A 141,975-nucleotide genomic window follows, 5' to 3' on the forward strand; every position below is an offset into this window, starting at 1 on the left:
TTTATCAAACTCAAGCAGTTCTTGTCGTTCTGGATTTGTTCCGTCATGTACGCTTCTTGGTTCACGCTAATGACGTTTCAGCAAAGCAAATTAAATTTTAAAGCTGAGAGAAATTGTTCAAAATACATGGTTGTCATTAAGTTTATTGTCCGGTTTTCCAATCTGCCCTAAACACGTAGTGGGTTTATCATAATCTCTTCACTAAACTCCTGTCTAGTGAGGGTTGCCATGTCTTTATAAAATATATTAGAGCTGGGTTCATTAGGCCACAGTCGTCTGGACAATATAAACCTAATATTAAACAAAGCTTATGTTATTGTACCTTTTGTTCATTGGACTGAGTACGTGGCTGGTGACATTTGGTAGAGCCGATATTCTTTATTGAATTTCTAGAACGTCACTCACTTGAAAGGACTTGTGGTGCACAAGGACAGAACTTAAAAGTCAGAGGACATTAAGGTTAGGAAGACATACCCTGAAGGTTTCTATTTATACCTTACAATCTAAATTAATATTTAAAAAATCTGATGCAACAAACCTTTTAAAAATGTGTCAGCTGTAGTCTTGTGTAATGTTTTATGTCCAATTTCAACAAATGCTCCGTCTCTGTTGCCACGACTTTGTATCAAAGAACAACACCCGCATAACAACAGTATTGAAGATGCAAAGCACATCACTTTTTCCACACTTGTCAAAACAAGAAACACTGTTCCTGAGAATTCTTCATGGCATAGTGACAGAGATGTGTCAGCATGCTGCGCTGATGAACCAGCATTTGCAGCAGTAGAGCCCTGAAACTGGCACAGCTTGGTGGAATGCAGCCAGTTATTAATATTATGATAGACACCCGTTTGTCTGCTGTGAAAAAGGTCTATTTTCTCATCCTGCTAGTTTATTCATGTCATCTAGTCAGACCTCCCCTCCAGAGCTTCAGTTTGAGCCATGACAAGTTCAGCAGGGTACCGTGGGGGGGATCACTGACAGGAAAAACAAATTCAGATTTTGGTTGAAAACTTCACAACTTTTTGTTATAAAAGGATGAAAGTAAATGTTTTATTTCATGCCCCGTGAAATAAAACAAGCCCAAAAAGGAGCTGCATGTTCTCCCTGTTATTGCATGCACCTCCGGGTCCTCCAGCTTCCTCCCACAATCCAAAGACCTGCTCATTTGGTTAATTAGGGACTCCAAATTGCCCGTAGGTGTGAAGGGTTGTTTGTCTCCATATGTAGGCTCTGCCATGGATGGTCATAACCAGAATAGGATAGGCTGCCCATGTTTTTGTAAGTTTAATGTTGCCATTTAGTTTACTAGATTTATTTATTTAATTAATTATGAAGAAGAAATGTCAGAGTATCACCAAAGTTCTTAAGCTTTGGAAGGACATGGCTGTGTTTTGTCAATTTCATGGAAATGTTTCCAGAGAAACTGCTCAGGACAATACAGATAATACAGATTTTATTTTAACAGTAAATCATAAGGCTGTAAGATCAAAAATGTTCAACGGCTGAAGATAAAAATGTTGCTTCCATCAGACAATTTTAAGAAAAGCATCCTTTTCCAACAGCAATTCGGCCTCTTTAGTGTCACAGCAGTATCTAAAAGGCAGAAGCACATGATTGTCAGTCATCTCAGCTGCACCATAATCGTAAAAGTAACATCAGTCATTATGAGGTGGTTTAAAAGAGATGTGTGTGTTTCCTGGAGCTGTAATGGGATGCTTACTCACTCAGAAAATGCCCTGCTCCTTCCGGCGGTCAATATCTCTCTTCAGTTGGCAGGTTGCACACACGGGACAACACATGACTGCCATAAAGTCACTGCACAGTGAGCCCTAGACAAACAAGCAGTTAGTCTCAGAGGGTGCAACCTTGCTGGGATTTGTTGGCTTCCTTAATCAGTCAGTAAAATTACCCAATCGTGCTGGAACTGCGAGACAATGATAGGATAACGTTTCATGGCGGGAAGCAAATGAGCTGAAATACTGTTAGTTGTGCAGGGGATAAAGACTAGTGATGAGCAAGCACACCACTATCTGTGTAGCAAGTTAGCAGGGGAAAAAAAACCTGACCTGGCGAAGAAAGAGTGAGAATGAGGAACGTGACACGAGCTGCATGCTTCCGTTATAAATCAAGTTTTTAACCTCATAAAGTGGGGCAGATTTGACACGTTTGGGTTATAAAAAGCTGTCTGATTTACGGCTAAATACTGCAAATCATACCAAAATATTAAACAAATGAAACATTTGACCTGATGATTGGAAGTGAAGCTAATTGGATCCGCAGCCTAAATTTTTTCAAATTTTCATACCAATCTAACTAACAGTTGATCACCTAGCCTTTTTCTTTCACATCTTCAAATAGCAAGTATCAAAAGGACCTTAAACTGAAAAACCTCATCTGACTGCATATGACATATTTAAAACACGGTCAAACTCCAGCAGCCACAACAGTTAACACAGTCTATCAATCCAAGCAGATGTGAGCACAGGTGTGATGTTCACATAACTAACAATACTGTCACTCCTGTTTTTCCTATGCTGTCAACAGGGAGCCCAGCACTGAAAACTTACTTGGATGTTGTATTTGGTCCTGTAGACGCTGCGGATGGGCATCCCCAGTCCACACAGGCAGCACTCGTTCATGTCGCTGGCAATGGAGCAGCCCAGACAGGGGTAGCAAAAGCAACCAAAGCAGCCTGAGGCGGAGGAGGGAAGAAGTGAGGCAAAGTTGACATCTTGCAAACGTAAATGTAGCTCTGATTTAGTTTTGTTCCTTAACGTTTTGAAGAGAGAGCTTACAGGTTCCACAGTCGTCGCAGAAATCACACAGGCCGGTCTGGAAGTCGGAGGGTGCGTATCTGCCCGGTTGGGTTGTCACAGCCATGGTCAGAATGAAAGCAACTTTTACCTGTGGGATGAAAAAGCGTTTAATGTTTGTTCTAATCTCTGCTCCTGAACCCCCAACGCTGAGGAGCTGTATCTTCCCTCAGCAGGCAAAACTGTAAATTACAGCCCTTTGAAGCATCAAACAATATGGAGGCAGACACGTACAGAAAAGCTTTCTGTTTGAGATTCCCAGATCGAGTTGTTACGGGGGTAAAACTTACCAGATGGCTGCAGAGTTGATGGACAGTGACGCTGAACAGTGCGGGCTCCTGAACACGTCTGTTCCCAGGAAGGAGGGTGAGTGACTAACCAGTCAAAGGAAGTAGCAGTCTACTTCTAATCATTGTTTTATTTGGATAGTCCTTAAAAAAAAAAAAAAAAAAAAAAAGGGTAGTTAAAATGACCTTCCTCCAGCCAACACAATGCAATAAACCTCCACCTGCAATATTACCTGTTAATGCCTGTTATCATTTTAGGGAACATACACACTTTGTTTCATTTTGTATGTGTCCTTGACACACCAAAGGTCTGAAACAATGATTAAACATTTATATAATCTATTCTGCAATGAGTCCTTCCAGGAAATCATGCTAAGCTGTTTGTCATGAAATATTTTTTAAATGTTTGATTCTAAATAAAGATATTATTTTTATTTCATTATGTTTAAGTCAATCCATCTTAATCACATCAACTAATGCCACAGGAAGGTGCACAGAGATATTCAGTGGTAACCTAAATATTAAGCTTTTAAAGAAATCTTATGAGGTCTTTTCATGCAGTAAATGGAACCAGGCAGTCATACATAAAACAGCTTGATTTGACTGCCAACTACAGTATTAAAATGTTATTTACCAGTTTATGCATCCGTAATGCTAACTCGCTGGCATAATAAATAGCAAAAATAAAACCAATGGTACGTTTATATTTTTGTTAAAGCTTTTTTTCCCTAATCTTCCAATGAGCTCTGGACACTCAGAATGTACACATTTATTGTACTTGGCTCAAGGTTCAAAGTGTTTATTGTCAGGTGCAGTAAAGAAACACGTGTCTCTGTACAATGAAATTCTTTTTTTTTTTTTTTTTGCTGTTCACAATGAATGGGGACAATCTCAAAAACAGCAATAGAAATATAAAACCATAGAAATGGATAAACTAGAACAAGCTCATCTATAAGCTATCAAAGATTATGGTATGTGCAAATGAATTGTATGAAATGTAGTTTAAACAGTTGCTTGGCTGTTACGTGAGGTGATCGATGCTAATTAAGTCCTGTGACGTTTATCTGCCCTATAAACCAGAAGGTTATTTATGGCTCGCATCCCTTGTTCTGATTTACAGGAGCAAATCATCAGAAACGAAACTCTGAAACATTAACTTTTGGGGTTAAGCGTCAGGTGTGGAAGTGTGTTTGTCTTTCAGGTAGATAGAGGGAACAGATAGGGGAACTTTGGGTGTCCAGCAGCAGCACACAGGAAGTAAATATGTATAAAAAGGGAGAACATTCAGATCAGCATTGCATTGCAGTGCTCCTCTCAGACACACGGTGACACTCCATCCCACCATCTGGCTGCCTCCTTCTCAGGCTGTGCAGGAGGGCACTGTAATGACGACCTGACTGTAATGACATGGGCTCCTACATAATGAGCAGCTGTAAATTCAGCTCACAAGTAGGCATGATTTTCAATTTCCGACAGACTAAAGATAGACCTGGGCTAAATTACACCAAAATACGCGGGGCTGCCATTAGTGTATGCTGCAGCAGGCTCTTAAAAATACTTCAACCTTTCCCCAGAGTGAATATATCCTCCGATTTAAACATCAAACGCTCAGGCCAGACTCCTTAATGCCAGTAAATGTGAGTTAACCCAGGTGATGTCAGCCAGTCCTGTGTATATTGTTTTAGCATGACATCAGTTTTCATTCACTAGATTCAAAGTTAGTGCCAAACAAGTGTCAGAATGTGTTCTTTTCCTTTTTATATTTGTTGATAGTGGTGGTTGCTGGGTGATCATCTGCTGTCGCTCACATCACTATCCATCACACTCTCATTGCATAACTAAACAACTTAAAGGAACTCTGAGTTATCAGCTACTTCAGACCAGATTAATCTGAAATGACAAAGCGAAGGGAGGGGCATTTTGATTTCAAATTTCCTTCTTGTGTTTCATGATTTATTAGTTCAGTCTCAGATTTTCTTCTTAGATATTGCAGAGTTTTATCTTTTTATGGCCTGAAATGGGCATATAGGTGAAACCGCACCAATATTTTACTGAAACTGTCACAATAAAGCAGAAATGAAGGATCTGAGTTATTTTTTTTACTTTACTTTATGTTACATTTCTACACTGCTACAGTTCTCACTTCCGTATTGCATCAAATGTTAAAGTAACTACTTAATTACACAGGTTAGATATTATTTTGTATATATAAAACAAAATCAGTTTATAAAACATAATTACAGATTAAATTATAGATACCTTTGTAAACTCAACTTTGACTAACTGAAACATTAAAAGGTGCCATACACATTAATTAAGCAATAATTAACCTATTTTCTATTCTGAGTGATGTTTCCTTTGATGATTTAATTATATTTTAATAATTTTGTGACATTTTCAACGCAGGACTTGGAGGTATTTTTATTTTGGCTACTGTGACTGAAGAGAAGGATCAGCGTTCCTGTTCCACCACTGCTGGTCAAAAAGGTTTGTCCTCACTTGCCTCATTTCTAACAGTGTTTCTTATTTGACATGATTGTTGTGTGTTTTTCGTGTGAAATCTCACCTCATAAGTGCCTGACTCATAAAGTAGTTCCCTCTAAAATTAACTGGAGTCCACGCAGAGGAAATACTCAAGTACGAGTAAGTTACTTGACCAAATCCAGCTGACTATTCCACAAGTATGCAGGTGTAATAAACAATAATATAAATATATATAAATATAATGTATATGAAACAACTGCAGCCGGATCATGTTGTATTTCTTTATTTTCTGCTTTCGGTCATTTGAGTTATTGCTGCAGCTCTTTCCTGTTGTAGCTGCTGAAAGTGGACTTTTAAATCTTTTACTGCCACTAAAATTTATTTCATGATTTGCTGGTGAGTCCTTAACAATGTTCTTCATTAAAGCTGATGGAAAAACTCCCAAAATTCTAAAATGGATCAAAATGAAGTCCAACTCAGTTGACTTATTGATGAATCTAAATACAAGTTTCATCAGCTCGTATGTAACTTCCCACCAAACATTTATTAACTTAAATGTAAAGAAGGGCTCCTAATTATAACAGATTTTTCTTTTTTAAATGAGGTTTTAAATAAAGTAAAGCTTCTTTTACCCAAATCACTGATGTTGGCGTTAACCCCCCCACCCCCAACCCTCACTTGGGGCATTTTCCTAAAGGGCTGAAGTTGAAGTGTTATTTCAGGGCAGCACTGATAGACATGCGCACAGCTGATGAGAGAGAGAGAGAGAGAGAGAGAGAGAGAGAGAGAGAGAGAGAGAGAGAGAGGCACATCTGCACTGACGTCAACCCCCCCTCACCTCCCTCTCTAACCTCCCCCTCCCTCCCTCCCTTCCTCCCCCCAACAAACCCCGAAAAGGCTGCCAATCTGAAGCTCTCCCGGTCTGGGACATACCGGGTTTCTGCAATGTAGTGAGGAGGAGCAGCAGCTTCCAGGCTCCAACTTGTGCTGGTGTCCTCTGAGTCTGAGGCAGGTCCTGCTGCGGAGTGTGGCGGAGTGTGAGGTGGCAGATCTCCCCTCAACTTTTTCAGCTTCTCTGAGCCACCAACACCTCCAACAGCAGCACCAGCAGCACCAGCAGCAGCAACAGAGTCCAGATTATAAAGCTGCTGCTGCATCTGTATTTATTTTATTGTATTTTTATTGATTGTATGTGTGACAGTGTCTGCTGCTGCTGCCCTGAGAGGTGGAGGGGGGAGAATCTCAAACTGCAGTTTCAGAGGATGGCAGAGCCCTGAAGGAGATGATCGGAGGGGAGCTGAGGAGGTCTGCGTGCGGAACTTCACAGCCTTTTGTCCGGAGCCGGACCGGAGCTGACAATGAAGATGAGCCTGGTAAATATCCGCTAAGACGGTGTCTTCCTGTCCGCTTTCGTCGGGAGCAGATTCGTGTGAGGGTTTAAATCCTCTTAGAGTTGGGGGGGAGTCGGGAGGAGGTGGAAAGGCGGACGCTGTTTACAGACCAGCATTTAGCCAGTCCGGCTCTTGTGGCACCGAGACCTCAGGCTGAGTTTACTGTAAAAATAAAACGGGCTGTTTTTACGCACGTTTTTACGCACCGTGTCTGCAGTTTGCAGGGTGTCCCGTTCTGCACGGTCCGGGTCCTCAAACTAAACCAAACTAAACTAAAACTAAACTTCTTGGCACATTTTTCTTTTTTCTTTCTTTCTTCCTTTTTTTTTGCAACAAACACGGGCTTTGTTGTGTTCTGACTTTGCAGACGGATCCGTGAAGGTTGTGTTTGAGGTACCGGTGTAATGCACATGGGCCGGCTGCCAACTGTCTGGGTCAGAGTGGCCAAGTGGGTAGCGCTGTATGTCTGTCTGTCTCTCTGTCTGTCTCTCTGCATGCAGCTCTGCAGCTCCATTCACTGTCTTTCACCTTTTCATCGTGCATCACCCTTCTGATCTCCTGACCGGTTTGTTTATAGTGGTCCGAGTTTTGCGCACGAAAGAAGCGAGTCAAAAAGCTGCAGGAATTATATCACGTCGACCAGTCAGCTCTGGTTTTCTCTACTCAGCCAGATTTGTGCATTTGTCTCAATGTGGCTGTTTCGCTTCGGTTGCACCGCAAAGCCTCCTCCATCCCTTTATCACTTTGCACTGTAAGGCAATTAGTCATTAAACTGTCATCTCCTGCAGATTTAATTAATAAGGAAGTGGCACTTGGCAGAAGCGCAACTGAAGTCACTGCTGCTGCTGGCTGTTTGTTCTACAAGTGTCAAATAACATGTTCCATTAAATGATGTGCTGAGTGAGGAAGTCCCTCTCAAAGACAAAGAGGTCTTGGAGAGTTTTTCATTCATTGATTACAGAGCAGAGCTGTAGCTCATGATTGTTTTTCTATTGAAGCTGCAGTGACTCTTGTCAATCCATTGATTGTTTTCCAGAGTAAAACTTCCAAAAGGATTTTCTGGTTCCAGCTTCATAAATCAGAAGATTTGCGGCTTGTTGTTGTTGTTTCATATTATTGTATATTGAACATCTTCGGGGGGGGTTTTGGGGTTTGGTTGTTTTTTTTTTTTTTTTGTTTTTTGTTTTTTTTGAGTTGTGATCCAAAAGAAAAGTATTGTCAACATGTTTTGTTTGGTTTATTTGTGACTTGACACACAACTTTATTTTTATCCACAAATTTGTGGCATTTTGTTGGCAAAACATTTCATCAGCATAATGTAGAAAATCACTGTCAGATTAATCAACAATGAAAACATAATTCAGTCATAATATTACATTTTCAAATAGCTTGTTTTGGACCAACAGCACAAAAGGCAAAGATATAAAATTTGCACTAATGTAAAACAGAAAAAAGCAGCAGGACAAAGCGAAACTGGAAACAGTGTTGTTTTTGGCAATTTGCAAAAAACAAAACAAAACAACAAAATATATATAAAAAATGAAACAAATATGATATTGGAATAGTTGCCAGTTGATTTCATGTCCATTGACGAATCGACTGATTGTTCTGAGCTCTACAACAGACAACAAACTGAGTCAGTGACTATTCCTGGAGATGAAAGGTCATCTAACCTCTTGATTGATTTTCTCCGCAGGAATGCAGATGGATCGGTCAAGGCAAGTTTCCAATATAGAGCTTCCTGTTTGGAGTTACACCTGAGAGTCACTGCGTCTGATGGATTACGGTGTTTTCTACGAGCTGCTGACATGACTTCAGAGGCCAGCGGGATGTGGAAGTTCTCGCCTTCAGGAGAAATCTGAGACCCGGATGAGCCTTCGAGCACGACGAGAACATTTCAGCGAAGGAGACAAACCATGGACTTGTTATGGTGTGGCATCGGACCGACCGTGTGCTTTTAACCTGCTTGTAGCACCCTCTGCCCCCACCCCATGTCACATCTTTCCCTGAATTATGGAAATTTTGTGGAAGACGCTGACTTGGACACTGAGCCTGGTGGTGATGGCTGCTTCTGAATTTCAAAGCGTCAACAGACCTTCGCACAACTCTCAAGGTATGATGTAGACGAGGTGGACGAGAGGATTATTGTAACGGTATGTTCATTGTCACATCATCTTGTCTTCTCCACTCTCTCCCTTTCTCCCCCCCCTCCCACCCCCCTGTAAAAGAGGAGTTCCTGTCCTACCTGCAGCACTACCAGTTGACTGTCCCGGTGCGGGTGGACGAGAACGGAGAGTTCCTGAGCTACACTGTGAAGCACCACCGGCCGGGCCGCCGGAGACGGGGGGCGTCGGACCCCGTAATGGGGCCGGTGCCCGCGTTGGACCCCGACCCTCCGGAGTCCCGGCTGTTCTACAAACTGTCAGCCTACGGAAAGCACTTTCACTTAAACCTGACGCTCAACCCCCACCTGGTGTCAAAACATTTTACAGTGGAGTACTGGGGCAAAGGAGGGCTGGAGTGGCGTCACAACATGGTGGATAACTGTCACTACGTCGGATTCTTGCGAAATCAGCGCAGCACGACCCGAGTAGCACTCAGCAACTGCAAGGGCCTGGTGAGTACGAGGTGACCTTTTAAATTATGTTCTAAAAGTGCCAGAGAGTTCACACTTCTCGTGTCAAACGAGCTCCAACACTGACGTCAGAATATACCCCCAACTGGTGCTGCTGTCATGTCGGCCAATCCTCCAGGATTAGACCAGTTGTATTTTGCTTAACACAAACTTTGGCCTATTTCCACTCGGCACACTGAGTCTGCAGGCAGCTTCTGGTGAGGTGATGCTCATGTATCACAACATCACAGCGATACGTCAGTGCCGTGCATCATTTTTTATTATTTCTGTGTTGAATATCACAATTTATCCAACAGATTTTTGACGAGCCTCACTCATTCAGGTCACGTTTCTCAAGCTGATTTTTTTTTTTTTTTTTGTGATCTGTAAAATAACATGTCTAGCTTGTAGATATTACCCCATTTTGAATTGGTCTGTTCAAAAACAAGACTGAACAGCACTAACAAGGCATCTAATTATCCTGTCTAAGCTCTTAGTCCTCGGGCTTTTATCCACAGACTGTGCAACTGTCCAGCTTCTCTATGCTAATCAAGGAATTGGAAGAAATTTTAATAGCTGTTATCCCTTCATGCTTCATACTAGCTCTAAAGAAGGGAAAAAAGGGCCCTGCTTCTTATTGGCAAATGTAGTCATGAGGAGAAAACATGTAGCCAAATGTGTTGGCAAGACCTGCACCGAGTATCATAAATTGAATTAGTGTTTGCCCTTTTTTCTAGCAGCACCAAAAATGGACAAAAATGTGTCTGTACTTTAATGTAATCAGCTGTCGGTGCAGTTTGAGCTCTTGACATCACACATTATTAAAACCATAAATCAAGATGTTTCTGTTTGCTATTGTGATGTGTGGTAAACTGCTGTCATTGGGGGTTTTGCAGAGTCAGACCAGTGTTTTCCACAAACAAATTTTAGAGTCCTCTGTATTAGTGTTGGAGGGCAGAGAATGATGCCTTGGTGTTAATGTAATATTTTTTATTTAGTTAGATTCAGCTGCAGAAATGGGACATAATGAACCCATCAGGAGCAGGAGACGAGACAAAATCAATAACAAATGGCGATATCGTGACTTTTAGTCCAAAGATAAACTCTAAAAGAACCCACGTTTCCCATAATGCAACTCTTTTCATCAGACTTTCTTTGTTAAACACCACAGTTTTAACTTTTCTGACTTTAAAAGGACACTTTATAGCAGTTGACGTATTCGGACTGAAAGAAAAAGCCAAGTCTTGAATCATTTGCAAAAATTTTAATGTTTATCCTCATTCCCCCCAAAACCGTGGAGATGGTTTAATTCAGCATTGCTCATTAAAACACTCACCAGAGATCCTGATTCTTTCTATCCTCTCTACCCTTTTTACACTCTGATTATGACAGAGATTCATTAAAGGGAGATTTGTGTTCAATTTTGGGCCAAATCCGAACATTCAGGTCGACTTAGTGTCCAACGACTGAAGTCTTGGTGTAGTTTCTTCACGATGAAAACAGCTCCACCACATCGGTTTCTATTATGAATTTCAAACCTATATGAAACTAATCACAATCTCAAAGAATAAAAAAACAAAAACTACAGCTTTCATGAGAGAACTACAACATGCGTGTAACATCATTTCTACCATTTCATGTATTGCTCATCGCTCTGCAGCATTTGGTCATTGAAAAAAATGTTTTTATGTATTTATATTTGATGATTGCTTGTTTCTAACATGTTTCTTTCATTGATTTTTTTTTTCTCAATAAGCACGGTGTTATAACAACAGAGGAAGAACAGTATTTAATAGAGCCATTAAAGAACATATCCTCCACCACCTCCAGTGAATGGAACCTGGAAGAAGCACAGCAACATGTTATTTATAAAATGTCTGCCATTCCCTCACCGCAAGAGCATAGCCAGGAGTTCAGCTGTGGCATTTCAGGTTGGTGAACCTCCATCTGGGTTGGACTCTGTGTGGCTGGAACTGACGTAAAGGAATAACTATACATAGCAGGTTAGAGGAAGTGCTGGTTTGGTTCTAGGCCCAGGTTCTGGTAGACATGACCAGGCCTCTTGTGTGCTATAGTTGCTCCTGGCCTGGACACCTTTCACCCTGCTGGAGAAAGTCTTGCTCCAGCTTTTTATAAAAAGGCCTTTCTGTGTATAAAGAGTACTTGGCTCTGACTTTTTATTGAGGCACAAGTCCTATTTATAGAACCGGCAATCATGTTCAGATTTTAAAATTTAGGCAACTCAGTGGCCCCAAACACTCTGGCTGCTGAGATATGACGAATTGGAAAAAGAACCAGGTGGATATTTAGGTATTTGGGCCAACGTCTTATAAGAAACAGCAAAGGCTGTCATCTCCAGGAAGCCAGCATGCCCTAACATGTATCATCTTATAGCTTTTTCCCAGAGCATCTGGGTCATAAAGCAAAGTCTTTAGCCGCAAGGTTCAAAGGGCCAGATTCCCTGTGTGCATCTACCATTCCCAAACCAGCTCCCCTGCACGGATGACGCAGCACAATTCTTAGTTTTACGTAGCTTGCTGTTTCATTTTCGTTGTCTCCCCGTCACCCGCAGACCTCATTAAAAGCAGCGCACCTTGCCAGTTCAGCACGGCTTCCCCGGTGCACTCATCCCCTCCAACGCAGAGCGACGGCGAGCGGTCCAACGGCACCCACAGGCTGAGGCGCTCCATCAGCACCGAGCGTTTTGTGGAGACGCTTGTTGTCGCTGATAAAATGATGGTCGGTTACCATGGACGCAAAGACATTGAGCACTACATCTTGTCTGTAATGAATATTGTAAGTTTGATCCTAATTTTTGGTCATTTAATGTTTCAGATTTGCCTAGAGCTGCATTTAACCACCTGCTGATTATGTTCTTGATTTATTGCTTATTTAGATGTCAGAAAACAGGAATGCCAATTTCATTATCCTAATAATCAGAAACCCAAACATATTCGGTGTTATGTCATACAACAACAAAGGAACACACCAAATCCTTTGGTATTTGGTAAACTATGCTGATGAACCTGTTAGTTCCACATTATGAATGAGATGTTTTGACACGTGGACACAATTTGTCTGACTTTGTGTCTTTTCTTCTTTTCTGGAGGTCAGGTTGCCAAACTTTACCGTGATGCCAGTCTAGGAAATGTTGTGAACATTATTGTGACCCGGCTGATAGTTCTGACTGAAGATCAGGTAAAAAAAACAAAAACAACGAGCTCTGTTTTATTTTTTTTCACTCATATCACCAACTTCAACCCTTAAATCTATTCAATATTACCACAAGCCATTTTTTTATGGTGTCTGTACACTCACCTGTAGCGAGTGTATAACTGATACGCTTGGCGTGAGTGAGCAGCAGTATTTTATTTGATTGCCGTGGCTGACGGAGGGAGAGAAACGAGACTATTCACCATATGGCCACCACTTCAGATGAAAGATGTGCTCAGGCATCTTCCCTCAGGGAGCCACGATTGAGCATTTTTACATGCACTGTACATGTGTACGTATGTGTGATGGGAGAAACAGAGTGTCTTTCCAGCATCTGCTTTTTCTAAAGGGGGCCATAGCTGCTCCTGATGTAGCACCAGCTCCAAAAAACAAGTTTTCATGTTAAGTGGGGCCACACTTTGTTCCATAAAGGAAGGAAAGGAAGCGCTCGTGGATCTGCTGCTCCAGTTTTGGATTAAGCGAGTAGAAAACATTCTGTGATGGAAGTGACTCGCTGTCGGACTGTTGAGCTGCTCAGTACTGTGCTGTAATCAATCAGCGGGTAAGCCGAGTTCAGCACTGCATCATCAGCTGGAACCGTAATGGTTTGCTATAATTGAACCTATTACATTCATAGTAGATGCGTTTTGCAGACTCCACTACAACTTCCCCAACTGTCCTTTATTTTATTTTTCCTGCTGCTCCTCTTTCCCCTTCTGCTTTTTGTAAAACTTCTGCTACTCTCAAAATCCAGTTTCTCCTCTCCTCCTGCTGCTCCTGCTTTAAATGGCTTTACCTTTTTACTAGAAGGGCATCTAACCTTAAATCAAACACAAAAACAATCTCCAAACTCCCAGTGATCCCAGTGCAATCCCCCTCCATATAATTCATCCAGATAATTGTTTTGCTCTGGCGGCTGGAGTGGCTCAGTGGTTAGCAGTTTCATGACAGTGCCACTTCTTTTTCTTTTTTTTTTTTTTTAAGGCATTATTGCCTTTATTGGACAGTAGAGAGTCGAGACGGCTTGGCTTGTGTTACATGTCCACACCACAACAGCATGTACCACTGATGGATAGTTAGGTTCACCCCCCCCCCAACGGGAAATTCAGATTATTATCGCACCTGTTTTCAATTACTCCTCATGGATTTGCCATGAAAATGTTGTTTTCCGGTGGTTTGATAAGATGCGTTATGTCACAGCACAACAAGACATGATACAACACTGCACAACATGACAAGTTACATTACATTGCAGCACAATACAATATGGTATGACAGAATATGGCGTGATATGACAAAATACGACACACCAGACACAACATCACGCAATATGATTTGCTATGTTTCAGAACGACGTGTGTTGCGTTGTGTTTTGCAGCCTAACCTGGAGATAAACCATCATGCTGACAAATCTCTGGACAGTTTCTGTAAGTGGCAGAAGTCCATCTTGTCTCACCACGGCGATGGCAACAGTATTCCTGAAAACGGAATGGCTCACCACGACAACGCCGTCCTGATTACCCGGTGAGTGCGCTGGGAACGGCCTGTGTTTTCATATTGTGGTACACAATTTCGCACACTTCAAAGGCCAAAAGCAATTTCTTTGTGGCTGCTACTTTCGCTATAAATGGTGCTAATTTCCCCATTTTGAGAAAATAGGCTGCAGGTTATTTTTCTGTGCTGTTGGTCTGTAAAAACTGCAGTCACAGTTCAGTTTCTGTGTGTGTGTGTGTGTGTGTGTGTGTGTCAGGAACCTAAAGGACAGAAACTTCCAAATGTCCACCTCTTGGCTGCACATTAAACCTGTAACTGTTAAAGCTCATGGGAACAAAGCTCAGGTCTGAAAATAAAATGTGTCACGCTGCAATTTATGTCGAGGGTGTTACCATAAAATAGCAAACATCTGTCATTACCTGGAATAGACTGTTTCGGCCACATAACTGAGCACCTGAGGAGCGAACCCCCCCCCCCCCCCCCCCCCCCCCTCAATTGGTTTTGTCCAGAGAGGATGGCGTTCTGTACAAAACTGGCTTTCCATCTGTCCAGGTCCTTCAGGTCCCGTTTTCATGCGACGTCTTTGAATTTTTATCTCTGGGGCTGTTAAGTTTTTGGTTTCCCTTTAGAATATAATACGTCTGCGCCCGTTCTCATTGTTTTTAGATGCCAAACCTGTCTTTCCTTTGCCTTGTGACTCTCAAACGTATCTATATTAAGCAGCCTATTGATCTACATGTGCCTCAGTAAAGTTCCCAAAGTGCCCTTTTGCGTCTACCAAAGACAAAGCAGGAATATATCGTCCCACTTTTTTGTCCAGTTTTGTGTAATTGTAACCGTCACATTTTACCGCTGGATTAGTCACAGCCTCACTCTTCATCCGTCGCTTCATCATCAAGTCAAAATGTTCTTTAGTTTTCCTCGTTGCCTGCAGGTGGCGCCGGCATGAATTTTGCCGGCGCTTTATTCACCCGTAGATGTCGCACGTCCACGCTCGCTGTTGCTTTCTCTGCTGATCGGCAGCCAAGCCCGTAATTAAACTCAGTTCTTCTGGTCGTTTCCATTTGGTTTGAATAAATATAGTATTGGTGAATAGTTCAAACCGAGTCGAAGCGTGGGCGAGAGATAATGAGATAATAAGCTGTGGGGAGGACACAGCAGTTGAGCTCAGAGAAGCTAACATTGGAGATGGTATAAATAGCTGATGGGTGACACCAGGAAGCTTTTATTAACCACCATGTCTGGAGGAACAGTCAGACGTTCCCTGTGCCTGAAAAGGTTCAGTCTGAATTCAAGATGGCTGATGATAACACACGTTTCACTTATTCTCTTTGGAGAGTCGGGACTTTGGGTTAATTATCAAAGAAATCCTGAAGCAAACGAGTCCGTTCATTCATTCGTCAGCAGATGAAATATTTATCAGCACCTGTTTTAATCATTCATAATAGTCGCTGCTGTCACATTTAGGCCTCAAGTAAGTTGTGATGTGCAAATCTTCTGCATCTTTTTCCATCATACAAACCAGATAATAGTCAATAAATTGAGGAAATATTCTCATAATTTATTCATTTATATATAAATATAAATTTACTCTGTTTATTTTTTGTAATTCACTCTAGATTAAATTGAATTGATAAAAGAAATGCCATTCATTTCACTCATGTCCCAAATTCCTGTACGTCTACCAGACTAGATATTTTCTTGATAGTCCATTAAGTACTCCTCATGTCCACTTAGCTTAGATTTGTGAAGAATAATGCCAGTCACAAATGTCTTTGCCGTTGGGCCAACACTAAAGGAACATAATTATTGTTGGAGAAATATAAGGACAGAGACCAGTGTGTCTCCATCAACAATGACTGTACTGGTGAGCAGCAGGACACACAACCTTTTCATTCAGATGATTCACCTTCCTCATCTGTTTGCTCGTCATCATCGCAGTGACCTCTGCGGTTCGGGAAGCATTTTGCTCTGTTTGTAAAGCGGACCGCCCCGTTTCTAAAAAAAAAAAAAAAAAACAGATGGAAAAACATCAAAACAAATAGACGAGGTCACGGTTGCACCTCGCTGGTTTGGAGCTGCTCCAGTCAGGGGAAGGAGAGAGAGAGTGATGGAGGAAGGATGGAAGGGATAGGAGTTTATGGGGAGAGAAGGGAGAGGGAGGGGAGGGAGGAGGAAATTAAATTTGCTGTTGCCCTTGGTTTTAATAGATTAAAAGCTTTAGGAATGATTGGATCATTTATTTGAAATGTATGAGCTGTTCTTTAAACGTTGGGGCTCAAGACTGTTCAGCACCTTTTTCTTTTTTGTCTCTCTCTATTGGATTACCTGTTTGTGAATTACAGGCTTCTTTTTTAATTCCTCATGTTAGCTGGATGACATAAAGGCTCATGCTACAGGTGGAGCGGTCAACCATGTCTTCTCACAACTTTATCATGGAGAGTTATAATGCTAAAGGCTGAAAGTATTACTGCTGAACGGAGCGGCTAAGAGTCATTGGAGGAAAATGCTGCATGTATAAGACGGACAAGTGATTTGTTTGTGCTTTTCGTCCTCAGGTATGACATCTGCACGTACAAGAACAAACCCTGTGGTACCTTAGGTGAGTGGACTCGTCCACATACGTGTGCTTTCTTGCCAAAGAGGTAACCTTAGCCGGCTGCTGACTCTGATTCTTTGCTCTTCTCTTTTCTTTCCTCTGGAGAGGTTTTCGTTTTCACCTTCAGTGTGTCCTCAGACAAACCTTATTTAGCAACATTTTCAGTCTGCCCCCCCCCCCCCCCCCCCCCCAGGAGAACACCAGACGGCTCCTGAGAGACATAATGAGAAGGATGTTTTCACTTGTGTTATTACAGCTCCTCTTGTTGGTTGAGGCGAGGGGGGGGCCTGAACCCGGACAGCCTGTGGTCAACTCCTCCTTTGGCCTCGCATTTATAAAACTCCTCTTGTCTCACTCCTCCGCCTCTAACCTCAGTTTGTCTAAGGTGTTTACTCTTCCACCGGGGCCGAGCAAAAAGGTATGTGTTGGAAAGTCAAGGCAGGGGGGCGCGAAGGATAAAGAGGAGAGTAGTGACAGAAGGTGGGGATGGAAAAGAAGAAGAGGAGGAGTTGAAAGGAAAATGGAAGGTTTAAAGGACAATTACAGGGAGTGTTAAGAGCATGCAGGAGGGAGATAGAGTGGATGACATGCCGGCTGTGGAGGAGTTGGGGGGTGGAAAAGAGGACAGCAAGCAGCGGCAGAGACCCTCCCCACCCCTCGCCCCACCCCAATCCTCCAACCCGCTCAGGCCTTCCCTTCTCCTCATCTTATCTCCGTGAAGGCCCTGCAGGCACCACAGTATATCTTGGAGGTAATATTGTGACTTCAGGGGTGGTTTGACAGATTGACCGCATTCGTCACATTCCCCCGGTCGCTTTAATTGCCCTGGCATCTGCTTGGCTTCCTAGTTGTCTCACTCCATGACCCCCCGCCTCCCTCCCTCACCCCTCCCTCGCTTCCTCACTTCTCTCTATCTCTCCTCCCCTCCCCTCTCAGAGGGGATCATGCTCCCGGGTCAGATCACTGGCCTTTAGGGTCGCTGAGTAATCACGGGGCTGGAGATAATGCACAGTCCACCGGGGTGTTAAGAGAAAACACTCGCAACGCTGTGTGTGTGTGTGTTGTGCGACTCACTTTACTCTCTCCAACACACACATTCTTAAACTAATCGTAGAGTAGCCACCCTCCCTCTCCTCCTCCTTTCTTCACCTTCAGGCTCCCTCTTTCCCCTGTAATGTCACGGTTTCAGTGGCCTCCTGATTTGCGAGTCTATTCTTGTTTAGCCTCTTAGTTAAGGAGGATACAAAAGCCATGCCACTTTTAGCGGGGAGGGACAGAGTTCATGCAAAACCATACAGGAGAAGTCCGCCGGCAGCTTCAGTGGCTGTATCACACTTTGCAGAAATCTCGGAGTGGGTGTGGCCCTCGACTGCGGAGTGCAAAACAAACGGAAGAGTTTGACTTTCTCAGCATCAATTTAACGGACCGGTCCACCCACCCGATTTCCATTTATGAAGTACGACTGTCTAAAACTAAACCGGTGTCATAATAAGTCCTTCCATCATGATTCCTATTAATATCAATCAGGTTAGAGTAAATAATAGAACCACCAAACAGCTGATTCTATTTTCTCACTTATGGTTGTTACATTAGAACCTGAGTGACATGAAATTTGGGAGATAGTGAAGGGGAGGAAAAAGCTTTTTAGGGTCCAGCTGGCTGGGAGTCAAACCGGAGACCTCCTGCTGGATCAGTGTACCCAAATGGTTTCCACTCAGCGATCAGAGGGTCGCTGGTGTCTTCTTCTTCTTTTACAGTAACATGTAGTCAGTGACCTTAAAGTGATGTCACCAATTGGTCTGCGAACTGTTGTTTTTGTTTTTCTGTCCATCTGTTGTTGTTTTTTTAAAACCATACTTAGAGGAGAAGGTAGATCTGACCTGCTCTGTACTCTGTAATCCTCATTGTGTCACTCACTTGGCCACGCCCCCTAATCTATCCCCCAATTTATTGTCTGTTTCCCACTAAATGGGACCATCATTCAAAAAATTCACATCACGTTGTATTGAAGACTTGAAACTAGAGACTGAGACTCGTTAGGACAACGTTTACTGAGCTGAAAACTCAATACATACCTCAATAAATAATTCTTAAGAGAGAAATAAAAAATTTAATGATGTGAGCAACACAAATGTATTGTAGACTTCCACAAGTGTTGGAATATCTCATAATCTGGGCAAATAAACCCCAAAATGATCCGTCTGACTCAGAGACAACAAGAGTTAGGTGAGAAAATGAGTTTTTGGAAACGGCTGATCTGATCCTTTAAGTCATGTAAATAATTTAGAGATGTTATGTTGTGAAGAACAATTAAATTTTTCTTTTCTCTCAAGACTTATACACATCCCCCAACACACACACACACACACACACGCGAACAGACGCACACACACCTGCTTTGTGCTGTCATACGATCCGCTCTGCAGTCACCTGTAGATGTAATCTGTGAAGAATTGCCTCCTGTCTCCCGAGCTGACCTGTAGGGAAAAAGGCCATGTGACACCTGGATTGTGGAGAAGTTTTAACGTTAAACACCCCCCCTCACACTCTCTCTCTCTACCCGCCCCCCCTCCCTCTTTCTCGCCTCTCTCGTTCTCTGACTCCAGTTTTGAAAATGAGGAAAACATCTATATTCTCTGACAGGTTTCTGGTGGGGCACAGCGTTGGGTTCTTATATTCCCCTTCCTTGGCTCATGGTTTTTAGGAGATCCCTTGTTACATGAATTGAAGTGAATAAATCTCACCCTGGTCTAGACATTTTCCAGAAGTCATTGTAGTTTGCAAGGAATAAAAAAAAAAAAAAAAATCTGTCTAGACAGTGATGCTGATGTCAACTCCCCAACACCCAAAAGCAAATCTACGACTTCAAGAGCCCATCATACGTGTGGAGTCCCGATTTTATGGCCACAAGTCCTCAGACTGCTACGTCTTGACCCTGTGTTTGTATGCTGTGTGTGTCTGTGTGTGTGTTTTTGTCCCTAGGCTTGGCCTCAGTGGCTGGAATGTGTGAGCCCGAGAGGAGCTGCAGCATCAATGAAGACATCGGCCTCAGTTCTGCTTTCACCATTGCTCACGAGATCGGCCACAAGTGAGTTTTAAGACTTTTAAGATCCTAATATAAAAATATAAATTTTGACTTTAGTGTCTGATGCAAATAGCAGAGGTGGGGCCGAGCCAACGGACTCCATGCAAGAGCCGCTCATATGAACAGATCGGATTTAAGATATTTAAGAGAGCACATCTCTTTTGCTAAATTTCAAGTGTTGAACATTCTCTCGAGATTTTTGATCTTTCATATGAGCCACGCTCAGATAGTTTGACTCTCTGAACAGACAAAAACGCTGTGTGGCATCATTAATTCATTTAGATTTCAACCTTCACAGTGACAGACAGTTAATTTGGGCTTCAGACGGCAATGCATACGTACAATTATACCTAAGTGTACATCTGTGCACATCCAAAGAGAGTTTAACTGATTAGATCCACATCAATTAGTCAAATAATCTATTCATGGATCTAAAGCAAATTGATTGGAAACTTTTTCTTGAAACTCACAAATTTTTAGAATGTGAATCATTTTTAAAGTAATGAAAGAACATGGCCGGTCTGTTAGTCAAACAGTGAGTAACTGTGTAATATCTTCTGATTGTCTCTGATCCCCTCGTATGAGTATTTGATATATGAGGCCTCTTGTGGCTTCTTCATGAACAAGAGGCTGAAACATTTCCAATTTAAAACAACTTTGTAAAGTTACGAGAGGACGATAGAGCTCGGGGTCGGCCTAATATCTGAATGGTTAGCACACAAACTGAGCAGCGACACAAACACTCTCTGCCACCATGCTCGTCACTAAAGATGTAAAATACTCCCACAAAATAACAGAGAGCCAAACAGAATTAAAAACAAAAGAAATCAAGACAAGAATAAAAAGCTTTCTTATATTGTCTTGAAACGTTTGAATCCAAACTCATAACTTTTCATTTGTGGTTTTCTTGTGCTGAAATTCTTGACATTTACGGGATCGATTGTCATAAAATCTGGTCTGCACTTTCATAACTTATATCACTGACTGGTCAAAGTTTCAAATTGTCCAGCATTTTTTTTTTCCTTCTTCTTTAGCTTCGTGCAAAACTAGTAACATTCCCCACATTCTGTGTTTGGTAAAGCAATAATTAGTAAATATTAGCACAAGGCCCCGCTTTGACTCGGCCTCATAGAGCGGTTAGTCTGGCTGAAGATTCAAAGCCTCTCTTAAACACATGTTTTAATCTTTGTCTTGGATGGGACGTCAACTTGTGAGGTGTCAGCAGATGAAATTCCTCTTTTTGCTTTGGATGGTTGTAAAACCTTTTATCACTTTTCACGACTGTGCCCTCTAATAATTGCTCTTAAACAAACATAACTTGCTCCTTGGGGTTTGCCAGACCTGCGTGGAGCCTCCCCCTGCAGACGTCTTGAACTGTATCTCCGCACATTTCCTCATGCTAATGTCAGTGTCCACATACCTCTGGCTCTTTCTTCCTGAATATAAAGCAAAATAATGATGATGTATTAGTCTACGTATTCCTCTCGAGAGAGTTCAGCAAGATGGCGATTTCCTTTATTATGTCTCGTGTCTGCTTCTGTTGTGGCGCAGTTGTAAAAATAGTCTCTGCTTCTAGAGGATGTTTGAAAAAACACACTGCAGCGGGGTTTCAAGCGGGCTGATTTATTTCCAAAGTAGGGTAAAATGTCATAAACGCCAGCCTTAGAAAAACAGGTTCAGGCTGTGCGTTGTGGTTTGGTTTGTTATATACATTAGACCTGATTTGTGCTTCTGGTCTGGAAGGAAAAGTAACGTGAGATTCTCTCTCAAATGATATCCAGACAGATAAGGTTGTTTTTTTTTTTTTCTATGAATTGTTAAAATGATTTATTTTCTGCTCTCTGTGTGAAATAAATTCTTGAGCAGCCTTCATATCAGACCACAAGGTTGGGAGTTGTTTGGGTTTTAGGTCTCTCTGGTGTCTGGTGCAGCGATTGATCTGAAGGGTCCAGGACCAGGACCAGGTCTCCCCCCTCCCACTGCCCCCCCCCGCCCCCCTCGTGGTGACTCCACCCCGTGACCTGCTCAGACCTGCAGGCGGTGATTGACAGGCAGGCATCAGAGTGGTGATTAGAACTTTTTTTTCGTTCCCGCTGAACTCCAGACAGGGTTTGACCCTTGACCCCTCAGGTCTCCACCACACAGCTGTTTTCAGAGCCACGGAGCGTCAACATTTTACAGCCGCGGCCGCTGAGGGGGAACCAGTTCGGCAGCCCGAACCAACTCCCTCCGTCCCGTCCTGAACAGAGCAGTTAAGCGCCACAGAAAGAGAGCGTCATCCGCCCAGGCTGCATTAACTCCAGCTTCTGTATTTTGTGTGTTCCAGTTTTGGGATGAACCATGATGGGATCGGGAATTCCTGCGGTACCAAAGGCCACGAGACAGCCAAGCTGATGGCCGCTCACATAACAGCCAACACCAACCCTTTCTCCTGGTCCGCCTGCAGCAAAGACTACATCACCAGCTTTCTCGAGTAAGTGGATGATTGTTGTTCCCTGTGGGACTGTCTGAGTGCGTTTGGATTTGCCTGCATGTGTGTGTGTGTGTGTGTGTGTGTCTGTCTCAGTCTGTGTGCACAGTGCAGAAAAAGGTGCATGCCTGTTTTCCTGCTCACTTTCAGCCGTCTCGCTTTACAACCCGCTGCCACTGCCTGGCCCTTGTGGTGACCCGCTAGGCTGCCTTGTATGCAAGTCCTTCCCCACTTATTCACATCCATTTCATCACTACGGCTCCTGCCAGACCTCCTTGTGGCTGCGTATGATAACTGGGTGCCTTTCACCCTTGCATCCCTGCACCACAAGGCGGGTGATGTTAGAGCTCCTGTGGTCCGTCGGCGGTGATGTGTAGGCCAGCTGCTTTTGACCGCTGCGCCTCTGTTTTGTGGGACAGGTCAAAGGAGACGAAAACGTTGAGCATGCGGATAAACAAAAGAGCAACAGGGTGATATTTTGGCGAAACATAAAAATAAACTTGAGTTAGGGGGCAAAGACAAAGCTTTTGGAGTTCATTTAGGATACTTACGATGATTTCCACCTGCACATTGAGCTGTTCATGCAGAGATCGTCCCTCAGATGAGAAACATTTTATTCTTCTTTAGCTACCAGAAAATGAGGGCAAGGATTCCTCACCAACTGTGTGAAACTGCTTGCTTGCAGCAATGTGAGGATAAATTACATGGTCAAATCAATATTTGTATGTGAACAATGGATGGATTTATTTATTTGAAAGGAGTAGTTTGTAGTTACAAACTCTGCTTCAGTCTTCTAGCCAACTGATTTGGTTTGGTCTCGCTTCTCTCACCCGTGTTGCTTCTAAGTGCAGCAGACTGCAGCCATTTTTTGTGAAAAGCACTGATAAACACTTATTGGTCAACATATTTGAGGATTTAACAGTGAAATAGCCAAACATATTCTCCGGGAAATGGTGGGGAACAAAGCAGAGTGAAAACTGGACAAGGTTGCCAGATTGAAACACACGATTATTCCAAAACTCACTCCTTCATGGATGAGAATCCCTGATTGCACCGTGCTGCCTTTATAATTATAATCCTTAAGTTTTCAGCCCTGGCTGATTTAGAGAAACCCGAGCTAATGCTACGGCAAACACTCCTTCATTGACATCTTGGTCAGAAAGCAGACGAGCAGCTGGCCTTTCTGTTTACAGAGCAGCCAAACAAAATCACATTGTTTTAATAAAGATGTCAGTCAAAAGTAATTGCAACCACAATCTGACTCCCTGCTGTATTTTAACTCATCCACTCAAAATAAAAATAAACAAGACACTAACTCAGAAATCTGATGGCAGACAGATTTTAATTCCTGCAAGGCTTCACAATAAAAGCCTCACTGGTTTATTGTCGGTGCAATACTTTTAATATGAAGCACCACCAGCAGGATGTTACGTTATGTTATAGGTAACATGGTTAGATGCTTGCATTTTAACATGAATCCCTTGAGTTTAAGTTGGCGCATGCTTCCCCTAGAACAATGAGAGGTGAAGTCTGAACGTACACACCATGAATAAATGGCTGAATAATTTTTTAGTAAATGAAATTTTTCCTGAACTCTTCTGTTACTGTGTAAAAGTCTTGAATCACCGTGCTGTAAACTTCTGCTTCATAACCTGCACGTATCTGGCTTTGAATAATTTGAATAAGTTGGAAAAGCAAAGTTTTATGCAAAAAGAAAGATTGGTTTTATTTATTACTGCACTCTGGATAATAGAATCTCTGTATTTAACCTTCTCCCCGAGGGGATGAGAAATAATCTTAGCTTGCTGTCATGAACTCAAAATTACTGCACGCACAAAACTAAGTGCTGCCTGCAAATGCTAATAAATAACCTTAAAAGCAAAATATTGGTCAGATGCATTGGAAGGCTGCAGTGTGTGTGCTTAGTTAGCAAGGCGCTCCAAGAAAGTGGATAATCACGGCTGTGGTTGTCAGAAGATGTTTCCGGCTGAAAGCTGTTGGAGGAGGGTGAGTGAACGAAAGAGATGACAGTATTATATGCCAACTTCCAACAAAGAGCCGCTTCTCTGCTGCCTCCGTCGGGTTCCTGTCCTGTTTTTGGCTCCAGTATCTGAGGATGACCGCGGCTGCGCTCGGACAAAAAGGTTGTTTTACTGAAGCACCTCTTGCTTAGCTTATTATACCTCCATCTGTGTCCGTCTGGTTGCAGGAGTTTTGTCTTTTTCATTCTGGTTTTATTGCATTTAGCTTTTATGTTTCTTACAAAAGGGTTCTTTCTGTAAACTCCAATTATCCTCCCCTTCTCTGCCTCAATCAGAGTTTTGGATATCGCGCATGCTTCTCCCTGCCAAGTAAACAACTTTGGCTGCGGCGTTGGCCTAGATTCACTGTCTTGCTCGAGCAATATGTGGCGCTTTGTTTGGGTTTTTTAGGAATGGTTTATGAATGCACTCACAGTTCAGTCATAGTTTATTCTCCCAAGTCTGCATGCCAGTTTGCTATAAATGTTAAAAAGCAGGCAGCTTGGGTCCATTAAACTCTCAGACCACATGCTCTTGACTTTGATATTAGACCAGTGTGACTTTGTGCCTTATGATAATTGTTGGGTTTGTCTGATTTAATCCTGCTGCTGTTTCACTGCTGGGTGGATCCGACCAGGATGGTTAATATCTACATGAATGACCGGGGTCAGAGGTCAGGGGTTGCCGATGTTCTATTTCCGCTCTGCATAATGAATTTGGCCGGATCCGCCGGACAGGAAGCCATTGCGACAATTTCAAATAATAGCCTCTATGTTTAAACTTTGACTATTTTGTCTCTCTCCAAACCAATAAATAGTGAGGCTTGCCCTTAGTGCTCAGGGAGTCTGACGGCCTCTGAGGCGCTCTCTATGACGGAGGGTCGTCCATTCAGTCAGTGAGAATGGAGAGAGGAAGAAAGACGACTGGGAAAAGGAAGAGAGTGGAAAACTGACTGCCCCTCTAAGGCTAGAGATTCTTCCTAAAATTCATTTTTTATTTGCTACCCTGGAATAAAAACTAAACAAACGTCAAACTTAGATGTCCCACTTTGTTCTAAATGGACTGAAAAGTATGAACAGCAGAACAACATTAAGTTTAAAATGATGTTAAAATCCAGAGGACTGTTCAAACGTCTATTATAACGCAGGTGCTGAAGAAGAAATTAATAAGATATTACAAAAACAAGACAGTTATTGCCGTTCACCTCTGTTGTCGCAGAGACAGAGAAGTCAGAACTATCATGTATTTTTTTTACTCCAATTTTCTCTCTTATATTCTTGGCACAAGTTTAAATCTGTTCAATCAAAGGCCTCACTCTGCGTTATTGTTGTCACCCAGCCGACTTTTCCTTTCGAGGGATGAGAAGCATTCCACTGCATGTTGCAGCTGCCACAGCTGGAAAAGAGGGCAGCGTTATAGTAAATATTCGTGGTAATATTTTTGCCTTGACTGGATCCCCTGACTCAGGCAGTAAGCAGAGGGGGTAGAGATCAAAATGAAACACATCTGTGTTTGTTTATTGGCACTTGTCTTTAGTGTGATTTTCGTCTCTTAACATGAAAAAAGGTCAAAAGGTTAAAAGAATAACACAAAAAATTTCTCAGTGTGAGCCAAGTGTTGGTCCTCTGAGACGCAGATAGATAGTTAAACAAGCTCAGCATCTTAACTCAGAATAAACACACACCCCAACAAAAGACGCAAGAGTGTGTTTTTATGGCTTCGCTACTAGAAAACTAGTGTGTGTGTGTGTGTGTGTGTGTGTGTGTGTGTGTCTGTGTGTTTTTCCCTTTTGTGAGTTCTTTGCAAGCGCACATATTTCTATCTGACAAAACAGACTAAACATAATCGTAGGCCTGGACATGTGACCCATAGCTCACTCCAGATTTTTCTCTTCCTTTCCCTACTCTGTCATTTTATTGGCTCCTCTGTGGATTCAGTATAAGCAGTGACATACAGCGCAGAGCCACATAATCAGAGAGGATTTGTGTTTTAAGACAGGCAGGTCGGCCGACAGCCTGCCCCCTTCCCCTCTGGTAAAAGTCTCTGCTTGTGCCTCAACGCTGCCCCTTTGATGAGGAGGTGTTGATGTGTAATATCAACATTAATTACATGTCATTTTGGATCGTTGACAAGCTTCCTGCAGTGGTAGTTTGGTGGTAAAATTAAACGAGTCACACAACACCGGCCAGCGTCTGAAAGAAAAGAGGAGGCGGGTGGAGAAGGGGGGAGGCTGTGATCGTGTAGAAAGGTTCCTTTGTGTAAGAAACAATCCTATTGTAGGTTTGTTTTTTTGACAGCTCAGGTCGGGGGACGTGTCTGGACAATGAACCTCTGAAACGAGACTTCCTGTACCCAACAGTGGCCCCGGGGCAGGTGTACGATGCAGACGAGCAGTGCCGCTTCCAGTACGGAGCCACCTCGCGCCAGTGCAAGTATGGGGTAAGAAACCAGCATCTTTCACGCTGCTCACTGACCCAAAGCCGCCTCCTCTCACGTTGCTTCACTGAAGGTTCTGCAGCTCGCAATCTCATATTTTCAAACCGGAACAAGAGATTGGATTGGTGAATCGCAGAAACACCCACACTGGGCTGGACTTTACTCTGAAAGGAGTGCAGGGTGGCGCAGCGTCTTCTCCAACATCCATCCAAATCAGACATCCAGTGAGAAAAGATCCACTGATTAATGTGAAAGTAAACCAAAGATTTCCTCTGAACTCTTGCAAAATGTTATCAATGATATTTTTCAACAGTTCATACATTTTTCAGGCTTAAGTCACTTATTCTGAAGGTGAAGTTTGGATTAAATTAAAGCCACGATGATTAAGATTTGATTATATCAGGCAAATCATTAAAGCTTAAATTTAAACATTAAACATTGAAGTCGGAAGAGAAAACAACATAACAGAAAATAACGCAGCCAACTGGCAGCATCAGCTTCCCGTATAAATCTGACGAGCAGTTTCAGTAGATACTAAACAATGTAGAGGCACTTAAGATAAAGATTATAAATGCAGTGAGATGCAGAGCGAACGGGGAGAAAGATAAAGCAGCAGATTTTCACATTGAAACAGCTGCGAAAAAATAATGAAATAATCAATTAACTGATTGGTGTCTTGCTTATTTTTGATAGTATGTGCGTGAGGAAACCTGTTGAAGTCCCCTGTGGGGAATAACAGTTTTCATCAAGTTCATATTTCCTCCTTGACATAAAAGGGAGGTAGAATATGTGAGGAAGGTAATTGTTTGACTATTGCCTGATAATTAGAGTCGGTCTGGAGGTGTCTTTCCACACATTGCCTTATTCATCTTTTTAATCTATAAACTTCTCAGACAAAGAGATGAAGGATTGAAGTCAACACCGCCCTCATCTGTTTTACTTTTTCCCTTTTTTTTTTTTTTTTTTTTTTCTAGCTGGTAATGATAATGATTCACCCTGCTGCTCCGAGTAATGAGAAAACCTTAATGCAGTGAAAGATGGGCCGCGACCGCACGCTAAAACGAGCGGTCAAGAGGATCCGCAAAGATTTAATGAACAATAATGTGATATTGTTTTGCGTCGCATAAATATTTGGGCGCATGATGGGAAAAAAGGGAGACAGAGATTAGCTGAGATCATATAGTTATTTCATTTCATTGAAAGAAATATCTGACAGCAGATTATGACAGGCCCCGAATCAAACCCTGTTATTTTGGCCCCTAAGCTCATAATTGTGGTTTTAGATCAGCATGAAAGACACATTTATGAGATTTATGAGCGGATTGGATTCCAGCGGTGATTCAACAGAGCTAGATTGGAGTTTTTTCATCTGACAATCAGATCTATTTCATGCAGCCATCTGTGAAAGAGATGCCCTCTGCGACGGCTCACAGGACAGACGCGACCGCAGAAATGGATAAAAATCTAATGAACGGAAGAGTCTGGTTTCTGAAGCCAGCGCTCCGCCGTTAACCAGCTGAACTTTTCCACATTTGGACGTTTGGCATTTTGTGTATGTTACTAATTGTTGTGTGCTGCAGAAGAACACAGATGAGCAGTGACGGGAAAGAGAGAGGTTTAGCCTGAAGGAATCCCGTTTTAGCTTTAATATATCTAGTGTTGATAAAACGACACCATTCTTTTGGCTTAGACTGCGAGACAACAAAACCCTTTGTGCGTGTTTTTTTCAAGCACAACAAACTGAATTTATAGTCACAAACTTGGACTGTGCTGTTCTCAGCAGGTTCCATCTGGTGGTTAAATATTTCTGTAATAATTGTTTCGTTCCTATAAAATATCAGAAAAATTTTAATTGATTGATTTGAAATCTGGTTTTGGGGAAATTTTTTACAAATGTTTGGTTTCTCCGAAAAGATCCACGAGAACATTCTTGCGAATTTGGCGCCAAAGAGCGCGACAAACAAAAGCTAAATAATGTTTCAAATAATTGCATCTCGAGCAGCATTTCTCAAATGCCTGGACCGGCTCACTCCCAAACATCCCCAGGACGGCGCTGAGCATATGAGGTTCCAGTTGATCTGGTGTTGTCAGCGTTTGATAGCTAACAGGCCGCTGATAGCTCAGGAGCAGGCTAACTTTTATCTGATCCTTCCTGTCGTATATCAAAAGACGCAAACTGCAGACTGATGAAGCTACGTGAGCAAAACGGTCCGTCCAACAATTCAAATCATAATGAGTTCATTTAATATTCCCGACTCTGCCTTTTAGTCAGCTCTGTGGTAACAATGTCATGCAGCTTTAGCCCCGCTGCATGCTACCATGACATATATATATATATTGTTTGAATATACCCAAAAATCCTCTCAATTAAAATGATTAATGATGAGGGCTCCGATTTGGCTACTTGGATCAAATGAAAGTGAAACCTATGTTGTTTTCTCTGTCAGGATCATGACCACTTGTGTTACCGCAGAGCAATATAACAGCAACATTGCACTGAAAAGGCCCATGGTGCCTTCAGGGAGAAGAGTTTTTAAGATTCTCGAACTGCAGGGGTTTCACAGACTGTGATGGGAAAAGTAACATGGCCATGAAGGGAGTAAAATGAGTCAAATTTATCGAAATGATTTCAGTGACGACGTTCTCAGGCACTTGGAAGCTGAAGGTATGAAAAATAAAGCATCCTATGATGACGATATCATTTTTTCTTTTTCATTTAAATTATTATTATTTTTTACTGCCGGCTCGCTCTCTGTTAGCGTAAATCCATCAGGTCCACATCCAGGTTCGTCAGGGTCCGGGCCGCTGACCTTTCAGCAGGGCCGACATAGTGAAAGGAGCGCTTGGGGAGGTTTATTGAAACCAGCTGGCAGAGCTGCAACCAGAGAGTGGCAGTTTGCCGCTTTATTTAAACTGGATATGCTCAGGGAGCTGCGGGGCCGTGGCGTATTTACTGACCCTGGGGGTCAGAATCTATGCGTGGGATCATAACTCTTTTTCATGGGCTTGCTCTTCTGCCGTACACAATTGTCCTGTAAAAGCCTTTGAAGTCGAAACGTGAGGCGACCCAGTCGGGTTTAATGGGAAATCTAATGCGAGGTTGTGCAGAGCTGTCTTTGTAACATGTGTTCACTTTATGGTTTTATTTATTTGAGGGGTAACTTAGTGCTGTCTTCCCACTACCGCTCCTTTAGTAATCTAAATGGATTCTCCTTATGTGGCAGACTGAAGAGTGAGGAGGAGAGGACAGGGATATGTTTATTCAGTCCGCTCAGTAATACTAAAGATATTTGTTGGTCTTCTTTATCTCGGACTTGGGAGGCCTGTTGCGCATTCTTGAATTCCCCCAAGAAGTTGAAACGGGATTTCTTGAACTGATGTCACGGTCCCGTGCGGTCTCAAGGTGAATGTGAGCAAACGTTAGTCATGGTGTTGATCCAGCCGTCTCTTAGTTTCTCATAAAAGAACGCTAAGAGCGCCCGGAGACCCTTTGGCATTTTGTTCAGCATGCACGATGATCCAAAGCACACAGACTTTGGAAGACAGATGTCCGTCTTCATTGACTCCTCTCATTCTCTGATTTATCGATTAACTTTGTCTGCTGTTTTTTTTTTTTTTTCTTCTTCTGTCAAAGTAGAAAAGGAAAGGAAAAAAAAACAACAACAAAAAAACACCACACACCAAAAACTACTGATAAATCACCCTCAGCCTTATCAGCACCCCTCCCCACCCCCACCCGCAGTCTGCTGAATTGATTTATTCTGACCAACTCGCTTTTGCCTTCTTTCCTAGGAAGTGTGTAGAGAGCTCTGGTGCCTTAGCAAAAGCAACCGCTGTGTAACAAACAGTATCCCGGCTGCAGAGGGGACTCTGTGCCAGACCGGCAGCATTGAGAAAGGGGTAAGTCACTGAATGGACATTTAAAGCCTCCACCTCGGTACAATGGAGGCTCAGAGACTTATCTATTTATTTCTTTATTTTTTGGGGGTGTTCACTGAATTAAATTGTTCGAAACTTGCTCTGTTTAGCAAAGAGGCCAAAGACTAATCAACTTAAACTAAATCCTCAACTGTTTCGATAATTGATTACTTCTTTTGTTGCCTCATCAGGCAAAATCCTGGAGTTTCTTAGTCTTCTGTCAAATATTAAGTGGATATTTTAAGGTTTAAGGGTTTTGATTGGATATTGGATGTTTAATGCTTTAAACTGGCAAACCACATCGAAACTTGTGTGAATGTGAGCGCCCAAAATGGGTTTTTAATTAAAGTGGTTGGAGGACCACATCAGGAAAGACTCCAGGATGACGATCACTCCTTTGGATAATCCACAGACCTCCGTTGGAATTAAAATTAAACTAGACAGACATTTTCTAATTAAATAAGATGAATTACAGCAATCACAGCTAGATACTTCTTACATTTATTATCTGATAATTAGATGGAACAGCCCTTTAAGTATCAGTCAGGCAGTTCAATAACTGTTAAAACTGATATTTCACCGCCTCAACTTGGATTTCTTCCCCTCTGGGAAGAGGCTGTGTTTCCACACACATGCAGGCAGGCAGGCAGGCTTTAGGTCATCGGCCCACTGTTGATGCCAGCCAGGTTAGGAGAGACAGTTTTAACACGGATTACGGCAGCCATTGTCACTGGATGGTCCGAGGTCTAAAAGGGAAGAATGGGAGGGTGTCACGAGCTGTCACCCGTGATTACCATTAGCTGAGTGGAGCCTTTGAGGGCCGGGGCCCACGGACAGGGTCCTGGACAACACAGGGGGCCCCAGGTTGAGCCTGGGGGGCTTTGGAACAGCTTTAGGAGAGCCAGTGGCATACCCTGTCTGCCCCTGCCCGGGGCAGCTTCAAAGGAATATGAATGTCAGCCATTTCTCACCCAGCGTGTTATGGAGAGAGGCCCTTCCACCAGGAACGGGGGGAGGAGCAAAAACCGACCTCCATACAGTTTTTTCTGTTTTGTTTGGTTTTGACTGTATTCAAATGGACACAGCTATAAGATATATATTATCCAAGCTTGTTGGAAGAGTTTACCCCCCACCCTTGTGTCCTGATCCCTCAGTCCCCCCCGCCTCACCCCGTCTCTCCTCTCTCCCACGGCTAATCTTGTTTGGACAGCGTCTCGGGACGTGAATGATTATTCAGAGAAAGAGGACAGTGGCCCAACGTAGCCCTCACCTTGACTGTCCCAGGCTCTCTGGGTTCTTAACCTACTGACACAGTTGGAGAGACAAAGGGCTGTCCCTGATTCCACCCCCACCCGTCGTCCCTCTGGGTCTCTGGACGGCTTAACATGAGGCTTAAAACACTCCCGACACATTTCACAGAACACTGAAAACTGTAAACCAAAGAACAAAATCACTATGAAAAGTTCTTGAATCAGATCTTCAGACAAAGGAATGTTCTCCTTTGTTTGCTTTCTACAGCCCAGTTATCACTCCGTTTTGATATATCCGAATAAAAGTAGCAATAAGACCGAATATATCAGATAATAGTTTCAAATGTCCAAAATCCCGTCTTTAGGTTTCTCCTTTTGTTCGCCAACAGGGCGAAACTCAACCCGAGGAAAAAAGTCTTCACAAAGAAACACATTAAACACTGAAAGTCTTATTTTCATATTTAAACCAGTAAGATTCTAAATTAAATTAAGGAAAGAGGGACAGCAATGGCACACTGACAGGTGAGAGGGAAGAAATAACAGGACTAATGTGGAGAGAGACGAACAGCTAACCATCAGCATGTTATCGTCTAAGTGGTGTTGTTGTTTTCAGAGAAATGATTCAAACCGTCTATGCATGTTAACCAACGCTGTCTGTGTGTGCTTCTCCTTCTCCTCTCCGGTCAGTGGTGCTACCAGGGGGAGTGTGTTGCCTTTGGTACTTGGCCTCAGAGTGTGGATGGAGGCTGGGGGCCCTGGTCGCTGTGGGGGGAGTGCAGCAGGACCTGTGGGGGCGGTGTATCCTCCTCCATGAGGCAGTGTGACAGCCCAGCGTAAGTAGGCAAAGTAAGCCACAGCAAGCTGAACACACACATCCAGGTCCTGCCTACAGGTGTGTGTGTGTGTGTGTGTGTGTGTGTGTGTGTGTGTGTGTGCGTGCGCGGATGTGTGTTAATTGAATAATTAGATTTTCTTGTGTAGTGAAATGTTTCCAGAGTTAATGTTTTGTCCTTTTTTTCTGGGATATTTTCCCAAAATGTCTCTCAAACCTTTTTATTTTTAACGTTGGCACGTGTCTCCGTCCATTTTGATCAGGCGTTATGATGCATTAACACAAGCTCAAAGAGCTGACCACATTTTGGTTGTCAAAAGTAACATAGAAAGTCTTTCTTGGTCTGATGTGATCAACACTAAACACCAAGCCAAGCAAAATTTATGAGGTAGATAATCTTGCTTTAACAACAACCATCCAAGAACAGGTTTTGAAATGGATGATTTGGGGACTGGATTTGCTGCTTAACTCAACCTGGATCCATTTCCACAGCTGGAAAATCTAAATTTGGGCAAAGTTTTGCAGTTACACAGAATATTACAATCATTTCTCATGTTTTCTTCCCTGAGCGATGCCGCTTGGTCAGTGTTTGTCCTCAGATGGATTTGTGTTGAAAAGATGCAGCTCACTCTCTGCCGTAGATTAGATACAGCGCTGCACAGTTTTATTTTAAGGCCACTCTTTATCCAACTTTGTGCTCCTTCGCTCTGGACGTTAGATGTTATGTGAAACATGTCATGGGAAGACACGAGAAAGAGCAGCATGTTTATCGCAGAGCCTGAATGTTTTCAGTAAAGTGGAAATGCCGATGGAGGGGAAGGTTGAGAGGAAGGCAGGCGATGTAGTAGACTCGAGTTAATATTCAAATTTACACAAGCTCAGATTATACGATACTTAAATAAACTGAAGAGTCATTTTATAAATTCGTAATTTTGTGATACGTGAGTCCCAACCAGTTTGTTTAAGCCACGTTTGAGGTGTTGATGCTGTAAAATATGTGACATTTGAGGTTGTTTAGGGGAACTGGGAGGAAGGGATTGATAAAGGGAACAAAACACTGCACTGCTTTTTCTTCAGAATAAACATAATAAGCCCCCAAAAGAAACAAAGATTGCTTCGGTACATGTGACCAGTGGACGAGTAAAAGGAATGAGTAGAGAATTGTTCTGAGGTTACACATTTTACTCTCTCTTCCCAAATCTAAATGTCATGTCACACTCCAGGGCTTTCAGAGCGGCTTGGATTTCATGAATGAATCACTGGCCCACAAACTCAGCAAAGCAGCAAACGCAGACAGACTTCTGGCAGAGAATTTTTTTTTTTTTTGAGGCCTGTTTCATGAGCTAATATCAGCAGACCTTTCTTCATGTACTCACAACATCCCAAACATTATTACTTTTGAAGAACATTTATGACGTGTTGATCGATTTTTATTTTTGGGGGTGGGTGTCACGTCCTTTCACCGTTCAGTTCCCTGCTCATTCACCTCTCCTGTGTCTCTCAGTCCATCCGGAGGAGGCAAGTACTGTCTTGGAGAGAGGAAACGCTACAGATCCTGTAACACCGACGTGAGTTTCTTTCATTTCTTTGTTTTACTCTGCTACTTTTAGGACAAACTACATCTGCAATGACTTAATATCCACTTTAGATTCATAGTTTTCTTGCTAAGGCCTCTCTGAACATTGTTCTCGCTGTGCAGCCAACATCTTTCAAAAGAGAGAAGATCTGAGTCACTCATTTGACTCAGCCTCGATTGTTATTGTGCACTCACAGCAATGAGGTCAATGAGCACTGGTCTTTTTTTTTCTTTGCCCTGGGTTTTGCCCCTCAGGCACCAGAGAGGCTTCTCTGCCCTCAACAACAAAGACGGGCCCTGACTCGGTTATTTTATCTTTTAACTTCCTGTCTCCTTTGGAAGTGAGGCTGACATTGAGTCCATTCTCGTCTGACGGTTTCTATATTGGCTGTTTTGGCGGCTGACGATGACGCACAGTTCACGTCGTTTGTAAAGAGGACGTGTTCTACTTCCTGTTCATATAACTGAACAAATTATATAATGATCCTATTCAGTGTTCGTCAAGAAACCTGCAACACAATGCTAATAAGTTAGCATCGGACTAGCGTTTTTGAGAAATGTATATCGGGCTGTGACCTTTGACCTGTATTTGGTATATCATTGATAGCAGACAGAAGTAAAGGATTTGGATTTGTTGGGGCATTTTTTTGGCTGAAGATGCATTTAATATATATTTATATTGAAATGTAATTTTTGTGGCGGGGGATAAATATCCACACACAGGTTTGGGGGGGGGGGGGGGGGGGGGGTTGGTCTGCCCTGGACAGCATGAACTCCTGCCAAACAGGTTACGATAGGAGAAGCTTCACAGGCGACGCAGAATCACCTTAGAGACGGACCGTGGGATGGATATTGATTTAAAAAAAACGCCCCCCTCTGTAACTTTGGCTTCACTCTGGCATTTTATAGTTCATATATTGTTTGTGAGATTTCACTCGTGTCGACAATGATGGTCGTTTTAGAGTCTGTTTCATGAAAAGCAATTCACAATCCTTTTTTTTTATTATTATTGAGGTCTGGAGCAATGCTTTAAACAAATATTTAGCATGGCTGCATGCTGAGGTCTCTGTTCAACTATTTCTAGGTGGCCGTTTTTTCACAAGGTGAAAATTGAAATCGGGCCCTGGTGGACATTTAACCGCAAGTCTTAAAAATAACAGCTGAAAGCAAGCACTGAGTGTTTTCTTTGGAAAACAAACAACACCCCTAACCGCTATTTCATCACACTGACCACACCTTGTCCAGGGAAATGTGTGTGTGCGTGTGTGTGAGAGAGAGATCCAGATGTAGATACGAGACATACTCTCTCACACACACACTCACATAGATTGATGACATCCAGCTATTTTTCCTCTAATCACTGGTCAGGTATTTGTTAATGGTGCCCCCCTCCCACTCCTCCTCTCTTTTTACTACTGTGTTTTCCCTGGGGAGAGTTGCTTTATATGAAAATTCTGCTCCCGTTAGCACAAAGCTTCATGTCAGATAAACTGAGGAAGGTTTGTCTGTGAATGGGTGAGACCCTCCGACAGTTTGAGTGACGTGTTTCCATAAAGCTATGGGACGGTTTTGTGGTGTGCTCTATCTATATCTATCTACATAAAGTCTGCAGGATGCCTGAGTGTTCAATTAGCTGAACTCTTTCTACAAGCAGCAGCAAGAATAGTTTAAATCACGAACATGTCCACCAAATTCAATTCAATCAAGACATTTAGTAGTTGTTAGTAGTAGATATTTTCCCCTCGAGCCTCAGAGGTGTGTGAAGATGCACCAATCTAATGATTGGTCATCTCTGCAGAGGAAAAGCGCAACGTGCTCTAACTCCAGTTGTTTAAATGACTTCCTGCGTTACTCTCCGGCTTTTGGACTCATGCCGTAGGACATTTTTGCGTTTTAACAGATCATGAATCAAAAGATTATCAACGCCTTAATTGAAAATGAAAATAACTCTCATGTGCTTGTTCGTGATCTATTCCCGCCATTAAACACGTGTTGGAATGTGTAAATCTCATCTGGGCCTGTGTTGTAATTTCAACACACACTTGTAATCATATCATATATTTTGTCTCCTCTGACTTGATCTACATGTTTGATGTGCAAGTTTAAAGCTGCCATATTGGCAAAACACCGGTAATGAAAGTGGCTGAGTCTCCCTGCGGCCCGCTCCACTGTGGAACGCTTTCAGCGTGTGAAATACAGCTTTGACCTAAGAGCTTTTATTTGTCCTGGGGGAGAGTGTTTTGAGGTTTCTAAGGACCTTTTCACACCAATAAAGTGTTCCTTTCCACTTTTTACCTCCTCTTACTGGCCGTAATCCACACTGTGGAGTCCCATCCCTGATAGGTTAGTCTGGAACCAGAACCAGAACCAGGTCTGCACCAGCCTGTGCTGTGCCGGGCTTCTGCCTGCTTTGGCTCGGTTTATGTTTCTAATTACCCGGCCAAAGAAGTGCTTCATTATCCATCATAAATCCACACATGAAAACAAAGCAATCTCTCCAAATGCAAAACACACTGTTCTCAATTAGGAATTCCAAGAAACAAGTCTGTTTTAGTGTCTGAAAATAAAATGTGACATTTTAGACAGACTTTGTCCAGTTGTTAATAATGATGTTGTCTGTGCGAATAAAAACTTCCCAGAATAAAGAAAAAGTCTCCGCAGATAATTCACTTACTCAAATGGTAACAGCATGGTTGTCTGCATCTCTAGGCCGTCCCAAAGTGCTCACAAGGTTTAGCTGCTTTAACAAAAATCACATTTTCCTATTGTTTCAGGCATTCATTGTCCCCTCCTAATTTCTGTATGATAATAAAATCAATTGGCGGCCCCTTTAAACCTGTTTGAGCTCTGTAATCCATCACAGCGAACATCCAGTCAGTAAAACCTTCTGCACCGCTTTACTCTGCGACACTGAGGCAAGCTTGGCAAAGAATAAAGCAAGATTTATTGTTCATAGTCAAAGATTAAATAACTCAAGTTTCTTTTCTTTTTGTTTCTTCAATTTTTATTAGGAATTTTTTTTTTTTTTTTTTTTATGGCACTAACAGCAAAAGAAAACAGCGACACTGTTTTAACCACTGTGGCATTTATTTCATAAAATGATGATTATTGCAAAAACCAAACACATCAGTGAAATATAAGGAGGGAAACCAAGAACAGTCTAAATAAAAGTTGTCGAATTTAACCATGCTGGGTTGTATAGAAAGCCTGATCCTTCTTATTATGATGTGCGATTTGAAGGTAATTGCTGACTGAAGGTGGCTAATTCACAAAAGTCTGGTGGTAGAGTTTCATAATTTACAACATAAAAGCCAAAGTTTGTCTCCTTTTTAAAGTGTACAGATTTGTTAGAATCATTGTTTACTCCTCTTTTTTGTTGTCGTTTTGTTTTTCCCAGGCCTGCCCTGTAGGATCTCGCGACTTTCGAGAGAAGCAGTGTGCAGATTTCGACAACATGCCTTTCCGTGGGAAATACTACAACTGGAAGCCTTACACCGGAGGTGAGTTCATGACGGCATTCTGCAAAAGTTTCTGTGTAAAGTTCAGCTTGGAAAAACTAAACTGAATCAGGCTGTTCAGGCAAAGATGATCGGTAGCACAATCCGCCAAAGTGAAGTGATTTGCTCCGCCTGGTGACTCACCTGGTGGAGCAAATACCACAAAGGCTGTCTCCTAACCGCAACAGCTGGGGTTCAGATCATCAGCAGCCCCCCCTCCACCCCACACACACACACACACACACACAACCTCCCTTTCTTACTCTCAATGCGACTATCAGAAAATCTGAATAAAAGTGAAGAAATACCCCCAAAAATAACTATAGAACTTTTAAAACCCAAAGTGCATTGTTTCACCCTTAGGACAGAAACTGAAGCTATTTAATGATAAAAGTTGATAGATTTATTTATCCTTTATCGTGGAGAGTCCTCGGTCATTGCACAAAGTCAGCAGTTGTATTAACACACTCAAACAGGAAACAGGAGGAGACTGTGACTATTCTGGAGATGAATCTTTATGCTAAACTTTGCTAACTGAGCTGCAGTCACTACGTTTTTTAAAACATTTAAATCTCCATTTTCATCTATTACTCTGCCGTCTACTCTACATGTTGAGTGCCAGAAAGCTAAAGTCAGCTTTTTTTTTCAACCTGCAAGTAAAAAGGTGTGAATATTAAGTAACAACTAATCTGCACACATGGATAGCTTTAATTTAAAGGTGTGTAATTCTCCACTTATGTTACAAGTTTGAAGCGCTTGCTCTGGAATATTTTACCCATTCAGTCTCTGACGAGTTTCCTTCCTTTATTTTTGCATCACCAGTAATGACAGAGCGCGCTGCTTGTGTGCACATTTAACACCGAGTAAAGAATTCCTCAGATTCCTGTACGCTGTGCTCTGTGCTCCGTGCTCCCTGCTCGACCCGCCGCTGCTGCTGCTGCTGGAAGATTTTTTGCAGATATTTTACGTTTTGGACAGATGTCCTGACACAGACCATGTCAAGAATCTCCCAGGAGGAGGAGGAGGAGGACCAGAGCTCAGGTCTTTGGTCTTATTCTGGATCAGCACTTATTGAATCCAGCCAGGAGGGTTGGAAATGCTATTGTACTATCACAGTTATTGGCAGGAGTGCGGACCTTGTACCCCCCCGCACTCAACCCCCCACATGCCCCCCATCCCTCCAAGTTCTGCCCTTGATGTGTGCAGATCATGGAAAATATCCACTTAACTAAAAACACAAATGGCTCAAAGAGTTTGAAGCATATAAACATGGACACGGACAAAACAAGGAAACGGGAGAGTTGTCTCTGATGGTGTCAGCGGTGACGGCGATGTCACGCTGCGGAATTCAGATCTGAGTGCCGCTGACTTTCCCACCACGTGATTATTATTGTCAGCAGGTTCGAAGGCAGATGTCAGAGCTGGCTGTGAGTCCTGGAACGGCTCCAGCAACTCATTCGCCGGCCTCCGTGTCGTCGGGGCGCACAAGGTCACATTGTGTGTTTGGCGTGTGTGTGTGTGTGTGTGTGTGCAGGCTGAACTGTAGATAACTGTGTGTACTTTGTGTAAATCCAGGTGGTGTGAAGCCCTGTGCGCTGAACTGCTTGGCAGAAGGCTACAACTTCTACACAGAGCGCTCTCCTGCAGTGATCGATGGCACCCGGTGTCAGGCCGACTCTCTGGACATCTGCATCAATGGAGAGTGTAAGGTGAGGCAGCAGGGCAGAGATGTGTGAGGGTGTGCACACCTCTGACATATTAGGCTCTAAAAACTACAACTACCTTATTTTCACCCTTTGCATAAATTCTACTTCAAGTAAATTTGACCCATTTTGATGATGCATGAATTATTTTGGTCATCATTTCATCAAAAAAAGGTTCTGCGTTCTGCTTTTCTTCGTCCTTCGTGGTCATAAACTGAACAAAACCGCATATTTGAATATTTTAGCTGTTTTTCTTATAATAATAATAAAAAAAGCTCCATTATACTAACTCGGAGTACTTGCTGAGATATCAGAACACAGGAACATTGTTAAAATCCCATCTAAGCAGCAGTTTATTGTGCTCACTTGGTTTTTAACAGTTGGCTTGTTTACAACAAATCTGAAAGCTTGTGTTTCTTGCTGCCTTGGACCGGTTCTGGTGTGATGGAGCCACTTCCCTAAATCTGAGGATTTACTTTGATGAGCACAGTGTTCTCATATCTGATCCAACTATTGCCTGGAGCTGAGAAAATAAAGCCCAAATTGTACAGAAATAAACCATTTCCTCATATAACCAGCAGCCTGCCAACACCAGTAGTCGTGAAAATGCTGGAAATTCAGAGGTTTATAAGGATCAACTTGGAAATCTGGTTAAAAATCAGAGGTGCATTGGCGAGCTGATACTTGACGGGTCATGGTTCGATTCCCAGCCGGCTTTCCTTCATGTTATTCCCCTTTCGCTCCCTGTCTCACTACACTGATATGTCCAATGATAATAGGTATAAACTTATCAAAAAATGAGATAAGGTCGACTTACTGGCTGTTGATGAGGCTTTCTTCTTCAGTGGATGCAGTTATTAGAAAGGTATCACATGACTCAGCCACTATTTATTTTTATTTTATTACTTTCTTCCTCAGTGATTAAATCCCAACTTCACTCAGAATGAAGAAACAGAATGAAGCTAAACCTTCGGAAAGTCAGATACTCCACGTAATAAACCGAATTATTTCCAGACTGTGTCTTCTGTTATGGAGGCGTATCAGACAGATTTGCAGAATATGAGATGATGCTGATGCAGTCGGTGGCCTGGAGCCAAAGTGGATATTAGGTATTAGGACAAATTTGCATGTCAGATGCAATAAAAAAGAAAGCAGGAATAAAAACGTGAATCTCCTGCCCTGAAATTATAAGATGACACAGTCTGATGTTTTAGCTCCACGCTCGCCTCGTAAACAGGAGAACAAGCCGGCCTTTCAGTTGATGACTGCGGCTGATTGTGAGGCCTGTGTCGGACTCTGCAGCCTCGACTGGGATTGTTTTCTGATAAATAAAACACAAAAATCATTGTTTTCATGATTTATATAGATTTGAAAAAGCTGATTTAATAACAAGGCAAAATAACATTTTATTGAAAGGAGCTGGCAGTTGATGCCGTCTCTGTTTTCATGAGCATAAATCACTTCACAGTTTGTGTGTGTGTGTGCGTGTAGATGAGGCTTTTTTCTGTGTGTATTTTCTGAGATGCAGCTGAAATAACTTTTTGGTTCCTCGCTTTAAGTATTTGCTTTGACTTCCACCTGACCGTACAATTTGATTCCTGTTTGGCATGAAAGTGTTGTGTCTGTGCCCATGACATTACTCCGATTCTAATATAAAAACACAACATGGTGTGTGTTTTAATGGGCAGAGAGGTGGAATATTCCCTACCAAAGGAGCGGTACAGGTTTTATTTCCAGTCTGACTCCAGCGTGGACTTTTATTTCTGAGCCCGGCTTTTCTGGGTTCGCCGCCACGCTGTGATAAATCTCTGGAACAGTGTCTGCTTGGAGAGCTGTCAGAAACACTCAAAACTGCTATGTTGTGCACATGTGCTGGAGAGAGCGAGAGAGAGAGAGAGAGAGAGAGATAAAGATAGAAGCTGGGATTTCCAAAGGAGGAGTGCAAGTGTCAGCAACAATCTCTTCTCTATTTGCTGCACACTGCGTGTATTCACTCACGTTTATGCACTCATTTTCGATTTTTCTATCAGTTAATTCTTTTGTCCATAAAAAGTCAGATAATTGTGAAAAATGTTCTTGTTGAGATTGATGTTTGTCTCATTTGTGCAACCAACCATCTAAAACTTTTTTTTCCATATTGAAACAAGCAAATCTGCAGCCAGAGACAACTTTTTTTTTTGTGTGTGTTCAGAAAATGACTATCAGTTTAATCAGTTTTGTTGTGATTGTTCTTTCTGCTAACATTCCCACAATGCATTCAATTTAGAATGTATTGCAGTAAATAAATAAATAACCAGATCATTCATACAGACAGAAACCATGCAAAATAACAGAATGACAGCACAATGTGAAGACACTGTAGACGAAGCAGGTAACGCAGAGAGTACATCGGAATAAAGATCCTTCATTAGACTGAAATAACACGTTTCGTAAAATTTAATTATACTTATATGAAAAATGCTCCAGTTAGGTTGTGTGCTGCTGGTGTTGCAGCATTTAAAAGAAGAAATAACTCAAACTTCTCTCCCTGAGTCAGAATCTGATGTGTGCCGCCATGAAGACGTCACTGAGCTGACATCAATGACGCAAGCGGTCTAAATTGAGTTCAGATAAAGATTTAATGGACTCCGCTCGGCCTCCATGTTGAAATTAATTTTTACATCTGCTACATGGTCCAGTTTAAACATTTGGAGTCCATCATTTTTTATGGGCTCTCCTGTTAAATTACTTGCAAGAACCTGCCGGTTAACCGGCAATTAGAGCGGGAAGAAGTTAGTATCAGCGTAGATGTGTTCAGGATGAGGCCAACGTTGTTCCATATTTTTCTTTTTCATGGGATTTTTTTAGCAGCACGATATATATATCCTTTAAAAAGTACAACTTTTCTCTCATGAAACTTTGGTCTGGAAGTGTAAAGGCTCTCATAAAAGGGAAATCATCAGGCGGTATTCTGGTATATGTTTCTTGGGTGCCATTGAGGGTTGCTGTTTATGATGCGATGAACGGAATTATACGTTAAATTAATTACATGTATGTTAAAACTGGTTTGGATCAGTCCGGCTGATCTGGCTCTCTCCAAACAGCAGGTGACTGTTAGATGTTGTATAGATTTAAAAAAAAAAGAAAAGAAAAAAAAAAGTCATATTCTAGGAATTTTTCTTCTACTAATAACAAGCAAGAGAAATTACTGCCAAATAATTTGATCCCGGTTCGTCTTATTCCAGCTTTTCTTTTTTTAAGGAAAAGGTTTCGTGGTATTTTGGGAAACAGACTTTGTTTAGCATAGCTTAGCCTGGCTTTGTCTGGAGGAAACTAAATCCTCCAAGCAGCACCTTTAAGGCTCATTACACACATTACATATAATCTGTTGTTTATTTTGTATACTTGGACTTGATTTGTAATATAAACTTGTGTATTTGCAGTGAAATTGTCTTAAATGGCCCAAATCCTGAATCCATTTCCCAGCCTTCAATTAAAAATGTGCGCTCTCTCTCTCTCTTTGTGAAGCACGTGGGCTGCGATAACATCCTGGGCTCTGATGCCAAAGAAGATCGATGCCGCGTGTGCGGAGGAGACGGCAGCACCTGCGAGGCCACCGAGGGGCTTTTCAACGAGTCTCTACCCCGAGGAGGTAAAACAACGGGCTCGGTGTCCGTCCGATGTTTTTGGCCCGATGGCCGCGTGCGACCAAGGTGAAGTCAGAAGATGGAGCAAAATAACTTGCTGTCCTTTTTTGCTAAAGCAGAGTCCAACACATCCCCGAAGCCAGCAAGATCATCTTTCAGGGAAATTTGCCTCTTTCACCTTAGTCAGTCAGAGACACAGCGTATGTGTTCGGCTGTTTCCAGTTATGTTGTCAGAATATGGATCAGAGTATTTTTCCCATTAATTACATCATGGAGTGAGCAGAGATAGAGGCTGAGGTCGTCTATAGAGACCGGCAGGGAGAGAAAACATATTTCTCCTTCTATGGTATGGCGAGTAAACCATCTAAAAATACTGTGTGCATGTGAGTCTGGAGGGAAAAAAAAAGGAGGGGATTGTTTTGTCCTCCTGCTTTGTCCTTTTTCGGTGATTTGGAATTTATTCTATATGTTCTCCTGTCGAGTGTGACGTGTGACTTTGGTTTATACGTTTAAAATGAGAAGTGATAAGAGTCTTTGTCTTCCAGGCTACATGGAGGTGGTTCATATCCCAAAAGGATCAGTTCACATCGAGATTAAAGAAGTCGCCATGTCCAAGAATTATATCGGTGAGTGACGGCCCAAAGAGATAAAAGACGAAAATCCACCTAGAGGTCTTTATTTTTACTGGCCACGTGGAAGGCTGAACTCGGCCTCGTATGTGGACCGTTCTGGTCCAGACTGACTTTTGATCAGTCCCCTGACTTCGCCAACAAGAAGTGTGTGAGTTTTTGAAATTTGGTGACAATATTCAGAAGATGAAATATAAAATCCCCATAACTATTGAGATTGAGATTGAGTTTGGGGTTTTTAGCTCACAGCCATTGGCACGGATGTTCTGACCTTTCTTTTACGGCCACCACAGGTTCGACACTCGTGACTTTAAATATTTCCCTGACTTTTCCTGCAGCAGCACAAACACGTCGGATAATTAATGTCATTTCTCAAAAACTACAATCATCTACAGATATTTATGGTTCCCAGAGGGTGAATCCTGATCACATCAGTCATGGCTTTGACTTTGGCGTTCACATTTACAGCTTTAAGTGAGTCTAAGACCAAATTCTGTAAAGACAGCTGCACCTTGACTTGTTCGTTGGAAACCAAGTGGGCGAACATGCTTGTTGGTTTTGCGTGATAAAGAGTTAGTTTCAGAACACTCTGCACTGAGCATGGCTGCAGACTCTCAGTCTAGTTTTATTATATATCCATTAGTCTCAGCAGACCCTTTGATTCACCACGCTGTTATGAATTAGCAATCTGCGACATCAAGCTGTCTCGTATTAAATGTTCTGTCCTGTCAACCACACATCCAAGGATTTCCTCGTGTGTTCGCCAAAAGGTGCCATCGTTTCATCTCTAATAAAAAGCGGAGTCTGTTTAAAATGATAATAATACAGAAAAAAAAAATCTTACTGGCTCTTTGTGCGATAGTCGTCTTGGCACCAAACTCATCCGCTCCGTTTCAGACTAAACAAAAACTGTTTGCACCGCTGGCAGCATCGGAACCAAAACAATCAAACAACCGGATTCAATTAAGGCGGCGCTGCGTCTTTTCATTAGCTAGAGAGAGACACGTGACAGCGTGTTGAATTTATAGCGGATGGTGTTGATGCAGGGTTTAAGTTACACTTTGAACCGGAGAGCTGCGTCAGATTTACAGGGCTTATGGAGGATATGATGTCTGTGTATCAACGTTTAAAGAGCGCAATTTGTACCTTTTTGTTATGAATTTCATCGTGACCTCACTGATAAAGATAATATTTTACCTTTTGTGGCATCGCCTGCTGTTTGGGTCAGCAAAATCCAAATCTTTTCAAATTAAATGGAAAAAATAAGCAAGACAATTTGTGAAGATTTTCCAAAATATCTGCGCAGAAAAGGGGATTTTATTGGAGAAGTGGACTGCGCTGCTGCAAACTGTTGTTCATCCCGCTCCGGTGTAAATACAGCAGAGAGGAATCTGGGAGGCGACGAGCCAGAGGGAGACAGAATAGCAAGCGGTCAGATCGTTTCTCCTCAATTTGGCCCCATTTCAATGCAGAGAAAGTGGATATTTTCAGATCTGTTGTGCTTGGAGACCGAGTTTGTTTTGACAGTCAGACAGAGTGGTATTCGTGCAGTCCGTCCAGACTTTCACCTGAAGTGTGTGTTGTTTTTTTTTTTTTTTTCCTTTCCTCCTCCTCCTAAATTAGCTGTGCGTACGTGCTGCTGCACGTGACTGCTCAGACTGGTGCGTGACGTCAGGGAGGATGAAAATGATCACCATGACGACGACAGTGATGATATCGATGACGGTCTCCACCTGTCGTCTCGGCGACCGTTTCTGCGATCTAACAGCCTTTCTCGCTCTCTGTGATTACGCAGCTCTGAAGTCTGAAGAGGATGATTATTACATCAACGGAGCGTGGACCATCGACTGGCCCAGGAAGTTTGACATTGCGGGGACGGCCTTCCACTACAAGAGACCGTCTGATGAGCCTGAGTCTTTAGAGGCTCTGGGAGCTACCACTGAAAACCTGATTGTTATGGTAACACATTTCATTTGTTTATTTCCTGTTTTTCCACCAATCATGTTCGTTATTTCAACAAATTGTGATCACATTTTTTTAACCAGCTCATCCACCGGAACTGGATGTATGTTTACACGTGGCCTATTTGAACAAGTTAGACTCAAACCTGTGCTGCTGTGTTTGGTTTCGTTCTGTCTTTCTTTTTTTTCTAAATATATATTTTAAAACCTCTTCACATGAAACCAGACAAAATCTAAACCAGGTACCTTTATTTTTTGTTTTTTTCACCCAGCACTCATCTTTCTTTCTGTGCTCCAAACGGGGATTGAACCTCCTGTTGTCACTTTACCGCTCTGTATTGATGACTTCCTTGTAGTTCTGTCGGCCTATCGGTCCGCCTAAACTCTCAACATCTGGGCAATAACCTCATGTGACCCTCAGCCAGGGGTTTGGGGTTGAAAGCTATTTATGTGTGTTTTATGTTTTGGCTGAGTGCAAACATAATGTCACTTGATTTACTGAGTATCTGTGTTGTAGTACGAGAGCGCGCACGTGTGTTTGCATTTTTTTTTTTTTATGGGCTTCAGCATGTGATTGTGTGTTATGCGAGGCCACTGAACAATTTCTTGCCATAAAATTCAGTGGTTTCTGCCTCGACATGAATGTTGAACATACCAGACCACACAGCAATATTGGAATAGACAAGCAACTGGCCACTCGACCACTAGCCATTTCTTTGCGGCTTGCAAAGCTTTGCTTAACTTTCCCAGATTCAGCATCCAGTGGACTAATATCAACCCGGCAGGGCCGCACTGATCTGGACTCTTAAAGGTGCTATGATCAGTGCTTTGTGACTGTTTCTTAAAGGGAGTCCTGGATCTGCATCCTTAAGTGCGTTATTTTGCTTTTATGACACACAACTCTGGGGACAAAAAAGCTGTAAAGAAGAGTCTGAGACCAGAACGGAGCTAAAGGAGGGGACTGAAAATGGGACTCACATGTCAGATGGACTCAAACCGTACACTTAAGAATGTGTTCCGTATGACCTATCGTTCCCTGCTCAGCCACGCTCTTCACCTTTCTTCATTTCAGGTCCTGCTCCAGGAGCAGAACATGGGAATACGCTACAAGTTCAACGTGCCCATCCAGCGCACAGGAAGTGGCGACAACGAGGTGGGCTTCTCCTGGAACCACCTGTCCTGGTCCGAGTGCTCGGCTACCTGCGCCGGAGGTGAGGGTTGTTTCTGCACAATGAAACTGCTCAAGCAGCAGTTTTTCATTCATTCTTCAGGTTTCCATCAATTCTTACATTGTACAGATTTTATTTTACCGCCCATTATATGTTCTTCTCTCTTTTTTTAATCACAAACACCGATTTTTCCTAAGTTTTCATTACCAGAGTTTATTTTTCTATGAAAGACAAATACTGTCTTCTCAGTGTCGACCTTCCACTGAGAAAAAGAACTCTCCAAGTATTTTGGTGTTGAATACCAAAACACGCTGTGGGTGTTTAAATTCTTTTTTTTTTTTTTTTCAATATTTCTTCCCTTCTCAAATATTTAATACTTCATATCTTGTGTGTTTCATTCTGTAAATCTTCCCCCAACCAGTAACTCCACAAACGCTGAAGAGCAGTGTGTGGAAACCCAGTAAAATAATTTGTGATGGGTTTCCAAAATCATTACTTTATAGCCAGGAGATTCAGCCCCTCTAATAAATTTAATATGTATATTTTCTATATTTTAGCCAGAGTAATGAATATGGTGTAATTTCTGTGAATGAGCTGCTCTGCATAGCTTCTGGTTTACCAGCGCTGCACACAGATACGGCTGCTCTTCCAGAGCGCTTGTCCTACAAAGTCAAACATTCAAAATCTGAAACCGCAGCGAAATGTTGACCATGGCCTCAAGAATGACTAAACCAAACCTTTTAGCCCAAAAGCAATGGGTTTCATGTAACAATAAATAGTGTTTCTTCCCAGTTGTCAAGCGTGGCCTGGACGGGTTTGTAATATTTTGTAAAAGCATGACTGAATAAGCATGTGGGTTTTTCTGAGGAAGGATTTCCAAGTCCAGAGGAGAAGTCTGAAGCTGTTCCTTAGATTGGGGGGGAGTGAGCACACACACGAGCCTTCCAGCATCATAAACATGCCTTTGCATTGTTGATCCAAATGATCTAATTTGTGTCTACGGTTTGTCTCCGAGTGGCACGAAGCTCTAAATCAGAAAAATGTTATTTAATCATTCGCGCGTTCGATACAGCCAGCTCAGCTAATCATGAAGTGTTGTTTAATATATCACCACGCTAATAAAACCCACGAAAAACACCTTCTGACAGCCTTACAACTGAAACTCTTCTACGCCTGTATTTCACTTTGAGCACAGATGGGTAGATTTTCTATATTTCACACACTCGCATACACACACACATCCATATCTCATTACAGCTGCCAGACAAGTCTGCTGCAGGATATCTCCCACGGGGATCCAAACAGACCCTTTCTGAGTTGGTATGGCATACACACATTCACACACACACGCGGTGGGAGGTGTGTCACCGATACGGTAGCCCTCGCTCTCTGCATTAGAAGCCAAAGTAAAGAACTCTCCGCTCTGTAAAAGTGATTTGCCAAGATATCCTGCAAGGAATCAGGCATTTACATGTGTGGATTTACTACAGCCTGAAAGCGATACCATCTCCGCTTAAACACGCCGTCCGGCCTGCAGCTTCCATGTTCCTGTGAAAGGCTTAATGTGTGAGCTCAGCTGAGCTCTGTCTGCGTGGCCTTATTGATTATTGACCCCCCTTCCTCCATCCTCATCTCCCTCTGCAGGTTCACAGAAACAGGAGGTGGTGTGTAAGCGGCTGGACGACAACTCTGTGGTGCAGAACAGCTACTGTGACCCGGACAGCAAACCTCCAGAGAACCAGAGGGACTGCAACACCGAGCCGTGCCCGCCGGAGTACGTATCAGAGCCCAGCTGCAATTCACTCAAACGACAGCAAACACAGAAAGGCAGCAACTCTTCAACTTTAAGCTGGCAGAAGACTTTTTAGATGATGAATTACACAATTAATTAGAATAATTATTCACTGCCATCAGCTCTTTTTTTTTATTTACGCTTTAGCTCTAGCCTGCTTCTTTCATCGTTATTATAAATCAGAAAAATCACTGAAACTGCCTCTGATGGTTATTCAGTGGAATTCGTGAATGCAGCTTTCAAGTGTTGGTCAGTAAAACTAGAAAATGGTCTAAATTAGTGCAGGCGGCTCTTCAAAGGGTAAAAACTGACGGCCAAAACAATGAGCTAGAGCTCGAGGCGCTAAAATGTTACGTAGATCTGAGAAATATCACGTCAGGTGATAAATTTCTGCGGCCACTCAGATATTTGATCCGTTGTTGGGATGAAAATATGGAGCGTGGCAGCTTTAGGTTAACGCCTTCAAAAAGAAAGAGCCGCCATGAAAACGAGGCTGACTCGCGATATTAATTTCCCTCCAATGAGCCCTGGTTGTAAAATGTGTTTGGTGGGGAAAATAATAAAATAAAGCGGCAGTGATTTATAATGGCATGTGTTAACTATTTTCAATCTTCGCCTCGTGCCAAAAATAAGAGCCCTGAAAATAACCACCTGTGTTGGATTGCTTTGGCTTCTTTGTTCGATCCACCAGGGATAATATACACGTACACAGGTGGAATATGAACTTCACTTTAGTGGCCAAATGTCCGCAAAGCCCCGCAAAGCTGTAGCTGGATGCTCGGCCAAGCAAGCTCGCTTCGATTATGTCTATAAAAAAAAAAAAAGAAGAAGAAGAAGGGGGGATTAAATGCATCAGATTAATTAGTCTCAGACTGTGATAATTAAAAAGTGTTTGTGTGTTTCAGCTGCGCTCTCAGCCAGAAGAACTGATCGTGTCGTAAATCTACTGTAAAAGTGGTAATTTGTTTTCATACGTTCAGTCTTGGGTTATTTATTTTCACATCTGTATTCGGTGGACGCAGACTTGTGGTATCTCATTTGTTTTGATTAATACTTGAAGGCCGTGGCGGCGCGCGTGTGTGCGTGTATTGAGTTACAGCGCACACATGGCATCTGTGTCTGCTCCGGGGGGGGGCTGAACGCCCCCTCCGCAGCCTCGGGAAAGGCCGACTAAAGGACTCCGTGTAAACAGGATTGTTTTAGAATAGCCAGAGTTTTATGGGCTGGAATAATGAAAGCTAACACAGATGTTTGAACACGTTGTTAATTCTGTATACATTCTTCCAGATGATGTAATATCTCACAGGCTGGATGTGTTTGGAGGGCTGTTGTCTGGGCAGGTTTATCATATTAATTCTGAAGTGTGTAGACAGAAGGGCTGAACAGCGCCGGGTCCAGTTTCTTTAAGGGGGGGGGGGGGGGGGGGGGGGGGTTCAAAAGCTCCAGGGCCTGGCCTGACGTGGTTCATGTGATAATTAAACTGTTTAAGCCGTTAAGCAAAAAGTTGATTAATTCTTCAGCTGAAGGTTAAAAAGTCATTTTTTTAAGCCAAACAGTGAAAGAATGTTAAATATTCTCTCTTTCTCTCTCTCTCAAAAAAAAGAGGCCTTCAAAGACGTCACAGATGCTTCTTTACTACGGTTTGTCATTTCATAGACTAAACAATTAAGCCCGAGCTGTTTTCAGAATACTGGATTGAGAAACAGTAAGTTGGTCTCCTCTTCTGTTGCTCGTAGTTTCACTGCTAATAAAAATCATTGTTTGACAGTTTGTGGAGGCCGATCTGGACTCCAGCTTCCTGCTGAGCCCACAAAAACACAGACACGGATGAAGAAGGGCAGTTTTGAATGTTGCTATAGCAGCATCTTTAGGAAACTTTAACTTTACAGCTTTCATTTAAAAGACGAAACCAAACTTTATAAAAATGAGAAAAAGCTGACCCGAATACAAAGTATAGATTATGATGGTGATTTATATTTGATAAAATCACTTGAACCCAAAGCCCCTCGTGTGATTTCTGCTCTGACTGGCCTCTCTCTCCTCCAGGTGGTTTATCGGCGACTGGTCGGAGTGTGGGAAGACGTGTGACGGCGGGATAAGGACGAGGACCGTCCTGTGCATCAGGAAGATCGGCCCCGCTGAGGAAGAGACGCTGGAGGACACTCACTGTCTGACTCACCGACCTATCGAGCGCGAGTCCTGCAACAACCAGTCCTGCCCGCCGAAGTGGGTCACCCTGGACTGGTCCGAGGTACGACGGCGTTCAGCTTGTTGTGCTGTGGCGATCCTCTCCTTCGTCGTCTTACCCCCCCCCTCCTCCTCCTTCCTCCCTCTTTAGTGCACGCCCAAATGCGGCCCCGGCTACAAGCACCGCATCGCCTTGTGTAAGAGCAGCGACCTGACGAAGACGTTCCCCCCCGCTCAGTGCCCGAGCCACAACAAGCCTCCGGTCCGAATCCGCTGCAGTTTGGGCCGCTGTCCTCCTCCACGCTGGATCCCCGGCGAATGGGGTCAGGTAGGACGGCACCACCGGCGGCGAATCCTTTAAAAGGACAGCTCGGCCGTTCAAAAAGACAAAAAGATGCACAGATAAATCCCAAGTGTTGGTGAATGGTTAATGTAATTTACACCTAGATGGCATGCGGAGAGAGGAGGGGAGGTGATGGGTGGCAGTAATATCCTCCTGGCTGTTTGAAGTTTATCTCTGCCTCAGCGCAGGCCTCTCTATCACTTCCAGGAACACAGTTTAGAGGAAGGCCGGGTTCACCCTGACGTGACTTAGTGTGCTCAGCAACACAGCTGACTCATGTTCGTGGGCCGACGCCAGAGAAACGTGCGTCAGAGGGAACGAGAGAGAGCTGGAGAGTCGATTCTGAAAGAGCAGCTCGCTATGTTGTCGGATTTTGTTGATAATTTGGTGTAAAAGTGGAATTTTTTTAAACAGCGGAGCTCTGATGTTTGGAAGGACAGGACGTGAGTTCAGAGGATCAAAGGTCAAGAGTCAGGCAGTCTAGATGGCAGCACCCCCCCCCCCCACCCCCCCCTCGGCTTCCTCTTCTTACGACGGCCACATGTGCATCAGCAAACATCAGTAACACACTTTTACAGTTCACCCAGCGTCGTAAACAAAGCGGAGCTGAGCGATAACCTCGGCGCTCTCCATCAAAGAGCAGGCTCCTCGCCACGCTGAGCGGAGGTTCGAGCAACAGCTGCAGCAGCTCTGACGCAGCATATGCACTGCAGATGTGTGTGTGTGTGTGTGTGTGCTGGGAGCTGTGAGCTCCGGTCGCTCCGGTCCGAAGAGCAGATTTCAGCCAGCTACAGAACGCTCTGCCGCTCTCTCGCAGGGCCAAAAGGTCACCGGTTCAAATCCCACTTAAGTCACTCCACTGACGTACGCCATCTGTCATGGCTGCCAGCAGCTCCTAATAAAGACGCTCTAATTGGGAAGGGATGACATGCAGACTCGGTGATCTGAAGCAGCCCGGGAGGATCAGTGAAGGTGACAGAAAGCCTGGTAGTTCTGTTGTCAGCGGGAGGCGGCCGCAGACACACACACACACACACACAGTGATGGCTGACAGGTGTGTTGTTTCTCATTTTCTCCAGAGTAGATTCATTTTGTAGGTTTATTTGAGGTTTGTGTTTTGCCGAAGGTGTGTTGGCACTTTCTGCAGTCATGTTTGTGGTCTCTGTTTGTTTGTTTTGCTTTTTCTTGTTCTTATCTTTTTTTTTATTCTTCTGCAAAACAATTTAATGACCATCCAAAGACCCAACCTAAGTTTTTATTTCAACTGGCACGTCGATAGAAAGTCAAGTGGAGGAATGCAGGTGCACATTTTGGCCTCAGCGCAACAACTTCTTCTGCAGTCAAGATGAGTCCATCAAATCGAGCCTTCGCTTCTTCTCTGAGAAAATCAGACGAAGCAAAGACATCAGCAGACATTTACTGCTCTCAAGATTTTTCCGACTAAGATGCCGATAAGTGCGTCACAAAAAGAAAAGTTTTAAAATAAAACAAACCATATCAGATCATCACATATCACAAAACCTTGGAAGGTCATGATGATGATGATGATGGTCAAGATATATGTAAAAAAAACTGATTTACAGTTTACATCATTCCCTTTTATTAGATTTCACAAATGATGAGTAGAAACACACTAACAAGCAATCGTGCTGTCCAGAGCGTGCTCATTTACTGCTTCTTTTTGTGGTGTTTCTTTACACCTTCTGTAGTTCTAGTGTTTGTTTATTGTTGTGTTGATTTGGCCTGAACACCTTCACGTCCTCATGGAGGCAATTAAGGTGCTTTAAAATCCCGCAGCGCCTGATTGCTGCAACATTACCTCAGAGCCATAACTCAGTCAAATCTCAACACTCACACATTTCTAAATTTAATGTGACTTACACTTCCAAGTGATATCATCTTCTCTAATGTCCGTTTCGAAAAAACATCCATAAATCTGCTTTGATGTCATCGAAAAAGATGATCGCAATAACTCCACAACTCGCCTGAAGTTGAAGTTGCCTCCTTCTTCTTCTTCTTCTGTAGTGGATTGCAAACAGGATAATAACTGATGCGGCTGCCTCTTGATGGTGGCGCTTTGCCAAATATAGGCTTGGAAGGAAAAAAAAAAAAAAAAAAAAAGGTGGGCTCAAGTTGTAACCCGCAGCATAACTCACTGATTCCACTGCAACATTATACTTCCTGTTTACATTCCCAAAGCCTCAAAATTATGGGAAATGTGGTTCCAAAAAATTAGAGCATTATTACCCCTGAATGCAGCAGATTTCTCAGACTGTGGAGGGACCAACATGTAGTCTCATGACTCTTCCAGCAGCAATGAAGGATTTTAAAAAGAATAAAGCTGAACTACATAATTGAAAATCAACAGATGAGAAGTCTGAATTTAACAGATGATGCACTGGCAGGTGTGATTTCCGTAACTTCACAAACTAATTGCTCCTCTCCTGTTTAATAGTCTGAGATGATTTCTGAGGTTCGTTTTCCTTTTTCGTGCAGGAAAAACAAAAGCCATGTGAGCAACAGTGGCCTGGGCTGCTGCTGCGTCCCGGCGGTCGCTGGATGGGATCAGGTTGTGCGGTGATTCTTAACTCTGGTGTTTCCTCTGGCAGTGTTCGGCGCAGTGCGGCCTGGGCCAGCAGATGAGGACGGTCCAGTGCCTGTCGTACACCGGGCAGCCGTCGAGCGAGTGCGCCGAGTCCCTCCGACCCACCAACATGCAGCAGTGCGAGAGCAAGTGCGACGCCACCCCCATCTCCAACGGCGACGGTAAGACTTCAGGGTTTGTGCATCGACTGGAGCTGCCACAAACTGTCTCTGTCTTCATCTTTACTGTTCTACGATGACCTAAACGCCTGGATGAAACACTCCTCTACACTCTGCCAGCTACATTAATCTTTCCACTGAGGCTGGCTCCTGGTCAAAGCGAAACAGCTCAACCCTCCATATACACTTACACATGATGGATGGCTATTCAGATGCATCGAGAAGGGCCTTTCGATTAGGCTGAATGGAAAACGTGAGCAGCGTTTACAGGCTGGCTAATGGGATTAGCTGTAGGCTAATTGTTCCTTTACGGATAGCAGTGAGGCAACGTCTCATTTCATTTGGCTCTGTGCAGGCAGGAGCCAAGGCCTAATAAGGGAAGACACTCTGATCGTGATAAGGCATTTAGAGCACTGGCTGTCCGGCATCCAGCAGTTTGTGTGTGTGTCGTAGGGATGGCAGACGGCCCAGTTAGTGAACCAGGCCAGGATCCGTCTCAGTCCCGGTCTCTGCGTCCAAGTATAGTTGCAGAGTTTTACTCCGTCAGGACCTGAGAGAGCTGCACCAGTTTGCGCCGCTCCTCTATCGTCACAGAGGATCGTTCTACAACGAATACACGCCTGACGTTCGTTCCAGCTGTCTCCCAATCAAAGATGAAAATACAAGACAAATATTCATTATATTACTTTGTGTATAAAAAAAGGCAGCATCAGTATTTACTGCAGAGCATCTGTCAACTTTACAAATGCTTAAAAACATAAAATGTAGTTTCCTAAAAGAGAAAACGGGGACTGTTGGCAGTAATGTGAGTTATAAAATGTTTTCGTATCAGATTGCGGGCTGTCGTGAATCATCCCAAACCTACAAACTGAACGTGCTGTTTTGACGTGAGTTCTGCTGCAGCAGGATGTTCAGTCCTCTGTTGTGGAGGAAACGCAAAGTCTCATCTTTGGAAACTTAAATTTTTCATCCAGATGTTCAGAAGAGTCTTTTAAGGGCTGTAGGAAAAAAAAAAAACCACTCCAGGACAAGAAGTGATGTTAAAGGATCTTCTGCAGCGCGGCGTCATGAGATGGTGTCACATAGTTAACTGTGTGTATCATTCATTTGTAATACGACAAAACAGCAGCGAACTGCACTCTGTCAGATTCAGGCTGCAGAAACATGAGTTCACCTCGCGCTCATGACAAAACACGCAAACATTTAAAAAATAAAATAAAATAAATGTTGATGTAAAGCATGTCAAACTGAACGCAGCTCCCGTTTCTTCGTGTCTCTCTCCAGAATGCAAAGATGTAAACAAAGTGGCCTACTGCCCGCTGGTGCTGAAGTTCAAGTTCTGCAGCCGGGCCTACTTCAGACAGATGTGCTGCAAGACCTGCCAGGGCCACTGACCGCTGGAGCACAGGAGCACGATGGAAGGGGGGGCCGACGCAGCAGCACTGAAAAGCAGAGAGGAAGAAAACGTTGGCGGACTGGAAAACAAAACTCTGGAGCAGCAGAAGAAGGAGTTTGCTGGAGAAAGCGATACGAGAGAGACGTAAGGATTTCCCTGTTTGATCCTCCTGCCCTCCATTATGGTGGAATCCAAACCACTGCTCAGCTCATAACGCTGACACAAACTATTATTATTATTATTTTTTTTTTTTTTTAAATTTCACTTCTGTGAAGTGGAACTTGGAAGATTATTTGTTGGTGATGTTATTTTTATTATAATAATAATTATTGATATCATTGTTAGTCTTCCTCCGTTGTTTGTTGTTTTTATGAATCCAAAGTGCTGGACACATCGCTCGCAGAGGATGTACCCCGGAGATGGACAGACGGGAGGGGAGGACTCCTCACCCGGAGAGGGGGACGGGAGTGTCGGACTCCTGACTGTGATGGTGCTATTGGCAGGCAGACTCTTGGCTTCGGTGCACTTTTTCCCTGTAAATACGATTATTTTACAATTTACCGCTCAAATATGACAAAGAATCCCCGTCAGTGTACTGTATATTTATTGTACAATTCCAAACAGAGCTGAGATTTTGTCCTCTCATCATGTTTTTTTTTTTTTAATTTGTCAGATAGTAGCCTACTGTCACGGAAGGGAATGTAATGTGATTGACTTTTCAATGTCTCTGTGCTGGAATGAAAATATTACATACTGTAACATACGTTAAACCCTTATATACTGTAAGGATTTGTATATTATATATAACGTTAATCCCAGAGCAGAAAATATCACGTGGTTGTAGGTTTGTTTGTGCCTTAGTTCCAGATAGTCCAATGAAAGTCCACCTAGTATCAGTCCAGAGTAGTATCAGGATATTTTCAGACGGCGCCTGGGCCTCATCAAACACTGATACCAAACTGGCCTATTTGTTCCAAACGTCATCCCCGGAGCGCTCAGTTCACTGTTGAAGGATTCATTTTGAAGGAGCATTTATTCTGGAGAGTTTCTCGATCTCTTCCCAGCAAGACGTTTTCGTGTTTCAGCAGCGAGCGATAAGGGTGAGATGAGGGAACAGTTTGGAAAACGACGAGAAGTTCGACACCTCTCTCATTATTCAGCATTAAATAATACAGAGAGGGGGCAGTTAGGATAAAGACTGGAAACAGAGGGCAAAAAAGTATTTAAAAAAATCCTTCATGTGATGTTGAGAGGAGAAGAAGAAGAAGAAGAAGAAGCTGACCTGGAAGTGTTCATGCAGCATCACATGCTGGTTAGCTGCGGCGCTAACAGCCAATCTGCCCACAATTAGCTTCTTTTATTTTATTAGCAGCAGACTTTCACGACGTCTGTTCTCCTCTCCGCACCAGAGAAGACCGACGTTCGTGGGGGTTGTTTTTTTTTTTTTCCTGCCCACTCAGCCTGCTGGTAGTTACGGTTCAAACGGAGTGACATGAATGTGCCAAACGTCTTATATTCAACATGTTGAGTTGAGCCGCTTCCTTCCCTGAACAGGAAATAACATCACCTTTAAACTGCGGTCATGGCGTCATCAGTCAGCGGCGGTGTAACGTGTGAAGACGAGTTTAGACCAGCCGGAGTATCTCTGATCACGTTCTGGTCTCTCAGGATAAAACTATTCAATCTTCCGTTTCATCTCGACTTTTTCAAGTGCAGTTGGCCCAAACAGATCAGATAAATAGCCAAATTTCGTCGCTCATCGTGTGAGACACTCGGAGTGTTGTGTGGCCGTTCAGGAGCTGAAGTCTTCACTCATCAGATGTTTAATAAATGAGTTGTTCACAGCAGGAAACAGCAGGTACTTAAAAAAAAAAAGAAACAAGGTCTGCGTAACGTCAGGTCCAGGTTCAGGCGAGCTTCACCAACTGCATACTGCTTTTGTGCGTTTCACACACACACACACACAGACACACAGTGGTATCCATCTTCCCATTTGAGTCTCTACAACAGAACGACTCAGCTTTTTCCCAAAATGTCTGACTATTCCTTTAAATAAGGAGCCAGAGTCAAATATTGTGGATTTGTGGCCAGACCGCGTTCCCTCGTACTTCAGATAAATCCCCCCATCCTTCTTTTGTTCTCATCATCATCGGTGCTCTCCTTTTTGTTTGTATGTTTTATTTCCATGGAGTACTGTTTACCTCTTCTCTTCCTCCTGCTCCGGTCTGAAGGTTTCTGGTGCTACTCAGTGGGTGCTTCCATCCAACCCCCCCCCCCCCCCCAAATGTCCAGAGAGGCTGGATCCAAACAATATGAAATGATATCCTGTCAATATCTCTGTTGGTAAAATGCTGGTCATGACATTGTTTTGTTTGTATCTGTTTATACCTCACACTGGGAATTTTTTTCAATGTTAACCGTGTTTTGTTTTGTTTGTTTTTTTGTTGTTTTTTTTTTTTTATTCTACCAACAAAATGGACACTCGCCCAGTTGTAACTGATCCCTTTCACCCAGGTGACATTTCTGCTGGCGTCGAGGTGGCGACAAAGGAACATCGAGGATCTCATCGAAAGCTGTTAACAACTAATTTCTAATTTTGCTGCTGCTACTTTATTCGTAGCCACCTTCAGTATGACGATGGCGAGCAGACTTTAGTGATCACCAAACCGTTCAGCGAGGCAGTCAGGGGGGAACAAGGACGGTGGGGTTTGAAATCCCTTTGGACTTACTCATCTACTAGCTGCAGGACACGTGGAGCCTCCAGAAAAAGAAGTGAAATCAATCAAACTGGTACTCATTGCTGTGAACTTGGATGTTTGAATGTCACATTGCTATTACCTGTACCTAAAGTGCAAGAGAAATGAAAAGCATCATGTGATCAGTTGCATATATTTTATATTCGGTATTAATGTTGGTACACTGTTACTAATTTTTTTTTCAAATGTAATTATATGCTAATTTATTGCGTTGTCTCACTTGTACATTTATTTCACTGCATGCAAACTGAATTTTAGCATAGTGAAAAAAATGCAGTGATACAGCCCTTCACCAACATTTTATTTTTAAAGTAGATACAATAAAAAGAACGGCTTTTAAAGAGAGACTGTGTTCATGGATTCGGATCGAAATGCTCCTCCAGTCATTTACAGGCCGATTACAGTGAGAGGAAAAGAGCTCAACACACACTTGAGTGATGAAACGTGAAGTTCGATGCTCTGTTCTCACAGACTTTAGGAGATAGATGCCCTTTAACCCGCCCCTCGGATAATGGCGTCCCACCAGGATACCCGTTACCTCCGCTGAAGACATCTATTCATCTGGGTGACTGAATCTGAGAAGCCTGTGGAAGCTTTTGTTCCACATCCACCCCCCCGTCCGCCCTCTGGCATCATCTGGCATTCAAACACAATAATTGTCAGCTGCTCTGACTCGATCGCCGTCAAACATCTTTGTTTTCTTCCCCCAACAACTGTCCCGGCTTTGTTGCCATAGAGTCGGTGTACGGCCGCGCTCCTTCGTCTCATCCAGGCCTCAAGTGTCTGGATTCACTCCTGGGGCGCTGCGAGGTTTCCACTCTCCTTGGTAATTAATTCCAAATAAACAGTAACTAGCCCACTTGGCTGGGAAAAGCCGCCGTCTCCTTCTAATCCACAGTGTCCAATTACAGAGGGAGACAGATGGGCTGTTTGGTCTAATGTAACCAGTTTAGAATACCTGTACGTCTGGCCGGGCTTCTGTCTGCCGTGCTGGCCCGACTGCACAGCTCTGTGATTACATTAGTCCGAACCTGCAGAGCTGAAGGCGACAAGGAGACAGGAGGGGGGTGATGGAGTTCAGGCTCGACAGCTCTGAGTGAGCAACAGATCTGCAGGCCTTGATGTGCACATATACGCCGATGATACCTCATTAAACAAACAAACAAAGGGGGGGGGTCTTAAAGATGTCATGGCTTGATTAGTCTTTATCTTTGAGTCATGTTATTTTCTCAGCCATCTTAATGACGAATTCAGAAAGTTGCAGCTTGGCAACGTAGTGGCTATTCTTGCAGTTGTCTTTTGCTAAAAGCTAAATTTGAGTTAGCTGCAGCTAGCCAGTCGCAACATTCCACGATTCTCTCTCAGAAGACCATTTTGATGAGAGAACCGCCACGGATGGAAAATTGGAAGTTTAATCTTACAGCCAACAGGCTTCCTTCTCTTCCTGCAAAGGATGTGATGGAGCTCAGGCTGACGGAGCGACCTGACGAGCCCGTGGTGGCTGCTCTGCACAAATGGCGCTACAGTCAGCTTGTTATAGTGTTTGTACTGAGGAGGCCTTAGTTATGAGTCAACAGTGTAAATTTGGAAGGTCAAAGTTGAGCTTGATTTGGAGAACTTGCTCCGTTTGCTTTTGCTCCTCGAGGGAATCCACTAACGAAGATGAGTCCATTGGAATAAATGTAGAGTGAGCAGGTGAGACCAGGTCTTCAGTCATGTCAGTCAGACTGTTTACAGGAAAACGAACACGGCGGAAAAGTACTGTTCAACTCTCTTATTCCCCGATGTTGACTTTATTAGCTGAGTGGATAATATTAGTCTTCCTGACGTGTGCCATGTGCATTTGAGCGAATATGTGACACGGCCATTACTCAGTCCGTCGGCCTGCCGAGACGGGGAGCTGCTTATGATAAGAGGTGTGGAGAGGATGGGGAACAGATTTCTCCACTTCTCCGGGATTCTGCACTTCCAAAATGGAAGCTACAGACGGTGAGAGAAGCCGCTGGTGTTTCTTCTCAGCAAGTAGATGATTGCATAACAAAACAGCTGAGTGAGATGAGGTGCTCGCAACCTTAAGCGTGCATCGTCAAAAAGACGGGAAAACTTTAAAAAGGCATCAACGTGTCGAAGTTGGCAGTGTTGGAGTTTGAACCCGCAGACACCTGTGGCTTCGCTCCTGGCCTCGATCCCGGCGTTGTTCAGCAGCTCTGAACTTAAAGCCGCTTGATGTTGGTGTATTTACTTTGCAGCTGGGAGGTGTGAGGATTAGCGTAGCAGCTCTCCGAGGGTTTATCGCCCTTAATCAAAGCTGCTGTGGTACCGTGGTGTCGTCGACGAGTGCTTGAAGTGTTTCGGACGCTCTTCGGTTTGAACGCTGCGCAGCAGGACAAACAGCTCCAGATGGTGTGGCTGGAGACGGTGCATGCACAGAGCCGCTGGCTCTGACAGGCAGGAATGCTGGCCTGGGATGGGAAGGTCACGGCTTCGGCACCTGCTATCTCCCAGGCTCCGTCCTGTTAAGTCCCGCTGTTCTTTCCCACAGCTGAGTCCCAGATCGAAGCGCCGAGGACTAGATCAAAGCCTCAGAGGGCGCTGGCAGGCAGAGGAGAGGCCAAAAGCCACCCAATCACACACACCGTGAAGATGTTTCCCTTCATGCCGCCAAAGACGTGACGAGGAAGGGTCAAACCGTGCTCTGCGACCTCTTTCAAACATGTTTTCATTCAGGACCTGGAGGTCTGCACCTTTTATCAGCTGCGGTATCTACATATGTTATCTCGTTTGTTTGAACAGGGCCGTATTCCTCTAAATATTTCCTAAACAGGTGCTTCTGCGTCTTATCTGCCAGAGCAGGATTTATAAAACTGGACGGTGCAACATTAACTGTGATAACGTCCGTTTTCACTGCTTCCCTTCATGATCAGACAAACTCCCGACGTCACGGCTGAGCTGGGCGCTACTGGATTCTTTCTGTCAATCCAGCCAGCATCTTCAGATTCACTTCAGGAATTTAGAAACTTGAATATTTCTCCCATTAATCTGCCCGATCAGTTTTGCGTGTGACGGATCAGGATGTCTGAGGTTAACATCTGTCGTCGTTCCCAAAGGCCTCATTTGGGATCTGTGATCACTGCTTTGTCTCGGACGGGAGACTTTTAGAAAGCGCCCGTGTCGCCCTCAGGAAACGGAGTGTTGCTCGCGGCGGTGTATGTGTTGTGGCTGAGCAGGTAGCCGGGTCACCTTTCCACGACGCTCCTTCTTCCTGTTTCCTCCTGCTGTCCTCTGTCAGCAGCAAAGACGGCAGGTAAGTGGATTAAGTGTAGGAAGAATCAATAGCCAATCACTTAGGCTGGTGGAGTAAAGCCAAGAGCTTTTCTCGCTTTGTAGATGAGGCTCGATAATATTGTGCTCGATGTGTGTCGTCATTTGGCTGGACGGCGGCCGGCGTGTTCCGCGTACGGCGTACTTAAAGGGCCGGAGGACATTATGAAATCCATCACCGATGAATTACGCTGCGATTTAGCCTCTTCTGCTCCATCTGTCCACAACTAATAAATGACAGCAAGCTAATGAGGACAAATGATGATGGGGCTGCGGTCGCAGTCCAGAGAAGCTCGGGGCTTCGCCACGGAGCCGAGTCCGTCACCGTTTCATGGCCCCCACGTCCTTCAGTGTGGGCGAGGAAAAGGTGAATCTGTGTGTAATAGACGGACACTTTGACGGCAACGTGAACCCTCTTTAAGATCTATTCTGCTATTATGTTCCAAGGTAACAAAATGTTTTATGGAGGAATAAGTCATCCTGCTTTATGGTGCAATATCTCCGCTCCGTCGTTACAATGAAAAAGAGTCTGCAGAGACAAAACGATCTGCCTGCAAGCAATTTTATTAATTGAGCAGACATCCATCAGTCAGTTTGTGGGGACAACAAGTGTGAGCGTCAGAATAATAATGAAGCCTGAATAAATGAAAGTGTGACTTATAACTCCTCTTTTTAATATATGTGTAAAGTAAATGGAATTCAATTTTATGAGCTTAAGTGGCTTTTCTTCATTTTCGTATTTTGGTGCTTTAATCGCTTTCTAAGTCTGCAGTGTTAAACAGGACGACCAGAACTTTTCTTTTCCACGAACCGGTTTAAGGTCAGTCCAGTTCTTTTTTTTTTTTTGTGACCTGATAACCTTTTTTTTTTTTTTTTTCTCTGTTTCTTTAAGGACAAAACCAGCAACACGCAATATGACCACACATCATCATCATCATCAGCAGCAGCAGGAAGGATTCTCTGAAGGCCTTCATCCTGAGCAGGTTCCTGTCTGAACCGGTTCAAATTGCTCTGCCGTCGCCTGAGGACCGAGCTCTGACCTACAAAGGTGAGCATTTCTAGAAAGCAGCCGCTGCAGGCGCTTGTTGAGAAACAGGACAAAACTGCTGAACTGAAATTGAACTGAGCTTCTTTGATTTATCTTTAGTTTGTTGAGCTCGCAAACAATATTTCATCCGTTTCATGCTGAAAAACAGCTCAGTGGAAACGAACATAACGGCCAATCAGAGCTGGAATCGTGGTAAATAAAGTTTACGTTAAATTCATCAGATCTCCACCAATGCTAGCCTCTGTCATGCTAACCAGCTCGGTTCTTTGATATTATTTATCCGCAGTGAGTCTCAGCTGACCGTATTCTGAATCCTTGTTGGGTTTTTTTATTCACTAATGGCTGAAGCTCTTGATGAGCTCAGATATTAGCTCCTCCATTCAAAGAGAGAGGAAACTGAAATAAAGCACATTTAAAAGATGTTAGATCCAATGATCCACCATTTCAGATTAAAGGAATTACCGAGGTAAATTAGGGTTCAAATCTTAACAAAATTTCAAGATGATCCAGCCAATAATGAAAAAAACAAAACAAAATTAAAACTAAACTGGGAAATAATATTTTAATTTCACCAAACGGACTGCTTGGCATCAGCTTTCAAATCAAAGCCAAACCACATTATGGTCCATAATAGCCATACAACCCAATCCTGTATTTACCTCTGTCTAATAATCTCTCACAACGTGGAGTAAACTCACCGAAACCTTAAATGGAAACATTTTATAAAGTCCAGCGTGGGGGCTCGATAACAACTGCCTTCCATGTAACTCAATGCTAAATATTCTTCAGTTTGAGGCAAAACATTTCTGAGGTTTGTTTTGTTTGAGTTTAACCTTGGTCTTAGTTGTAGTCCTGGGCTTAATTTGCTGTTTACACTAGTTTCCTTCTGTGTGCTCAGTTTCTGAGAAATAACACTCATTCCCCGTCGGTCCCGTTCCAGTTGTTGTGGTATTGGAAATTTTCATGTGCAGGCTTCGCTTGGACCTCATGTTTGGCACGTTGTGGAGGAATGAATGTGTTATTTCTAGTGATCCAACATGCGGGCAGTTTTCATGCATCACGCAGCATCTCTCTGACTCATGACATGCACCTCTGTGCTGACTTGTCAATTTTAAGGCGTGTCCGCAAACACAAGAGCAACACATGAACAAAGACGGCTTTGTGTTGTTGTGTTGTCGAATCATCTCGGCCTGCTCAAACAGCGGCGCGTGCTAATTTCAAGTTCTGGTGTAACACAAGAAGCACGTTTGGAGAATATTGACGAAGAGGAGGAAAGGAGGAGGAGGAGTGAACACGAGAAGAGAAACTTGGCCCGAATGAAAAATAAATCTAATAAAGTAGCTGTGAAATACGATCAGTGTAGCAGTTAGAGAAGCGGGACCTGATTCAGTCCGCCTTAAAACGTTTCCACAGGTAGATCGGAAGACTTATTGTCCCGTCCTCACACGATTCCATAAATTCTCACTTTTTAGATCATCATTTGCGTCGAAGGTCGACAATATCGTTCGAAAAATAAGAAAACTGATCATCTTTCCTCTTCCGTTAATCGTCTGAGGAGGGTCAGTATTCGTATCCCGCCTCTGAAGGAATTTACGCTGAGCATCACCTCCAAAAGGGAAAAGCTGCACAGACGGTGTGAATCATTGAAATTTATTGTATCACCAACACTTTTACTTTGATTCTTTAAGTACATCTGGCTGATAAAAGTTCTGTACTCTTACTGAGGCAGTACGTTAACTCTTAAAAAGTGACTTATGAGTAAAGACCTGAGCTCTTACGCCAATGTTTCATTTTTAAGGTGTTCAGAGGACCTTTGGATTTGCATGGAACGTCTTCTCAGGCGTGCTGATGCAAAGAGCTTTGATGAGACGACCTCGGGGCGTCCGGCAGAAAAAGTTCAACTTTTACCCACTTTTCCTTCAAAGCTCTTAGAAAGGTGGTTAAAAATATACACCTAATTGCACTTTTGCTGCTATTTTGTTACCCCCGTGATCTGACAGCAGGTAAAACAAGTTGCCCCGGTGTGTGAACTCACTCCGTCGTACATCACGTCTCACCTGTACCTGAAACAACACGGCCCCTTTCCCCTGATCTGGCACAGCTGAATAAAGAGCTATCATATAAAGATCCTGATCCTTTTTAAGATTTACTGTTGGCATCAGCTGCGTCAGGATTTCAACCAAATCTCCGGGCTTCTTTTTTTAGCTCCAAAGTGGCTGCACAGCCGAGCTCCTGTTTTCGGTCTATATTTGTTTTGGTACAAACAACATTTGGTTGTTCTTGTGGGACTCCTCCTGCCAGATGTTTCGGCTGAAGGTTTCTGCTCCTTCCTAAATTAAGAAGTCTGTTGTAATGTGGTGGTGTGTCCGGTTTGGGTTGGGCTGGCTGGCCGGCCTTCTGGTTCCTTCTAAGCTGAAGTGACGGAGGACAAAACGCTTAAATGGCTTTATGAGGGATCTTTTCATGGCTGTTGTTGACAGGAGGAGCCGTCGGCGTCCATCTGTGCACGTGAGAGACCCGGACCTTCAAAGCCAAAGGCGTCAAGAACTCCTGCGGCAGAGACAAATGAACTCTCTGCTCCGTCCTTGGGCGTCTGTGAACGGCCGACCATCAACCATGAAAACCTGCCGCGCCTGTCCAAACCATCTCCTCTTTGATCTCACCAGCTCATCAATATCTTTCCTCCGAGAGCGCTCGCCGGGTTCTCCTCCTCAGCACGCCCTGTCCATCAAACCCGAGGGAATGAGCTGATGGAGGGAGGACTCATGTCCACAGGTCAGAGGTCAGGCATGTGCTCTCTCTCTCACACACACACACACACACACCTTGCCAACATATGAGCTGCAGTGTAAAAAGGAAGAAGGTAAAGGTTGTGTTTTTGTGTAAACTGAACTCTGACAAAAGGAAAATAGGATGGAAACCAACCAACGTCACAAACGTTGTGTTTGTTTGTTTACTGTGAGACGGGAAGGGATCACTCATCTATATTTATGCCTTTGCCCTAAAGGACCGAAGGAGGCAGGAGGAGGTAGAATAGCGGGATAATGCCATTACCATCCCATCTCATCCCCGACGGTCACGTGACCAGCAGCAGAGAGCGGCGGGGAACCTTCAGGAGAGGAATTTCCCCCTGATCAAAGCAGACTGAACACATTTCTGACACCGTACCGTTTAACGTACAATCGAAAATTTGGCCAAGTCCAAATCGCAGGAGCTGGAACTCTTTTTGATTAAAGTTAAATGATATTTCCGTCACCTCCATTCTCGTCAGGTGTTTTTGTTCCAGGCCTGAAATGATAAACGTCAGTCAGAGAAACCGATCAGCTGTCATTACAAGGTTGAGATGTTGAGGTTGTGTTTCCTTTTTGCTTCTATTTGTGCGTTCATTATGGATCCATATGGAGAATATTTACTGAACTTTTCTTGGGTTTTATTCGCTCACTTTTATTATTTTCTGTCTTCTGATCGGCTCAAACTGTCTAACTGCTTAGTTCAGTCAAAGATCCTCAGCGCTGTGTGAGAGATGGAGGATGCAGTCCGCCGTCCTCGCTCTGTGCTGAAAATGCATTCTGCAGGTCGACTGCAGCCAAAATTAAGTTCCAGCCCTTTGAGTCAGACAGATCAGGACGGTATTTTTGAGACTGCTGAGCTTCATATTAGCCTCAGCTGAATCCGAATGAAAACAAGCGGTGTAAATATCGTCTCCCACAGCGACTTTAAAAGAAAATGAGCACTTCAGGGCCGGCGTGGAGAAGACGTTAGAGTGCACACACACACACACACACAGTGGACATGTGAGGTCTAAATGGGAACCTTTAATTTCAGACTCTTTCCCAGTTATGCACCAGTGGCACATTTGAACCTGACCTGGACTCAGGGAGCACACGCAGACTCCGAGTTAGATCACCTGTTTTAGATTTGCAGCAGCTCGGGCCGAGCCGGGCTCATAATGTAACATTAACTCTCCTTCCTGTTCCATATGAAAATTTAAGCATAATCCCAGAAGTGCAGTAAAAAATAGTGCGCTGGCCAAAACGCGGCTCCTGGTCACACACATGGCAGCAGCAGATCATTTACCCCCAAAACCACCACGCTGAGGTAAAGTCTTTGGTTTGAACAGTTCCTTTTTACAAGCTCTGCCTGCTCCAGCAGTGACCTGAGGAGGACAGTCAGCCGGATACTGTCGAGAAAAAAACAAGAAGAAGAAGAAGAAGAAAAAGTGGTTTGGCCATCTCTGGTTTTCATCTTAGCATTAAATACTTTTTTGGGGGGAAAAACACTTATTTGCTTTCTTAGTCCGAAGAGAAATCCAAAACAGTTTGAAGATATTGTGAAACGCTCGTTCATTCGAATCAGAGTTCACCCACTTTCCTTTTCTTTTCAAGCTGGTTGATTATTAAATCAGATGTTGGTTAGAATGTTGTGGGCTCCTTCACCCACATTATCAGCGTCACATAAAATAAGTAAATAAAAAGAAATGCTATTGATCCTGAGGGAAATTTAGGAAAATGCTACCAGTGCGACCGGCATCAATCTCATGACTTTCAGTTTGTACAGTTCTGACAGCATCACCAAACGCCCTGTGAATATGTAACCTGCATTGCATTAGATTGTACAGGTGTGCCTCATAATGTGGTCACTCTGTTATTTAAAATAAAAATAAGAGTCAAATCATTTCATCTCGTTAACAAATGTAATTTATTCTCTTGCAAAATCTAACGTTGACATTTAAGCTTCAGACAACAAAAAGGGAGGAAATAACAGCAATAAAAAAAAAAAAAAAGAAGGAATAACATGACGCAGAATAAAAATCACAACGTTAACCGCTTACTGCGAGCGCTGTCTTCATCCCGATGGGGAACTGAGCGGCGTCTGGGTGCAGCTGTTCCAGGAGAAGAAGCCTTTCCATCACAGATTACAGGGATGGTATGTGCTCAGGTCAGTTTCCTCAATCCAGATGTTCGAGGCAGGAGACCGCTCAAGAAAAACGGCGTTTTGAAGTGGTGGAAAAGCGGACAGGCAGGATGCTGAATAACCGGTTCCTCAATCACGTGGCTCAGGCAGGAGCTGACCTCCGACCCCGTGACCTCACCTCTTGGCCTTCTTCTCCTTCATGATCTTTTTGCTCTCCTCTCGCCTCCGTTTATTGACGGGGTTGCGCGGGTCGTAGATCTCGAACGTGTCCTCGTCCTGCATGTTGGCATCCTTGACTTTTCTGGTTTGCTCATCAAACTGCAGAACATGGCCCATCCTAAATCAGATGGAGAGAGGGGTGGAGAGAGTTCATAGAGTCGCAGCAGTGCTTCCACTAAATCACCGCTCTGAAGAACTTTTATCTGGACTGCCTGGTCTCTGTTTACGTCCAATCAGATCACGGTAATATCACCATTTAAAAAAGTTACACCGGAGGAGCCATTTTCCTTAATTGCTGGCTGTGTAATACATTCATGTGTCTGCATCCTGTGAATGGAATAAGGCTGTAATGTTGGTTGGACATCAGTCCAAGCGGTGACCTCTGCAGGCACCTGGACGTTAGAAACAAAAGCTGATGTCAAAGGGACTTGTACTGTCTGTAAAATATTCATAATGCTAATGGAAAGAAATGGTCGAAAACTGCTGAAAGCATTCATGTTGTTTCCCCTTTTAGATCAGAGGAACAACATGTAGACTGAATATCTGACGTCATCTAGTGAAGTTGTTATGGCTTATATAGCAAATAGCTGCTAGTTTAGCCTTGGAGAAGCATTAGCATTCAGTCATATCATTACTGTGTCCTTTGGAGGCTGCATGTGAAGACAGATGGTGCCAAAGTTGGCTGGATTTAACTGGATCCAAGATAAATTGTGCGCTGGTAATGAAAACAATATTGCAGCAATAAAGGCCAACACTTTTAAGTTGTACTTAGACTCGTACATGATGCGTTTGAACTAACAGTATGAAGCAAAGGCCTTAAATCTTTTGTTGAAAAGGGCTATGTGTTGTCAAGGTTGCTGGGAAACAGGAGCCACACTCCTTTTATCTCTGTTTTTGGTCTCCACCAGCATGACCATTTGTAATATTACCTTAAAAAGGCACTTTTGGCTCTCAGGTTGTCCCCAGATGTAAAGTTTTATTAGGTAGCAATGAGCAGCTAACGTGGCTAAAACAGAGCGGCTAATTTCAGTGAGATTAAACCAAAACAAAAAAACTTGCAGGTCCCAAAAAGGCAAAAAAAACCCAAGAAACTAGACACAGCTGTGTCTAGGTGAACTCTGACCTCTGGACTAAGACCCAAATATTTCCAAAAATATTCTGTATTGCTGTCAGCGGGAAGCCAATATACAGCCATGTTAATCCTAGGCCACACAAAGTGTTTGGAACTCCGTTTTTAAGCCCTGTTGGAATTTAAAGACGCAGAGCAAGCCAGATGAAATGTTGAAGACCCGACTGTGAGTCTGGTTGGGGGGGTATACCTTATTAAAAACTGTGGCGTACAGCGTATGAACGATTTCTCTCGCTGAAAATGAAAACTGGAGTATTAGACTCATATTTTTGAGCCGTCTTAGCAGTTTAAAAAAAAAAAAAAAAGCAGACGGTCATGTGTCTTTCATTTCCCCAGTCACTTGCTGTTCCCCCAAAGAGAGATTAAAGAATCATGACATTCCTCACAGGAGATATCAGTGTCAGCCGCTTCACAGATAAAACACAGGATTTGCTCTCTGCAAATCTAAACAACAATCAATTGCAATGATCTTTTTTTTTTTTTTTTTTTTAAAGCCACACTACAGGCTACGTCTCCTATGTCCAAGGCTGAGTGAAAAAAACCAAGAGTCAGAATAAACAGAAAGATGTTGGATTGTGTTGTGGACAGGAAAACATTTGGCCCCGATGGCAGCGTAGTTAGTTAGTTAGGTAGTTAGTGAGTGAGTTAGTGAGTTAGTGAGTCAGTCAGTCAGTAAGTAAGTAAGTTAGTAAGTCAGTAAGTCAGTAAGTCAGTAAGTAAGTCTGTAAGTCTGTCTGTCTGTCCGTCCGTCCGTCCGTCCGTCCGTCCGTCCGTCCGTCCGTCCACCGCTGTGCTCCAGACTCAAATACTTTAACAAGCATGTGATGGAATACCATGGAAATTTGTACCGGCGGTCACGTTCCCGGATGATTAAAGACTAATGTCTTTGTTGATTGGATGAATTTCCTTCCAGTGCCACCTTAAGATTGTGGTTTATAGTTCTGAGACCTGCTGGACGGATGTTCACAGACCGACAGGAGGAGCTGGAGCTGGTTTTTTGGATTTAGCGCCATCATCACGTGAAAAATGTCAGTTTGTCTACTCCTTCAGTTCCTGTCCACCTCTGTGACTTTCCGAAACCAACAATCCAACAATCCAGCCCACGTCAGACAGCTGCGTGGAGCCGAGAGAGGATGAGCTTCTCCCTCAAGCTCCCTCTTTTTCCTTCACTGCCGAACAACCACTGTCCCTTTTCAGCGTCATTCACTGTTATTCTATAAAACGTAATCTGCTGGCATCTTCGAGCTTTCGGCCACCAGGATGATTATCGATTTAGACTGACTGATAAATAAAGATGATTATTGGGATTATGAGGATTCATTTATAGTCTTACTGCATTTAGGTGAGCGGAGCATGCATGTTGGAAACTGCATGTACTGAATGAAGAAATATGTGTTTGACGCCTTGTCTGCTGTGTATAATATGTGTTATATATCTGTGTGTGTGTGTGTGTGTGTGTGAGCTCTGTGTTCATTTGAAATCGGCAGGAGTTGTGACAGCTCATCTAGAATGTCACGGCTAGACTCTGGCAGACCCTGAGGAGTCCCGCTGAGCGAGCGGGCCGCCTCTGATAATTTGTCTAGCAGTCTCAGTGATGACAGTTGGCCGGCCGCGCAGTCGCGGAGTCACACGGCTCCGAGACGTGATGTGGAAACTCGGCGATTGGGCCTGGCCTTATCAAAACTATGAGCTGCGGAAGCCGCTCTTTATTCATTTAAAAGAAAAGAGAGAAAAAAAAAGTTTCTACTGAAGCAGCGGGTGGAGATTACAGTGCTTACAGGACGCATGGCGAGCGCGACGGCGAGCTCTTTGCGTTCAGAGTGTGTTAGCAGAGGCCAGGAGGAGGAGGAGGAGGAGGAGGGAGACACAGACACAGATGGAATAGTTTACCTCCTCTGGCCCAGACTTGACTTCTAATGTCTGACCTGTTGTAACCCACATTCTGTTCGCAGCGCTCCTCGAGTGGCACAGACTTCCCACTGGTGTTTTTCTAGGACTGCTATGCTACTGCCCCGTTCCCTCCCTCCTCACCATACCTGGCGGGGGAGGGAACGGTGAGGTGTCTACGGCCGGGGGAGGCTCCAAACACAAGCCAAGGCTTCTCTCAAATTCATTAGGGCCCCCACACACACACACACACACAGACTTACACTTCAAGGGGGCTTCTGCAGACTAATAGCAACTACAGATTTTGTTATTCTAAAATCTCTCACACACACAGACAGTTTGCTCAAATTCAAACACATGGTATTCATTTCAAACCCTCGCTCCGTGCAGTTAGACGTTGAGATCTTTGGTGAAAAACAGAATATGAGAGGAAAACACAGCGTCAGGGCTGATTTCCTGATGGCCAATCTGGTGGCTGCGGGTCGAAATCCCAACTTGACACACACACACACACAGCACATGCGCACAACTTGAACTTTCACACACATTTATCAGAACCCGGGACGAGATCTGGAGCTCACAGAGGTCGGCTCCGACCAGTTCGCGGTCTCATCTGCGCTGCTCATAACCAGGAAAAAAAAAAAAAGGTTTCTCTCACAATCTCTCACAGACCTGTGTGTCAATATAATAACACAACGTAAACCAGCACAGGCCGCTGAAAAAGGGCTTTTCGTGCCAACTTGTCATGCTTGCAGTTCTCCGTCCATAAAACAATGTGATTGCCAAAGTGCTTCTTGAACTCTCCGGGAGCAGCCGGGACTCTGGTGAGCTCACAGGCTGCTGCTAATGTATGAATTATTTTATTAGCTGCTCACTTCGTCCTTCGGGAGCGGATGAAAAATGTGGTGGCAATTTAGGTCGTATGAAATTCCAATAATTTCAGAGAAAGTAGGAAATGCTAAACTTCTACAATAGTTGAGAGCGGATCCTAAACTTCCCATAATTCAGCTCTTTGTAACATGCTCTCTGTTGTCACTTTATTAGGAACACCAAGCTAAGTGTAGTGTGGCCTCAGACGAGGATAAACGGAAAAAGACATTTTTGTTCACTGACCATCCGCTGTCGTCGTCCTCTGCCAGCTCCTCCACGTCGTCCTCTGGAACCTCGGCAGTGATGGCCGTCGACAGCTTAGACTTGAAGCGATTGAGGAGGGCCAGTGTCTGCAGTGGACACACAGTGAATGAGTAACTACGACCAAGTCCTCGACGAGAAGATTTCTATCTGAGCTCTTTTACCTGTTCTTCTCTGGTCGAGCCTTTCTTCACTTTTTGCTTCCTGAGCTCTTCGTACTTCTTCCTTCCCTCCAGGTACTCGGCCACCGCCTCACTGGTTGGCTTCTTATCTGCGGCAGAGACCAAAGACACATCTTTATTTACTTCTTCTAAATCCTGGCTCATCGACTGATGCCAGGCCACGCTTTAGAATCAGAATCAATACTTCAATGCTCCCAAATGGGAGATTAGATTAGCTGCTCCCTCAAGAGAGGAAATGTAACAGCAAAGAATAGATATCAGAATAAGAAGAATACGATTATGTACAACTTCCACTTGCATAAAACAACAGTATGTTTCATTTTATACTCAGTTTTTGTTACCTATCAAATGAAAGCTTTTCACAGGAAACTAAAATATCAGCATGGATGAAATCTTTCTGCTCCCCCAAAAATGCCACAGCTTCACGTGTTCTTTGGTTTCTTCGGCAAAACATGATCAGAGAGAAAAGATAAAAGGAAGTGAAGCTTGTCAAGCTGTGACAGTCGCTGCCATACATGATCTGAGAACATGATAATCGAGACGAGGCGGCACAAGGGCAGCCTTCTCATCTCGGATCGGCAGGCTCTGCGTGAATCCATACTGCTGCCAACCTCCACGAAGATGAAGTGGCCTAAAGCCCCAACCTACTAACCTATCACTTTATCTTACTCAGAGATGACCTACATTACAGCCGCTACCTTTTACCCAAACCTTATGTAACCCATCGCTCCCGGGGAAGGAAAGACCGCTCTAATCGTCAGCAGACACACCAGCATATGTGCACTTTATTCAGCAGCACTGAGCGTTACTAAACTTTATGCTGTTAACGAAATATTAGCCGTAAACCGGGATATTGCTTGAGACTGACAGACTTGTGGATTGTGTCTGATATGAAAAGTGGAGCTGCAACAACACTTTGATTAATAGGTCGGCTGATCTGAGCAGACTTCATCTACAACCTTTCGCTGAGTCCAGCTTTTCCTGCTTTTCTCTGTTTCGTGTCATTTTTCTCTGAAGAAAAAGCTTTCTGTCTCTTCAAAGGAAGTTTTTACTTCCCACCGCCGCCAAGTTCAGCTCACGGGGGGAAATGTCTACTTAAATAATACGATAACTTAAAAATAGAAAGACTTTGCTTGATATTTAAACTATTGGTCTGACCAGATGTCACCTGAAACACAAAAGCACACTTCCAGAGTCTCAAATCGTTTGTTTTCTCAGTCCATCTTTAAATTAATTGAGAAAGTAATCAGCAGAATTAATTGCTAATGACGTTTTTTACGGGCCAAAAGCTGGTGGTATAAATACAGAGGCATGAGCTGAGAGAGAGTGAAGTCACAGTCACGCTGAAGGTTGTGTCGGGAGTTATTTTCCACCGAACCGTCCTGAAACAGTCTCTCATCATGGCTGAACACAGAGTCAATCAGCGTCCTGACATCGGTGTCTCATGCAGTTAATGTGCTTCTGTAAATCTGTCCTCGCTTTAGACGCTCGGCGGGTGAAGTCACAGAGCGGCGCAGACGGTGAGCACAGTCTGCTGGCTGCCGGAGCGCCATTTTTCCACAACAGAACGTGATGTCACACGCGCCGCCGGCCTCCTGAGACAGCGTCACCGACACTTGACTGGATGCTCTGACGCACTCAGCCACGCAAAATAAATGATGTAACAGAGAAAACACCGAAGCAGGAGCTCATAACAGGAGGGTTCAGTCTGCAGCAACGACGACTCTACAACTATAAAACATTCTCATTAACATAATTTTAAAAGGAAGAAAATCTGCTAGAAAAACCAGCCAAATTACAAACAATACAGAATTTATTCTAAATATACAAAGTAAATTTGCAGATCCTATTTAGTTTTTTTGCTTTTGACTAAGTCATCCTTATGTTGCTCTCAGTCAAACAGAACAGTTAAATATTTAAGGATGACTTTGACACTTTCGGAAATATATCTATTTGCTTCTTGTTGAGTGTTAGATTATGAGAAAGAAACCACTTGTATATTTGCCTGAGAGGCAGGAAAAATTAGCCTGACTCTGTCTTCAAGTAAATAACATAGTAAGGTGACCGGGTAACATCTTTTTCACTGTTAGAGAAGCTAAATGTTCTTCAGTGGAGATAAATTCAATAATATCCAAATTACACTCCCATGTTGAGGAGAAAAAGTTCTTTCTTGGGGAAAAATAACTGAACAACGCGGAGCTCGAGCTCCACGAAACGTTCGGGCCGCCTGTCATTTCAGAAAAATATGCAATTATTCTTGTTTCTCTGAGCTTCTTGGGCTGCGAATAGAAATACTGAAAAAACACAGTCCTGGAAATCTAAGCGCCTCATTTTCCCCACTCGGTGTCATCGCGGAAGTCTGCTCTGCTGCTCGTGGGGCAAACCTTTATTTTTCTTCCTTTCTTGATTTATGAGCCCAACAAGTGATCCCCCCCCCCCCCGCTGCAGCCTGTGACATGCTGGATACTGACTGATGACGCCCTGAGGTCCTACACGAGGATCACACATCAGCTTCTCCAGCTGTTGTCACTAACCACTATCTTTGGGTCTGATGGCCTTTCTAACTATGTTCCTGCCCTCTCCAGTCACCTGGGCTCAGCAGGGCTACAAATCAAGCGGCTGATGTTGTTGCAGTAACGGACGACGGACGCCTCCTCCGCGGGACAAAAGGTTCCTTGTACAATCAGCAGCCTCTACGCAAAAGTCAAAGGAGCAGTGCGGCCTGATCATCAATCAAAAACGCATCTAAAAATGCCGTCAGTTGGTTCTTCGCGGTCAACAGCGACTATCCATCTTCAGTTATGAAGCAGAGGAGACTGTTTACGTAAGAAAATATTTCATAAGTGTCCAGTGAAAATAACTAACCCGGTCAAAAGCTGTCAAATGGTACATTGACTAGACAAAATAACATGCTGAACTTAATCACAGGTAATTGGCGTTTCAAATAGCACCATGCTGCAACATTTCTTCTAAACCAACATGACTGACACCACTGTAATAAAACATCCAGAGCACACAGGCATAACCTGTATAATACCTAAATGGGTTAAAGACTGTTGCCCCATAATTTAGGGTGGGTATTGAATGGACAGTGGTTTCAGAATGGCCCTCTTATTTTTGGCTCTGGTAGCCAGCGGTCATGCCAAGAAAGAGAAAACCAGACTGCAGGAACATGCTGCAATTTATGTGATGAAAAGTGAAGTGATGAAAAAAAAAAAAAAAAAAAGAATTAATAAAAAATAAACTGTGCGCTTGAGCTGATGGTCAGTTCAGAAAAGAAAAATTCAGGTCCCACTCCCAAATTGAGTACAGCGTCATGTGCATACCAGCCACACGGAGACCGAGAAGGACTAAACATATAATTTATATTATAACACTAGAAAAAATATAATAAATCAGACCACAGCAGAAAAAATCCCAATTGTTTGCTTTGTCTTCTACGTTCATTTTACCTATTGCCTGAAAAGTTACAACTCCTTTCAATTTTGATCAATGCTGTATTATTTTCGAGAATAACTGATCCATAAAAAGTTAGAAAACAGCTAAAAAGGTATTTTCTAGAGCTTGAGGTGACATTTTCAAGTGTTTTATTGCCTCTCGGTAAAAAATATTTAACTTTCAATTGCATAAAAACATCACACAAGCTAAATGTTTGCTTTAAAATTGCCCCCATAATGAACTGGTAATCTATTATTAATTGTTTAAAAACAGGTAAACTCCCTGATTAAGTAGTAATCCGATGCTAATCCAGCAGTTTCATTTGTGGACTGGTGGTCTTGTGCTGCCACATCACTGCTTTCATAGAAAGGTCAGACATTAGCATCAGTAGCTGCAGTCTTAACCATTTAACTGTAAATCTAATGGATTAGAGATACTTATGTGAAATGAGTGCCACACATTAATGCTTCGACTATATGCATACGTTTTATATTGGGGGAAGTTAATTTAGCTTTTTGAGGTACACCATCTGAGCTGTGGGAGCCTTCGGCCTTGGTAGAGCCACATTAGCTGTGTTTTGGTCGGTAGCGGACTCGGCGGTTACACAGCCTTGACAAATTATCCATTGGTTAAAAGCTCAAAGTCTTCTTGTGCAAAGCCTTTTAGGATTCACATGTAACTGCAACGTCAGAGTTGGTTCAGACTTGTGGCTGCAGCTTCAAAGAGTTTTCCTCACAAAATGGATTATTATTACTATTAGAGGACTTACATTCCTTTTTTTTTTTTTTGTATTTAAATTGTCAATTTCTACCGTGTTAGCGCCTCTGTGCCTTTGGTCCAGCATCTCTTTTAGTCCATCTGACTTTTTGCTTGTAAAATTTAAAGACTAGAGATTATGACTGTAATCAAAAAGGTCGAAGTTGAAAAAGAACTATAATCTTTTTATTTGGGGTACGAATACGGCCGACGGTTTTGAAAACATGATGTGCTTCTAAACTGGTGTTGTTCAGTACAGCAATGCACTTTTTATTTATGTCCTTTTAGATAAATATTATCTGACGCTTTAGGGCTCTTGTATTGAATCTCTAAAGCCATTATTTGGTAGGATGAATTGATAAAGTGCTGAATGGAATTGATGTTTGATGAACTGACCTACCTTTGACAGTCGCAGAACTCTACAGGGTCTCAAAATTAATATTTTTCTGACATTTTAGAGATAAACACTTGCTGAATTCTTAAACTTCAAACCTCTCTGCTGCAAACCAACCACTTCTGAACCTCCACTGATCAATTAAAGAGGCATGTGAGGAAAACGAGACCTGAGGTTGACCTTCACAGAGAGGTCACAGCCAAACCAGGAGGATGATATAAGCGCCGAATGACGACGGTGTCAATGTGATCCTTAATGTGTCTGTGCACCTTCTACAGCGGGACGAGATAAAACGAGCTGTCGCTACTGTGTTTCTTCTGTTGGCCGAGCTGAGCCTCGAGATTTATAGTGACTGAGAAGACATCCGTCTCCCCTGCCGCGGCCATTGGCCCATGACATCTAAGAATTACATCTAATGGAATTAACGTTTGCTTCCAACACAGAAATGTAATGAGGAACTGTTTAAAGGGACTGTTGCCTCTGGCTGGGCTGCAGCAGAAGCACAAAACAAAGGCTCTCTGGCAGAGTCTAAATACCTTGGAAGATAATGGAGCAGCTTAGGCTAGCTGCCACTCAGTGCAACAATGTGGGGCTGTTGCTACCTCAACACTGGAGTTTATAACTGGATCTCTTTAGAGAAGGCTGAGGATGTTTGTAGAAACAGATTAACGTTATGCAGATATCACTAAAGGCAACACAATGAGTCAGACGCAGCAACAGAATCTTGGTTAATCTTAGTATTAAATCACAATGTCATGATTGTGTTTAGTGCTTTCACCTCAAATCGCCACTAAAATCTTGAACCAATCAGCAGCAAGTCCTGAGTGGGATCAGCGTCTGTGCTCAAAACATAAAACCATCAGTGTTTGTGGAGACAAAAACCATGTTTGAGCAACAAAATCCCATCATGGTCTCCAGTACATTTTGGCTGGTGGTAATCCCACAGTTAGGTCAGTCCCTGCAGACCCCCCACGCCTTCCTGCCTGCACACTATTGTGTTTTGTTGCACAACACTACATACACAACCTCAAGCTAACTTCTGCGCCTAAGCGGTTTTGTGTAATTTTCAAAAATGTGTTTCAGCATCAGGAAAAAAACCCAGAGATTGACGGCATCATGACAGAGTGCAGTGCGGTGAGATGTGGGCGCAGATTTTTACAGAATCACACCGGCCAAGGCTGAGAACTAACAAACACACAAAGGGTTTGATGTGCAACTATGGCGGCCAGTCAACAATTTCTACCCATGCAATTTTCCCCAAGCTGTAACACAAAAATGCAGACCCTTGGAGGGGTGTGTGGGGGGGGGGGATAGACGTCTGCAACTAATTGACAAAATCAGAGGGTTGTCTGTCTTAAGTGTCCATTAGCAGGGAATGTAGCACAGACCACCTTCTTAGAGACTTTGTTCACACTTAAAGCTGCGCAGAGAAAAAAAAATCCTTTCCAAACATCACTATGAAGAATCTATCTGTGGTAAGAGACTTATAAAGTATGTTATCAAAACAGCAGTAAATTCACTGTGTAATTGGTGACAGCAATACGCATGAATCAGTGAATGCAGGGGAATAAAGGCCGATCACATACCCTCCTTCACGTCGTCTACTGCAGGTTTTGCACTCTCTTCTTTCCTTTGCTTTATGGCCTGCAGTTCCTTCTTCAGCTGCCGTGCCTCTTTCCGCAATTCATCACTGCGTGTGGAGAAATAAGGTTTAAGCGCTTAAACGCAACATATATAAAGAATTACACCTGTAACGAGACAAGCGCGATGACAGAAAACAGGTTCGCAGACAAAAAGTCAGACGTGACGAATGCACAGTGAATATTTAAAGCTGACTTTTGGCTCCTCTGGCTCCTGCTGTAAGGGGGAAAAAAAAAAAGCACATACATCATTTAAAAACATAAAACACCAATTCCCCGAATGCTGCTGGTTTTAACAAACAACCATTAATTGATCTAAAATGTTATTCTTCTCAAAATTTAATGTTCACAGTCAATTACGTGGCCATATAAAACACATGTAAAATACTCTGCATGTGTCAGAACGAAGAATGTGCATTAAAATTTTGTTAGTCCAGTAAATCTGATCGAGCCTTTATAAAATAATAAGACTCTTGGAAAGCCCTAGAAGAAATGTTTGAGACCGAACAGACGTCAATGTGTTTCTAGTTTGGAGATGAGTAATTGTCAATCCAGTGTTAGAAAAAGGGAAATGACTCAGTAATTTCTAACCTATTAAAATGCTTTCACTCAGTATTGGTAATTCATATAATTATTTCGGTGCACCTCTTTCACACTTGACGCTGCTGCAAATAACTTTTAAATACGTATTTGTGGGAAAATGCAAATAAAACACAATTTGCACAATTACATAATTACAGAGTTTAAATCATATGAACTCTTGTGTGAACCATTTAAGTGTGACATAATTAAGTTCAGTTTCTTGGAAACAAAGCATTTTAAATTCTTTGTAAATTAGCACAGAGGTGAGCCAAAGATACAGTTTTAGAAAATGTATAAATTCTTAGATCAAAGACCAGTAAGCCCCAAATTAAGTACATTAAATCCACAATCAGGGCCCGAATCAAACAAGGCTCAAATCAAGTGAAAGTCAAGACCACCATGTCTCAAATTCAGACCACAAAGCCCATGATCAAGGCTGAACCAGGACCATTTAGCCCCAAATCCAGGTTAAAGTCAAGGCATAGTCAACACATTCATATATCAAGGCCAAGAGTTGCACACCTGTGTTCCAGGTCAGCATAGACAACGCTAATGCAAAGTTTCAAGTCCAAAGTCAAGTCCCAGAACAATAAAAAGACAAGACAGACCTGGTCAGGAGTCAAGACCAACACATCCGGGCCTCCAGGTCAGCACCAAGTCCCAAGTCAACTCCAATACGTCGTGTTTTAAGTGCTAGTCCTTACACAGCCTACAAAAATGTACTGCCTGTACATTTTTTCTTGATTGTCTTGATTTATTTGTATTGAGGTCAGAACAGTCTCAACTGGTCACATCAGATCATCAGACTCAACACTTGAGTCCCAGTCATGAGACTCGTGTCCGCGCCTCTGCGAGAGCAGAGTACGGCTCTTTGGATGGAAGCCACTGGATATTATTGCAGGTAATTGTGTGCAGTTAACTATATAAATGTCGTATGATACAAGAAATATACAACTGACAACTGCTATTAGTGGCAGAAGTAATGAAAAACTTTATGCTTCCTCCCACCAAGTGGCACTACATTAAATACTACAGGCACTTCTTCTATCCAGAAACCCTTATAAAACCTTTAACTGGATGACAGGGGCAGGCTAGGGCACATCTTTGCTTCCTTCAAGGTAGTATCCCTTTTGGCAGGTGGCCCGCAGCGCAGCTCCTGCGAGGCTAAATGCTGGACATCTGAAACGGGGCCAGCCGTGCTGATTATTGTTCCCTTTCACATGATTGAGACTACAGCCATTTGCGGAGCAGATACTGTATGTTATGTTAGGAAATGATAATATTTTTGTACTGCCTGACAGCTCTGTTTTTGTCCCATTCTCTTACGAAAGCCACAAAGCACAGGTAAGCTGCACAGTCTGGGCCCCTGGCCTAGAAACATGTGAGGCATCTCCAGACCAAACAATGGCTGCCTTTGTTTCTTACATCTGCTGCTCTGGACTGACATTCATTTATATCCATTTCTTTCCTCTTATCTGGAACTTTCACTCTTGTGTTTGCAGCTCTCCAACAGTCACGTTATCTTTGTTTAACTCTCCGACAACGTCTACAGCGAAGCATGGAGGCATCAAACTGAGTGATATTTTAACTGTAAGTGCCTTTACAAATATTAACAGCTGTGGCTGACTTGATGTCATGTCTCTTCCTCGTTAGTTTCCCCGCTGCTCCCGAGGATACACATGAGGAATCAGTCAGACATGCAGTTGTTAGTCCTCTGCTTTCCTGAAGAAAAAATGTTGCAGCTGAATCCAGACTGAGTTGCCAAGAGCAAAACTGGTTGGCAAGGTCAGACTTGGCCCGCGTGAGGAAGTCTCCTGCTCGGCTCTGTCTAGAAGCAATGACAACAAACCTCTTTTCTGAGACACATTTTACATACAGTATGTTAATGTGAGTCAGATGTGACAAACCAGAGGTGGGCAAAAGAATGTATGGATTCAAAGACCACAAACTGGCACTCAGTATCACACGAAGGAGGTGAAAACTGGTAAACTCGAATGTATGAATGAGTTAATCAGCTGAAAAAAAAAAGAAAAAAGGCAAAAGACAGTTTCCCTTGAAAGATTAAAACAGACAGCTGCAACTTAAAAGGATATGGTATGAGTTGTTGTTTAAAACTGTCCACTGAGTCAGTGAGTCTAATATTTAAAGGCCAAGTTTTCCATATTTTGGGGGCGTAGTGGCTAAAAGCAGCATCCCTGAAGGTTTTTGTGGCAACCTTGAGAACAGTTAAAAGAGCAGCTGTAGAGGATCTTAGTGTTTGTGGAGGATCACAAAGCGATAGGAAGTCCGTGATATAAGAGGAGACAAGGACATTTAGCTCTTTAAAAAATAAGAGAGGAACTTTGAACTTTGGTTTAAAATATACAGGGAGCCAGTGGAGGTTGCATTAACAGGAGTTATATGATCTCTTATTTAAAAAACCCTGGCAGCAGTGTTATGGACAGCCTGTAGTTTTGCAATGGTGAGTGTTAACAGTGGTCAAAGATGACAAGCAAACAAAAGCAGGAACATGTGTTTCACCATCTTGCGCTGTGGAAGAGTTACCTTTTTCTATATCGTGCAAATGATGAAAGGCAGTTTTCCTCAAAGGGGAGCTGCACAATTGAGATCAGAATCTAAAATGATACTGACTTGCCTTACTTGTGGTTGCATCTGTGAGGCCAGATGTCCCAGTTTAGCCAGAACAGGTTCCTTCTGTTTTTTTGAGGCCAACAAGGGGAATCTCATGACCCATTTAGAACGAGTGTTAAAATTTGTTTTGAGTGATCGGATTGCACTCGGATGGTGCATGACCACAAGAAAGTGGAGGTATAAATGCAACCGGGACGAACTGAGAGATTGTGATTCAATCTATCCAAATCATCTCCAGGGGTGGTCAGGGACACAGTCTATCAATCAGATCTCAACGTGGACATGGGCAGCTACATATTAATACCAGCTGTAAATGTAATCAGGTTAAAATCCTTTCGAGATACAATCTGGACAGCCTAGAAGTTAGTCGCAGTCTTGTCTTCATTTAGCTTTCGGAAGTTCTCGCTCCTAAAAGGCTGACGGACAGAGAGTTTGATTGGACGGAGTATTTGGGTTATTTGTCTTCACAGACACAAACACCTGTGTGTCATCCACATGGATGGGAACATTCGCACCATAGAGATGGATTATGGAACCAACGGCAGAATGTAGACTTAGACCAGAGAAGATCGCAGGGCACCGGCGAGGGCCTCGATACCTCCCTGATTCTCCTTCTAGTAATTTATCATCTAAAACAGTTTAGAAACGTCCAAAAGAGCCCAGACAGGTAAATGAAAGGGCGTAGTTAGCAGCGTTGAACATGGCGCTTAGGATGTTATTTCATCCTAATCCGATCCCATGTTTTTTAATTATTATTTTTAACACCTGCATCTGTAAATCCTTATTCAGCAAAGGAAGATTTGAGTTTGGGTGATAACTAGAAAGTCCAAGTTAGTTATTTTGAGTTGTGGTCTGAAAGAGGTTCTGGGAAAATGCCAGATCCTAGGGAGGAATTTATAATGTGGAGTATATTTAAAGACAGTATATCTAAGTGCTCTTGAAAGGGTCAGCTGGAATCGGGTCAAGGCAGCAGGTAAAGGGTTTCCTACGGTTTGCTATTGTTCATTCTCAGTGATTATGTTGCGTTTAGTGGAGAGGGCCTGCGGTGTGTTTTAAAATTAGCAATGACTCAAATATGGCTCGGGGCTCTTATTTGAACACAGTCCAGCCTCTTCTCCAGGAGGTGAGGTTATATATACATATATTCTGCAGCGAGGAACACTTTGGACTGAGTGATTATTTTCTGCCTGCCTTGACACGCTGCCATTCAGAAAACAAGATATGTATCCAAGGCAACAGCCAAACAATCGGCTCCACAACGCTACTGCCAACGAAGGGAAAGAGGCCAGAAAGGGCAGGAAAAGCCCTAACAACACCTGTTAAGACACACCTTGGGGCTCAGCAAATTCCTCTCAAGACCCTCAGATCACAACACTACAAATTATTATCTGACTAGAGTGGAGGATTCACATTTTTCTGGCGTTTTTCAAGAGTCTGGATATTGGATTTTTAATATTAATATTGGCCAACATATCAGCCACATATCTCTGATAGTCACTCAGGAAAAGAATCATATGGAAAATCTCAACAAACTCTAACAGGGGATGAGTTTTATTTTAACATAGCACCAAGCTGTTCCAACGTTTTTGACCAGAAGCTCTTGGAAAGTTCAGACTTTGTCTCGTTATAACTTGGATGTTTACTTAGTGAAGACATCACTAATTCAAAACAGGCTGCAGTAATTCTTGTGTAGAAATTTGTTGTTGATAAATATTTACACATGACTGCCTGGAGTAACTTGTGTAGCGACTGAACTCAACCAACTGGATATTTCCATTATTTGTCACACTATTAAGCACTGCTGAACTCTGTTTCTTCAGTATTGCACATGTATAAAAATAAAAACAGTTTGAAGAAAACCTAAATTAATGTGTGGTGTGGTCACTAATTCCGCTTTAATTCTGCATTATTTCAAGTTTTTACTAGCCTGAAATGTTTTAGTTCTGATTCAACCACGTTAATCTTTTTCTAACTTTGCTTTAAAAAGTTCAAGATAATAAAAGTTTAATACCATTGTTAATTATCATATTTACAGTGGAGGGGCATTTCTGTTTAAAATAGAGACTGCTATCTTCGGCAGTATGTTCCTATTTAAATAAATAATTGGCGTGACCTTCTCTTCCTTAATCACTGCTATTCAGCTAATAGTTACTAAAGAAGGAATGAATTAAAGAATAGCTGCAGTAAACATTCAAAATTCAGGTTCATTGATGAAAATAGTATTCAGTACAGGTAAAACATGACAGGAAGAATGGAAGAAGTTCAGGTTCATGGAGTACACCCTGTGTCTGTTACTCACTATCTGCCCCTTTTCCCTCTAAAAGCCAAAGAGAAGACACATCCACCCATCTACGCATCCATCCATGGACTCTCCATCTGCCAGAAAGACGGGAGACTCTGCTGGTCATTTAAACAAACATGAAGCCACTCAGCTGTTATCATCAGTTGCCAGATAAACAGAGTGAAGTGAATCCTTTTTGTGATCCCTACCAGTCCCTGTGGTCCAGGTCTACCTGGGGTCTGCCAGCTACTGTCACTCTTTCAGTAAGTTAAAAAAAAAAAAAAAAGGGGGGGGGGGGGGGTGAAAGCCGGAGAGCTGTGGATGATTAACTTTTCATAAAGAAAGCATATGAAGTGATTGGCAGAGGACCAAGAAGTCTTTCATGATTCAGAACCTTGCATTTAATACTCTAGTGTCTGGCAGGAGTCTGAGGCTGACGCAGGAATTCAACATCCTTAAAAATAGTACAGTGATGACTGTATGGTTCATCAGAAATTCAGCCTTTCTCCAAAATGCACATGCAGGCAGGAGTGCTTGCCTTTTTTGGATTTCTCTCCATTCTCATTTTCCAGACTTTAAGAAATGCCACTACAGATGAAATCTGACCGTTGTCTGTTTAAGTATAAGTGCATATCAGATGGTGAGGTGTAAAACGTACATTTAACAGTAAACCTAACACATCCTGCCTAGAGTAAGGACACTTCAAGGATGGCAGCAGCAGCCTGCCCCTGCTACACTGGACTCAAACCCGTCTAACGGCTGAGCAAGTGATGTGGATGAATGTGCTAGAATAACAAGATGGCTGTGTGAGCTCCCCTCAGGGGGCACTCCATGGCTTGGTCAGAAGCCAAGGAGAACTGTGAGCTGGAGTGGAGGAATCCAACCTCAACACAGGAATTTGCATGACTTTGCAGAGCGATCTAGACCAACACATTACCCACGCAGCAGACCAAGGTTCCTCTTTCAGACTGGTCCATCTGCCTCGCAATTAACAGCTACCTCCTTTGTCCTTTCTGTCTAATTAGTGGAGGTGTAAAACTAATGAATCGTGGAAAGTGTATCTGTGCTGTATAGCTGTTAAATCCAATTTTAGATTTTCAATCCCTTGTAAATAGTTTTGCGTGTTTGAGAGCAAACATGCAGATTGTCCACAGTTGACTTTGATCGTCGTCCAAGTGTTCTGCTGCTTTTTTTATTCACTTTCAACCCTCACATCCTAGACATGCATTGCAGTCTGGAAGTCTTTCCAGCAAGCGAATACCCCATATGGGGTAGACATGCTACAGTGGGCTAAAGATGTGTAAACCTGAAGGTTCCAAAACATACACAATCCCACTGCCAAGAACTGGATTATCTCAAGTAGTTTTCTACACAAAGACGGCTCTGAATGTTTTCTTGATCTTTGCAACCTTTGCCTGAGAACGCATTGGGTTGTGACCGATGATAAGAGACAGGTGCAGCCAATTAATACACGGTGAGACAGCATCAGGGAAGCGGCCACTTGGTCAGGATAATTAGTGTCTGATGTCCCACATTTAGTAACTCTTGTCCACGAGGCTGAGAGAAAGCTTTCCATTAAGGGACTACAACTGCAATGTGTAATTTGACGGATTGGCCGATTTATATGAGTTAGGTAGAAACTAGTTCAATCATCAATAAATTTGCAAGCCTTATCTGCTCACAGCTTCTCTGGTGTGAAGATTTGCTGCTTTTCTCTGCGTTGTCTAACTGTAAACTGACCATTCAATCAACATAACACATCTGGAGACATCTTCTGAGGCCTTTTATCAGCTTAACTGTTCTTTCAGAAACCAGCTATCCCTTTAACAGGTAAGTAAAGAATTGTTGGTTGCAGCTCTACTGAAGACATACTCTTGTTTGACCGCAACAAAATATCTTATGTGATCACAGTAACGACGCAGCTTATCAAACTCCATGCTATTGCTATTATATATTTAATATAGTGACCATATGATTCTAATTATATGATGTCAAATTATTAACGTGTATTTGAATTATCACATCTTCCTGTTTAAGTATTTGTGGCAGATCTGCCGTACTGGTCTGTTTAAGTGAACCTAATAAACACAAACATTTATTTTCTTATTTAATCAGGGGATGACGTGATAATCGTGGCAGAAACTTGGTTTTTAACAACTCTTTTAAAATCGTTCCACCTGAGATGTTAAAGTCGGCTGCCATAGACTGTATACACCGTTTATAGGTATGTGATAACAGGAGGAGCAGTTCTGCCATTGTCTTCAGCCTGCAGGAACGATTACCAGAGACAGCAGAGGGAGCCAGGCCGTGCTGGCAGAAGCAGCTCTCTCTGTGTCCCACGGCCATATGGAAGCGTTTTGCATCCCGAGTCATTCCCCGTCGGGTTTAACAAAAGTGGCGACTACCACATACACTGCTTTTGGGACTTCATTCAGTGCTGTCTCTTATAAAGCAAGCCCCCCTAAAGGGGCCTACTTCAAACATAGCAAAACCAGATTTGATCAATAGCAACATAAAAGAAGTGTCAAACTGTGAGCGTAAAAGCTTAACCAGAATTACCAACAACATCAAACATCACGGTAGGCCGAGACAAACTCAGCGTTAAGACGATCTGTTCCGATCGACTTGTGACTGATCTCTAAAGTCTTCAAATTTTCTCAGTTCCACTGTTTGGCAACTTGCTCGTGAATGTGAACAAGTCCAAACATTTTGCAATCATGGAATATTGCAGTGGAATATCATCTGGCTGCTGGATAGCAACATAAGATAGTTTTGACCTGATGTAAAAACTATTTTGGTTTCAAGGAGACTCCTAATTTCAAGGTTGTCTCAGCAGCCTTGACTTTGAGAAGAAGGATACAGTCAGCACTGTAGCTTTTCCCCCTGACTGAGGCCTGAGTACACTGCAGACACTAAAGCACTGTCCTTCACACACATTACACACTGTACGTCTGAGTGGGGGAGGAATCGCACAACAAAAGCCCTGCATTAGTAAAGTTAATCAGACTTAGCTGAGAAAAGTGGCTGCTTTTAACAGTCCCTCTCTCTGTCTTTTTTTTTTTCCCAGGTGACTAGATACCAGTCGGTGTTCCTGCTTGTGCACAGAGCGCTGAGAGCCTAAAGCAAAGCAACGGTGGGAGAGCAGAGCTCACCCTGCAACAATGCCCCCTTTGTCCCCCCGGACTAACACTGTACCTACCAGCCTGCTCTTTGATTCCCTGCCAAGACAAACCACTGTGTTGGGTTACCGTTCTTGTAGCAAAACAATCTGCGCTTCAGTTTAATATACTACAGTCTGCCTGCATTGAGCTGGCTGTCAGTCAGGACACACACACACACACACACAGTTGAGCTCTGCTCTTTATCCCATTAGCACTAATGAGAGAAGGGTATGTTGATTATGTGTGCAAAGGGCTACCTGTTAAGAGGATATGGAGGAGAGATAACTGGCCAACACGCAGCATCAAAGGGAGATGAAAGATAAATCACTCGCTCCGTTCTCCTCGGGTCATTTTCATACGAGTGTTGTATCACACACACCATCGCCTTCCACTCTCACCTTCATTTCACTCACACTGCCGCCTCAGACAGAGGCACTGTTTGCTTCTACTTCAGCACAGTAAGTAATTTACCTCGAGTGCCAACATTCCTTTTTCAAATAGCAGATCCACTGATGTTGGTCCAGTCAGCTACGAGTGAGATGTGTGTGTGTGTGTGTGTGTGTGTAGGAGCAGAGCTGGAGGTATTAGGTGAGTTTACATACACCTGTTTTCAGCAACATTTCAAATGGACATAAAAATAATTTGGGTCTTAAGGTGTCACAGTTAAAGTTTGAAGACGGAAAAATGGCTGAATCGTGATGTAAATAAAGTCCCCTGCTCCATCATTTGACGCTCTTTTAGCTGCGTCGTCTTCTGCAAAGAAGCAAATTTATGGTGTCATATTGGAAAATTAGCGCCACCTGCTGTTCACCAATATCCTCCATACAACAGTGCATGTAAAGACATTAATTAGCATATAAAATTACCAGCTTTCTTGAAATTCTTTATGTAAACAGGAACTAGACGCAGAGACGCCAACAGCGTCAAACACATGAAATCACACTCTCATAATTCAAATATCTTTAGTCATTAAAACTCTTGTCAGAGTGAAAGTGCTGTTGATCATTTGTTTCAGATATTTTAAAAAGTAAAGTAATTGATTGAGCCTAAAAATAATCAGTTTATTTACCAACAATTTAGATGATTGTTATTGTCCTAGTTTTAAGGACTTATCTTTAACTTGAAGGTTAAAATGTCAGTGACAGTAATTAAAAAGCATTTTAATTACTGTCATGCAAACAGAGGCTGGAAAAATACATATTTCTTCTCTAAATGTTCATTCACCAACTTATCTAAACTAATTTCTTTGAAGGCTTTAAGGAATTTGGCTGAATCTCACAATTTTACAGTTTGAATCTTTGTAAAAGGCAATTTAGATTTCAAAGAGTAACATTCAAATCAATTTGTATGTCAGACTGCGGCGACATGTCCAACCGCGACCTCATCAAAGAAACCAACAGACACAATATGGCTGTTGTGGGAGGATTTACTGCTGCAGAGAGGCCGTAATTAATACATGTTAATGATTGTTTATACTGAGTCTAGACCTTCTGTGGCGTCTGATCATTGTGTGAATCATTTTCATCTCTGAAGCTGCTCTAGTTGCTCTGAAACTTCAACATTAAATCAATCAAGAGCGAAATTATTGGTTCAGAAAAGTACCCATTTAGAGAAAACCAACTGTTTATCATTAACTTTTTTTCCCCCCATTTTCAAACAAAAAACACCAAATATTGTCTGGTTCCAGATGCTCTAATGTGAGGATTTGTGTTTTTCCTTCTCGGATGTGATGTTAAAATTGATCGTTTTGGAGGTTGTGGACTGTTGGTCAATTACAAAATACTCTGCTGGTCATAAAAATAAAGTCTGGATGGTCTCTTCTCATCTTGTTTTTGTAATTCAACATAAGAATTCTTCTTTACATCTTATCTGTGTCACACAGAGTAACATCTCCCCCACCAGGTTGTTGGGCTGCATTACAAGTACAACAAAAAGCTGAAAATTCTAGATGCAGAATAAATTATTATATTATATAAATTTCTATGTGCAGCCACGGAGAGACAGAGAAACAAACCTGCGACTGGTCTTCTTCCCTCGCTCGTCCTCGCTGGGCTCTGTGTCCTTGTCTTTCTTCAGCTTTTTACTGATGAGCTCTCTCATCTTCTCGTTTTTATCCGAGTCATACTCTTCATCTGCATCTGTATTGTCTTCAGCATCACCATCGACCTTGTCGTCATCTGTCTGGAAGAACAAAGTGAAACTCGCGCTCAGACGAAACTGACTCTGGAAGTGAAGGAGATTCTTCATTGTTGATGTCCAACTTACCTCAGCTGTAGCTCCAGATGTGCCTTTCTTTTTCTTCCTTTTGAAGTACAAGGAAACTGTGTTAATGTTTAAAATGGACAAATCAGGGTTGGTATTATCATTCATTCATATATCATTGTTCATACTTATCAACTGCTGGAACAGAGCTCAGTCTTGGATCATCTTTCAGAAGGTCATGGCTGCTTTTGCTTTTTCCTTTAAATGTCTGAGCAGACACAAACAATTGTGAGCAAGTAATTTTCTTTTTCTTTTTTTTATTTTACACGGATGGCACGGAGATAAACTGCCTGTTTGTTATAGCAGAGCCTTCTCTTCTCGAAAGTTCAATAAAGTTGTTCATACAAAAAAAGTGACACAAACAGTTTAACGTTAAATAAGTATAAATACACTATAGAATGCCAAGTCTTTATAGGGTTTGGCCAGGAAATACTGCATTTTCCAAACCAATCACTTTCTTTGGACCTACTGAGCAATGATGTTACTCCGATAATGTCTGACTGTATCATGTGTTTTAACTGTAGAGGTTTGTAACCAAGTACCTGACTGACTTGATTCACCATCTCCTCTTCCTCCTCAGCTTCCTCTCCAAATGACAACAGACTAAAATTCCTACAAAAAAATTAAAACAGTTTTCAGGCACTGAGGAAACAACAGAGAAAGTTACACAAAAACTGCACATTATAAAGATTTAGTTATAGTTTATTACAGAGGTGTAAGGGCTCACTTTGTGGCTTTTGATTGTGATTTCTTTGCCTCCTCTTTGTCTTTTTCCTTTTTGGATTTCCTTGTTTCTCGAGGTATAATGTCATCAAAAGGATTATGAAGCACCTGGATGGTACCAAAGTAGTTTTTTTTTTTTTTTTTTTTTACATCAGTGTTTTAAACGCAAACAGTAGAAAGGAAAAATTTGTCAAGAAGAAAAATAGGAGGAGGAACAAGAAAATACCTCAGCGATTCTGATTTTGTGGGGATTAAGAGGTCTTTCGTTGCTGTCACATGCGACTTCTGCTAATCTGAGCATGTTGTAAACAGTGTCTCCTGTGACCTGCAATGGATTGTTACAAAAAAAAAAAAGGCAACTGATGGTCAGCTTTCAACAACAACCTTCCAAAATTGTTCAAAGATGCAATAGATACATGTTTCACACACAGTAATCATGTATTTAAATCAACACTGTTCTTTAGATTGACCTTGCCGAAGATAGTGTGTTTATTGTTGAGCTCATCTGCACGTCCCAGGGTGAAGAAAAACTGACTGCCGTTGTCATGTGGCCCAGCATTTGCCATGGCAACCAAGCCTCTTCGAATGAAGCGCAATCTCGAGTGAAATTCATCCTGAAAGTAAAAAAAAAAAAAAAAGGTAAAGGGTGTTTTTTTCAGTGTAAAAGAGCTGATTAATCAACACTCTCAATCAATCACAAGAGCGAATCAAAGTTACGACTCTGAGTGAAGAAATAATCTGACCTTGAATGGCCGTCCATAGATGGACTCTCCGCCTTCGCCTGTTCCAGTGGGATCTCCACCTTGAATAATAAAATCATGCACCACTCTGTGGAATATTGTGCCATCATAGTAACCTGGAGGACAGAGGAGCAGAATAGAAAATCTTTTCAGACTGCTCATTTTATAAAAAGTGTCCTTTTACTAAGAAGCACGTTAGAAGAAATTTCTCTGCACATTTTTTGGAATCTATCTGTAGAAGTGTAAAAAGATGACCTCTGGTTGAGGTGACTGATTTCGGTGTAGGAAAACAAATTGAGTTATTTGAGCGGCAGTGAAATTTTTACCTTCCATGCACAGCTGAACAAAGTTCCTGGATGCTTTAGGAGCCTCTTTGGACCACAACTCAATGTCAATTTCACCTGCTGAAGTCTTCAGCAGGACCTGAGAGGAGCAGATCATACAATGGGACTTTTAGATAGACAATAATAAGCACATTTTCCCATTACCTCCGACCTACAAGGCAATTATCACTGAATCTGACCCATCTGACACGTTAGCTGCCACACACATAATTACGTTTAGGTAGTTGACGTGCAAGCCAAACGTAGTAAATGTTATAAATTTCATTTTTAACACAGATATCGAGGACGTTTGCTTAAAAAGAAATGTGTAAAAGAATAATTTGCGCTCACCTTTCCGTTTGTTGGAGGCTCTTGAATGTAAATGTTGCTCATTTTGGCACAATTGTGTTTATCGTTAAAACAAGATAATCACCCCCGTTTTGTTGTTTTTACAAAGGCATGTGAATACCATATGAACATAAAACAGTAAATAATGTTTAGTTTATTAGCTTGGTTTACAAATGATAAATTTCATACGTTCCCAGCTGCAGCCATGTTTGCCAGCCATGTGAGATTATTGTTTATTTCCGAGGAAGTGGGTGAGCCACCAATAAAGAAATATGATTTATTTTTCTATTCTTCGCATAAAAACACATTTCAATGGGTTAACATATAATTTTATTATTCAAATAATTTGTAAAACAGGAATATCAATTTATAAATGAGCTACTTGCTGAAAAAAAAAACAAGGAAAATTGCAAACTCCCCTAAAATCGACTTTTGGTTCGACCCAAATGTTCCGTGGTAACCAACCGTCAGAAACAGTTAAGCTAATTATTTTGGTTCCAACACAGCTAAATAAAATCAGATTTAAAAAAACAGGAGGGATAGAAAGAACTAAGTTATTTCAAAAACATTTTTTTCTTTTTTAAAAAATTACAAACGCACATTGCAGAGGAAATGTAATTTTGATAAAGAATTGAAGAGTCCACATTGAGGGCGGAAGTACGGGAACCGGGAAGGGACAGCGCTTAAGAGTCGGCAGCGATGGCGGAGCGAGAAAACGATGTGGAGTTAAAACGAAAAGCAGATGAAAATCAGGATGGAGGTGGAAACGAAGAGGATGATGAATGGGTCGGGCCGATGCCCAACGAAGCCACGAAGGCCAAGAAAAGGAAAGGTCTGTTTCTGGCGTTGAATTACGTCGCTAATATTTAGTGAATGCGCGCCTCCAGCTAAACGGAGCTAATTAATGCTAACCAGACTCCCGCTAACTTTTGGGCTGTTTTTGTTTTTGTTTTGTTTGTCTCAGTTTTGGAATATGAGCGTGTTTACCTGGACAACCTGCCTTCAGCTGCGATGTACGAACGGAGCTACATGCACAGAGACGTTTTAACACATTTAGTCACTACCAAGTAAGTGAAGTCCAGCATTAGCTTGGTGGTGGAAGACTTACAGAGAGTCCCGTGTTAAAAATGCACACAGAGGTCTCATGAGAATGCTGCAGCCGATCGTTTTGTATTACTGCTTAGTTTAAACACAAAGCCTTACATCATGCCTCATAGTTTCCTGGTGTCTCTAAATGATAATGACTTCTGACCAGCTTCTCAATGTACACAGTAAGTGTGTGTAAGATACAAATCTCATTTATTAGTGTTATTGGGTTGATGTTCTGTGTGGTAGGAACTGGAGAAACGTTGGATCAATGATCGGTTGTAACTGGTGTAATTTTCACATTATTATAAATTGTTTATATTGTAGACATTTTATGTCAAGGCCCTGTCCACCTTAAACTCATGCACATCCTTCTTTGTAAGTCATCAAGTTAAATTTTCCTGCTGCTCAGGACTGACTTCGTCCTCACAGCCAGTCAGGATGGCCATGTCAAGTTCTGGAAGAAGAAAGAGGATGAAGGGATAGAGTTTGTTAAACACTTTCGAAGTCATCTTGGTATGAAATCACTGATCAGTCTCTTTTCAACCATCTACTTGATTGCAGGTTACACTGTGTAACCTGCAGTTTGGAAGGTGTAACATGTATGCTTTGGTAATTACTTGCATTTTCTGCAGGTGTGATTGAAAGCATTGCAGTCAGTGCTGAAGGAGCCCTTTTCTGTTCAGTTGGTGACGATCAGGCCATGAAAGTATTTGATGTCGTCAACTTTGACATGATCAATATGCTGAAGTTGGGGTGAGTCTCCATTACAGTTACAGTCTACAGTTACATTGGGTGTAATATGTGAACATGAACATTTTTAATTTTCTCTCTGTAGCTATCTACCAGGCCAGTGTGAGTGGATCTACAATCCCGGAGATGCAATTTCCACAGTGGCCTGCTCGGAAAAATCCACAGGGAAGATCTTCGTCTATGATGGACGGGGAGACAACAAGCCCCTTCATGTCTTTGACAAAATGCACTCCTCACCACTGTCCCAAATCCGCCTGAATCCCAAATACAGAGTCATTGTTTCTGCTGACAAAGTGGGAATGCTGGAATACTGGACTGGCCTCCCAAGTGAATTCAAATTCCCCAAACACATGGATTGGGAATACAAAACAGACACAGACCTGTATGAATTTGCAAAACACAAAACTTATCCCACAAGCCTTGCATTTTCTCCCGATGGGAAAAAAATGGCCACCATTGCCTCTGACAGGAAAGTCAGGATCTTTCGATTCCTAACTGGGAAACTGATGAGAGTGTTCGATGAGTCGTTAACGGTAAGTTCTTGCATCTTTTGGCCTGAATATATAATGGTGTGGTGAATTCATGCAGTTACTTTATCTGCCTTGTGTGTTAGATGTTCACAGAGTTGCAGCAGATGAGGCAGCAGCTGCCTGACATGGAGTTTGGAAGGAGAATGGCTGTGGAGAGAGAGCTGGAGAAGGTGGATGGCATCAGACTGACAAACATCATCTTTGACGAGACTGGCCACTTTGTGCTCTATGGAACTATGCTGGGTATCAAGGTCATCAATGTGGAAACCAACAGGTACGTTTATGTGAAGATGAGGAAATGATTTTCTACAGGGTTTGCTGACACATCGTGGTCTGATTAGTAGATGATGGCTTTATGTTTTTGTTTTTTGTTTTTCATATAAGTGGTAGAAGCTTCTGAGCTGGTGACTTTCCTCACTCACACACTTTTTGTCCAGATGTGTGCGCATCCTTGGGAAGCTGGAGAACATCCGTGTGATCCAGCTGAGTTTGTTCCAGGGAATAGCAAAGACCATGCAAGTGGCTCCCACTGTGGAGATGAAGGCATCTGATAATCCTGCCTTAGGAAACGTGGAGCCCGACCCCACCATATTCTGCACGGCATTTAAGAAGAACCGCTTCTACATGGTGAGATCTCACAACGTTCAGCTCAAGATGATAAAGCTTCAGCTTTCCTTGTTAGTTCTTTTGTTGATGCATCTGATTTCGCTTCCCGAAGTTCACAAAAAGAGAACCAGAGGACACGAAGAGCGCAGACTCAGACAGAGACATCTTTAATGAGAAACCTTCCAAGGAAGAAGTGATGGCTGCGACACAGGCTGAGGGCCCTAAGAGGGTGTCTGACAGCGCCATCATCCACACCACCATGGGAGACATTCACATCAAGCTCTTCCCTGTAGAGTAGGTTTTCCAGCGTGGACCTTTTGGCTTTGTTCAGACGTCCTGTTTTCTCTAGATATGAACAGGTATTTGCTTTTTTGTGTTTAGATGCCCAAAAACTGTGGAGAATTTCTGCGTCCACAGTAGGAATGGCTATTACAACGGGCACTTGTTCCACAGAGTGATCAAGGTGAGTTTCCTTAACCGCCCATCTGACATCTGATCCCGTCTGCTGTGTCTAAATCTTTGTGTCTCTCGGTCACAGGGCTTCATGATTCAGACAGGAGACCCCACAGGCACGGGTATGGGTGGAGAGAGCATCTGGGGTGGAGAGTTTGAGGACGAGTTCCATGCCACACTGAGGCACGACCGCCCGTACACACTCAGTATGGCGAACGCAGGCGCCGGCACCAACGGCTCACAGTTTTTTGTCACTGTTGTACCGACTGTAAGTTTTACAACAAATGCTTCCTGTCAAACATGCACTCTGTTAATCTGCTGCAGGTTTGAATAGATCCTTGAAATGGTGTTTGGTAAATCTGCTCAGACAGCTTCCTTTTGAAGACTCAAAGGAAGTGTAGAAACAGGAAAACAGTTGGCTTGTTTCAAAAAACACCATGTGCAGTTGAAGGAATTATTAGTTGCACCCTTTTTATTTCGTCAGAAATTTGACAAGATAGGAGCCTCATTCTCAAAATGTAAAACTACACCTGTCATGATTCCCTAGTTTTACCCCCAAAAGGGACGAAAATCAGCTTAATAAGCTGTAGCTGTGCCCCCACCGCTGCCTCCCTCTTTGTACGAACACAGCTGTAGCTGACACCTACAGTGAGATTGAATGTCAGAAGACATTCTGACAAAGGTAACGATGTTACCGCTCCCCTCTCACTGCATGCGCTGCTGTTCTCTCCTCCGCAGCCTTGGCTTGACAACAAGCACACGGTGTTTGGAAGGTGTACGAAGGGCATGGAGGTGGTCCAGAGGATCTCCAACATCAAAGTGAACCCCAAGACCGACAAGCCGTACGAAGACATCAACATTATCAACATCACCATAAAATGATCGTACATCTTTCTCTTTTTTTTTTTTTTTTTTTTACCGCATCAAGTAATTAAAAGCCCCGTAATGTACATGAGTGCAGCTCAATGTCTTTTTTGATTATAAATCGGGTTTTGTTCTGTTTACTTGGGCCAATCCGAAGAGGAACTCAGATACTGTCTTCTGATTGGTCAACTGATCTGATAGGAGCTTTGGAGAGAAGCCTGAAAGGTTTAACTTCAGAAATATCTTATCAATTTAAAAAAAAAAAAAAAAAAACAGGAAAAATGTGAGATGGACCTTTTTAAAGGAGTGTGGCTGTAGTAGGAATTTAGTTCTATTTGTTTATCCTCCAAAGCAACAGAAATCAGTGTCCAAGACAAAACTGCCAGCCAGACAAATCGGGTCAAATTCATCATTTTATTTTACAGCATCACATTATGAATAACTTACAAAAGCCATTATCAAGTCCACCGATAACAAAGGTTTCGATGCGCATTGTGCTTCTATGTTTCAAAAACAAACGGAAATGTTTTCACAAACCAAGTGGAAAAGCTTTTCACACGTGCATTTTTTTATTTGTATTTTTATACATAGGTACAAGTAGTAAACATTACATAGCAATGAATAAAGATTAAATGAAACTCAAAATGATGGTTCCTCAAGAGTAAGAGTGTCAGTGTTGGGTTTAATATTTCACATTGCATGACTAAAGGCTGTAGATTAAAGGTGTACCACCTTATATGGATTCCAGACAGATAAACAGGTGTAGTGTGAGATGTTCAAATAGGAATAGTTACTTTTTTTGTTTTTTTTTTACTTAGTCTCTATTAAGAAACAGCAGATTAGTTCATTTACTTCCAAACGAAGCCTGGCAATGAGGCAGCAAACGAGTGCTTTTGTCACGTGAGGCTCCACAAACAGAGGCAGAATCGGTGCATAAAAACTGATTCCCCCTCACACACCCTCGTTCCCCGCTCATAAATAAATTCAGTAAACACTTTATCCTGTAACAGTAAACACAACATTCAAACCAAAACTCTACTGGTGCGCCATTTCAAGACCAGCTGTGGCATTAAATAGGTTCATACACTTAAAAAAAAAAACAAAAAAACAAAACCTTAAACTTGCACACATAATTTAAAAGACCCCACAAAACATCAGCCTGTATTGCTTTATGTCAGCCCGAGTGAGAGCTCAGCCTCAATCTGAACAGTTCACCACTGGACATCCTCTGGGTTTATTACAACTGTAGTGAACGTCCCGCATCACCCACCAGCAGATGTATGGAACTGAACTAAAGAGGGACGCTGTGGTTAATTCAGGATTATCTGAAATCCACTGACTCAAAAAAACACTGATGATGCGGACGACTCCACATTCAGTCCTAATTACGGTCACGTGAGCTAGAAAATACAGAAACAGTTCACTCTGCCAGGGTACAAGGAGCATTTCCAACATTTAAGTTGGGTAGTTATAGATACCAGATCAACAACGGGGTTGCTTGAAAGGGTTAAAATGAAGAAAAACTGAAGTGATAGACTGTGGAAGCTGCCGGGGGAGTGAAGCGGGGTGGGAATTCGTTGTCTTAAAGCAGTAGGACAGACTTCAAGATGCTTATTATTTACTGTGTTCCCATTAAATGAGCCTTGAGAGAGTATTTACATTTGTGGTTTGTCTGCCCACAGCTGTGCACAAACAGGGAAAGATGAGAGAAGGCTTGAAGCCGCGGTATTGTCTCAGATTTTAATGCTTGGAAGTCATAAGAGAACCGGTGAGGAGAGCTCAGAGGCTGGGGGTTTTGTTTTTTCTGTTTTTGTTCTGTTTTTAAAGCCGACAGTCAGACAGTCATTTAGGCCACGTCCAGGACACCAGCAGCCACCAGCTGTCTGGAGAGCCAATCCAAGCCTTCGTGGAGGCCCATCCCGCTGCGGGCGTCGCAGCCCTGGATGTGCCAGCTCCGCCCACAGCACAGCTTGTGGAGGCTTAGCAGCTCCGTCATCTCCTCCACAGAGACGGCGCCGGGAACATCCTGCAAAGCAGACATTAGAGCTCGGGGAAAAAAGGACATGGTGTACAGGAATTCACTACAAGACTGCCTGTGTGTGTCCCCACTGCGTCAGCACAGTACCTGCTTGTTTGCAAAGATGAGCAGTAAAGCGTCCCTCAGCTCCTTCTCCGTCAGGAGTTTGGCCAGTTCACTGTGAGCCTCCATCAGCCTGTCTCTGTGGCAGCTATCAATCACAAACACCACGGCTGCACACACACAAACAACCCATTTTACCCTTTAGACGCTGCAGTCATATTCAGACAGTATAAAGCAGTATCAGCTTTGGCGGAGTTGGTACCTTGTGTGTTCAGATAGTAGTGCTTCCAGAGCGGTCTGAGCTTATGTTTTCCACCCACATCCCAAATGGTGAATTTCAAGTTCTTATATTCAACTGTCTCCACATTGAAACCTTAGAGAAAGGTAAAAAAACAAAAAAAAACATTTTCTATATTTCCTGGGTAGAATATTTTTCACATTTACTGATAAATGACCTGGTACTCCTGATGAATGTAAATGTGCTGACCAATAGTTGGGATGGGTTGCATGAACTCGTCTTGTTTCAACTTGAAGAGGATGGTCGTCTTTCCAGCTCCATCAAGCCCCAAGGTCACGACGCGGATCTCCATCTTTGGACCGATGTGGACCCGGTTGTCCTGAAAACAGCACACGTTGAGGGGGTTGTTTGACGGTAATGGGTTCGAACTCTAGCCCAGATCGATGCAGCTGGGGCAGCACTTACCTTGGTGAAGGTGACGGGGATGCCAGCGTCGAGTTGAATGTGATCAGCCAGCTCGGTGAACTGATGCTGCTGCTTCTGAAGGGTCTCCAGCAAACAGCTGATCTCCTGCTTTGCCAGCACAACTCTGCAGTCATCCTACACCAGAGACAAAGCACTTTCTTAAAATCAAAACTGTTGCACAAAACACAAAAGTGCATCATTATTTTCATTATTCATTCCAAATGCAATCATATCACATATTGAAATCATAATAACTGAGTATCTCACACCTTTAAACGTACGCAATGGCACGCAACAGCACACAGCAAAAGATAAAATGAAAGAACAAGGGATGAAATAAATATATTAGATTGTTTCAGGATCATTAGAGTCTGCAGAACACAACAAAGCTGACATTAAATCTTACTTTAATATTAAGGTATTCATTAATGGAAGTATTCCAGTAGTTTTACAAAAGAACAAAATTTGATGAGACAATATTTTGTTTTATTTTGGAGCTATAATGGACCAGGAGATTCGATACTTGGATAAAAACGCAGATCATTCTCTGTGTGTGTATTTCTTATTGACGCTTCCTACCTGCTGAAGTGTCTTCTCACAGTGCAGGCAGGCTGTGGACACCTGAGAAAGCAGGATGGTCATGTCCTCCTGCTGCTGCCTCAGCCAGATCAGCCTCTCCCTGACGTGAGCATCCACCACACTCAGCGCCATCTCCTCCTGCCGGCACAGGGTCTCGTGGAGGTCGGCGAAGTAGGCCCGGACACAGGAGCGCGCGCTCTCTGCTGTGCCGGGAACCTGACGGACGCACGGAGGACAAGTTAACGCTTGGAAGGAAAACATGATCATCTGTGCGTTAGAAAGAGGCCCTTCATCAGATCTTACATGTTCGGTGTGCGCCATGCCGACTCCATCCTCCACTATCTGCTCTCCACCTTCTATTTGCTGCACGATGCCGACCAGCTTCCGGGAATACTCGGACACCTCGTCTGTGAAGGTACGGATACAGTGGGCCATGTCCAAAATGGAGGCACGGATCTGATTTGCTTCAGTCTCGAGAACAGCGTGCTGAAAAGAAAGGCGAGGAATATGTTAGGCTGTCTCTTTGGATATCTAATGTTAGATTGGTTACCACAGCATGTTTTTAACTACCTTATGTCCCTGGTGTTTGCCGTACTCCTTACACACACAGCACATGAGAGGCCCAGACTGACAGGCCTCCTCCAGGCAGACGAACTCGATGGCGTGGACCTGATGCTGCGGGCACAGGGTCTTCTCATGTGGCTTATCTGCTAGCGGCACCCGGCGGTGTTTTGCCAGAGTGCGGGTGGAGTGGGTGAGCTGGGAGCAGTCAGCACACAGGTGGGTGGCACACACGGTGCAGTACATGGACGCCGTGTGGCTCTCGTCCTCATCACATCGTATTATGCACTGAAAAGCAGAGTTGAGAGATGAAACATTTGTGAGGGTCACTTTTTAGAGCCTGAAGCAAAACAAGAAGTGGAATGGCAGCTTCCTTACTTCTCCCATGCCTTTCAGAGCGTCCTCCGCCATTCCCGACTGGTTGGTGGCTCCATTCTGGAGTCGCTCCAAGAGTTCAAGCAGAGCAAAATTCTTCTTCAGACCCCAAACTCCAGAGTCCCCTTAACAGATGTGAAATCAATGTAAACAAACACTTTGTTTTTTAAATAAAAATGAACAATGGTGAGAAGAGGAAGATGCAGATTCCTTAATGTTGTTCTAAGGTTCTCTCTCAGTTCTCAGATTGTTTTTGTGCCTTGCTGCTTTAATCCCACACAGATTCTGTAGGAGGAAGAGTCATAGAAAGACACACTAAAAAAACCTTCCAAACTCTCCAACTGGGAGACATGTCAGACCTAAGCTCTGTGCTGTCCATTCTGAACCCACTGCACCACAAATGCTAATTTACCGTGTGATTTATACAGAGAAACCTTTGACTTTTCACCACGACATTGCAACAACCTTTGCAATGTTGTGGGTTTATTGGGCTGCTATAGTGTGAGAAATAGTGCGTCCTCCTCACCAAGCTCAGTGACCTGTCTGTCAAAGGGGCAGCGGACCGCTCTGCCATGCAGGGGCAACCGGGTGAGACAGTCGTGGCACACTGTGTGACCACAGAGCAAAAGACGGGGCACCTTGTCCCCTTGGAGAGAGAAGACGTCCTCACACACACCGCACTCCAGGACCTGGAAATGAATACACAGATAGGTCAATCTCCAGAAACCCCTGCATATGCATATATATCTGTGTGTGTTTGTGTTGTGTGTCTTCCACTGCTGCAAGGACAACTCTACAATAAGAGGAAAGAGACATTTAATAGCTGCTATTGATTTCAAAACTGATGAGTGAGGCTGGTTTTCTGTTGTTGAAAACAGATCTAATACTCCTGAAGTCACCTTGACTCATCTTTGCCTCAGATGGCCGCATCAGTCTTTGACTTTTTATTTTTTCACAAACAGCACGTATCTGTTTCCAGAGAAGAGGACTCGAACTTGCAGCCACACCGAGCAGGGACTTTTAAAACCGATCAGGTTGCTCAAGAGGAGCTGCAGTGAAGCTAGCTGTGCAGACGCTAGCTAACGATGGAGATCCACCGGCACTTTCTGCAGGTTCAAATCCTGAGCAGCAGGCTAATATTCTTACGATGCATTAAAGTAATGATAACAATAAATAAAAATCAAGGCTCAGGTCGGAAGTGTTTGGCATCAACAACCATCAACGCCAACGCAGCAGCATTTGCCAAAAAAAAAAATCAGAAGCCACGAAGGCAGCCTGCAGTCGACCCCATAAAGGAAAACAACAACAACAGCGTTCACAAAAACAAGCGAACATCCTGTAGCCTTCCCACCTTCACCGTGCTCCCACTCGCTCCCCTGCCGTGTCGGATGCAGGGCTCCATCGTAGCTCCGGCCCCCTGCTTGTTTATTCCTGCAGCGGCCGCCATTACTCTTCCCCGGCACGGACGAGCAGCTGCGAGAGGACAATCCCCCGACGACTTCCGGGTTTCGCTTATCACGCAAATTCAGCAAACGTTGACGGGTTTATTTTTGTTTTTACTTTTATTTTTTTGCCAGCCCGCCGTCATCGGAATAAATAAAACTTACTTTTATTAATCAGTGTCGTCTGCTTTAGAAAGTTGCACTGACACGGATAGTTCGACGGGAGTTTAGTGAAAAACGATGGTGTTTCGGAAGCGTACTTTTTAACACGCAAGCGCAGACAAGTCGCGTCCAGCTTTCTATCCCAGGAAAGATCAGGGGATTGTTATGGCAACGGCTAATTAAAACAATTCAATAAACACACAAATTAACAACAAAATAAAAACCCCAGAGAAATTAGAGTAGATAATTTAGTTCTACTTTATTTTACAACTAGCGGAGAACAACACCAAATAAAGTGCATTAAATTATATAGCCAATCAATATCAATCTATAAGAAAAAAAAATACTTAATATATGTAATAGTAAAATGAAAAAAATAATATTTTGTTGTCTTCATCGCTGTGTCTTCTTATCTAAGAAAAAAAAAAAAGAAATTTTGAACTGTCCGATCACCATTGACTACAAATCCCATAATAATGTCTCACATTGATGACGTATCCTTGGCGCGTCTCCCTTGGCTCGGGCAGGAGTTGATACTCGTCGCTGCAGGTTGAACTGGAGGTATTTTACGGCTTGTTATCGTGTTTTATCTAAGTTAAACAATAGTTTGTTTGCTTTAATAGTTCAGGGTCTGTTTAGTAACATCTACAGAGCAGGTGGAGATAACTTCCTCGCGTTCTTTCACCCCTGGTTAGCATTACAGCTTCGTTTGTGCAGGTTCGTGTTACTGCTATGAGGATGATTTAGCCCTTATTGATTCCAAACGTGTACCTGCTCTCAGGTGTTCGTCACTCATGGCTCAGCAACCACAACAAACGTTGCCCTCCGCCCCAGACTCCCCAGCGTTGGTGGTCACATCCAACGTGCAGAAATATGCTATCAAGAAGAAAAAAGTCCTCAGTGCTGAGGAGGCTGAGCTGTTTGAGCTGACCCAGGCTGCAGGCATCACTGTTGACCAAGAGGTCTTCAAGTAAGTGAGCTCTAGCCCTGACTGGTGTACGTGGAGGAGCCAACGGCGGAGGAAACCACTCTTTTCTTCTTCTCTTGTCCTCCTTAGGATCATCGTGGACCTGCTGAAGATGAACGTGGCTCCCCAAGCAGTCTTCCAGACTCTGAAGGCGATGTGTGCAGGTCAGAGGGTGGCCGAAAGCTGCACAGGAGAGTCGTCGGCTGCTGCCCACACCACGAGCGTCGCCGCAGCACCGACAGAGCCCAGAGGTCAGTGTTACAGTGTCTTTACCCCTGCCTACTGTGGCCGATTACACCTCTGCTCAGGTAGAAGCTGGTACAAGTTACGCCCTGATCTATGCAGATGTACAAATACTTCTCTCCTGAATGATTATCTCTCAACATGTGGACTTTCACCCATCTTCTCATTTAAAAGGCAAGAAAATGCAAACTTACAAATCCTCTGGATTTGAAATTTATATATAAAAAAAAAAACTAAACAAAACACAATGGTATCCAGATAGTAAACTCCAAAATAAAATGATTTATCACATATTTTGTTATCACAGTACTCAGAGAAACAGTGAAGACATCTGTGGAATTGTGACCATCGTGTTTAGCTCAAAAAGCCAATTAATCTTGTCACATACCATGTCAAGGATCCTACCTGGAGCTTAATTTAGATGATTTTAGAGTCAGGTGGATTATTTGTCATGGTACATTTTATACATATGCATAAAAGAAATGTCTCTGGAAACCTGTGTAACAACTGCTCACTTCCATTGTCTAACATATCAAATTCAGCATCCATTTCATACTATTAAGACTGTATATATAAGCAAGTAGGAAAAACTATTTGCTTATTTGTAATTCCAAGTAGGACAAATGATGAAACGAGCTACAGACAAACTGTTTAGTGGCTACAAATGGACCAAATATATCCCCCGATGTTAAAAGTGATATAAATAAATCAGCTGTTTTACATAGAAGCTGGGTTTTTTTTTGTTTGGTTGGGTTTTTTTTTGTTTTTTTTGTACATTTCAGTTTTCTTTGTGATTCTTCCTCTTCAGTGCTGTACATACTGTAGCAGAGGAACTTGCCCTGCACTCAGTATCAACTTATCCCTCTCATTAACTAAATTCCCCCTTCGGTTTACCACATAATGAGCTTTTCCACTTAAATGGAGGTGAACTGAAGACCAGGGTTATACGGCAGAAAGCCAAGTTGATCTTCACTCTGTGCACTTGACAGCGTTTTCTAATTTCGTTTCTATCCCCCATGAATTCAATTTTTTTCCTGTCCTTGCTTCCTGAAGAAGAGGACTCTTTGGTCTCTGGAAAGAGCCCTAAACCTCCTGCAGCAGCTCCCTCAGCATCTGGCCCCAGAGCCACAAGGGTCAGCACAAAGATTGTGGTCTACGGTCCTCAGGACTCTAGCTCTCCTCACGCTCAAGGTCCCCTCCTCTGCACTGTCCTCCACCTCCATCTGTCCACCTGCTTGCCTTTTTTTTTTCTCTCATAAACATAACGGTCATGTCGGTTTGCTGCTAATATGAAAAAGGATTGGGACAAAACTACATTCTGTGCTTTCCCCCATTTCGGAACTGCACTGAGTGGGAGTTGTGTAAATGCATGATTGTGCAGTTTATTGTGCGGTACATAAGTGGACATTTTCATTTTCATTCTTTTGCCCATTTTTAAAGTGGCTAGAAAGTGTAAGTAATGTTTGAGTCAGAATTCTTATTTAATGTTTACTCTCAAAACACAAAAGCTCATTTCTACATCATGTGTTTGCTGCAGTAAAGCAGTTACAGTGGATAGTTCCACATTTATGTATTTTACTTTATGTCGATAGATGAGTAAAATCCTACCAAGGTCCAAGTCCTCCACAGCTCACAGTTGCTCAAAGAACTTTCTGGTCACATTATTGTTCATGTTGAAGTCAAGTGTCCAGTGTTGATGCACAGCTAATAAAAGGTAAGAAAATTGGAGCCATTTCCTTTCATATCATGTAAAATGCATCTTTTTCATCATCCATCTTCTCCTCGTTTTTTTTTTTTTTTTTTTTCCTCGAAGTGCAATTCTGCCTGGAACGTGTGAAGTGACAGTCATACTAGCTCCACATCTGTGACATCCTTTCACGGGCCTCTGATATTTTTTCATTCAGCAGTGCGCAGTAAAGCTGGAGCCGGCCACGGCGAGAAAAGCAGGGAGGCCTCCAGCCAGCGGGTGCAGCGGCAGTCCAGCGCCACCAGGGGACAGAAGACCAAGAGCTCCGGCAGCAGTAGTTCCTCCTCTCAGATAAACTCCACATGAGGCTCAGGCCAATGTGAGACCGTTCGTAAATATAGCTTTAATTTATTTCTCTGTTTCAAAGGGTTGGTTGAACAGAAATCACTGACCATTTTCCAAATTACTTTGGTCGATCCACAGATGTCAGTGTGACCAGGTGTTTAAAGGGACTATTTGGTTCACAGTGAAATCTGTAAAGAGCCACAGAAATCTGGAAAAACTAAATGATATCAATCCCAGACTTAGTTAAACCCATCCTTCAGTGTTTAGAAATTATGTAAAGTCCTGGGTGTCTCCTCATTCGTGTTCTGCTTACAGTAAGTGAGTAAAGCTTTTTGTCTAGTTGCCATGTAACATCAGGAAAAACTTTTTTTTTTTTTTTTTTACTGAAAAATTTAAATGTCTGTATTTAAAGTGCAACTTTTTACACAATGATTCATCTTTAATAAACCTGTTAAGAATGTACTTTCTAAATCTGTCTGCTGTTTAGCATGATAATTGTAGTGATGCACTGATCTTTTTTTTTTTCCTGCTCAGATCAATATGTCTTTTCCTTTTGTTAGACAGCTAACCTTAGCATGTTAGCATAGTTGTTTAGGTGCCAGTCTTGCAAAGTGTTTCAGTCCAATTTACTTGTCTAAGGAAAGAAAAGGTTATCATGTCCTCTGAGCAGCTTCTTCAGGACAGACAGAAAACTACAGTGACTCTGTATCAGGAAGCAACGAGGCGGGCTAACTGGTCTAACAGAGGAAGGGAACTGATAGAAATGGAGGCAACGTTGAACTCCCAACTGGTGAGTAAACAGCTGGTGATGCTAAAGTTGGTTGTGCAGCAAGAGCAAATTCTGCATATAGCTCCTGTGAACATCCCCAGACACGACTGTCTTCTCTCAAACCATGTCAGGAAATTCTGTGGTACTAAAACCTGTGTTGGTTGCCCACTATGACTTAATGATCCATACCTGATCTGCTTATAGAGGCCGTTATCAAAGATAAAGCCCATTAGTGCAGTGGCATCAGGGCATTTTTAACATATGTTTTTTGTTTTTTTTTTTACAAATTAAAAGCTCAGTTTTCTATTAACCTACAATTTGCGCTTAATCCAGCTGTTACAAAATGGTACACAATAATCTTTCAAGACACCATATCAGCCAAAGGCAACAAGGAAAAAAATTGGCTTTGTTCCCTTTTTGCTGGTTGGCAGCAATTACCTGCAGTTCTCTCAGTATAGCTGTTGTCTTTGTCTGGCACTGAATGAGTACAGCTGCTATGTCTTTCTTTTGTTGAATGGCTGATATTCTCAGAGTCATGAGGAATGCAGGTTACTTTGCAATGGAGTGGGAACATAGATTTGTTGAGAAGTGTCACTTTGAAGTAAACCCACGTTATCGATCTTACTCAAACGCACAGTCCTATTGATTTCTTTTCTTCTTCTTTTTTTGCTCTTGTTCTGTCCTATGATAGTGAAAAGGAGGAGATAGACCCTCAGACAGTAATATATTAAGAAACCTTATTGATGCAGTCTGGTGTTTGTGCCCCATCAGCCTTGATTCTTCTTAGTGTGGATTCATTCATTCAGATGTTGGAGGGTTCTCCTGGAGATACTGTCTCATCTTGACATGAGCTGATCTCCTGTTGTACCGCATCACAAAGGTTTTCTCTCCTGGATTCAGTTCTAGAGAGTGGGGAGATGATGGAAGTTCACTTCACGAAAGCAGTTTGAGATAATTTTTTTTATGACACGGAGCATTGTCCTGCTGGAAGCCATCAGGAGCTCACTAATAATACTCTGATCGGCCAAGATTGATATGAAAGGGCTCACTCTGGGCCAAAAACATAGTCCCCGCACTATCACACCACCACTGCCTGGTTGGGTCAAACTCTGACCAGGTCTTTGGCCTCAGGTTTCTGGGCCTGACAGGTCCGGTCTGAGTAAAACCTCCGCAGACAGTTGTGCGTTAAAATCCAGGAGATCAGCAGCTTCTTGAGGTGAACATGAACTGAAGCTCCTGATGTTTTTGGGGATCAGTTGATTGGATGAGGACTTTACAGAAATAACATTCTTTCTTTCTTTCTTTTTTTTTTTTTTTTTAGTTTGCCCCTCTGTTGGTTTGGATTGTTTGACTTCCATCACATGGGGGCAGTAGAAGCACACTGCAATTAAGGTTGTCACGCAGCGCGCTCAGGTTTGTTCAGCCTCAGAAATCAGACTGTGAATGAAAGTAAATCGTGAAGGCATGCATTTTGTATTTATTTTATTTTTACTGTGTGTTTTTGAGACAAAGGATCCACTCATCCACAGAATGATGGCGGACCTCAGAGGTGACAGAGAGAAAGAGAAAGGGGAGACACTGAGAATGTGTGTGTGTCTATGAGGCAGGCTGCAGGGCTTTATGTAGCTGCAGGTCTTTTATGTGGCCGTTTGTCCTGTTTATATGTTCCTGCCTCTCCTCTCCTCTCCTCTGCGCTCTGCATTGATGGCAGCGTGCCTGTAATTGATGGCACCATATTGCTGTGGTGTAGCAGGTTTAATGGGGCTTGACAGAGCAAGGGAAAGCAGCATGCAACCAGGGAGGGAACTTAACCCTTTCGCACAAACCCCACCCTCCATCCGTGTCCCTTGCCATCCTCCCCACGCCGCCCTCGCCTGTTTCCCCAGCCTTTGCCCGCCCCTCCTCTGCATACTTTGATCCATGCAACCTCAAATGAGAATACAAATAGGCCCTCATGTGATTAGCTTGTTTAAGATTCCTACTGTTATCTGTGGTCATGGTAGTGGCATTTTGGTTCATGATCAAGGAAGCTCAGACACCCCTCTGACTCCACTTCCCAAAATAAACGCTCACCAGCTGTTGCTGCTCTCCACAGTTTTGCTCCGAGGAAGCTAAATGTGTTTGACAAAGGTAAACGGATGGGAATTTATTTCTTCAAACTTGCTGCCAGACTGTATTTCCCGATGTGACCTACAGGGGACAGTGTGGATCCAACCTGCTAATGCAGCCTCCCCCCCCCCCCCCCCCCCCAGCTTGGATTTCCATAGGCATCCAGTCCTTTTCTTTTCTTTTTCTTTTTTCTCTTTTGGATGTGTTCATTTTGTGGTGAGGGAATTTCATAGCCAGACTCTTCCATGAAACAGGGAGTGTTATCCTTCACTCATGGGCCCCAGATGTGAATTTGTGCTCGCGCATGCACACGTGCTTACATGCACCATTAATCAATAGAGACGATGAAATGATGCTATTGTGTGAGAGGCAATGCAACAGCAGCACATTGAAGAACGAGTGAGTCAAAGCTGTTGGCAAATCATTAATGTGAGGTGTTGGTTTCAACCAAGTTCTCACACTCTCTGCGCAAGCTGTTCCCAGGTGACAAAAAACTGGGGAGAAGCACTATTTTAAGAGCTGATATCACACCTCTCTCTTTTACCCCCATCGCTTATATTCCCTCCTGAATCTCTTTTTCTGAGAAAGCACTTGGGATGCAGCGTGGAGGACTATCATCCTGTTTTCTTCCTCCTCTCTCCATCTTTTTACCTCTTTCTCCTTCTTCCCCTGAACTCTTGGTCCATGTTTCTCTCTAAATTTATAGGCCACTTTCCCCTCACTTGTTGTCTCTCTACGTTCACTCCCTCCTCTAACCCCGTCACTCCCCATCATCACACCCTCCTCCTCCTCCTCCTCCTCCACCACCCTCCTTTGCCAGGCTGGCTGCAGATTGGCTATTTCCTGCACGCGCCCAGTAGAGCCCTTATCAGAGGTAGAGTGCTGATTGTCGGTCTGTCTCTCAGGCTGACTGACAGTTCGGGCTGCGCTGCTGAAATGCCTGATTTGGTCAATGTTTGTCTGTGGGGCCTTATCTCCACACCTTATATTAACTGCCTTGACAGTATGTGTAGGCAGTCTCTCTCCATCTTGTTGCAACCCCTCCACCCCTCCTCCACCACCACCACCACCAACTCCTCCACCTCCTCCCACCTTCTGTCTCTATCCCCTTAGTCTTTGAGCCAGCAGCTAAACATTTTCCTGCTGATCCTCCTCCTCCATCATCTCCGCTCTCTGGAGCTGGATCAGCATCTTGAACCCCATAAATGTCACTTTATTTCTTATTTGTTATTTCTTCCAAAAGCACTTATGGACCGGCTGTCTTTAAAGGGAGACTTCACCCAAATTACAAATCACCTCCTCCTCTACAGGGCCACTGTATCCGACCCTGCTGATGTTTTTTTTTTTTATTATTATTATTTTTTTGGGTTTTATCTACTGAATTCTTTTTTTTTTTGGGTTGGGGGGGTTTGTTTGCTGAATAACATTAATTAATTCATCAAAATTCACCAATAACAGGTGTTTCAAGAAATAATGTGTCTATTACCTTGGATGATCCAAACACTTCACTGTAAACTGTTGTCATTGGAACAAATTGTAAAGAAAAAGTCCTTGCATTTTTTATTTTTTATTTTTTATTTTTTTATTTATATTGGATTATTCAGAGTAGTAGGGTTTTTAAAGATGAGAGCTAGGCTCAAGTCAGCGTTTTAGAAATACTGATGTCATCATCATCATCATTCGAAATCCCCCACAAAGAAAGTCCAAAAACATTTTTCAATTGCTTGAAATTTTTCAGATTTTATTTATTTCTTTTTATTCAAGTGGAGCAGGCCAGTCAGGGAAATTCCTTTGGAAATCACCAAGTGCTTCTTTGTCCCCCCTCCCTGTGTTTTTATGCTGTTAGTGTAATTGGAGTGCATTCCTCTCTCCAGGAAACTTCCCTGGAAATTATTAAACATCTACAAACCTTGAACTGAATAATGCAGAGGGGGGAAAAATGATGCAGCTGAAAGCTCAGAAAAAGGTCACGCATAAAACCTTTGCTCTCTCTATCCCAATATATAGACCTGAAAAAACCTGATTATACTGTTTGTTTGTTCATTTTGTTTGACCCAAGGTTATCTTTTTGAAATATATCGAGTCCTGAAGTGCTGGAATCTAGATCTGCAACCTCCAGATTCCTAGAAGGACACGACCTGAGTGTCCTTAGTTAGAAGGATTGATGCACAGATAGATGTTATTTAGCTGATCTGTCTCTTACACAGCAGTTTGATCCACACATTTCCTGGAAATCTCATTTACTAATGTGGCTACACATGATCACAAGAAAACACTCTGCATCCAGATAATTTACCATCAGACTCTCAAGACAAAGATTTTAACTACAACTTGAAACACTCAATACATTTCTTCTTCTTTTTTTTTTTTATGTTTAAACTATCAACAAATTCCACAAAAAGCCAGAAACCAGGAGTGTTGCTGAGTGTGTCCTGATGTTTTTACTCTGTGTCGTAGTTGTTAACATTCCTTCATCAGCACAGACACACACTCTTCAGTTTGTTATAACTCTGTCCCGCCACACACCGTCCTACTGCTGGAAACAGCAGTGCAGCCCCAAATATGGATTCATCCGCCGCTGAAAATAGTCCCCGACGGATGCACTCTTTATTTCTATGTGAGAAACATTAGCTTAAAGCTACAGACCCCTGCTGTTTTATAGTGTCTTTTTATTTTATTTTTTTTATAAAATTCTACAGTATTTGTTTAAATAGTTAGAATTATTACATGTGGGATATTTCCTTTTTTTTTTTTTTTTTTTTGGATGATAATAGAAAAAAAAAGTTTTACCAGCTCATGATTATTAAGTAATCATGTGGTTAAGTCAGCATTTCAACCATGACTTGTTACTTCTGCTGCTGTTTTGGTGTCGTTCGCTCCCAGTGTTGTTAAAACCATAATCTGCCTCAGCAGGATTGTCACAGTGACTGTGATTATGCAGTTAACTGCAGCTATAGACACTCACTGTACTGAAAAAGAGTTAATCCACACGTACATGGAGAATCAGGAAGCAAAAGCTCTTCCTGCTCTTTGTTAAGTAGCTCTAATCGACAGAGACTGAGGAGGTAAACATGGCCTCTTAAGCGTTATTTATTAATTCACTTTGTTAGCACGAGGCTGTTCATTCCGTCTGTTAATGGCAGCTGTGGGAACGAATAGAGTTCACACTCACTTGGACCCCTATTGTGTGGCAGGCTGTCAGGTTCGACACACACACGCAGACACGCATAAATACTGCTACACAAAAGGATAGACACTCCGCACAGATGCCTATTTTAATCAAATTGTTTTCTGAAATCAGTGAAATTGAAGAGGAAGGAGACTCTGAGCCCCTGAAAGGTGCGGTGTGGCTGTTTAACTGGGTGACTCCTTACACACACCCCCTCCCCACCAACAACTCCTTGATTGGGTACTTTTTTTTTTTTTTTTTTTTTTTTTTTTTGGCACTTCCTGGTCAGAGCTGGACCTCTGCCGCCCCTCTTGCCTGCTTCTAAAGAAAATGATTAAAACATTTTATTTATCAGACAGCCAAGGACACTTTACGAGGCAAAGAAAACATTCAGAAGCAAAAACAAGGATATGAATGAATGAATGAATGAATGAAGTGGATGCACAAGCATGCAGTGCATGCACACACAAACTCGCGCAGTACAGTATATTTCTGCCTCTGTGGGTCTTGTTGATGAATTAAGTTTTTGTTTGTGCTGGCCATTATAAGAAAATTAAGTATTAACCCATACAGTTGGAGCCACATACCTCAGTTCAGAACAATGTGGACTTATATCGTCACAAAATCAAAAATAAACAGTAAATTATACAGTTAGTATGTTATGTTATAAAATGAGAGCATTGGAGAATGAATTTATCATTGGATTTAGACAAAAAGGCTCTAAAACTGTTGCTCCTCTCAGATGTTGAATCCAGGAGAAAACAAACTGAGTGGAGACATTTATTCCTCTTTATTTCCAATATTTCTACTTTATCCTTTTGCTGAGTGGGAGTGTCTGTCTGAGTGGTAATCTAACTTTCTTACATTATATAGATATTGTACTTTTTTTTTTTTTTTTTTTTTTTTTACTTTCTTTGGAGTTTGAAGTTAGAAGGTTTGTCAGTAAAAGAACTGTCACAAACCAGTTAAACTGTCATTTTGACCAACTACAACAGTTAGGAGCTACTTTCTTTTAATAATATTCCAGTAATCTTAATGTCTTCTATACGGGACTAATTATCTGCACTGAGGACTTTTTACTCCTCCATCCCTTTTGTTCCACAGCTCATCATTAGTATATTTACTTAAGTCACATTCTCTATAATAAACATTGTATATAATTAACTGAAAAATGTTCTCGTGACCTGCTATGCTGTTAGTGAGTACGCTGCACAGATAATCACATACACAGGGTGAGTAAATTAAAAGAAACAGAACTTACAGCGCTCGTTTGGCTGAATAAATAACATAAAATAAGTCCAAACCATTTAATAAAAACAAGAAAACTTCCTGTAGGGATGCCGCTGTGTGTATTTTTAAAATCCTGGATGTGGCCTCTGGATCGGGGGCGAGGGTTGGTTCAGGTTGGTTTGAAGTGTAATGTTACTTCAGCAGGAAAAGAAGTGTGAGAGAATAAGTAACAATCACGCAGAGGTTTATGAGCTGCTAATTGTCGACAAAAGAATAAACAGGGAAGAGAAAAGGAGTAATCATTTCCCAATTAAGACATTTCCAAAGGTGTTTTGTGTGCATGTTGCATTCCTTTTAATTAAGACTGAGACAGAGGTTACTAGTCTATCTTTGTCTCAGTTGTTGTTCTATTCTGTGTATTTCAACTGTGAAGATTTTAATTGCCTTTAATTATGCATATTTAATGAATACACCTTCAGTTTGCATTTTTAGGAACTTTTAAACACATTCGGTCTGAATGGCTTTCTTTCTTTTCTTTTGTTAATTTTTTTTTTTTTTTTTTTTGTTTGATGGTCACAAATCAATAACAGTGGAAGAAAGATGTACGTTTTCTTTTTCGATAGGAGTTTGTTGGTTTGTTTGTTTCAAATGTTTGTTGATGGAGAATGGATCCCGCCTTTGTTTTTTATGTGCTATAATTCAACCTTGTGCGCTTCTAGCCTGAGTTTGCACTTTTGTGTAAATGCATGTGTGCAAGCATCAGCCTCTGTGTGTGTGGCGGTGCAGATAAAGAGGCCGGTGGTCACACAGGACAGTATCTCCCTCAGGTATCCATTATATGTCACTGGTGTTATGTCATGTCGCGTCACTGAGTATTTTGCATGTGCAAAGGCAGATTATGTACTTTTTTTTGTGTGTGTGTGTCTTTCTCTCTCTTTCTCTCTCGCCCTGGCTTGTCTGTGCACGAAGATGTGCTGTCCTGTGCATGTGCTGTCCATGCACCCTTGCAGGCTGCTGTCTGCTTGCCCATTGTGTTGGCTCCTCGCACACTAGCTCACTGGAAATATGCCAACAACTACCCCCCATTGTACCCTCTCTGAAAAGAATGAAAGGGCTTCTCTCTCAGACACACACACGCACGCACACACGCACATTCACTTGTCTATCACACCACATGGCAAAGGCTGTACAATTACCCTATAACATGATGAATATTTACATACATTCCTGATCCTGTTAAGGTTAATGCCGTTTTCATTCAGCTCTCTTTGTGCCTCAGTGATCTGAACACGTCCACGCCGGAGCACCTGAATTTGAAAGTTTGCAATTAATTTGAGGCTTGACAGTTTATTAATGAAGGTTGTGGCATCCTGGTGTCTCACTGGGCTGCAGGAGGAACAGTGTAGCTGCAGTGTTATGGTTTAGAATCAGGCCCGGGGCCTTTGATGCAAGTCATCCTGCGATCTCTGCTGCTGTTTTCTCTGCTGTCATTTAGGCAGACAGGCCTCCATGTTCTCCAGCTGAAGATGCTTGACTCAGATTTCTGCTCGTGTCCCGCTACGACTGAGGTGACTTTCCTTTTGTGTCTCTCAATGCAGAAATAGGAGAATAAAACAAGAAAAACATCAACATAAAAACTGTTCTGTTTTCAACACTCCACATTCTCCTTCATTGTGATTCATTGTAGTGTGTTATTTATTTATTTTCTCTTTTTGTCCTTTGGGTGGACTGACCCTTCGAAGTGTGTACACTTGTGGTTCGATTGTGCGTCAGGGTGAGAGCTCAGGTCGATGTCACGGCACAGGTATGTATTTGATTTTGAAAATAACACAGCATGTTCTCCAACTTCCTCCTTCCTTTTATTATTATCATTACTATCAACCGATCTCAGATATTAAGAATCAGTTGTGACTTCATCTCTTTGTGTCCTCCTTTTCCTCTCACTGCTGTTCTTAACATGTTGTCTGACTTTCTTTTTTTTATTTCTTTTTTTTTTAAACCCTCCTCTCCTCCTGTCTCTTGCAGCTCTACAGCTCTCTCTCTATACACTAACCCCCCCATCCCTCCTTCCTCCACTCCTCCTCCTCTCCTCACCCTCCCACTCCCTCTCTCCCTTTCGCTTTTCCCCTGGCAGGCTAGTGATTGACACTTACAAATTACCCGGCGGCAGTGGCATTGTGTGTGACCCCTCTCTCTCATCTCCAGCCCACTGCCGTTTTGTCATCTAATTACTGTGAATCCCCGGCCTGCTCCCCACTGCTGCATTTTTAATATGCCTGCCACCCCCCCAGCCCCCCACACCCAGCCTCCTCACTCTCTATATCTCTCTCTCACACACAAAATCCCCCTCTTCCATCCGTTCACCTGCAGCCCACTTTACCTGCTTCTCTGTCCAACACTTGGAAGTGCAGCCATCCTCTCCATATCCTCCTGTGCACCCTCCGAGTGTTTTCCCTCCACCGCCTCCATTATCACGCCATCACCCCTCTCGTGCCTCTCCGTGGAGTGTCACTCCATCCCACACGCACACACGCCGACCAGTCCGTGTCAATCTCTCTGTTTGCGTTCCAGTTTTCAGTAGTGTCATTAAAGTGTTTGGTAAACACATTGTTTGGATCACGTGATCGATACATGTTAATGAGTCCCACTGAGTTTCTAAGCTGTTATGGCATTTCTGTTTTTTTTGTTGTTGTTGTTGTATTTATCCTGCTTCCTCATAATTCTATCATGTTTTCATATGTACATATTATCTGGTGAACTGTAGTGCATTGTTTATTTGTGCGATGCAAAACATCTCAAGAGTTTTGTATGTTTTCTTTGTAAATTCCAACTGTTGGCAGAAATGATGCTAATTAAGTTCTACACACTACTGTTTCTAATTTAGTATGATTAATGACTTTCAAGAAGGAAGATAAAATACATTTGAGGTTGTGTTTTGAAGAAGTGCAGAATATCTAAACAAGCTGTTTTTTTTTTGTTTTTTTTTACTCTTTCACCTCAAGGTGGTGAATACGTGGCACAGCAGTGGAGTTTTTTTCTTTGCTAAAAATAAAGATAAAGTTGTTGAGGATTAAAGCAAACCGCGAAAGGAAAAAGTCATCGTTCAAATCGTCCTAAATACGTGCAGCATATATATATATATATATGCATGCACAGATTCAAACACAGGGAGAAACTGCACTGGAAGTTTTGACAATATCAGTAAGACAAGGTGCAAACATACACAGTTCCTCTCATACCTGGGCCTCACACAGCGGTTCCACCTGATTCTTTGTGTGTTTGCACGTGTGTGTGTGTGTGTGTGTGTGCGCGTGCTGTCCACGGCTCAGCTGCCCACAGCCAGACTGAGCTCCCCCGCCGATCCCCATCTTCCAGCTAGAAATCAGCAGAGCATGTCAGACTGCTGCAGCAGCACAGCTCCAGAGGAAGGAGGGAAGTGAGGGAGAGAAAGAGCAGAAAGAGATAAAGGCGGATAGAAAAAGAGAAGAGGGACGGTTGAAGAGCTAGAATCTGTTTCTCTCTTTTTCTTTCTTTTTTTTTTTTTTTTTGTTGGGTCTTTGGTTGCATAGCTTTGCAGATCGGAAAGTTTTATTTAGAATACAGGCGATGACAAATGCCTCACGGTGCAGCAGCAGCAGCAGACGTGGAGGCAGAGCTGGGCCAGGCGGGGGCCGACCTGCCCTTCCACCTTCTGATGTAGCTCCAGGGTGTGGTAGGATTTAGCATGGCCTCATTACCTTGTCATGAGTTTGGAGAAATATGGGCCTCCTGAGAGAGGTTCAGGGACGTGGACTGATGAAAAGAGAGAAGGAAGGGGAGCTGACAGCAGTCGCATGGTGAATGCAAAAAAAAAAAAAGAAGGGAAGAAGGAGGAGAAAGCGAAGGGAGGGAGGGAAAAGAGTAGTAAGTGATGGAGGGTAATTGAGAGAGAAAGTGAGGAGAGGTGTTGGCAGAGCTGGAGAAATAGAGGGAGAAGGTGGGGAGGGATGGAGTATGGCGAAACTAATGGTCCTGCCTGGAGAGATAGTAGTCAATCAATCATCTTTAAACAAAAGCAGCAGGCCCAGGGGAATATTTAAGAAGTGCTTATTTAATTAAAAGTCCCTTTGCTCATATTTATGGGCCATCCTTCCTTCAAATATTAACCTTCCAGGTCCTGGGAGGCCTCGGACGGCCCGGCCCCGCACTGTGGGCCAGATTGCCTGGACGGGGGCGAGAGAGGAAATGCACTGTGTCATTCACGTTGAGGCGCCGTGCTTAGATTTCCGCCTCTTTACCCCGACATATGTATCTATTAGTCAGCACAGTGTGTTTATAAGAGCAGATGTATCTCTGACAGCGGAGCGAGAAAAACAAAATCGATGAGAGTCAAAATTAAACGTACTCGTAGCAGAATGGAGCCTTTAATGGTGTGGTGTTAATAATTAATATTGTTGTATTAACATTTAAGTAGAATCTGAGCCGAACTAATTTGTGCAACTAAGTAAATTTTACTTAAATACAGCAAGATAATGTACTTTCAGAAGTCCATCACATCGATTTATCAGCTGTACAATTTTCTAAATAAAATTATATCCATGGAAATATAAAACTACAGAGAGCTTGACCTCAACAGAAAAATGCTGTTTTAACATTTTGTATTCATCTTTATCTATTTATTTACGTATTTATTGCTTTCCTGTCTCGTTTGTGTTCCTGATTCTAATGCTGATACTGTTTTCTGTTTCTGATGCTGATTCTGGTTCTTCCAAACTCCACATCCCCGGTTTAAACTTGGTCCTTATTTTATAAATGTCTTATGTAGCCTTGAATCCCAGTCTGAGATGAACCTGATCACTTTATCAGAGGTTAATCCTTCAGACAAAACATTATTCAGCTACTTTTGTAGATGAAGTTGTAGCTCGTCTTTGTGACGAATAAACTGACTTGTATGTCTGAAATTGCTGGAGTGCCTCCTCAAAACGATGAGTCTGAGTGAGAGTCAGCACTTCTAAGAAAACATTTAGAGTAGAAATTCAAAGCAGCATAATGATACTCGAGCTAGTAAAAGATTTTTACACAAGTACAAATACTTAAGTACTAAAACAATGTAAAGATAACTGAACTGGGCGGGAAAGGTGCGAATATATCTAATTTCCCAGGTCAACTCAAACGTGTGTGGTATTTGACAAACGTCTCCTCTGTGTTCTCTTTTTCAGTCGAAATGTTCCCGCTCTGTTCATCTCCTGGCCGCCTTCGCCTCAGACTTCAGCTGATGTTCGGGGGGACGGGCACCTTCTCACCGACATCAGGTGCGTTCTTGCACATTTGCACTCATCCTCAGGGCTGCGGCGACTATCAGCACTTCTCAGTTTCTAATGAGAACGAGATCACAGGTAGTGTTCACTTAAGACCTTCAAAAACACTCCACTTTACATTGCTGTTTTATGAAGCGGTGCTCATTTCGTGGCAGCCCCTCACTGTGTTTCCACACTTGTAAGTATTTGGCGTGTTTGCCGATAATTACACACAATCCCTGCATTGCTCTGGCTCATATACAATGTCTGACATTTTTCTACCTTCAAATTGTTTCCTGCATTCATCTCTTTGAAACTGTCGACGCTTTAACGCCAGTGAGAAATGGGAGGCTTGAAAAGCGAGCTTTTCTCTTTTCATTACAAGAAAGTTGCATGATCCTGAGAATGGGTTGTGTGCATTTGTTTAGGAGCTCATCTGTCATCAATAACTTTATTTAAAGTGGCGATAATTAATGTTTTTATATGAACCACTTTTATGTGAAGGACTCGCTTTCACAGAAACATCAACCGACTCCCATCGTCAACCTCAAAAAGTCTTTAATCAGCCGTTTTCAGTGGAAGAAGCATAAAACATATTTAGCAACCAGGTGATGAACGTGGTGGAGACGAAAAACTGAGCTAAAAGTGGAGTCATCAGATTTCTCAATCAGACGTCATTATGCCATTTCAGTGTTGTGAGTTAAATATCTCATAACCAGTTACTGGTATCATCCCTTAAAGTTAATTTCTAACAGAAGTAACTCAGAGGCGCTTTCCTTTAGAAAGGAAATGTATAAAATTATTCACAAGAGAAGACGATGAGCAGGAGATGAGGAAATACGTTCTTCTGCTCGCGTGTTTAAGCAGCTAGATGAGGGTGAGTGGATCGTCCATCCGGTGGTGGGGGGGGGATAGTGGACCAACATCGCACAGCTGGAGCTGTCTGGAGTTGTAGGTGTTGTGCGTCCTGACCGTTCCGAGGAAGCCGGCTGCAGCTTTTTGGCTTAGTTTTATTGGTAAAGGCCACAAATTAGAAAATCACAAATTATCCTTGTGGATAACAACCTTTTTAAATCCTTCGCATCCTGACTTGACTCGCTAATGGGAACACAGCACCACCAGTGACCTAGAAAAACCAACATGGCAGTCTGAAAACAACAATGTCAGCAGAGTGTATTTCACACAATTAACCAGGACACTAAATTAACACAATGGTAGACGTGCAACCCCAACTGCCCCTCCAGCACCACGAAGCCTCTGCCCCCCCGTAACACTACACCAGCCCTCGTCAAATGCTTTCAACATTTAGGTGGCTGTGGGTCGGGTTGTTTTCTGTTGCATCCGAGGAAACAAACCTCCTGAAATAAACCTAAATATGTCCCTAATGAATCTCGCAGAATTACAATTAAGATCTCCAACATAAGGGACATAAAAGAAAATCACAGTTTACTGAAAATTTAACGAGAAACTCATCATGAGTTTTGAAAACATGCACAACTTTCTGACTGAATCTCAAACAAACTAATCAGAAAGTGGTTCAAAGCATCTATAAACTCCGGCATATTAAATGTTTTAATGGTTGGAATTTCTCTCTTATGCAGCGGCTGAGAGAGCTGGACTCGTGCTGAAGTTGTTTCCAGGACTACTCAGCAGATGGAGGTTAGTAAAAACACCTGAAACATCAACCCAAATTCACAAATCTGAAATTAAGAGTTTTTGAAGCTTAAAGACAAGGCCCTTCTGTCCTGTAACTCTGCAGTTATCACACTAAACTGGCAAACGTGTATAAGCCACACTTTATGGTGTAATTAATAAAATTGTACCTTAAAATAACTACAGAAGTTGTACAATTTACTTAGTTTCAAGTTTCTCAGTTTCAATCAAGAATGTTACAATTGATGCAGTAACTAATTAACTCAAGATAATTTACTTAATTTCTGAGATGGTTAAGATTTCTCTATTGAAGAGCACAGATAACACTGAAACCTTGAATAGCAATAATAACTTTATTTATAGCACCTTTACAAAGTGCTTTAACAGCCGCAGCAAAGGTAAGAATATGAAAATGTGAAATATAAAAACAGACAACCAGATAGAAAGTTAAAGAGAGAAGATGCATCATGCACTTCAACATAAAGGAGAATTAGGCAGAGAAGATGCAGCTTGAGAGCAATAAAGGGAAGATAAAGAGATAAATCTGCCGTTTCATCTGTCGCAGAGAATGTTTCTCTGCGTAAACAAGTCAAAATAAATAAAGGAACTAAAATCGGGTGACTTTCCAGTATGAGACAGCTTATTTGTCCCTCTTACAGTATGTTCTCACAGAATGCCCTTCAGCCTTTAAACACCCCCAAACCAGCTCCATGTTTTTTGAAAGTGCTGTTGAAGTAATATCTGAATCTGTACTGTCAGACTATCTTTGTGAATCAGCTGTGAGCCTAAATGTGGAGCCGTGACATCGACACTGTTTGACTGACGTAGTCTTTGTTTTTTCATTTCTCTTTTTTCCACTTCTCTGCTGTAACTAGTTGAACGTGTGACTGCGTTACTTCCAAATATGATTTATTTAAATGTAAACACAGAAGCCCCCCCCCCCAGCTCCTGTTCTGAAATCAGGAAACTGCTTCCATTAGTCTTGGTGGGACGGAAGGCTTTTGCTTTGTTAGCAGATGAAGTGCGAAACTTGGGCACAAAGACGCTGTTAATATGAAAACGAAAGAAAAAGGTAATGCATTTAATACAGTTACACACTCTGAGGGTTGTTTGTGTTTGTGTTGCATTGTGTGTGTGTGTGTGTGTATGTGTGTGTGTGTGTGAGAGGACATTCAAGAGAAAAAAAATCTAAAGGATAAAGTGAAGGGTGGTGGTGGAGGTATTTATGTGTATTTGTGTGTATTTATGAGTATTTGTGTGTATTTGTGTGTATTTATGAGTATTTGTGTATATTTATGAGTATTTGTGTGTATTTTTGAGTGAGGGACGGACAAACAGATGGGGGGGGGGTTATTGCTGGAAAGCGTGAAGACAATAATGCAAACTGACACTTTAGAAATGAGATGCCGGTTGCCTTGGCAACAGGCCCTGGGTTAGGGGCTACCACGGAGGGGTGAGGATGGGTGGGGGTGGGGGTGGGGGGGGGGGGGGGGGGGGGGGGTGAGGGCGAGCAAGCGGCAGGAGAGAGAGGGGCCGAGATAGTGAGTAAATTATGTTTGATTAGAAGCGCAATCATTTGAAAAGAGCAGAGAAAAAGCCAGTGGTGACGCATCCAGCAAGGACAGGAGTGTGTGTGTCCGTGTGCGCGTGTGTGTGTGTGTGTCAGCAAAGCTCTATAGGAAGCTGCTGCAAATGGACAGATGTGTGTTTTCTTTCCTTGTGTTTCCTTTTTTTCAGCGCTTGCCTTAAGAAGCGCGGTAAAAACCAACAGTCTGTGCTGCTCGGTGTTTGGTTCAGACAGGAAGTGGACTGAAAAAGAGCTACCTGTTTAATATTGACAGTCCAATTTAACAGCAGAAGGGATGAAAGTGATGTGTTACGGAGAGCATATAGCTGCTGCTCCTATTCTGAGGAGGAGGACGTTTGCTCACACTGTCCTATTAAACCTCTTGGTCAGCATTTGTCAGCACAATATAAACATCTGGCAAAGCTCGTAACACATTTTAAAATGGTGTTTATTTATTAACAACAATAACATTAAGGTGTGCACCAGGGGTTAATACGATATAAATACATAATAATAATAATAATGGGTGAAGTCTTAGAGATGCTTATTTTAAATATTTGAATATTATTGTAATTGTCATGCGGTTCTATTGTTATTTTTCTCTTTCCTCCTCCTTCTGTGGTTCGTTCCTACTGATGACGTAAATCTTTCAAAATGAGTTGTTGTTGTTAAATAGAGGCTCAGTCATATCCTGAGGCAACACGGTGCTGTATTTTTGCAGTACGTGTTTGTTAAAGAGCAAGTTGTGCGTTGTTTGGGGATCAGAGTTCAGAAACACACGGTACCAGTTAGAGGATCTGCTTATTGTCGCTGCCGGACTTTTCATTTGATTTGAATGGGAACTTCTTCTGAACCGGGTCGTCTCTGGTCCCTCAGTCCTTCCAGCTGTTGATGAAAACGTGGAGGAACGTGAAACGACAGACGAGGAAGCTCGGTGATGTGTCACAGAGCCGGAGTTTTCTGCAGTCGAGCCCACTACAGCCCCTTTCTGCAAATCAGCAGCCACTAATGTTATTACACCATCTTATAGATGTTCATTGTTAACAAGCACACAATGCTGCATGCATGATATGTGGCCTGGGCGAAGGACATTTGTAATTTAGACAGTGCGTGTTACTCTACCAAGCAGAGCGGCGACGCTGTTGTCATCGTTTTTCAGCTTTATGCAACACAAGTCAACTGAAATGGGCAGTCAGTCGATTCAGTTCCCGAACCTTTCAGAGGAGATGAATATTACGGCTCCTCGCTGTCCCGTCCCATCAGCTGCCATTTATGCAAAACAAGAATCCGCAGCAGAGCGTTTGTCTTGACCTTATGCTGGATTGTTATCGCACAGATCAGCAGAGAGACGACTGCAGGGCACAAAACATCAAGCAGCTGTTAGAAATGTTAGAATTAGCGGCCATAATACAATTTTTTTTGGTCCAAGTGTACAGTATGGAGATGGAGGTGGGTGCTAATAATGAAAAAGAGATCAGCAAAGCGACACGATGTATTCATCGGATTTTAAAAGGAAGGAAATAGGAAGAAAAAGGAATCTTAAATGGCAATGACCTCTAAACTGAAGCAGAAATTTCAGCCAGCAACATCTAAAAGTCTTTTAATCTGCAGAATCAGCAGTGAATTTATTATTACAAACTGATGTAGGCCAAGTCTGCATGTTTGCAGCCCACATAACTTCATTTTTTAAGTTCAGTCACAGAGGAGGAGGAGGAGGAGAAACTTCGAATACGTATTATTAATTTGGTGTGTAGCAGTCCAGGCTAAAAAAAAAAAAAGTTGAGTTTAAATCTCCCGAGCAGATACAGAATACACATATGTGATATTGTCTTGCGTGTTATGAAAAGGTGGGAAAGATAACTCCCCTCCAGCTGTAGAAGGCAGATGTGTTCAGAGGAGCATCAGCATTCAGCAGCCAGAGTCAGATACCTACGGCAGCCTGGAGGGCTCAACACACGGCAAGGGTTGGAACTGCTGAATGCTAACGTAGCATAAATAAGCTGCCGTTGGCTCTGGAGTTCACCGTATCAACAGGAGGAGGTGACAGTATGTCAGCGTTGTTTTCCAAAACGGCAGCTGAAAAAATCAAAAAAAAAAAAAAAAATTATAGCACTTTACGCTGCTCTAATGTTAAATAGCTGTTTCTTTCCAGAGACAAGCAAAGACAAACGTGTCGGACCGAACCTGCGCTGAAATACCGCGCTCCAGGAAAGTTCACACTGATTGACACGTGTGGCGGGAACCAAACACATCTGAACGCGTGTGAGTGAAGCATCACGCCGTCTACGCCGGCAAACGATGTGCGAACAGGCCCGCAATCTTTACGCAACTGGTCCAGTTAGTGTAAGCTCCACCGTAACACCGTTAGAGCCCCCGTCCTTTGATTTTAGCTTAAGTAAATCTGAAGCAAATTTACAAATTCAGATTTCCCGGACTCAATTGCTCGACAGTTGGAAATTTCAGTATTTTATTAGTTGCAGAAACGTACGTCAAAAAATGGCTCCACGGCGCCATGTTTTGTTGAGTCCTTCGCTCAGGATTGACATGCATATCGTGTATCATGACGAGCTGCACAAAAAAAGTCATCCACAACACCCATTGGCCGTGGAAATGGCGCCAATTTTGTCGTGTTGCCATATAACAGGAAGTCCTTGCAACTCCAGCACGAGGAGGATGAGTCCAGGAGCCTCCGAGCTGCACAGGTGTGCGAGGGCCGGTTCATCGCTGTTTGGAGCTTTCATTCTATTTTACTTTTGAAACACTGACATCACATTCTGCATGCGTTTCAAAGTAAATATTATCCTAATCGTGTGCACAAAGTTTGTAATGAATTGTGTGTTGCAGCCACAACGGACGCACAGACGTGCGTGCATGCGACGTTGGAGCACACACACACACAGAGGCAGCAGAATTGAATGCGATAGGGAAGTGAAAAATGATTAACCCGGGGTCAGCTCTCAGCCTCAATCTCGGCAGCGCTCAAAGAACATCCTCGCCTGATTTACACTCGTCATGTTCCACAGCACACATTTGCATATATTTATTAAATTCACCACGCGTTGGAGAATAAAATATAACAGGGTGGAGGTGGTTTGGGGGGGGGGGGGTGAGGAAAGGAGTGGAGGAGGGGGTTATTTAAAGGAGGCGTGTTTCTGATAGATTTGCCTTTCATTCATATTCATTTGCTTTCTGTTTCTCTCTCTCTCTGTTTTGTTCATTAGCATGGAGGTCAGTGCAGGCATCAGATGTGACTGCTCGACGCTTCGGGGAAAACATTGCTGTTGGTCAGCCGATTGAATTGACCTTGTTATCGTGGTGACAGAATGTGTTATTTATCAGGTAGTTGGATAAACCGGCATGGAGGACGGTGATAGTCCACCACATGAAAATGAGTCTCCATACGGTGTCCACGGTGACAAACACGGCCCGGCAGCTGTTTTCCTATGTGCATTAGAAAAACTGTTATCTGAAAGTGCCCCCCCCCCCCCCAAAAAAAAAAAAAAAAAAAAAGAAAAAGTAAGACCAGGTGGAATGAGTTGTCTTTGAGGAAAGCTGAAAATATTTTTCAGCTTTCCTCAGCTCTAATGACATCTCTATTTGTCTTGAGTGGCTCTGTTTACTGAAACTATCCCACAGGTCGCTGTGTTTGGATAATTCTTCCTTTACTTTGGTCTCGTTTAACTTTTCCTGTCGCAGCTTCTTTAATACAGCTACACCACTGATTCCGATGGCTGCAATGGCGGAGTTGAGCTTTTCACTTTGATTTGTGCAGCAAACAGAAAAAAACAAAAACACAATGGAGTCATTTCTAACGTTGAGTTTGGAAATCCACGTTTATCTTCCTGCAACTCTCCTGATAGCCTCAGTAATTTCTGCTTTTCATGGTTTCATTTTGAAATAACCACTGTTGGCATAAGAAAGTTAAACACGATAAACATGATTTTAATGAAATTTAACAACAATGTCTGTGAGGGGAAAAGAAATACAGGATCTCAGGCTCGTGGGAAATGTTGTTCCCAAAGAAAAGAAAAGAAAAGAAAAATCTGATTTCATTGCAGCGCAGTTGAGAGTATCGTCTAAGCGTAATGACGCTTAGACGATACCCTCTCCCTAAACTTTCCACAACATGATCAGCCACATGAGCTGTTTTGTTAAAAGAAGAAAGCAAATCCAACTGGAAATTCCATCTGCAGTTCAGTCACAGCTTGGAAATGACTTTAAAGTCGTTCCATCGTGTGATGGCAGAAAGAAAAAAGCTGTGAATGAGAATAACTTAATTGGCAAGTAAAAGCTGGGGGTCAGCCTACGATACCAACAGGCATATTCTCAGTTTTGTTGTCTCTATTTGAATAAGAAGCTGATCACACTGATAGAGAGCCTAATTAAATTTAAATTTAGACCTCCAGAACTCGTTTGTCACTTTACTCAGTAAAACCTGCTGCCCGGCAAAACCTCGCAGTGATTAGTATGTTCAGTTTCATTTTCAGATCTCCTTTCAGAATGCAGACAAAACATGTTGATTAATATGAATTCACGTTAGAAAAAAGTTGAAACATCCCGAAGCCTGATTAACCCCCCCAATATGCTCTCCATCCCATTTTATCCCCCCTCACACCGACTGATGTGAGCAGCCGTGTCAGGTGAGATCAATAGGGCTGACACCTGTCCAGAGCTTTAATCCATCAGGGGCGAGCTGGGAGAAGAGACAGGCCAAGGAAGCCATCAGTCACACCCAGACCCAAACCCCCTTCTCCACCTCAGCCTGCTAAATGGGCATCTGGAGAATATTGTCAATCAGCAAAAGTCCCTTTTTTATCCAGTTAAATGTGTCAAATTCTGCAGCTCTTTATCATCATCTCTGTTTCACTGAGATGGATGGATTCCTGACACGTGCAGATGACAAAACGTGTTTGCAAATATTAATGTAAGTGATAATATATGTGATTGAGTCTGTTGTTATGCTGACACAGACTATAGTCATCTACAACATTATGTAATCGGTTTCTCTGTTGTTTTTGTGTCCGTCTGTCAGTGGATCTGCCTCTTAATGCGTCTTTTTCAGTGTTTGTTTGGACAAACTTTTCTCTTTTCGGACTGATCATTTTCATTTTTCCAACCTCAAAGACAAAACTCAGTACGACAGATCAAACAAAATGCATTTTTTGCAATGTAGGACTTGTATATTTGTGTATGTGTACATGCAGCTCATTTATATGTAGATCAAAAAGTTGGACACACTTTCCATTTAAGTCAACAGCAAAGTGCATCCAAGCTCTTACATATACGCCGATATCTGAATATGTAGGGACAGATATAGGTAGATATTGGACAGATGCTCACAGGTACAGTAAACAAATAAATAGAAAACAAAACAAAATATTGGAGGGACTCCACAGCTCCGGTCGGCCAGCTGCCAGACAGACTGCCTCCCTGGAAGGTCCCCGTCTGATACGTAGAGAAACAATTGGCAAGAGGGATGTGAATCTCTCTCTCTTCCTCCCTCTGTCTGTCTCTCTCTCTCTCTCTCACACACACAGACACACACAGCAAGGCGCCGTGATGGCGGAGGACCAGCAGTCGATGCCAGCGGGCGTACTGGGAGCACTGGGCATGCAGTGACTGGCCTCGGGAGTTAAGACTCGCTGAACTACAGCTGCAACCGCCAGAGCCGGAGAGCGGCCACGGGACACACTGCTGCAGATACACAGGAAGACACACACACACACACACAAAGGCGTCTGTCTGGGCCTGTGCCATGTGTCTCAGCTGTGCCAGCATTGCCACCCCCAGCCCCCGCCATCCCACCCACCACCATCCACCACCGCCACCTTCAGGCCTGGACCTCCCGCATATGCCACCCCCGCCTCCTCCTCCCCCCACCCCTCCCGCCCTCACCCCTCCTCCCTGCCGGTAGCCTTTGTGGGCTAATTAGCGGTGAAATTGGTGAATTGCAGGCTCGGGCACACACACACACACACACACACACACACACACACACACATCCAGTCGGTGAATTGCAGGCTCAGGCGCAGCAGTGCAGACACTTCAGCCCAGCCAAGCGCCACTTCAGCCCTGAAAAGCCTCTGAAATGGGGCGCACAACACAAAGACAGGAGTGGAGAGGAGTAGGAAGGAAACTGGGGGAGAGAAGGATGGCAGGAAGGAGGAGGAGTGTAAGTGGAGACAGAAGGATATATTTCTTTCTGCTTCTCTCTATATCCCTAAAAACTTTGAAATAAGTATCTTCCCGTCGGGCGGTGTGTGTTCGAGGGTTACCTGACACTCACCTGTGTGTCATTATCAAGGAGTCTCTGAGTGTCTCTTCCTTCGATGGAGTCGGAGTGAAAGAGAGCTCCCAGTCTCTAATGATTTCTGTGATGAACGACACTCATTCCATCATCCCTCCATCCCTCCCACACCCCATAAATTACCTCTCATATTAACAGGCTGTATTAAAACCATGCAACGTGTTAGAGCTCTCATTTAAAATTAATAAGTGGTAATTATGGAGGGAGGGAATCTGATGTAGAAAAAAGAAAAAGTCCATCGCTTGGGGGGAGGGGGGGGGGGATGGAAGAGAAAAAAGAATTCGGAATCACAGCATCAATTTCGTTTATTTTTTTTTTATTATTCTTTTTTTTATCTATCTTAAATACGCAAAACAATCAACAAAACATGGTCAGAGGTAATTTGAGGGCCGACAGTTTCACCCCACAGATGTGTTGATTGAATGGCTCATATTACAGACACAGAGCCAACATGGCTCCAGCGCTCGACACAGAACGAATATCAGAGGGGACAACAAACAAATTAACAACACAAGCCTCCACATCCTTTATGCCGCACAGTCGGCTCATTGAATACTTTGTAGATAAACCTTGATCTTTCTTCTCTTCCTGCTTTTTCCCCCATCAGCCCCAAAACGACTAACCAAGGTCTGGGAGGATTACCGTGGCTGTCGGCGATAGGAAAGAAAAGTACCAGCTGAGATTACGCCGCCTAGAAGAAGTCCAGCAGTGGAAACTCCAGCAGGTTGTCAACAAACCCTCAGGTTGGCCAAACTTATTAGGAAGAGCAAAAAAACTAATGCAAAAACAAAACCAAAAGCGGTTAGATGGAAACAGCTGCCATGTAAAAAACTTCTTCCTGCAGTTCGTATACTTTGTTAGTTTGATTACAACCTGTCAGCTTCCGTTTGTGTCTGTTGGCGCTGAAAAGTGAAGCCTTTAGACCGTCAGTGGGGCCGATTCCACTGCTTGGATTTCAATTTGTCACCTCAGTAAACTTCTTCCTTGTGACTTTATAGTCTCAACTACTAGTTTCAAGTCTCCTTCATTGAAATATTCAAATTATTTGTTGGTGTTTCTCCTCAGATCCATCTTCTCCTCCAAACATTGTGTCTTCTACTTTCAGAAAAAAAGACAAAATCACTGGGTGACTTCATGGTGGAACCAAAACTAGAATCAAACCCACAACCTAACAAAGAGTTTCTGTTTAAAAAAAAAAAAAAAACAAATAAATAAATGTAGAGAGATTCTTGCTATACAGCTAGCCCTGGCTATAATAGGCTACGCTCAGAGTCCAGGCAATGATGCACCAACCGCCATGCAGCTCTGCATCGTGAGGCACTTCATGACAAAGACGGAGCCGGCTGGCCGGACGGGTGACGGCTGAGTTGGCCTTAGATTCTAACATAATAATGAGTTATGGCCGGCTCGGCCCGGCTGTTTCTGTAAAGGCTCTCTTTGTTATCGGACGGCGCTGACAGCCTTTAAGTCATCAGCAGTCACCTTTTTCTTTTTTTTTTTTTAGCAGAGCAGCACAGTCTGCTGAACTGTCCTTCTCATCCGTCTTTGCCCCACTCCCCACCCCGGCCCCCCGGGGACACATTAGTCTCTTAATGCTTTGTCATCACCACAGGTTAATGGACCTCACAGCAGTCTGTTAAAAACAAACCTGATCAATACTCCATGTGTGCAGAGCGGGATAAGATCCAAAAATAGTGACTCTTTTTGTTTTTTTGTTTTTTTTGTTTCAGTGATGACCTGTCAATATTCGTGACTGCTGGGTGGGAATAATTACACAAGTTGACGTCTGATAACAGATCCAGCACAACAACAACACACATGGTATGCTCTTAACACACTATTAAACCTTTCATGTAAAATACTCTTGTTGCTCTCATATCACCTGCTAACTTTCTGTTTGGTTCAAAGATTGGAGATTCTTAGATTACAGATGAAGGTTGGGATTTTCTAGGTCTCCCTTCAGGTACTTTGGTTTCAGTCCAAAGACACTTCAGGTTGTCCCGCCTGTAGTCCTGCAGCAGACTGGCTGTTCAGGGCGTCTCCTGTCATCATCTGTCGTTCCAGCAGTTAGATATGGGACAGAAATCCTGACCAACTGAGAAAAAAGTCAAATAAATATCGAATCAGTGTCAAAAAATGGACAACTAACTCAGAAATGATGAGCTGCAGTGCTTTTTTCTTGTATAATGGTCTAAGTTATTCTTAATTATTATTATTATTATTATTATTGTTACCAAACGTTTTGACATTTATTTTCAGGGTCCCTGTGATTGTCTCATCACTGGCAGGAGACATCGAGTGGAGAGCCGTCTTTGTGCCGAAGCATCTGGGTCCTAGTTAACACTTCTGCAAAGTCAAACTCATCAAGCACAGTGAGGTTAGTGGGGGAGAATCAACACAGTCCAAACAGTGAGTAAACAAGGCAACACTTGTGCGACTAAGACACATGGAAGACCACTACTGCGCGCGCACACACACACACACACACACACACACACACACACACACACACACCTCCAGCCCTCCTTACATCATTATTTCTTTCATCCTTTCCATCTCCATCTCCAGCAGAGAGGGTCCCTGGTCTGGCTCGGAGTGTCTGGCACCTTTTTGCCCAAATCGAGCTTCAAGTGTGTGTGTGTGTGTGTGGGGCCTGAGCCGAGGGGGTAACGTGAACTTAATAAAAGAAGGGAGGAGGAAGCGAGGAGGCAGAAAGACAAGGTGTTAACACCCTTTTCAACACCAGAGCCCCCTCGCACAAACCATGCAGAGGGTACCGTCTAATTGTAAAGTGTGTTCGTGTGTGTGTGTGTGTGTGTGTGTGTGTGCGCGCGCGCGCGTGTGAGAGAGAGAGAGAGAGCATCAAGGCTTTCTCTGGAGCTGTGAATATTTCTTTCACTTCAAGGCAAAGCAGTTTTAATGCAGGCGCTTCTTCGTGGTATTAGATATTTCTTTATTATTCTGCATCTTGCTGGTGAGAGTCTGACTCTTTCATTTATTTATTTTTTTTATTATTTTACTCTCCAGTTAAGATTTCCCTCTCTGATGTGTTATTTTTCCTTCATCTTGTTAAAATAAGTTTCCTGTGACATTTTCTTCTTCTTTGTCTGCCCCCCCCCTCCCCCCCCAAACACCACCATCACCAATCCCTTCTTCTCTTTGTCTTCGTTTCATTCCCTTCTTTTGTGTCTGCTGGTATGCTGCTCTTTCACCTCCATCCAGTAATACTGAGACGATCTCTTTATTCCTCATTAGTGCGTTTTGACAGTTAATGAGTGGACTGATGCGCATATACGTGTGTGTGTGTGTGTGTGTGTTTTGGTTTGAGCTACAGATTGAGTGGAAAAAAGTGAAGGGGGGGGGGGTTCATGTTGATAAATCATGTGGTCAGTAGCACAGGTCTGAGCGCAGGCCTGTGTTTATCTCCTGCTGTCAGTGGAGTGTGGGGCCGGAGATACCGTGCACACATTCAAAAACATACACACACATCAACAAGGACGGGAGGCGACTGCTGCCGCTGCTACCTGCGATTTCTTCTGCATCCCCCATCCCCCCCCCCTGCTCCTCCTCCACAGATACACCAACCTCCCCATCCATGTTGTTGCTTTGCCTCCCCCCTTCCTCTTCAATCCCATCAGTCAGCTGTTTGTGCTGATTACTGTTTGACTAATAGACTTTAAACCTTTTTCTTTCTCTCCTTTACAGCCCCCCTCCCTCCCTCCCTCCCTTTAAGGACATTTATAATCAAACATAATTCCTTCAGTGCACCAACAAGCTAAATTTGCATTTTTTTTTTTCCCCTCCCAAGTTTGTCCCGTGTCAATTTTCCATGGTGCTTTGTGATTTTGTGGGTCCTTTTAAAAAAAAAAAAAGAATAACTATTGTCTGTTCGAGGAAACAATACAGCTGTGCTGGCTTTTAAAAAGACTTTATAAGCTTGTAATTTGAAATTGGATGGAAACGTGATAATAGCTGCTGGCTATCACAGGTGTTGAGGATTGTGTTTCAATGATTCTGGTTTATCAAACAAGAGTCATGTTGTTGTGTATTTTTTTTTTTTTTTTTAAGTGTCTACAATATTGAAAATGTTTTCAGATTTATTTTTTTTTTTTTTTCAGTGGAAAATCTCATCCAGTCAGATAATGTCAGATATTATAGCTCGTTATAACAAAATGAATGACATTAAGTGCCCCATAACTTGTTTTTTTGTGGCGCTCTATATCCTGAAATGTAAAGTTCCTTCTTGGAAAAGGCGTAAATTCCAGACAAGTGTGAATCGACTTTTCATGAATGATGGATTCAGGTCATAAGACAGGCTGTAGTAACTGATCCTATACATCTTCTAAACATTCACTTTTATTGAAACAGGTGTTATGAATGTACCTGAATGTGTGAATATATCTCTAAAACCTTTATCCTGTGCTCAGTTGCCAGACAGCGGGAATTTAAATCAAACCACGGCTTCGAAACAAAACTTTTATCACATGACTGATAATTAAAACAATAGATTTAAAAGTGCAGATGAGTAAGTCCAGTTTTATAAAAAGTCAATAATTTTAACAGCGTCAGCTTCATACAGGCAGATGATGTAAATGTTGTCTGTACCAGACGCCCCAGAAATCCTAAAGAAGAACCTAAGAACAGGCGAAATGTAAAAGTTGGTTAAACGTAGACCAACAACAACAACAACAATGGAGAAATGTCAGTATTCTTCTTATGTCTGTGCTTTAAATGCATTTCATTCATTATTCATAATATTTCTCACCCGGACTTTCACTGTTACAGTTAACCTGAACTCACCGTTTCACTGTTCATGAAGCAGCGACTGTGTGTCATATGGAGCATGTGCATTTACGTGTGTGTGTCTGTGTGTGTGATGACACGTTTTGGCAAGTGTGTGCTCTCGCTCTTGTGTTTGACAGTTGGGAGTGTCGCTGTGACACCGTGGCCTCTGTGAAAAAGATGTGTGTGTGTGTGTGTGTGCTGCAACAGGCCGGTGGGAAGAGAGACAGATTGCGTTTTAACAGCCATCGCTGTCATCTCCAACAGCTGTCCTCTTCCCATTCTCTATTCAGAGAGGCTGTGTTTGCATTGTGTCCCTCATGACCTCCCTTCAAAGAGCTACCGAAGAGGGAGAGAGAGAAGGAGGGAGGAGAGGAGAGGCAAAATAATAAAACGGGAAGAACTGAGACAGACCATTGGACAGTGGAGAATAAAACAGACAAATGTGCAAATGGAGGCAGAAGCAATGTGAGGCAGCGGAGTGAATGGTGAGAGCCCGATGCCACGACAAAGGGAACATTAGATGCCCCGGTGCTGTCTCCCATCTCTTCTGCCATCCCTCTCAATTTCTTCCCTCCCTCCCCTCAGCTCTGAAGGAACTGGCTGCTCTCCTTCGTCTCCCTCCCTTCTTATTACAGCGCCGCACCAACGCCACCCTTCTTACCCCGTCCTCCCATCTTGTAGCTCTCCTCCCACTCTTCTTCCACCTCTCCATCACCCTCTTCCTCCTCCCCCCCCCCCCTCCCCTCCCCGCCGCCGCTGCCCTGTCTCTCTCCCATGTTGTCTCTTATCAGGTAGAGGAGAGATAAGGCCGCTATCTCGCCGTGCCAGGGCTTTGACATGACGCTTTAATGCATAATAAGTTCACTCATCTTTTAATCAATGCGGCCAAATGATGAATTTCTGAAGGGTTAACAGTCAGACATTGGCAGGTTTGGAGCTAAAAACACAGAGATAAGGTCTGCCTCCCCATCAGATGAGAGGGGTGTTGGATTTTAGTGCAGACAAGTATGCAAATCAGTCGTAGGTATGTACAAACGCTGTCAAATTCTTAGCAGAGCTCAGAAGCATTGTCTCTGTCTCAGCAGTTTCTGAATACGGCCGCCTTAAATCCCACGTGACGTAGCTGCTGCGATACAATCGGCAGATCTGGACGTGTTCTCCGTTTAATGTCTGCCCAAAGCAACACCTTCAAGTTGGGTGTTTGGTTGTTTACGTCTTATTTAATTTGTCGAGCAAATGTGTCAAAATCCAAACGCGGTATTTTTACTACTTAAAAAGCACCTTTAAAACCTTTTAAAGGTGTGATAGTAAAAAAAACATAGTCACATTGTTGTAAAAAGATTAACTCTAAATGGGGGAAAGAAAAGATTTATATTGGATCTTGTATTTCGTTTTTCCTTAAATATTCAGAATTCAGAGAAAAACAAGCTTATTGTAGATTAAAGTTAAGATTTGTTGCTAGGCAACATCTCACGGTTGTAGTCATCGTAGCAAAGAGCTCATTTTCTTTCTGTGATTCATGATCCTTCCAATAATGAGGAAATAGTTATTTTAACCATAATCGCCATCTTTTCCTAAACCTAACCAGGCCTGGAATGCCATAACAGTAACCATGGCGACAACAGTAGGTACGCCATTGTTTATCATAACCATGCCAACCAAGGTCTAGTATGACCGCCACCGTGAACTGCTTGGTTGATCTTGTTGGAGACCGATTGAATATTTAAGTTTTGGGGGTTTTTTTTTTTTTTTTTTTTTTTCCCCCTGACGAAGGTGTCGGCCATGACAGTCACATGATCAGACGATTTCATGTCATTATGGTTCATGCTTACTCACACAAACAGTGAATTTGAGTCTGGTTTTTTGGGTCTTAGACTAGAGCTGAGTAATTCAGACGGATTTGAGCTCGTCCCAGACCAGGCAGCTTTCCCAGAGAAGCCCTTCTCCTTCCAAACCACCCAATCCGCCTCCTCCCTCCATCCCCGTCCACTCTGCAGTCAACCTCCCTGAGCCGCCTCCTCCTCTTGATGGTTAGTTCATGGGTCACCCTGGTGACAGGGCCTGAGTTGGGAGATAAGAAGAGGCCAGAATGGCATTACTACACCCGACACTCCGAGGGGGTGACACTGGGGTGACGGCTGGATGGGGGAGATGGGATGAAATAGGGGGAGCGTACCGAGTGGCGGTGGTGGGGTGCTAATCTGCCATCGTTTGAAGTAATAATACATTAGTGATAATCATCGCTGCACGTGGCGAGGGAAGGACGCACACGTAGACACACGGGGCGCCGCGCACAAAGATGGAGACAAACAGACAGCGACAACAAACTGAAAAACAGAAAAAGGCTGATTCTTATTCTCTCTCCGTCTCTCACTGTAAATCAGAGCTCTCTGTACTTGCACCCGGCCGCCGCCCCTCCCTCCAATCCTGTGTGGATATCAGGCTGGTGCAGAAGGGCTCAGCCCAGCTGATAGCAGGTCCTCTGGGGGTTGGGGGTGGAGTACTGAGGGGTGAGACATGGGTGGGTGGAGGTGGAGGCAGTGGCTGTGTGTGTGTGTGTGTGTGTGTGTGTAGGGAGCAGCAGCTCAGGGACTAGGTGGCTTACTCTCCTCAGATATGGAGGTCAGGGGTTAGGCGGGGCAGGACGGCAGGCGTGCTGCAGAGGAAAACCACTTCTGTGTGTATTTCTGTCTGTCTGCGTTGTGCGTCGCACATCGAGATAACCACAACTTTTTAAAAAATCTAAAACGTTGTGATTGACTCTGCAGGGTTGTGTGTGTGGACACAGCTTCAGCCGGCGCTCAGCGGTTCATCCAGCAGATGAGTGTGCATGCAGGTGTAACATCTTATAAAGAGAAATTGTCCTCTTTTCTTCTTTTTCCCAGAGTGATTGTAGAAGTATAATCAATCTGGGGGGGTTTGTGGGGGAGGGGGCTCTTCATCTTGGAGCAAAATGACAATTTGACCCCTGCGGAGAGCAGGCCTGATGCAAGAGTGAGTGCTGCATTGTCACAGCTGCAGAAATGCTACCAAAGCCGCATGCCAGCATTAAAAAAGAAAGAAAGCAATTTCCTTTCTTTGGTGTCCACTCGCTTTTTTCCTCTCACTGCGATTGGACAACAATGGACTGAAGTTTGCCAAAGATTAATGAAGATTTGTCCTGTGATTCTCCTTCTGGGCGCAACACGTAGTGACTTTCTAATAACTCATTTGCTGTCATGATTTTTGCTGCCTCTCCACATTTAACAGCAAAACCCATCTGCTTGCCTTTCCCCCCCTCCACTTCAGTATTTTGCTGTCTTCCAAAGCCACTAAAATCATCAAAGCCGCAGAAATATCAGGAGAGGAAAAACATATATTTAATTTTTCTGATCTGACAGCGATGTTTAATAAGGTCTTGTGAGGTTGAGACCTAAAAATTGACCTGGTCAGACGAACATCCCGGTTTGGGTTAAAATAAGATCAGACACCGATGAGTTTGTGGTTAAAAGGAACCAACGGTGACCGTCAAATGGAAACGGGAGACGAACTTTCGACTTTTTGTTGACCCATCAATCCAACTCAACCTTCTACTCCTACAGACTCTGTGACTTTTGACTGATGGGTATTTAACTTTGGAGCTCTAAAGCACAAAACCGCTTCTATAAAGACCAAAAGCATCAGAGAGCTGATCTTATAGAAATAAAGTGGTGTCGCTCATTCCTCCGTGCTGTAGAGCTCAGATCACTCAGCTCTGTTGGTGTCATCTCCTACAAACCCGTTATTTTTAAATTCTGCTTTCAATTTTAACTCCTTGTTTGTTTAAAGTGAGGAAAATATCCTGGTTATGATAACTAAACTGTCGATGATGTGAAAACTCAGCTCAGGTCAAGCAAATGTTAAGAGTTAGCAAACTCTTGAGATGACTTGGCCGTCCGACACACGGCTACCAGCGCTGGGTGTAAATCATAGATGTGCAGAATTGAATCCAATATGTATGTAAATCCAACGTACGTATACTGCAGGCTGTAAATAAAGACGGACGTAGATGCACAGAGGTTTTCAGCTTCCTGCTGAGCTGGAAGCTCCTGGTTTATCGAAAAAAAATAGCAAAGAGAGCGAGCGAGGTGAGAAATCAACCTGCTGCTCAGAGCCGCCACAAAGTCAATCTGCGAAATGTAAACGGGCGACTTGTGATCGGACAAATTAGCTAAAAAGCGACACTGTTTTTGTGCTATTCTGTTTATTTCTGCTCTTTAAGGGATCCGCGGAGATCGGAGGCCGTTTGAGGAGCTGCATTTTTATGCTGGCCTCATTTTGCAGCTTGGCACTTGCATTCATCCACGGCTGAAAATAGTCCCCAACAAACGCTGTTTGTGTCACATTTCCTTCACACTACAACACAAATTTCAGGAATATTTGTGTCTCTGTTTATTGTAGTTGTGGAAGGCAAGTCAACGCTGTTGATTTTCATCCTGGTGAGGATTTCTTCTGGAGTTGGACAAACAGACTCATCCTTTAAAAATATCATTTTCTCCTTTTACTTCCTCTCTACATTGTCATCCAACTTCTCCCTTCCATCCTTATTCTCTCTCTCTCATATACCACTGTGCTCCTTTTTGCCTCTATAGTTTTTCTAACCTGTCCCCCTTCTCTCTCTCTCTCACTCCCTCCCTCTCTCGCCATTTCAGCTCCTGCATTCTTATCTCTATGTTGCCTTCCTCAGTAATTATTATTATGTGCTGCAGAGATAATTCGAAAGCTGTGAGGAGAGAGAGGAGGGAAAAAAAAGGGGATGAAAGAAACACTGGCTGTGGCTTCCTGGGCTGTGCTTCTCTTATCTGACCTTGGGCAGAGCCACTTATTGTTAGGCAAATCTCATGTGCAGAAAAATGGAGTGAACGGCTGTGAGAGCGAGTGAGGTGGTGGTGGTGGTGGTGGTAGGAGTGGAGGGAGGCAGGGAGAGAGAGAGAGAGAGAGAGAGTGAGGAGGAGATGGATGGAGGTGGAAGGAGAGACGTCAGAAAGCAGCGGGTAGAAAGAGTGTTTTATGGCGCGATAGGGAAAGAAGCGAACGGCAGAAGAGCAGGGATAGAGGTGTAAAAATGCACAGAGAGGGAGAAGCAGGCAGACATATAGACAGGCTGGGAGATTGGGGGGGGGGGGGGGTTGAATGGAGGACGTGTGGTCGGGACAGAATGTGATGATGAAGAGCGGGAAAGAAAAGTGGAGAAGAAGAAAAAACAGATGCAATACAAATCATTTTTATGGAAAGAGAGTGCAAGAAGAGGAGTTTAATATGGGGTGGTGGGGTAGGTGAGGTGGGGGGGGGATCCAGTTTTCATTTCCAAGTGAAGTAGACACTTTTGGCTTGTTCAAATAAATCCCTCGGCTGAAGAGGAGTCATATAAAATCAATTCACTTTTTGTTTGGAAAAGAGAGCACGCTCAAATTTGTCTCTGCTAAATGATGCTTCTTGTTGTACGTGAGCTTTGATTTGTGCCTTTCTGTTCACCGTTGAATAGAAAGGCCCGTAGCTGCTTATTATCTCTCAGTAACCTCTCCTTAGTGAATACATTTTACATTGGCATGACATCTGTGTCTGATATTTTGTATAAATAAGAGCAGTTTCAGTTGAACTCTCCAGTTTCTTTGCATCCGAATGGTTAACTCCTCCAGGTGATTTTCTTATTTTGAAATCAACATGTCGATGGCTCAAAGCCGCACGCTGAGCACGTACACTCGCAAAGAGTGTGTGTGTGTGTGGGGGGGGCTATAAATTCCCAGCAGTGGCATCCGGGCCCATGAGGGGCTAATGTGTGGCCTTTTCTGCCGCCGCAGCTCAGCTTCCTTTAATTACAACCCATTCTGCAGGAACAACAGGCTGTCCTTCCACCAGATTTAAAACGACCTGCTCCTAGTAATTAATCGGTCGGTGTGTCCTTCACTAGGTGCAAAGGTGTAGCATATGTATGTGTGGGCGGGTGCGAACGTGGCATTCACAAAATAAAAAGAAATCGAGAAAAAGCTCATGTGCCTAATCTGCTTCGATGATGAAGCGAGAATTCACCGTCTCTGCCTAAATAAGAGCAGCAATGTAATGATAAAGAGGAAGTCCTTCATTAAAAAGTACATTAATATTATCAGCGGGAAGCACACGTCTTCATATTCAGTGTTTGTTTAAACTGTGTTTCGATTTTCTGTTTAAAGCTGCTATTTATTTTGATTCTCTCACTGATCAGTAGCAAAACAAACTGAGAAAGCGTTTGCTGTACAGTTTCTCTTCTTCTAATTGTTTCAATCAAACCACAAAGCTGCAGCTATGAATCGATAAGACAACCAAAAGATTATTAATTAAATTAATAGTAATGAATAGTTTTCCCTTTTTAATTGAAGGAAATTAAGTAAGCGTGTTGTTACTTCGGACTCATGGAAGTCACAATTTAAACGGATCTGTTTAACCTGAGGAATCAAACCAGCGACCTCCTTCGTTTGTTTCTGTTTTTTATCAGATTCATACATGTTATAAATGAGCTGAATACTAACTTGAAGAAATCTAATTATTTACTAATAAATCAAGCGAAGCAGAAATCCAAATCAGAACTGAATCATCCAATACATCCAATATGAGCAATCAATTATTAGCAGTTAGCGATGAATCAGGAGGAAATGAGCAGAAATGTTTAATCCCATGAAATGTGAGGCAATGACAGTAAACAATGAAACATTTATTCAGAGTAAACAAAAACGATCAGCACTAATCGACCTCTCTCCCTCCGAACTGTCTGACTATGAACCGCTCTGGATCTGGATCGATACCTCTGTGACCCGGCGACATCACCGGCCTCTGAGGGCCTGAACCTCAGAGAAGCTGCCTCTCTTTTCTTGTTCGGGTCTGAAATATTTGTTGTCTGCAGGTTTGTCAAGAACATAAGTCTTACTGAAGCTGTGCATAGTTCAGGGAGAGTTCACACAACCTGCGTTCCATTATCTTCGCTTCACACTTGAGGCAGAAACGGAGCCCCCGCAAAACATACATTACAGCGCAGGAAGAGCATTTCTGCCGTACTCTCATTATTCCTCAGCTCTTAGCTGTCTCTCCCCATCTGTCTGGCTCAGCGTTCACCGCCATCCAGCATCACAAAACAAACCTTCGTGCCACTTTTTTGCAAACTCCCGAAGCCAGTCGGTCGTTGGCTTGCTAACAAACGCGTTGCGATTGACTTCCTCCTCTCCCTCGCTCTCCTCTTCCTTCCCACCACTTCAGTGTCAAATCCGGAGATTTCAAGCTGTCGGGCTGCTGAAGCCTGTTTAACGCCGGCCGGTAAATAACCTGCCACCAGTCAAAACAGGAGAGGAGGGTTGGATGCTTTCCACTGGGCAGCTGTTGGGTACAAATGTCAGACATTTGCAGCCTCATGTTAGTGTGAAAACAGCGAATCATTTACATACTGAGCCGGCTGAGTCTCCCTTGTTTAGCTGATTCTTCAGATCACGAGTGATTATTCATCCAGCTCAGGGTCATTGTGCAGGAATCTTTTCAACAGTATCACAGCTCACCTGCTGACGGACGACAACGATGAAACGATTACTGCAGAAAACGAAATTAACGCTTCAGCTTCAACCAGAGGGAACGAACCCTAAATGGAAAAATAACATAAAAATAAACAGCCAGGATGAAGCTCTGCGTCTGTTCTAACTAAACAGCTGATGCTAACGTTGGCTGCATAGCTACAGCAAAACTACATAGGTCTTTTAATCATTCAAAAATAAATCTAAAACTAGGCCAAGCTGAAGAACGGTGCAGCACGCAGTCCTCAGTAAATTTCCAGATTAAGATAGTCAGTGATTAATCCTAAAAATGTAAAACACCGGTGAAATAACGCTTCCGTGTTTCTCCCTGATTGGCTCCTCCCCCCTTCACCTCCCGATGCGTGACCTTGTGGGTTCTGTTCAAAGCTCCAGAACCGTCCTGGCACCTCTGAAACTCTGAAGAGCTGCTCTACGCTCTTCAAGACTAAAAGTTCAGCGGTTTTTCTCAGAGCTGACGTGAGGTGGATTCTGTTTACCGCTCTGCGTTAACCACCTCCTGGCATTTAACAGACAGATATCAAAGTGTTAACCTGACTTGCCAGATGGTTTGTCCCACAGAACCATCTGGGACGGATCAGTTGGGGGGGGGGGGGGAGCAAGAGATTTCGAATAAATACTTGGCAGGTGATTGGATGAACCATCTGTCTATTAGATGATGTGGGAGGAGGGAACTGCAGTTGGCAGAACCGTGAACGCTGGTTAGCATGTTGTTGTATGTCCGTCCATAAAACGCTAAGCGGACGTGTAGAAGGCCGACATTCAGCCAGGCAGAGCTTTTCTTTTCTATTAACCTGTTCATTTTTCACCATTTTGTTTCTGTATCTGCTTGGAAAATCATCAAACCCACACAAAAGTAAAATTAATCAGGCTGAGGTCAAAAAAGGAGGAGAGAGGAGACGGAGAAGTGGATATGATCTATAATTGGGTGAAGTGGTGGCACCTGAGGAGGGCAGAGACTTCCCAGCGTTCGCCACGCCGACGGTAATGGCCAAATCTTGAAACTTGGTCCAAACCAGCACGATTATGTTTCATAGTACGCACAAATGTTTCCTCATGGAGTGTGTGAGCGACCAAAAACATAAAACTCAGGCAGCTGAATTTCATTTAAGGTCACACAAATCATAAGATGTACAAGCAAGAGCAAAGAAACGTCCCAACAACCGAAATCCTGAATCGGCTCTCTGAAATCCTTCAGATGCTGGACTTTTGAAACTACAATAACAGTAATGTCATCAGTCATGATACACAGAATGACACACACATTAAAGCTGTGTGTGTGTGTGTGTGTGTGTGTGTGTGTGTGTGTGTGTGTGTGTGTTCTCAATGAAAACTCTCCCTAATCTGCCATCGTCTTCCTTCTTATCTTCGTCATCACCGATGCAATCAACATCGCCAACCTCCCGTGACCTTTTACCCCCCACCATCACCAATCTGCCCCCCCCCCCCACCACCACCACCACCTCCAAATCACATCTTCACCCCTTCTTCTCCCCTTCAGTCCACCCCTGCCGGCTGCTCAATTCAGCCTCTTTAACCGCGGAACAAACAAACGAAACGCCCCGGGGTAATGAGGCCACCTCTGGGAATAAACGCACTGAAAGGACTCCGGCGTATTGATGTGGGATTGACCATTATTGAAGGTGGTGGAGAGAAAAGCAGGGGGAAAAATGGAGATATGGAGTGAGGAGCTCTGATCTGATGGAGTGGATTGAGCTGTCTGCTGCTGCTGGAGTGACACAAAAGAAGAAGAAGAAGGTGACGAGACAAAACCCTGATCAGTGACTCCGGCAGTGAGATAGCCACCGCTGGGTGATTGTGGCCGGAGCAGCGGCCTGGACTTAATGGGGGTTTTCCCAGATGGTGTGTGTTTGTGTTAGTGGATCATCATGGCGGTCCGGTCCATTCAGGGGCTCACGGCGGGACGAGTCTGAAATTCATTCATTAACCTGAACACCAATACAAAATATAAACACAACAAAGTGAAACGAGAGACCGCGATCATTCTGCCGGTTAATTAAAGAGTTGTTAAAAGTTTTTTTTTTTCTTCTTGTTCTTCTTCAGGTGATCAATTTGTCTCAGGTATATGAAGTTGGGTCTTGTTCCCTCATTCATAATGAGAAAGACATAAAGCCCGTTTTTTTGTTTTTGTTTTTTGAGGAGCATGCTGCAAAGGGGTCAGATACAAAAGCCACCCACAACTAACCGAGCTGAAAAGACGTAAAACAAAAAACTGTTTTAATCAAACAGAACCAATGAAGTCATTGGTTATATAAAAGATAGAAGCTCAAGTATTGGCTTCCCTTGTTGCAAAGCTAATTAACTTCCTCCTACAACAGCTGTTTATTTCTGTAATTCTTTGAGTACTTCAGATCCGACCCTCGTGGATTAGAGGAGTCACGGTGTTCTTTTTTTAGCGTGGAGCCTCTAACATCAAGTATCCTACTGTTCTCTTGTTTGGTGTGTTTGTTGTTTGTTTTTTGTTTTTTGTTTTTGTTTTTTGTAGTCGACTAACGAAATATCAGCGTGTGGAGAACTTCGCACGCACGCAGCGTTTAACTTACAAAATTTAAAGTCGTTTGCATGTTTCCCCTCCGTCTACAATTTTCGCATCGTCAGTTTCCTCCATATACGTGTTTCTCCTTTCCGTCCATCCACCTGACAGACATGGCTGCCTAGACGGCATGA

At 43.0% G+C, this 141,975-nt stretch overlaps 6 protein-coding genes across 11 annotated transcripts; 3 read left to right on the forward strand and 3 right to left on the reverse strand.

Moving 5' to 3' along the window:
* Nucleotides 1-1,439: 1,439 nt before the first annotated feature.
* Nucleotides 1,440-3,216, reverse strand: plac8.2 (placenta associated 8, tandem duplicate 2). Of its 3 annotated transcripts, none has more exons than XM_029516371.1 (5): nt 3,107-3,216; nt 2,799-2,907; nt 2,571-2,695; nt 1,728-1,832; nt 1,440-1,596 (listed from the first exon to the last, which is right to left on the reverse strand). In XM_029516371.1, exons 2-4 carry the CDS (start codon nt 2,881-2,883, stop codon nt 1,728-1,730), a joined length of 315 nt encoding a protein of 104 aa, XP_029372231.1. In that variant the 5' UTR covers nt 2,884-2,907; nt 3,107-3,216; the 3' UTR covers nt 1,440-1,596. The 3 variants fall into 3 exon arrangements, with proteins under 3 accessions (XP_029372231.1, XP_029372233.1, XP_029372232.1); XM_029516373.1 differs by lacking the exon at nt 3,107-3,216 and adding an exon at nt 3,051-3,092; XM_029516372.1 differs by lacking the exon at nt 3,107-3,216 and having other exon boundaries at nt 2,799-3,039.
* Nucleotides 3,217-5,556: 2,340 nt separating this feature from the next.
* adamts6 (ADAM metallopeptidase with thrombospondin type 1 motif, 6) lies at nt 5,557-56,973 on the forward strand. Of its 2 annotated transcripts, XR_003841352.1 has the most exons (27): nt 5,557-5,590; nt 6,789-6,960; nt 8,675-9,091; nt 9,207-9,595; nt 11,349-11,523; nt 12,165-12,388; nt 12,707-12,790; nt 14,184-14,329; nt 16,858-16,901; nt 19,881-19,986; nt 22,310-22,456; nt 26,772-26,913; nt 30,703-30,810; nt 32,766-32,911; nt 34,415-34,478; nt 37,884-37,986; nt 39,559-39,692; nt 43,194-43,317; nt 43,858-43,938; nt 45,737-45,900; nt 46,975-47,113; nt 48,716-48,845; nt 50,910-51,114; nt 51,202-51,378; nt 54,003-54,159; nt 55,441-55,696; nt 55,935-56,973. XR_003841352.1 is itself a non-coding variant. In XM_029516370.1 (26 exons), the coding sequence occupies exons 3-26, from the start codon at nt 8,992-8,994 to the stop codon at nt 55,548-55,550; spliced, it is 3,399 nt and encodes a 1,132-aa protein (XP_029372230.1). In that variant the 5' UTR covers nt 5,557-5,590; nt 6,789-6,960; nt 8,675-8,991; the 3' UTR covers nt 55,551-56,973. The 2 variants fall into 2 exon arrangements, 1 of the variants encoding a protein (XP_029372230.1); XM_029516370.1 differs by having other exon boundaries at nt 55,441-56,973.
* Nucleotides 56,974-67,356: 10,383 nt separating this feature from the next.
* Nucleotides 67,357-91,624, reverse strand: cwc27 (CWC27 spliceosome associated cyclophilin). The gene is made up of 14 exons (XM_029515035.1): nt 91,422-91,624; nt 91,074-91,170; nt 90,751-90,863; nt 90,478-90,621; nt 90,234-90,332; nt 90,012-90,115; nt 89,827-89,896; nt 89,413-89,492; nt 89,288-89,324; nt 89,037-89,203; nt 78,314-78,417; nt 72,122-72,228; nt 71,940-72,046; nt 67,357-67,928 (listed from the first exon to the last, which is right to left on the reverse strand). The coding sequence occupies exons 1-14, from the start codon at nt 91,461-91,463 to the stop codon at nt 67,766-67,768; spliced, it is 1,434 nt and encodes a 477-aa protein (XP_029370895.1). The 5' UTR covers nt 91,464-91,624; the 3' UTR covers nt 67,357-67,765.
* Nucleotides 91,625-92,086: 462 nt separating this feature from the next.
* On the forward strand, nt 92,087-96,003 carry ppwd1 (peptidylprolyl isomerase domain and WD repeat containing 1). The gene is made up of 11 exons (XM_029515031.1): nt 92,087-92,250; nt 92,383-92,485; nt 92,917-93,020; nt 93,140-93,260; nt 93,343-93,790; nt 93,871-94,061; nt 94,225-94,414; nt 94,506-94,687; nt 94,775-94,856; nt 94,932-95,114; nt 95,585-96,003. Exons 1-11 carry the CDS (start codon nt 92,118-92,120, stop codon nt 95,726-95,728), a joined length of 1,881 nt encoding a protein of 626 aa, XP_029370891.1. The 5' UTR covers nt 92,087-92,117; the 3' UTR covers nt 95,729-96,003.
* Nucleotides 96,004-96,112: 109 nt separating this feature from the next.
* trim23 (tripartite motif containing 23) lies at nt 96,113-101,483 on the reverse strand. Of its 2 annotated transcripts, XM_029515032.1 has the most exons (11): nt 101,360-101,483; nt 100,535-100,697; nt 100,012-100,133; nt 99,643-99,921; nt 99,376-99,558; nt 99,073-99,288; nt 98,494-98,628; nt 98,278-98,407; nt 98,053-98,163; nt 97,836-97,960; nt 96,113-97,736 (listed from the first exon to the last, which is right to left on the reverse strand). In XM_029515032.1, exons 1-11 carry the CDS (start codon nt 101,453-101,455, stop codon nt 97,557-97,559), a joined length of 1,740 nt encoding a protein of 579 aa, XP_029370892.1. In that variant the 5' UTR covers nt 101,456-101,483; the 3' UTR covers nt 96,113-97,556. The 2 variants fall into 2 exon arrangements, with proteins under 2 accessions (XP_029370892.1, XP_029370893.1); XM_029515033.1 differs by lacking the exons at nt 100,012-100,133; nt 100,535-100,697; nt 101,360-101,483 and having other exon boundaries at nt 99,643-99,726; nt 99,798-99,905.
* Nucleotides 101,484-102,117: 634 nt separating this feature from the next.
* On the forward strand, nt 102,118-105,332 carry mzt2b (mitotic spindle organizing protein 2B). 2 transcript variants are annotated; one of them, XM_029516090.1, is made up of 5 exons: nt 102,118-102,173; nt 102,394-102,582; nt 102,670-102,830; nt 103,876-104,013; nt 104,730-105,332. In XM_029516090.1, exons 2-5 carry the CDS (start codon nt 102,407-102,409, stop codon nt 104,873-104,875), a joined length of 621 nt encoding a protein of 206 aa, XP_029371950.1. In that variant the 5' UTR covers nt 102,118-102,173; nt 102,394-102,406; the 3' UTR covers nt 104,876-105,332. The 2 variants fall into 2 exon arrangements, with proteins under 2 accessions (XP_029371950.1, XP_029371951.1); XM_029516091.1 differs by lacking the exon at nt 103,876-104,013 and having other exon boundaries at nt 104,730-105,331.
* The last annotated feature ends 36,643 nt before the right edge of the window (nt 105,333-141,975 follow it).

The sequence above is a fragment of the Echeneis naucrates genome, chromosome 12 (genome assembly GCF_900963305.1).
Source record: "Echeneis naucrates chromosome 12, fEcheNa1.1, whole genome shotgun sequence".
Lineage (NCBI taxonomy): Eukaryota > Metazoa > Chordata > Actinopteri > Carangiformes > Echeneidae > Echeneis > Echeneis naucrates.

Bases quoted from the DNA above. Each gene is read 5' to 3' on its own strand.
- plac8.2 (XM_029516371.1), bottom strand. From the start codon at position 2,883: ATGGCTGTGACAACCCAACCGGGCAGATACGCACCCTCCGACTTCCAG. The intron at 2,696-2,798 runs GTAAGCTCTCTC...CCTCCGCCTCAG, and splicing joins CTGCGACGACTGTGGAACCT to GCTGCTTTGGTTGCTTTTGC. The intron at 1,833-2,570 runs GTAAGTTTTCAG...TTGTTTGTCTAG, and splicing joins GGACCAAATACAACATCCAA to GGCTCACTGTGCAGTGACTT.
- adamts6 (XM_029516370.1), top strand. From the start codon at position 8,992: ATGGAAATTTTGTGGAAGACGCTGACTTGGACACTGAGCCTGGTGGTG. The intron at 12,389-12,706 runs GTAAGTTTGATC...TCTGGAGGTCAG, and splicing joins TCTTGTCTGTAATGAATATT to GTTGCCAAACTTTACCGTGA. The intron at 43,318-43,857 runs GTAAAACAACGG...TTTGTCTTCCAG, and splicing joins CGAGTCTCTACCCCGAGGAG to GCTACATGGAGGTGGTTCAT.
- cwc27 (XM_029515035.1), bottom strand. From the start codon at position 91,463: ATGAGCAACATTTACATTCAAGAGCCTCCAACAAACGGAAAG. The intron at 89,204-89,287 runs GTAAGTTGGACA...TTGTTCTTCCAG, and splicing joins CATCTGGAGCTACAGCTGAG to ACAGATGACGACAAGGTCGA. The intron at 72,229-78,313 runs GTATGTGATCGG...TCTCTGCCGCAG, and splicing joins AGTAGACGACGTGAAGGAGG to ATAAGAAGCCAACCAGTGAG.
- ppwd1 (XM_029515031.1), top strand. From the start codon at position 92,118: ATGGCGGAGCGAGAAAACGATGTGGAGTTAAAACGAAAAGCAGATGAA. The intron at 93,261-93,342 runs GTGAGTCTCCAT...TTCTCTCTGTAG, and splicing joins ATCAATATGCTGAAGTTGGG to CTATCTACCAGGCCAGTGTG. The intron at 93,791-93,870 runs GTAAGTTCTTGC...CTTGTGTGTTAG, and splicing joins TGTTCGATGAGTCGTTAACG to ATGTTCACAGAGTTGCAGCA.
- trim23 (XM_029515032.1), bottom strand. From the start codon at position 101,455: ATGGCGGCCGCTGCAGGAATAAACAAGCAGGGGGCCGGAGCTACGATG. The intron at 99,922-100,011 runs GTAAGGAAGCTG...TCTGCTTTTCAG, and splicing joins CTCTGAAAGGCATGGGAGAA to TGCATAATACGATGTGATGA. The intron at 99,559-99,642 runs GTAGTTAAAAAC...CTTTCTTTTCAG, and splicing joins GCAAACACCAGGGACATAAG to CACGCTGTTCTCGAGACTGA.
- mzt2b (XM_029516090.1), top strand. From the start codon at position 102,407: ATGGCTCAGCAACCACAACAAACGTTGCCCTCCGCCCCAGACTCCCCA. The intron at 102,583-102,669 runs GTAAGTGAGCTC...TGTCCTCCTTAG, and splicing joins GTTGACCAAGAGGTCTTCAA to GATCATCGTGGACCTGCTGA. The intron at 104,014-104,729 runs GTCCCCTCCTCT...TTCATTCAGCAG, and splicing joins TAGCTCTCCTCACGCTCAAG to TGCGCAGTAAAGCTGGAGCC.